General features: G+C 44.5%; 2 protein-coding genes across 2 annotated transcripts; one reads left to right on the plus strand and one right to left on the minus strand.

Moving 5' to 3' along the window:
* Positions 1–1440: 1440 nt before the first annotated feature.
* Positions 1441–108510, plus strand: ANKRD33B (ankyrin repeat domain 33B). Its single transcript, XM_050937498.1, has 4 exons — positions 1441–1866; positions 77171–77300; positions 93862–94002; positions 107660–108510. Exons 1-4 carry the CDS (start codon positions 1441–1443, stop codon positions 108508–108510), a joined length of 1548 nt encoding a protein of 515 aa, XP_050793455.1.
* On the minus strand, positions 71316–74253 carry LOC127043602 (zinc finger and SCAN domain-containing protein 29-like). Its single transcript, XM_050937580.1, has 2 exons — positions 73572–74253; positions 71316–72765 (listed from the first exon to the last, which is right to left on the minus strand). Exons 1-2 carry the CDS (start codon positions 74092–74094, stop codon positions 72530–72532), a joined length of 759 nt encoding a protein of 252 aa, XP_050793537.1. The 5' UTR covers positions 74095–74253; the 3' UTR covers positions 71316–72529.
* Positions 108511–144179: the final 35669 nt, after the last annotated feature.

Genomic DNA, 144179 nt, shown 5'->3' on the forward strand with positions numbered 1-144179 from the left:
TTTTGTCCAATATTAATAAAATCAGAAATGTAAACACATTACTTAATGGAGATGAACAAATGAGCAGCACGGGAGGTGAAGTTGAAGGTGTTCTTGAAATTCAAATGACTCACCTGTCAATTGCAATTTCGTCGTGTGGTGTGTAAAACAACAACATTGACAGCTGCATGTCCCCCGGCTAAATCGCTTTTAAAAATGTGTCCCTGATGTCGACATGCTAAGCTGCAGCTTCAATCTTCTCAAAGAGACGCTGATCGGATTATGGGCCAGGACTTTTCTACATGTCTCTTTCTCTTCCTGTCAGCTGCTCCGTGCCTGCTCGCAGCCTTTCCCTACCCAGCTGAAGGTGCGGTTTGTCTGGGGCTCTCCTTTCACACCTGGCTGGGATGACAGCCGCAGGGGCAGGCGGACAGCAGTGGGTGTGTGCAGCGAGAGTTGTCATGGCTCCTGCATCCCAGAAGCGGAGCTAAGATGAGCTCGGAGTTTCGGATCAGCCGAACGAAACTACAGCTGCTGCCGGGGATTTTTGTACTGCCGGCGGGGGCTTGTACGTAGCCGCGTGCGGCGGGAAAACCCAGCGGGGCTGTTTCGCTGTGGGGAGGGGGGAGCACTGGGTGTGGGGCAGAGACGCGGCTGTCTGGCTGCGAAGGGGGGATTCCCCCCCGGCCCCTCTCGCTGGACATGTGAGAGCAGGAGACGCGCGGTGATTTCAGGGAGGCGGCGCTTCCCGGCCAGGGCGTCCCTGGGGCTCGTCCCAGCCTTGCCGGGAGCAGCTGGAGTTGCCTCCCTTCCCAAACGCCTCCCGCGGCCCCGGGGATTCCTGCGCCCGGGACGGGATAACTCACTTAGCCCCTCGCCGCCGGCGCGAAGCTGGGAGCTCCAGGGACGCGGGGCTTTCTGCCGGGATGGCTTAAAAGTGGAGAGAAAAATCCCCCCGGTGTTTGCATCGACACTGCCCCGCCCGCCCCTACACGTGTTCGGGAGCCGGGCCGCTGCTCGCAGGGGCTCCGGGCTGAATTGTGGGGGGCTCAGGGAGTGAGTGTGCTTGGCTCTGACTGGGAGCGCTGTGTAGAGCGGGGTGGGAGGGGCTTAGTGGACGAATTGGGGGTGGAGCTCAGTGAGTGGGGGTGGGTGTATCCATGGGGGCCTCGGTAGGTGAGGGGTGTGGGGGGCGGTAGCTGGGGGGGCTCTCTGTGGATGAGGTGTGGGGGAGGGGTAGTTGGGGGAATCTCCCTGGGTGAGGCGCTGTGGGGGTCTCTGTGAGGTGGGGGGACGACAGGTAGCTGTGGAAGTTTCAGTTGGTGAGTTGTAGGGGTCTCAGTACACTGGGGTGCCCCCTTCCCTGTGTGGCGACTGGGAACAGCAGCTGTGTCAGTGTCCCCCCTTGGGAGAGGTAATCCCCCCCCCCAGCACCTCTCCCAACTCCCAGGAGCGGGGATCATGGTGCTGCTGTCTGGGGATGGGACAGGTGCCGGGGAGTCACGTGGCCCTGGGGGGAGTCTGAAGGGAAAGCAGCAGGAGGTCTGGCCCAACTCAAAGGGGGAGAAGGATGCACAGGGCCTGGAAGGGGAGCAGCAGGAACAGGTGGTGGCAGCAGCGGAGGAGGAGGAGGAGGACTATGAGGAGTACGAGGATTTCTCGGAGCTGCCCGACACCTGCAGCATCGCCTCGGATGATTCCTTCTACCCACCTTGTGCTGAGGAGGATGAGGAGGAGAGCTGGTCCCTGAGGGAGTCGGATGTCAGCAGCCCTGAGCAGCTGAGCCTCTTCCGAGCCTGCTGTACCAACAACGCCGTGGTGCTGAGAGCACTGATGCGCCAGGGGCCTGAGGAGGAGGAAGTGCGGGAGACAGACCGCAACAACCGGGTGAGCCAAGCGTGGCCGGGCTGCAGCCCACATCTCCCCTGTGCCCTGCCACCTCTCATTCAGCCCCCAGCCCCGCACACAGCCAAAGCCTTGCCCCACCACTGCACCTGGATACCACCCATTCACACAGGTCCCTTCCCTGCCCTGTCTCACCCCCCTCGCTTCACTCACAATCGCACCAGAATTTCTCCACCATCACATGCATCAGACCCTACTGCGCCATCCTGCTCAGCTTCCACCTCATACACACACTAATGCAACACTTCCAACACACACCCAGACCCTCTCTTCAACTATCCCCCAGTCTCCTGCCCAACACACTCTGAATGCATGCTGACCCTATGCAGATTTTATACCATGCCCATCTCTGTAGCATCTGAGCTATTGTTTTCCAAGGCGCTCTGCAGACTCAGGCAGACATCACTGCATTGTTCACACTCAAGTCACGTTCTCAAGCTTTTCTTTGCACTCACAAGGGCTAGAGCCTTTAAAAAAAATAATAGCTGATATTGTGATGTAATCATGACTCCAGGATTTGGGGGCTTTCCAGCGTAGACATATACTGCCTGTACCTTAATCTGACCCTGTACATCCTCTTTGGCCTCCATTCTATCAGCACTAATGCAACACTTCCAACACACACCCAGACTCTCTCTCTCCTCAAATATGCCTTCCAAACCCCAATGTGTACAACCAACACCCCTAAAATTCCCTTTATTATGCTTCCTAAACATACACACCACACTGGTCTCTTCTGTCCTCTCCTGTTTTCCAACAACTCCCCAGACACCCAGTAATTTTGAAATACTTTTGAGTTTGGCTCCTGTATTCTTTATACACTCTTGGCTCCACTCACACACTTTGTATATATCTCTAACGCTATCCTTTGCCTCCCACACTCCTGACTCCGCCATTCAAACACACCTGGCTATCCCACACACCCGAATTCATCCTCTGTCTCCCCATACATACCTATGCTTCTATCACACATCCTAACCCCCATGCCTGCACCCACACCTGACTCTCCTATATGCTCTGTCCTCACATTCTGAAACTTACTCAGCTTTTGTAACACCCAAACATGCACCCATGCCCCGTGTGAACCTATACTTGTTTGCTCACTTAGAGAACATACACTTGAATATGCTGGAAGTAAAAAATGAAGGCATTATGGTATCACTTGCTTTGTAGGGGTTTTAGGGAGAAGCATGCATCCACATTCCTAGATGGGGTAGGGACACAGACCAAGTAGTACCCTTATGCACAAGAATGGAGTCAAAAAAGCATAGACCTTAAAACACACACTAACTAAAATAACTTTCCATCTTCCTTGGACAAATAGGGCTCCATTTAAAAGAGAGGAGGGATGGTGGTCAAGTTTCCTTACTAAAATAAATGTTTTACCCATGCAAGTTTGAAACACCAGGTAGTTTCCCAAGCTCATCTTCTCAGTTTTGTTTTTAGTTGGTTTCTTGTTCAAACAGATTTGTAGAAGGAATGACTTTATTACTAATCATTTTTATTTGCCAGAAGTAAACCAGCTGCTCTCCTGCCCCATCTCTGCACCAAGATACTTTACATTTCTTATTATTGATCAAGGTTAATAATTTTCTCTTTCTCTGTCTTCTCTCTCTCTTTACAATACTATTTATTTATACTAAAATATAAGCATTTTCTCAGCTTTGAAAATCTCAAACAAGGTTTAATGAGTTTCTATGCTAAAAACTGAGCATCTAGGAGTATTTTTTTTCTGATTTCATATACATCTATATGTATTCTGGTTTCAACAGTTTTGATTGGTCAGGCACTCAATTTGATTAATTGGTGGGACAGATTTCTTTCACTAAAGCGAATGATATGTAATAGGCTCAGATAAGCTGCACAATGAAGATTCACAGCAGTAACTCCAGAATTAAGATTGACAGTTCCAATTAAAAGCTCAGTTTGATGCTCTCTACCTCATTTTTCCACACAGACAGAAAATCTCCCCAAAGTTTTTTCAGCTTGAAATTGTCCATGCTTAGGAGATCAGATAGGATAATTCTGAAAGAAAGCCAGAGTATAATAAGGCAACTCATTTTCAAGTTCTGATCAAATTAGTGGCTTTTCACTGTTTGACCTACTTTGACCTCAAGACCTCAAAATAATTTTTACTTATTTATCCCAATTGAAAACTCGTGCAGTTTTAGTCTTTAGGAATTCACAAGTCTTTAGTCACATAGTTTCCCCCCACCCCATGACCATTATAAACTCTCATGGAAGCCTATAGATCTGGGGTTGTCAAACTTCATTGCACTGTGACCCCCTTATGACAACGAAAATTACTACATGACCCCAGGACAGGGAACTGAAGCATGAGCCCACCTGATCCGGGTGGGGGGCCAAAGCCAAAACCCCAGGGCTTCGTCCCTGGCCATGCGGCCTGTAACCTGAGCTCCGCCACCCTGGGCTGAAGCCAAAGTCTGAGCCCAGGCAGTGGGGCTTGGGTCCTGGGCCCCAGCCAGTCTAATGCCAGCCCAGGTGACCCCATTAAAATAGAGTTTTGACCCACTTTGGGGTCCTCACCCACAGTTTGAGAGTCGTTGCTATAGATATTATAAACTCTTTGGTATTGTAAACTCCATGAACTCTGTTTTGGAAGTGAGAGGCTCTTGCACATGAGAAGAAGTTTAGTGGAGTGATAGTTCTGAGCATCAGAAGGGAAAGAGAGGGTCTGACTCAGGGGCCATGATGAGGCTATAAGTGAGCTCTGAAGCACATATTGCAGGAAACATTGCTACAGAGCTTATAATATCCTTTCTATGGAGTTTATACAGACAGTCCAGCAACACGTGGCATTTACAAATAGGTTACTCATGGGCAAAACTTGTTTTTAAACTTAACTCCCCAGTAAAGTGAAGGGTCTGGCCAAGCTTATAAACTCCACTTGTGCTCATAGTTTCTAAGCATCTGTGACTAACAACTAGTTTCAAGGAGACCGTGCTATTTCACAAGAATAGTAGTTGATTCCAGAACCATGCTTAATTGTGTTTCATTGAACAGCATAAATGTCTTTATAGGTATAGTTATACTGTCAGGAGATAAGAGTCTAAAGTGTGTTTTTATTTTAATAATTAAAAAAAATACTTTCCTTAAATACACCATGAAAAATCATAAACAAAACACCTTATGAAGAGTCTGTTATGATTGTTACAACATATCAATTGCTTTGATTAAATTCCTCATTGGAATATTGTAGTTATAAAAGAAAAATAGACCAAAATTTTTAAAGATGAGTTCTTAAATACCCACTTGAGAGCATAAATGTGAGTATCAATTTTTCAAAATCTTAGCCTTAAAACAAAAGCAATTCTGAGTTAAGTTTACATTTATGAAGAAACAAAAGTCTGAAAATTCTAAGTTAATGTCCACAAATAAACTTAATTCTTTCCCTTCTCTTCCCATGTCCTTGAATTCTATGTTCCAGAGACAGTCTTATATCCCTCCACCACTCTTTTCATATATTTCCTTTATGAAGCACATACTTTCCTGTGAGGGGAGACAAGAAGGGATTAAAGGCCCAGTTAGTCATATTCACTTCACCTGGGCAGTAATTAGGCAGTTACTTGGCAGACAGAGAACTGGGTGGGGTGGGCAGGAGGAGGAGATAAGGAAGTATCAGACACCTAGACCTTATAAATAGGCTGAGAGAGTTCATCAGGGAAAGAAGCTACAGGGAGTAGACAGGAAGGCTGTTTCCTAAGAAGGGTTGACGTGCCAGAGATCCTTAGGATATTTCTACACTGCATCTGGATGCAAGCCTTCTAGCCTGGCTACACAGACTTGCGTTAGTAAGACTCACACTAAAAATAGTAGATGTTGCTTTGAGGTTGTGGCTTGGGCTGAGCTCAGGCTTGGGCTCTCAAGTTTGTCCTTCCTCTGCCCCTCTCCATCCCGTGATACCATTAACATAAGAACATAAAAATGGCCATAGCTGGGTCAGGCCAAAGGTCCACCCAGCCCAGTATCTGTCTACCAACAGTGACCAATGCCAGGTGTCCCAGAGGGAGTGAACCTAACAGGTAATTATCAAGTGATCTCTAGGCTAGGGACACCATTCCTTACCCATCCTGGCTAATAGCCATAATGGACTTAACCTCCATGAATTTATCTAGTTCTCTTTTAAATGCTGTTATAGTCCTAGCCTTCACAACCTCCTCAGGCAAGGTGTTCCACAGGTTGACTGTGCGCTGTGTGAAGAAGAACTTCCTTTTATTTATTTTAAACCTGCTGCCCATTAACTTCATTTGGTGGCTCTTAGTTCTTATGATAACAAGTAAATAACTTTTCCTTATTCACTTTCTCCACACCACTCAGGATTTTATATACCTCTATCATAGCCCCCCCTTAGTCTCCTCCTTTCGAAGCTGAAAAATTCTAGCCTCTTTAATCTCTCCTCATATGGGACCCATTCCAAACCCCTAATCATTTTAGTTGCCCTTCTCTGAACCTTTTCTAGTGCCAGTATATCTTTTTTGAAGAGATGAGACCACATCTTTATGCAGTATTTAAGATGTGGGCGTACCATGGATTTACATAAGGGCAATAAGATCTTTTCCATCTTATTCTATCCCTTTTTGATTGATTCCTAACATCCTGTTTGCTTTTTTGACTGCCGCTGCACACTGCGTGGATGTCTTCAGAGAACGATCCACAATGACTCCAAGATCTCTTTCCTGATTAGTTGTAGCTAAATTAGCCCTCATCATATTGTACGTATAGTTGGGGTTATTTTTTCCAATGTGCATTACTTTACATTTATCCACATTAAATTTCATTTGCCATTTTGTTGCCCAGTCACTTAGTTTTGTGAGATCTTTTTGAAGTTCTTCACAGTATGCTTTGGTCTTAACTATTTTGAGCAGCTTAGTATTGTCTGCAAACTTTGCCTCCTCACTGTTTACCCCTTTCTCCAGATCATTATGAATAAGTTGAATAGGATTGGTCCTAGGACTGACCCTTGGGGAACACCATTAGTTACCCTCTCCATTCTGAAAATTTACCATTTATTCCTATCCTTTGTTCCCTGTCTTTTAACCAGTTCTCAATCCATGAAAGGATATTCCCTCTTATCCCATGACAACTTAATTTATGTAAGAGCCTTTGGTGAGGGACCTTGTCAAAGGCTTTCTGGAAGTCTAAGTACATTACGTTTGAAACCCTGTGCTCCAGCCCAAAGGGATTTGGACTAGCCAATTCTTGCAGCTGGTCTGCAAGGGACACCGGATCTGAAAACTCACACACTGATACAAATAGATGCACTGGTGGTGAGTGTGCATCCTTACACTTCTTCATAGCCTACCTAATAATCTATGAACTGTATGCTGTCTGGCTGGGAGCCACCTACCAAAGGTGCAGCCTTTTCTCAGCTTCCTGCTGTGAGCCAGACTCAGCAGCATCCAGTCTGATAGCTATCAGATGCAGCCCAAATATGGTTACTGTCCCTTGCTGTAGTTGAGACAACAGTTTTGCAGTCATTGCCTGCATAAGTTCCCCAAACATTCATCCACCTCACCATTCCGTGATCCTCTTTATGCAGAGTACAAAAACAGCACTATATAGTACTTATATTTTCCTCCCTTCTGCTGAGCCTGAGACATAACCATTTAGAAATCCACTGTGACCCTATATAATGTACCAATGCTAGCTGAAGATCCCAGAGGATTTAGCCTCACTCACCAAAACTTCTAACCTCAGGTATTCCGTATAGTCTATGGCAAAACTCCTAATTGACTTCAGTGGGACAAGGATTTCATCCAGAATGCCTTATATAGGTGGCAATTTACATCATGTGGCTAATATACACTATAGAGGAGAACGGGGGCTGTTGATCCTTAACTCTAAATTTCCAGACTTCCAAATATTTATTTTTTCATAAATTTAACTTAGAACTTCTGGACTTTCAAAAATTTAAAATAACACCAAAAGTTTAATATCCTAAGCAAGTTTTTAGCAGATATCTCTGATAGCCCTTTACAACCTTGTCTGTGTATCTCTTGTTCAGTTAGAAAAATTAATTTTAAAAAGTCTATGTAATTGAGTTGTTAAACATTTGATTTGGTCAGGGCAGAGCAAGTTTTTTTAAAAAAAGGTAGCCTTGTTTCTAATACATATGGCAATTATCCTCCTAAAATAAATATTTGTAACTATGGCAGAAAATATATTAATTATCTGCTTGATATTTCCATAACTTCCTTTTAGAGTTGAACCTCTCCTCAAAACCTGGTGACGCAAACGTGCTATTATTCCTTCCTCCTCTTCAGTTCTTCACTTTCTCTACTCCATAGATCTCCCTTGCAGTTCTGTCGAGTGCAGAAACCATCACATGCAACACATGCAATTAAGACATTATTTATTATTTTCATAGGTTTAACACTGCATTTTGAGGATATCATGTTTGTGATCATATTTTTACCCCATTATGTTAGAATGTGTGAAGTAAAAATATTTTCCATGTCCCTGCCCGTGAGCTCTTGTTTTCGCCCCCTCAGAGTACTCGTATGTATCAACAGAATATTTTGCTTTTCTCCATACAAGAAACCATGCATAAGTACAGTTAGAATGAGTCACAGAAACTCTCCATAGAATGCACCATTGTCCAGCCTTATTCTGTGCTGACTTTGCTTTTTCAGGGGTGAATGGCTTAAGGTTCTGTGAAACAGATAATATTTTTCTGGCCTTTGACTGTCTGTTTCTCTAGAGGCAGAATTTTGAAGGCATTTGTTGTTTACCATTAGCTAAGCTCCTATTATGTTACCTTCTCATTAGTTGCTTGCTGCTAAGTATCTGCCAATAAAGATATACACCGGGGAAGGGCACAGGCACACCAAAAACCCATAGGTATCTATTAGTCAGCAAACAGAAAGAGGTTAGGATCAGAATTGTGTGAATAACTGATTTTTTTTTGGTTTGCTGGCCAAAAAAATTGGGGAAAAAATCTCAAATAAAAAGTTTTTGATGAAACAAAAATGCTGAAAAAAATTTGATAAATTGTTTCATTTCGGAGGATTTTTAAAACTTTTTTAAAAACAAAGATTGAGATAATTTGGTGAATTCATGCACAAATTTGAAAAACGTTTTGGTTGACCTGAATCTCTAGTTTTTTGGTCAAACAAAAGTGTTATCCAAAAAAATTCACCTAGCTTTAGTTAGGATCACATCAGCCTGGGAACCCAGGATCTCCGAAAAGCATGTTATAGAAATTTGGGTTGGTGCCAATCATTGACATAGGTAGGGTGGAGTTGCGGGGGAAGGACTTTCTAGGGGATAAATTCTGTTGGAGAGATCCACAGTCACATAAATATTGAGTAGAAATGCTTTTGTGCCTGCAATGTGGATCTGGGTGTGGCTATGCAAAGAGTTTTCAGACCTTCATTGCCCAAGTAGTCTCCCCATTGGACCAATAGGTAGTTTCATACCTGAGGCTACAGTCAAACTTGTCATTGCACAGTACTGTATGCCTTGCTCGGCCTGCTAACATAGTGACGGCTTTTTAGCCAGGCTTCAGAGTGTTCTGTAATTCTGTGCAGCTACAGAATTTGTCTTTGCCAAAGATTTCTGTTCCAGAATTTGTGCTTTTAAAAAAAAAATGTTTCTAGTGTTGTAAAGATTGAAAATATGAATAAAATGTAAACCAATGCAGTCTTCGTGAACCTTCAGACTGCCTGGAAAAACAACTCGGGTGTGAACTGCCAAAAATCATTGTTGCATACCCCAGTAGTTTGAATCAACCCCAGTAATGAATCAGACCCACAAAACCCAAGAGATTGGCTCAAGAAGATTTTTAAAAAGATTGAATCATATTTAATATTGCAACTCTTGCAAATTTTCAGTAATGTGATTTTGGCCTTTGCTGCAGGCAGCTCTTACTGGAGAAGCCATCTGAGCTCAGGCACTGCACAAATGTACAGTAAGAGTTTTCCCAAAGAGCCTACAATCTAGTGCAAAGCATGGTGGTGAGTTTGTGATATGGAAGCTGAAACTGATAGAGAGGATACAAAATAGGGTTGCCAGTTTTGGTTGGACATATTCCTGGAGTTTTAATCACATGACATTATCTTTAATTAAAGATTAATCTTTAATTCCTCGAGACTCCTGGCAACCCTAATACCAAACCTCCATCAGACATGAATAACTTTTAGTCTCCGCTGACCTGGGCAGGATTCAATTTGGTGACAGGTGCGCTATTACCAACACCCTGAGGCATCCAGGAACACATAACTAATGCAGGGCCGGCTCTAGCCATTTCACCGCCCCAAGCACGGCAGCATGCCGCAGGGGGCGCTCTGCCGCTCGCCGGTCCTGCAGCTCCAGTGGACCTCCCGCAGACATGCCTGTGGGAGGTCCACCGGAGCCGTCTGCCGCCCTCCCGGCAACCGGCAGAGCGCCCTCTGCAGCATGCCCCCCCAAACACGCACTTGGCATGCTGGGGCCTGGAGCCGGCCCTGACTAATGCTACATTTTTGAGAATCGGATTTGCTATCTGGCAAGATAAGTTTATAAAAAGAAGTTCTGACCTTTTGCCAGTTTACACAGGCAGGGCCTTCTGCTCTCGGGACATGGGCAACATCTCTCCCACACTGCTCTCAGTCTGGGTCTACGGTACAGCGTTAAGTCAACATAAGGCATCTTACATCGACCTAATCATGTCAGTGTACACACAACAGCTTTGCTCTCGCTGATGTAAGTGCCTGTGATGTTCCCCTCTGGTGTTAACGGACCAGTGATCTGCTAGGTCACTCCAATCCTTGACTCTGGGGAGCCAGCATTACCCTGCTCTGCTGTGAGAACCCCCTCTCCTGGGCTGTTCATGCACAGCCTCTGGCATGTAAGATGCTCCTTGGATTGTGCAACTGAATGACACTAGCCAATACCTCTAGTCCCAAACACAACACTAGGAACCTCTGTCTTGCAGTGTCCAGTTATGCCTGGTGGATGCTGCAAGCTTATATGAGTCCATCAATTTAACAAAGAAATTGGTATATACCAGGCTTGTTATCCCAAGGAGAGTCTCTGACACGCTTCAGATCAAACACACTGCTTCAGGTAGAATAAACAAACAGATTTATTAAATATAACAATAGATTTTAAGTGATTATAAGTCAAACCAAAACAAGTCAGATTTGGTCAAATGAAATAGAAGCAAAACGCATTCTAAGCTGATCATAACGCTTTCAGTGCCCTTACAAAATTAGATGCTTCTCATCACAGGCTGGCTGGTTGCCCTTCAGCCAGGCTCTCCCCTTTGATCAGCGCTTCAGTCACTTGGTGTGGTGTCTGTAGATGAAGGGGGAAGAGAGAGGAAGAGCATGGCAAACGGCTCTTTCTTCTATCATGTTCCTTCTTCCCTCTTGGCTTTGCCTCCACCCTCTCAGAGTCAGGTGAGCATTACCTCATCGCAGTCCCTAACTGACCAAAGGAAGGGATTTAAACTAGGTTCACTGGGGTAAGAAGACCAAGGCCCTGAGGTAAGTGGGGAAGTGGGATACCGGGAGGAAGCATGAGCAGGAGAGCACAAGAGGGGAGGACTACCTCATAGTGAGAAAGCAGGAGATCAGCGAGTTATCTTAAGTTCCTATACACAAATGCAAGAAGCCTGGGAAACAAGCAGGGAGAACTGTAAGTCCTGGCACAGTCAGGGAACTGTGATGTGATTGGAATAACAGAGACTTGGTGGAATAACTCACATGACTGGAGTACTGTCGTGGATGGATATAAACTGTTCAGGAAGGGTAGGCAGGGCAGAAAAGGTGGGGGAGTTACATTGTATGTAAGAGAGCAGTATGACTGCTCAGAGCTCCAGTATGAAATTGCAGAAAAACGTGAGAGTCTCTGGATTAAGCTTAGAAGTATGAGCAACAAGGGTGATGTTGTGGTGGGAGTCTGCTATAGACCACCAGACCAAAAGGATGAGGTGGACAAGGCTTTCTTCCGGCAACTAACAGATGTTACTAGATCACAGGCCCTGGTTCTCATGGGATACTTCAATCACCCTGACTCCCCCAGGGAACTGAAGGGAAGGATCCCCTGGGAGAATAACATGAGGGGGAAAGGAGTCCAGGATTGCTGGCTGTATTTCAAAGAATACTTATTGAGGTTGCAGGAACAAACCATCCCGATGTGTAGAAAGAAGAGTAAATATGTCAGGCAACCAGCTTGGTTAACAGTGAAATCCTTGCTGATCTTAAACACAAAAAAGAAGCTTACAAGAAGTGGAAGATTGGACAAATGACCAGGGAGGAGTATAAAAATATTGCTTAGACATGCAGGAGTGAAATCAGAAAGGCCAAATCACACTTGGAATTGCAGCTAGCACGAGATGTTAAGAGTGACAAGAAGGGTTTCTTCAGTTATGTTAGCAACAAGAAGAAGATCAAGGAAAGTGTGGTCCCCTTACTGAATGAAGGAGGCAACCTAGTGACCGAGGATGTGGAAAAAGCTAATGTACTCAATGCTTTTTTTTGCCTCTGTCTTCATGAACAAGGTCAGCTCCCAGACTACTGCACTGGGCAGCACAGTATGGGGAGGAGGTGACCAGCCCTCTGTGGAGAAAGAATTGGTTCAGGACTATTTAGAAAAGCTGGGTGAGCACAAGTCCATGGGGCAGGATGCGCTGCATCCGAGAGTGCTAAAGGAGTTGGCATGTGTGATTGCGGAGCCATTGGCCATTATCTTTAAAAACTCATGGCGATGGGGGGAGGTCCCGGATGACTGGGAAAAGGCTAATGTAGTGCCCATCTTTAAAAAGGGGAAGAAGGAGGATCTGGGGAACTGCAGCCTCACCTCAGTCCCTGGAAAAATCATGGCGCAGGTCCTCAAGGAATCAATTCTGAAGCACTTAGGAGAAGAAAGTGATCAGGAACAGTCAGCATGGATTCACCAAGAGCAATTCATGCCCAACTAACCTAATTGCCTTCTATGATGAGATAACTGGCTCTGTGGATGAGGGGAAATCAGTGGACATGTTATTCCTTGACTTTAGCAAAGCTTTTGATATGGGCTCCCACAGTATTCTTGCCAGCAGGTTAAAGAAGTATGGGCTGGATGAATGGATTGTAAGGTGGATAGAAAGCTGGCTAGATCGTTGTGCTCAATGGGTAGTGATCAACAGCTCCATGTCTAGTTGGCAGCCGGTATCAAGTGGAGTGCCCCCAGGGTCAGTCCTGGGGCTGGTTTTGTTCAATATCTTTATTAATGAACTGAAGGATGGCATGGACTGCACCCTCAGCAAGTTTGCAGATGGCATTAAACTGGGAGGAGTTGTAGATACACTGGAAGGTAGGGATAGGATACAGAGGGACCTAGAAAAATTAGAGGATTGGGCCAAAAGAAATCCGATGAGGTTCAACAAGGACAAATGCAGAATCCTGCACTTAGGACGGAAGAATCCCATGCACTGCTACAGACTAGGGATTGAATGGCTAGGAAGCAGTTCTGCAGAAAAGGACCTAGGGGTTACAGTGGACGAGAAGCTGGATATGAGTTGACAGTGTGCCCTTGTTGCTAAGAAGGCTTAAGGCATTTTGGGCTATATAAATTGGGGCATTGCCAGCAGATTGAGGGACGTAATCATTCCCCTCTATTCGACATCGGTGAGGCCACATCTGGAGTACTGTGTCCAGTTTTGTGCCCCACAGTACAAGAAGGATGTGGAAAAATTGGAAAGAGTCCAGAGGAAGGCAACAAAAATGATTAGGGGACTGGAGCACATGACTTATGAGGAGAGGCTGAGGGAACTGGGATTGTTTAATCTGCAGAAGGGAAGAATGAGGGGGGATTTGATAGCTGCTTTCAACTACCTGAAAGGGGGTTCCAAAGAGGATGGATCTAGACTGTTCCCAGTGGTACCAGATGACAGAACAAGGAGTATGGTCTCAAGTTGCAGTGGGGGAGGTTTAGGTTGGATATTAGGAAAAGCTTTTACACTAGGAGGGTGGTGAAGCACTGGGCTGGGTTATCTAGGGAGGTGGTGGAATTTCCTTCCTTAGTGGTTTTTAAGGTCAGGCTTGACAAAGCCCTGGCTGGGATGATTTAGTTGGGAATTGGTCCTGCTTTGAGCAGGAGGTTGGACTAGATGGCCTCCTGAGGTGCCTTCCAAACCTGATATTCTGTTGTTCTAAGGGGGTGTCTCGTTCGAGAATCCAACAGTGTCCTTTGTTCCTGTGAGGCTGAGCTGGGTTTGTCCCATACATTCCCTTATGCGGTGTGAACTTCCTCTCTGCTCTAAGGGAGTTTTTGCCTTGGCTTGTTTTAAGCCATGAGGACACATTCTCAGCCTCATAACTATACACATGAAATTACTACCTATAACATTACTATAACAATGATTACTATAACATTTCTTTAACAACAATGCTCAGTGCATCATGAGCCTTCTGAAGACACCTGACATGGCAAACTTTGCATTAGATATCACACAATTAAATTATAAGGATGAACTTGGGGGTGCTCAGTGTTCCACTGAGATACAGAACGTTGCAGAGCCCTACTATACTGACATAATAACCCCACCTCCACGAGACGTTTGCGTTGGTGTAGTTAGGGTGACACAGTATCCGTGTAGATGCTGCGTCACTTATATCTATTGGCTGTCGTTTTTGCTGGGCTACTGTCCAGTCTCTCCTCCAAGCCAGAATGCCACTCAGCTCCCTGCTCCTCGATGGGGATGGGGCAGCCGCACTGGGTTTCTCGGCTCCACCCTCCCTGCTCGGAATGGGGCAACCAACCAGATATTGGGAGCTGATCACCCTGCTGGGAGCCCATGTGCCCTCCCAGGGACTCTGCTGCCACTGGGAGCTCCACGCTTGGAGTCTGGTCGGCTGCCATGCTCCTGACAGAAAGTTGAGAGATGGGGGGTGGGAGGGCACATTCCCAGCGGGGAGGGGAGAGATGAGAAGCCCGGTGTGGCTGCTCTGTTCCTGGCAGGGAGGGGGAAGCTGAGGGCGGGGGGTTGGTAGCTGGGCTCCCGCCAGGGAGCTGTGCACGGTGCTGAGAGCCCTGGGTCTCAGCCACCCACGCTGCAGCTCTGAAGCCAGTGGAAGTACTCCTGGTGAGGACTTGCACCACCAACAGAAAAAGTATCAGAGGGATAGTCGTGTTAGTCTGGATCTGTAAAAAGCAACAAAGAGTCCTGTGGCACCTTATACACTAACAAATGTATTGGAGCATAAGCTTTCGTGGGTGAATACCCACTTTGTCAGACTCATGTAATGGAAATTTCCAGAGGCAGGTATAAATAAGCAGGCAAGAATCAGTCTAGGGCAGTGTGGACATCAACCACTGCAATAATTACTGTGGTGGCTGTAAGTCTACGTAACATAGGTTGACTTAAGTTTACAGTGTTAGACATGCCCTCAGTAGCAAACATGTTCTAAGTCTACTGCACCTTATCTTAAAGAAACAGCTCCCATTAACCAAATACCAATAATAAATAAATAACAGTAAAGCTAATTTTTGAACAATTTCCACATTCACCTCTAAATACATTTTTCAATATAAATTCATTCTGAAACTATAGTAAAGAACCGAATGATCAGACACATAGATGAACACGATTTGTTGGGAAGAATCAGCATGGTTTATGTAAAGGGAAATCATACCTCACCAATCTACTAGAATTCTTTGAGGAGGTCAACAAGCATGTGGACAAAGGTGATTGAGTGGATATAGTGTACTTAGATTTTCAGAAAGCCTTTGACAAAGTCCCTCACCAAAGGCTCTTAAGCAAAGTAAGCTGTCATGGGATAAGAGGAAAGGTCCTCTCATGGATCAGTAACTGGTTAAAAGATAGGAAACAAAGGGTAGGAATAAATGGTCAGTTTTCAGAATGGAAAGAGGTAAATAGTGGTGGCCCCCGTGGGTCTATACTGGGACCAGTCCTGGTCAACATATCATAAGTGATCTGAAAAAGAGGTTAAACAGTGAGGTGCCAAATTTGCAGATGATTTAAAACTACTTAAGATAGTTAAGTCCAAAGCAGACTGTGAAGAGTTGCAGGGGTGTTGCAAGGCTACTTTAGGGGGTAATGGTATTGCCATTCTCACTTTTGCAGTGCCTTCGGAGCTGAGCAGCTGCAGAGTGGCAGCTGTTGGCCAGGTGCCCAGGTCCGAAGGCAGCTCTCAGCCAGAAGCAGCACAGAAGTAAGGGTAGCAATACCATACCATAACACCCTTACTTCTGCACTGCTGCCTTTAGAGCTAGGTGGCCAGAGAGTGACGGCTGCTGACTGAGGCCCAGTTCTGCAGGCAGCAGTGCAAAAGTAAGGGTGGCAATACCATACTTTGCCATCTTACTTCTGCACTGCAGCTGGCAGTGGCTCTGTCTTCAGAGCTGGGCTCCCAACCAGCAGCCGCTGCTCTTATATACATCTGTTTTTTTGCACTCCCACCATGGGTCAATAATAAGATTTGAACCCATAATCTCCACATTTACAACACAGACCTCTTTCGAGTTTGTTAAAAGGTGGGGACACTGAGGGGAAAGCTTGCTATTATCTTCTGTGTGTACCAGCCCATGCATGGTGACGCAACATACACGTAGTGGATTACACTAATATTGTCTAACAGCCCTTGAATGCTGAGTATCAGGATTTTTGGTTTCTGTTCCTGGCTCTGGGAGCAGATTGTGGTCTAGGAGGTACTGATGGCATAGCCAAATGTAGTGCCACCCCTGTTTGGGTTTCCTGTGGGGACAAAAGCTGTGTATTGTAGAAGTAAAAACATGAGCTTATAGTGCCTTTAGCATGAGGGAACCTTTTCTCTGCTTGCTAAGAGTCAGTTCTCTACTCTCCTTGTCACGGGCAACACAAGCACGCCCCTTGCAGCCCATGTGGGCTCCATAGTCCTTCATGCAGCCTAGCAATGCATGAGGGACAGCAGTTCTCTGAGCATCCTCTGAACCCTGAGTTCTCCGAGTATCCCCCTGTAGCGCCCAGCCATACCCACTGGAGAATCACAGAATTACCGGGCCTGCTGTTTCCAAATGAACAATACATCACAGTTTACTAAGCACACCTTTGAGTGCAGCTTTGCTTAATGCATAGTGCTTAGATTTGTTTATAGACAAAACAAGCAGAAGTTTATTCAACAAAGACTAGAGATTCAGATGATAGAAAATAGGATTTATGGAAACAAAGGGAACATCTAAAACAAAATCATAACATGTATTCTAGGGCCTAAACTCAACTACCATATGCTCTTTTGTCTAATAAGACCCCAAAGTCTTCAGAGCATTTTTCAGCCAGGATGGGCTGAGACCCTTCTTTCATGAGATCAAGTCCTCTGGCAACTTGAACCCCCCAGCTATCCTTCATCAAGGGGAGACACCTGTTCCCCAGATACAAGTTCATTGTCTTTACTCCTAAACAGGATAACCTCTGTTGTTATTGTTTTTTTTTTTCTGCAAACCCCTCAATCTATTGATTAGCATTTCACTCAAATTGTGAATGGGCATCCATTGTGAACCATACAATACTCAATTTGCACATGATCGGCCAGAGAGAGAGAAGCATATACCTGTCAGGAGTATCACAGAAGATTAGGGTTGGAAGAGACCTCAGGAGGTCATCTAGACCAACCCCAGCTCCTTCCCAGGTTGCAGACGTTGTAATGCATGAGGTGGCAAGGATTAAACCAAAATTAACTTCTGTCTATTCTTCCCGTTCCCTTCACAGACAAGCAGGAGGAGGGCTATCTCAGTAGCTTGAGCATTGGCCTGCTAAGCATAGGGTTGTGAGTTCAATCCTTGAGGGGGCCATTTAAGAATCTGGGTCAGAAATCAGTCTGAGACAGTACTTAATCCTGCAGTGAAGGCAGGAGACTGGACTCAATGACTTTTCAAAGTCCCTTCCAGTTCTGTGCAATGGATATATCTTCATTTTAAGGAACTAAATCATCCCCACCAGGGCTTTATCAAGCTGCATCTTAAAAACCTCTAAAGATGGAGATTCCAGTGCTTCACCATCTCCTAGTTAAATAGTTTTTCCTAACATCCAACCTAAACCTCCCCCACTGCATCTTGAGATCATTGCTTCTTGCTCAGTCATCTGCCACCACTGAGAACAGTCTAGCTCCATCCTCTTTGGAACCAGCCTTCAGGTAGTTGAAGGCCCCTTAATCATTTTTGTTGCCTTCTGCTGGACTCTTTCCAATTTGTCCACATCCTTTCTGTAGTGGGGGACCCAAAACTGGACGCAGTACTTCGGATGTGGCCTCACCAGTGCCGAATAGAGGGGAATAATCACTTCACTCGGTCTGCTGGTAATGCTCCTACTAATGCAGCCCAATATGCCATTAGCCTTCTTGGCAACAAGAGCACACTGTTGACTCATATCCAGCTTCTCCACTGTAAGCCCCGGGTCCTTTTCTGCAGAACTGCTGTTTAGCCAGTTGGTCCCCAGCCTGTAGCAGTGCATGGGATTCTTCCATCCTAAGTGCAGCACTCTGCACTTGTCCTTGTTGAACCTCATCAGATTTCTATTGGCCCAATCCTCCAATTTGTCTGAGTCCCTGAACCCTCAGTCTCTGAACCCTATCCCTACCCTCCAGCATATTTACCTCTTCCCTCATCATCGCGAACTTGCTGAGGGTACAATCCATCTCATCATCCAGATCATTAATGAAGATATTGAACAAACCCAGCCCCGGGACCAACCCCTTCAGGACTCCGTTTGATACGTGGCTCACCTTTTGGTGATGTGTCCTAACTCACAGAACTAGAGAACGTAATGGTTAGTATACATACCTAGCTCCTCGCATATTTTCCTTACATACATCTCTCAATGATTATGATGACCAGTGTGACATAGGCTTTCTGTAAGACCTTATATGATATTCAGTGGTGAACTAATATGGAGATCCCAGACCCAGGGGACCCCTGTAACCCTCATGCATCCCTGTGCCGTGGGCACAAAGTGGTCCCTGGGTCACAGTAATTGAAATCAATGGAATCTCTATTCGAAGACTTTGTCTACATGAGAAAGCTGCACCAGGGCAGTATGTAGCTTTTAATGAAACCAAGCAGATGGCACTCAGCCAGCTTCATTAAAATGTTGTGGAGGCTGCTGCATGTAACAAGGGTTCCATGGGATTCTTCCACTCTTACATAACTTTTTATGCAAGATCCACATGTCTTTTGCTTTGCATGCAATAACTTCTTGCAATGGAGAGCCAGTAGAACAATAGCTATAATAACTTTATTGTGTTCCCTCATCTCTTCTCTAAAGTAAGCAATTGCTCCCCTTTCAATCTCTTCATAAGGAAATCTTCTAGTGCCTCCAATCATTTTCATTATCCATCTGAACTCTTCTGTTACATATTTTTTGCAAAAGGCTGGCCAGAGCTGCACAAAGTATTCCAGGTGAAAGTGTGATTTATATAATGCCATTATATTTTCTGTATTATTTTCTATTCCATTTTTTATACATCTTCACCGTTTGTTTGCTAGTTTGACCTCTGTTGCACGTAGATTATCACTGAGCTGTCCAGATCCATAGATTCAAAGGCCAGAAGGGACCAGTGTGATTGTCTAGTCTGACCCCAGGTATAACACAGACCACAGAATTTCACACAGGCCACAAAGATGCTTAGGTCTTTTTCTTGAGTGGTTACAGTTGATTTAGAACCAAACCCTGTTTATGAGTAGTTCAGACTATTCCTTCCAATGTACCCCATTACCTTATATTTTTCAACACTGAATTTCATCTGCTACTGAGCCAGCCAGTCACCTAACTTGGAGGTGAGGCAGTCCTTGGAGTGCAGCAGGAATTAGGAACAATGAGTTAGAATTCCTGCAAAGGCCACATTCTGGCATGGGCTTATTTCTAGACCATGAGCTTGTTTCTAGACCATGTAGTAGGGGGCATGGATCCTAAATAAGCTGTGCTGTGGAGATCTGACTTATTCTGGAATATAAAAAGGATGAGGTGGGGAAGACCAAGGTAAAGAAAAGAAAGGTGTATGGGGACATACACGAGTACAAAAGAGGGAGGGGGGGTGTTAATGTACGAGACAGGGAAGATAGATTATTGTGAAGTCAAGGAAGGGAGAACTGAAAGCAGGAAGAAGTTGGGAAGGCAAAGTGGAACACAGTGAAGAGAGAAAGGAAGAAAATAAGAAAATGTTCAGAAGATAAATGTGTGAGAGACAAAGAAATAGAATAGAATAAAGTAGGGCTGTCGATTAATCACAGTTAACTCACGTGATTAACTCAAAAAATTAATTGCTATTAAACAAATTAATCTTGATTAATCGCAGTTTTAAATCACACTGTTAATCAGTAGAATATCAATTGAAATTTATTAAATATTTTGGAATGTTTTTCTACATTTTCAAATATATTGATTTCAATTACAACACAGAATACAAAGTATACACTGCTAACTTTGTATTATTATTTTTATTACAAATATTTGCACTATAAAATTATAAACAAAAGAAATAGTATTGTTTCAGTTCACCTCATACAAGTACTGTAGTGCAATCTCTTTATCATGAAAATGCAACTTACAAATGTAGATTTTTTTTGTTACAGAACTGCACTCAAAAACAAATCAATGCAAAACTTTAGAGCCTACAAGTCCTCTCAGTCCTACTTTTTGTTCAGCCAGTCGGTAAGACAAACAAGTTTATTTACATTTACAAGAGATAATGCTGCCCACTTCTTATTTACGTCTCCAGAAAATGAGAACAGGCATTTGCATGGGACTTTTGTAGCCAACATTGCAATGTATTTACATGCCAGATATGCTAACCATTTGTATGCCCTTTCATGCTTTGGCCACCATTCCAGAGGACATGCTTCTATGCTGATGATGCTCGTTAAAAAAATAACGCGCTAATTAAATTTGTCCTGGAATGGTGGATGAAGCATGAAAGGACATATGAATTTTTAGCACATCTAGCATGTAATTATCTTGCGATGCTGTCTGCAACAGTGCCATGCGAATGCTTGTTCTCACTTTTAGGTGACATTGTGAACAAGAAGCAGGCAGCATTATCTCCTGCAAATGTAAACAAACTTGTTTGCCTGAGTGACTGGCTGAACAAGAAATAGGACTGAGTGGGCTTGTAGGCTCTAAAGTTTTACATTTTGTTTTATTTTTGAATGCAGTTATTTTTTGTACATAATTGTACATTTTTAAGTTCAACTTTCATGGTAAAGAGATTGCACTGCAGTACTTGTATGAGGTGAACTGTAAAATACTATTTATTTTCTTTTTCTTTTTTCTTTTCTTTTCTTTTTACAGTGCAAATACTTATAATAAAAATACATATAAAATGAGCATTGTACACTTTGTATGCTGTGTTGTAATTGAAATCAATATTTGAAAATGTAGAAAACATCCAAACATATTTAAATAAATGTTATTCTATTATTGCTTAATCATGCAATTAATCACACAATTAATTTTTTTAATTGCTTGAGAGCCCTAAAATAAAGGAAACCAAGCAAGTAGAGGACAAAAAAAAATTAAGAATATGGAATTTGAGCATTCTCCAAATGGGTATTTTATATCAAGTCAACTACTTGGTCTTACGGGACTTTTTGTCAAGCCTAAGAATGAGCAGGGATACAGTCAAGCACAGATTGACACCTCATCTGATAAAATATGGTTAAATTTAAAATCACATGAAATTATAACAAGGTTGGTGGTCAGAGAGGTTTGTTATCAATGATTCCAAGGACAAGACTAAAAAGAAAGCTATTTGTAATAGAATGTACTTTTAATGTAGTCATGAAATATAACCTTAATATGCTTTATTGCATTTTCCAGGAGGCTGTTTGAGGTTAGCTTTGCAATGCTGTTTTCAAGCTGTAATTCTACTAATGAATTAAGGCAGCACCTGTGCGCCTTACCCACTCCTTCAACCCTTTACGAAATATAAGTTTATATTCTTGGCACAGGACTTTGGTGGAATTACTGCCTCAAGAAACTGCGCATGTGTCCTCTCTCACTTAAAGCCTCTTCCTCTTGGTATTTCATTGAGATAGAAAACTGTAGTTAAAAAAAATCCAGATTTAGAAAAGTTTTTTGTGGTGCATTGAAAACTGTGTTAACATTACACGCCATAAGTAAATTTTAAGAGGTTTCCTGGTCCTGCTTGCAGGCTAGGGGGCTCTGAAGGGAAGTAAGCAATTTGTGTCTTTGACTTCAGCACTCCATCTGCAAAGAGCCAGCCTGGAGCAAGGAGGGTTGAATTGTGCTTCTCTGCCTCAGGTAGCAGCCTGCTTTCTCTCTAATTGGTTGGGGTGTGAAAATTTTCTGGATTCTAAGAGATAAAGTTGTTTTATGTTGCAATCTTACAGTATCTGTTTTTTTTTTCTGTGTGTATATGCCATGAACATGACACTTTAAATTTTATTTACTGTTTGATGGTTTAAAAGGCACAGTTCAAAGTCATTTCTTTAGAGACTTGATTTATGTCTATTAGCACTGTATAATTGCTAGGAAAATTTAAGGCTGAAGTTCCTTCTAACATTGGAGTCAGATGGCAGAGCAGGATTAGAGAAAAATGGTGGGATTAGAGCATTTGAGAAGTGATAGAGTGACTTGAGAAAAAAAACATGAAGAGCATACATTTCCTTAGTAAATTCAGATTCCATTCCTGCTAGAGTGGAGATAGAAAAGGAAGATGACTTTTCCAGGCTCATGCCCTAGCATTAGAGTTCCAAAATACCATGCAGCAGACCTACACTTTTCACTCCAGGCTGGCCTCACAGGAGGGGAGAATTTGAGAGGCACCCTGGGATGGGAAAGAGAAGAGAATTATTCATGCCATTCAGTGGTGTTCCTGTGAGCTAGCTACATGAGGAAATAAGAGTTTTCAAATCCATCTGTCATCCCCTGTAACATTACTCTGAATTTAAACATTGTGGGACCTGGAAGATCACAGTGCAAAGTGACCTTAAAGCTGCTCCCTAAAGGGGCAGTTGAGGATACCCCCAGCAAGGGGGATCCTGAGATAGCGTAAAGTTGGCATAGCTCAGTACCTGGATGTTTCCGTGTTGCCTGGGAGTGGGAAGGAAATGTGACAGGCACTGAAGAAGGTGGAAATGGAGTGTGATGTGCTTCACTCATCCCCGGCTGGCAGAAGTCTCTAAGGCGTTATGCTAGTTGGCATAAATTTGACCCCTGGCCAGGCCCAAGATCAGCAGGGACATGAAGGTGTGAGAGGCACATTTGCCTCTCCCCTGTCACCCTCTCACAGATGGGAATTGAACCCTGTCAATTGCAATAGATAGATGAAGACAAACTTGTCCCACACTTCATTTCAAAAAGCATTGTTGCAGCAAATTAAAATAACCTTTTGGGGATATGTGAGGCGAGTAGTCTACTCTGCTAAACTTCTGTCTCCCCACTTCCTTACTCATGCAGTATGGCCTCCTGGAGTCCCATCTTTCCCCTACAATCCACTCCTGTTTGCCCTTTGCTGCCCAGGTTGCCTGGCTCCCTCCATGGTCGCTATTGCTGAGCAGAGGTGACAAGGAAGTGGCTGGCGACTTTGGAAAACAAAAGTAGCTGATGGAACTGAAATTTCATTGCCTAATCTTAGAGTGTATCAAATTAGTTACTCTGAATAAGGGGAATAATGCTTTATGTATTTAATTTAAAATTTCAAAAGTAGCCTGTTTCCAAGATGTTATCCGAATGAGTGTGTGTGAAGTTTGGAATTTATAGGGAGTGGGGTTGCTAGATATAACCAAAGAAATGTGAGAAGAATTTAGTACAACTTAAAATTAAGGGAACATGTAAAAAGAGTTCCTCTGCAAAAGTTAGCATTTTACTAAAAATTACATAGAAAATGTGTTTGTCTTATTAAGAGTTTTTGTGTTAAATTTGGAGAATAAATCTAATTACTCAAATATGTAACAGATTTTAGTCCTGCTTTATCTGCAAATTTTAATACAACTTTAACTATCGTCTTTACCAATGCCTCCCTTACATGCATATTACATACTAAAAACACCTGTGTGAAAAGAATGTAATAAGGTTGTAAAGTCAAGCATTAAAAAGTAACAAAATGCCAGAATTAAGGTTGGCCATGCAACCTTAATTCTCACCCCTTGTGGCATACATATTTTGACACAGTCTTTAATTACACATTATTTTTTTTAACATAGAACCCTGCCTCAGTCAGTGCCCAGGATATATGCTCATTGACTGAGACAATTATATATTTCTTTTCATCCCCATTATTCAATAAGATGTCCCATGCCTTATTTACTTCCCACTATTTACTGATTATTAATTTTCTCAGAGACTTTCCTCTGGCACTCATCATCATAGTAAATGAGTGTCACAACATTAATGCATTTATTTTCTCCACATCCATATAAATAGGAGAGTGTAATTATCCCCATTCAACCTCATGGGAAAATGAGAAAGAAAGGTGACATGATTTGCCCACCACCACACAGTGTACCAGTGACAAAGGCAGGAGTAGAATGCAATGCCCCCCTGACTTTCAAGGCTGTGCTCTGTCTCCCAGACCACACTGTCTTACTGCATAAGGTTCTGTGCATCCACAGCTCTCACTGACTTCAGATGCAGTTGTGCATAGTCAACAAATCTTAAAACCAGGCCTCTGGTTTTCAAATTTGGCACCTACAAAATGAGGAACACACAATTAATGGCCACCTTTGAAAATTTTAGTTTAAATGACTTGCCCAATGACACATAAGAAGTATGTGGCTGTGCCAGGAATAGAACCCTGTTGTCTTTTTTGGCAGGAGGGGAAATGGGGACAATCAGTTGTTTTAATCATAAGACCATCTTCGCTCTTCGTGAAGTCCCATCTCTGATTTGCTACTCACCTTTCAAACCCTATAGAGAATGAGGCAGGGTCCTAGCGACAGTAGTGTCAATCACTACGCACCCCAATTCATTCCCTGAGCACCATCCATCTTTTGCACTAATTGAGGCAGAGATCCTATGGCAAAAATAACACATGATCGTGTAATTAAAGATTGTACCATAATGCAGACACACGGGGCACTCGAATTACAGTTGCACAGTCAGATATCAGGACAGGAGAAATGTTTCATTGAACAGATCAAACTTCCCCAAAGTTTTAATATTCTGATGAAAATAGACTTATTAACAAGGAGAAAATCTGCAAAGAGAAACATACACAAAAACAAAGTTGACCTGAAGGATGAGTATGCTTCCTTGGGATTCCATTGTGAGGGCCACATTAACTCATCTCATTTTCCCTTCCCTACTTCTGAGATGAGCTCTCCTCCCTCCTTTATTACAATTGAGACTCTCCACCCACCCACCTATAAAGTGATCTCTTTATACCCAGCCTGTCTTTCATCACATGTCAAGCAACTGCAGACCATCACTTCCTACCAGTTGGTGAAGAGCTGTCCATATCTTTCCAGTGCAGGCTCCGTCCATGAGCATGTAGTTGCTGCGAACTCCATGACACGATCTCTTTATACCCAGCCTGCTATCCCCAACCCTGCTATCTCCCACCCTGTGGTTCTCAGGCTGAGAGTGCAGTCAGGAAGCAGCAGTAGTGGTAGGTAGGCGAAAGAGCATGTTCTTTGCAGCAGAGTGGCACTACCTTTGTGATTCATTCTATTCAAGTATCTTGATCTGGCCTTCTAGGGCCAGATACCCTCCCTTTTCCTATGGATTTCCCTAGCTCTGGATGATCACAAGGACCATGTTGCCCATTTGTAGGTGTGATTATTTCCAGTGCGTGGAGTGGGATCCATCACCACAAAAAAAAAACCTGACTTCTGATCCCAGACACCTTCAGCTAAACCACGTATTTGTAGTCTGGTCTCTGTAGCTTCTCCTATGAACTCACCAAAGGTTGTATATCCATGCAATGACCTTGTAGCCATGGCAATTGTATGTTCATATACCAAGTGATTGATAGATCTGTGTATTGCTTATCAGTTGGCATTCTCAAAAAAGTTCCAAAAGGTTTGAACAGAGCTTCTCATTCTCTTCAAAATGGGGAATATCTGTGGAGGTCGCACAATCTGTCAAACAAGTGCAGCTCTGTGTGAGCCAACTTACACTATAAAGGTGTGAAGCACAAGATTTGAACTTAATGTGCTTCTTTGGGTTAATGCTGGTAGCTTTATCTTGACTTGAAGGAGTCATATAGCATGGTGATTTAAATGCATTAAGATATCTTTTCTATTTTTAAATTCTTATTTCTAACAAGTTTGGATAAATTATGACAATTTTTGGCAAAGTGTCTCTACTTTACTCACATGGTATTATGTTACTTTCTTTGTCATAGTTCGATTACTAAACCAGGGACATCATTTATTGGTCTCAGTAATATTTTGTCTTCTGAATTCATTGCTAGGTTTGACTCCAAAAGGGCCCGCTATCAAGGAACGCAAAGCAAGAAAAATTTCTAAATGAGTGTAACTTATTTTTATATGTTGTGAAATAAGGTGATTATTTTAGTTCCCTGTTAATTTTGTATTGCTACCTCAAAATTTTGAGGACTGTTGGTATTTCTCAGTTTGTTTTTGTGTTCTTTTCACAAATAATATTTTTGTTCTTCCATGCGTTTAAGCTGAAAAATAATATATAGCTATTTTTAAAATGACACACATTTCAAGAAATATGCTATGGTTTTGTCCCCAAAGCGATATTTTCTGGACTGAGATGGCAAATTGCATTAATATTTTTTCAATTTCCAAACGGTGTTAATGCAAATATCTTTATTGTATTTTTTCATAAATTACATGCAGAATGTATTGTTTGTTAATTAGTTTCTCCCACACATTCTTCTTACATTGTGTCTATGCTGTTGCACTGTGCAGTTATATCTGACTTTTGTGACTTAATCTTACTTGCATAAATAAAGGACATTTATTAAAAGTACTAGGGGAATTTTACACCAGAATATAAAAACCTAGAGTATGGGAAGATGATGACCCTTTGAAGTCAACAGCAAAACTCTCATTGACTTCAGTAGGGCCAGAAATTCACCCTCAGTGCTTGTTTGCAGTACTTCATTCTGAACACTTCTTTTCCTGGTAAATTATTTAACACCTATGCCATGTACATCCACATTTCTACATCTGTGAGGTTTTTTCATTTATTTCTTCCCAACCCACCCTTCCCCAAGAAGCTCCTGGGCTCATTACCAGATTTTGCAGCATATCCTATATGTCGCAATAAGAAATAATTAAATACAACATGAACAGGACAGTTGTTATACGGTCTGTAGCTGCACATCTGGCAGTGAATTAGCAATTCAAATTTCAACCATTATGGAAAAAACAATGTGGAAATGGTTCCCATTTCTCACTTCTATTACTTTTTACTGTGTCTGTTAAATTTTATAGGGAACAATGTGAAACAGCTTTATGAAACTTATTCCATTTTCAGTACCGAGCAATGCATTATTTTCTTTGTGTCAAGGATTTATATAAATTGTGTGTAGGGTGGCAAAGTGGCTCTTGTGATGCACAACACAGTTTATGTGTAATATTTTGAGCCCAACCTGTAGTACCTATGGGCTTGATTTTGCAATATGCTGAGCACCCTGTTGTCTATGTGTCATGCCAGCTCCTATCTAATCCTATCCAAGGCCCCTACCTTGTACAGAGCTCCATATGGGCAGACCCCTGAAGTCAATGGAAGTTCAAAGTGCTCAACTCCTTTAAATATCAGGCCATATTCAAGCAAAGCTGTTATCGGTCTCAGTGGGAGTTTTGCCCGCACTAGGAATGGGTGTTTAGATTGAAAGCCATTGTAAATAGTTATATGAAGTAGGAATGTGATGAATAATAATACTTAAGTCTTTTCATTAGTAGATCTCAGAGTGCTTTACAGGGGAAGCTGGTATCATTATCCTCATTTTACAGATGGGGAATAGCTGAATACATTAAATTTGATCACACAAACAGCCTTTCAGGAGGCATTTGATAGTGCTTGCAGAACGACCCTAAAAACTAATATAATCAATTATAATTAATTACAATTATATATTTTCATATGAAAACAAAATATAGTATACTCTTTAGCACTATGAAAAAATGTAACATATACTGAAATCATAATGGAAAACAAATTTGTACATATGTATACAATTAATCCTTATAACTTAGACATGTACGTAGAATTACATCATTTACATTGTTTTAACAAAGATTTAAAATTGATACTAAGTGTGAGCAGAAACTAGACACAATATGAGAAATTTTGTGTGGAGTTATCCAGTAAGTGCAGAGAGTTGGGAACTATCCCAAGTAAGACTAACTATTTTACTGGTGTCTTTCATGTAAATAATTTCCATTATTTGTGTATATATCATTTACCTAGGAACTGTCATACTGGATTACACTGTGGTCCACCTCGTCCAGTACTCTGTCTCCAACAGGGACCAGTACTAGATTTTTCAAAGGAAAGCAACTCTGCGTTAAGCAGTTAGGGAATAACCTGCTCACAAGATTATCCCTCTTTACCCCTATGTTTAAGAGATTACCTTATGTCCTGAAACATGAGTATTTGTATCCATTCCAAATCCCATGTTTCTTTAACCTTGCTTCCTGACAATCACCAACAAAATTTCAGCCATGATTGATCAGTCACTCACATTTTCACTAGGTGTTTCGCTCTGTATTTGGAAAGCAGTTGGCACATTTTGGGTGTTACTGCAAAATAAACAACAATACAGCATTAGTTCTCTATTAGCACCACAAATCTTAGTTTTGGAGCATCTGACCCACTGTGGGAGCAACAAAGATTTCACATGAAGTTCTACCAGATTTGGAGAGAGGGTGTTTGAGCAATAGATGGATACTTGTGTGTCCCTCACTACTTCTGCTGGACTTTGCTAGAAGTCTGGATAGTTGGGATTATCTCTACGTGAACTGATAGTAACAACCCTAAAATGTATTATAATTAGTAACTGATATTTTGTAAGGTGTAGTCCATACAATACTGAGGGGGGCGGGAATCAAAAGGCTTCTGACTAGCACCTCTTAGTACAGATAGAACCATCAGAATTAAATCCTTTTTTATTAGGTGAAAACAGCACAAGAGATAAAGTCCATAGCTGATGGCAACAGGATTTTACACACAAGAATATGAACTAATATGAATTCAGGAAGCAAATTACTGGACTTCTCTCCTGGAAGGGGCTAATTCTGCAGTCCTCCTGCACAAAGAACTCCTATTAGACTTGATTCTGATCTTATGCAGGTGTAAGTCAGAAATAAATCACAAGTAACTCTGCTGATTCCAGTAGGACTGATCCTCAACTGGCATAAATCAGTGTAGTTTCATAGAAGTTAACAAAGCTAATTACACCAATTTACACCAGCTGAGAAGCTTATCCAAAGGACTTACAACAATGTAAAATTGGTATGTGAACAGAATTAGGACCACTGATTTTCAGTGAGAGTTTTGCACATGGAATGGCTGTAGGAGTGTTTACATGCTGTAAAGAGACTAAATAAATAATTTGTGCAAATTAAAATTGAGAAGAGGCAGCCCCTGTGAAACAAGGGGCAGAAATTAACATTTCTGTTGGATATAACTCTCAAATGGCATGGCAATTTACTGAGGACTGTTGTTTCTTTACCAACACACTGATATTTTGCCACTTGATAGGTGATACAGCATGCTTTCAGCGAGCATTCTCTGAAACACAGCAGTCTTATGACAATTTAGTGCTTGCATTTATAGTGTAGCCAAAACTTTTATTGGATGTCCAGCTGTACACCATCCCAGTGCAAACTCCTTCGCTTATCTTGAATTAAAACTTAAAACAAGTGAACCTCTTAGATGTTGGTGCCATGATTCAAACACTCTCCTCCTCTTTGTCCCAGTAAATGAGGACCGAAAATTTCCATATGCAGTTGATTTGCTTTGGCAATTTGCTTTCAAGATGCATGTCAAAAGAGAGCTCCCTTAAAATATTATGCAGTGAAAAGGATTAGAGCTATAAGGTTTCATTTTGCAATATATAGAAAGTAAAATGTTCAAGAGGACACAGAATATGGAGGAGTGTCTTGTCCAGGAACTGTATTCCTGCAAACTAGCTAAGAGATTTCATTAATGAAAGGCAGAAAATTTAGTTGCGACAGAAAGTATAAATACATATATTCACTATAACTGAAAAGCTCCGTATCTGTGAGACCTCCAGATGCCCTGGCATCTGAAGGATGAGAGAGGAGGAAAGACAGACTACATGCTACCCCTATTTAGGCCCTCAAACCACCATACAAATACACCTCCTTTCTCTGGGAAGCTTAATTAAAATCTCTGTCAGGCTTGACAGTCAATACATTTAAAAGTGCAGTATTTCATCTATTTTAGCATTAGTGTAGGTGGTTTCCTTCCCTTCTGGGTCATGTATAGCCTAATACAATTTAAAAAGAAGCTTCTTTGTATTGTTTCTGGAGTCTGAAGATGTTTTTTACTACTTGTTTGTGGATCGCAAATTTATGCCCCAACTTTACAAACACTTATGCACACAAGTACCTTTACACACACAAATAGTCTCACTGTGTAAAGTTATTTATGACTGTAAGTGTTGGTGGAATAGGGGCCTTAATTGAAATGTAGTAGAATCGGGCCCTTGGTAAGAAATAATCTTGGTAATATCTCACTTGAATTAAAATAGCTTGTGTGCAGCACAAACTGAATCCTGATACCTTGGTGCAGTTAAACAATAACTCTTTTCCACCCAGTTTCACAAGAAACATGTTAGTTCCCATAGAAACCAATAAAACTAATTACAATTAGTTTTACAATGGAAAACAATAACTGGAAGATCATTTCATGTGACACCTGAATGCTATTAAATGCTTTGCCCCACCCCTTATTAAGGGCTGATCATACAGTTGCTTGAAAGAACAAAGCAAAATGCAATTTAAAAAAAAAATCAAACGTAATGCAAAAAGTCAGTGTTTGTTTTTCTCAGTATAACAGTTCCCAACAAACTTCATGACAAATGAGTTATGTGACATGATGTGAAAAAAGTTAACCCTGAGAAAAGATGTTTTAGTAGCAATAAACAATATCAAGCAGCCACAAATGTGTAAAGAGAAGTGATGAAGTGATCTGTCTACCTTTCTCCTATAATTCATCACTCCAAGTATCTTCCTCAGAGCTGCAACATTGTGAAGTGTCCTTCATTTAACATTAGTGTTTTATATTTTTCTGTGACATTTTTTAGTTTGATCTAGTTTATGCTTAATCAGAGCATTAAACAAAAAATAATTATATTTTTTTACATAGCACCTTTAGAAAACTGACTCAATATGCACTAGTCGTTTAATTTTAAAGAGTTTTCCTTTATATATAATAACACTAACATAGCTGCACATTTAACTGAAAATGCTTATATATTTCTATTCAATGGATAATGTGCAAAAGAGGTAATAGCAGTATATTCTTCTGCATCTGTCTCATAATCTATAACATACCAATTATTATTATAATAGTAAATTACTCAAATTTATAATAGCAGTGGCAATTAATAGGTATATCCACTCTAAAATGTAGTATTGTAACTATCCAATTCTTTGTGGTGTGTAAATCCAAACTGAACTTCTTCCAAGTGTTTTGCTTGTTGGTAATTTCAATAACAAAAAACAAACTTTATATGGACTTTTTTCCTCAAGGTTGGCTGTTCCTAGGACTTTTCTTGCAGAAATCCCTCTGTCCTCGCCCCTAGATCCTTCTGCTGCAGAGACTCTACAACTTCTGTTATAGCTTAGTCTGATTACTAAGGGCTTGTCTTCACTACGGGAGTAAATCAGCCTAAATTATGCTACTTCAGCTACATGAATAATGTAAATGGAGTCAACGTAGCTTAGCTCGACTTACTGTGGTGTCTACACTGTGCTGCATCGACAGGAGATGCTCTCCGGTTGATTTACCTTAGAGTATGGCTACACTTGCAGATGTAAAGCACTGTGAGTTAAACCTGCCTTTGTAGAGCACAGTAGGGAAAGTGCTCCAATCTGTCCACACTGACAGCTTCAAGCGCACTGGCGTGGCCATATTTGCAGCACTTGCAGCGGCATTGGGAGCGATACATTATGGGCAGCTATCCCAGCATACAAGTGACTGCGATGTGCTTTTCAAATGGGGGTGGGGTGGGATGGAGTGTGACAGAGAGTGTGTTCTGTGCATGTGGGGGGAGAAAGAATAGGTTTTTGGGATCCTGAGAGTGTGTCAGCATGGTGTCTTCTAAGTTCAGACCACCCTCTCCCCCTCCGCCACTCTCTCACTCACTCAAAGTAAACAGTAAATGTTTGCTTTTCTCGGAGCTGATAAGCAGCTGGCTTCTCTGAAATGAAGCTTTGAAAGGGCGTTTCCACATTGCTGCAGCCGATTTCACAACAATGACAAGAGTGGCCACTTTCTTAAGGGGATTGTGGGACATTTCCAGAGGCTGATCACAGTGCACTAATGCAACACCTTGTTTGCACTGGTGCCGCGGTGCTCCAGTGGGGGCCAGCAAATGTTATTCCGCTTGCCGAGGTGGAGTACCAGCAGCGCTGTAGCTGCGGAGTCAGAGCGCTCTTCGTACCTTGCCAGTGAGCTGGGGCTCCCGGGGCTGCTTTATTGCGTTGTAACTCGCAAGCGTAGCCAAGGCCTTACTCTTCTCAGGGAGCTGGAATACCAGAGTCCATCGGAGAGTGCTCTGCCATCAATTTAGTGGGTCTTAACTAGATCCACTAAATCGACACCCATTGCATCGATTGCAGCAGCATCTGTCTCCCTGGTAATGAAGACAAACCCTAACAAAATCAACTGGCCATCATGAGTCAGCAGAAATTACTGTATATCTTTAAATACAGTTCTAGCATGAAAACTTAGGGAGATTCAAAGTCTTGCATTCCTACACAAGGTCCAAGAACCTGACACCTTGTTAGAGACACCCATACAAGAATAATAGTGCAATAGTTTTACACATAGAAAATGAACACCACAGACCAAATTTTCATCTGTGCCCATGTAATAAATACAACAAAGATGAAGAAGTTTAAATATTTTGGGTTTTATTCTTCTCTTATTTACACCAGTGCTAGTGAGAAATAACTCCACTAAAGACTATTTACACAAGTGGTAAAGTGGTGTGAAAGGGACACTAAGTTTACATGTTCTAAAATATTTGTTTATCACATCGCCTATAGCACAGGATTATTAAACTGTGCCCTTAATTTCCTAGTGTACTGATTACCGCACTATAACCACTTCTAAAACCACTTTCAAATGATTAAACACTATGTAATTACTTATTACCCTGCATGGCTTTTGCATACATTTTACTAAAGTACCTCTCTCTATATATTGATGGCTGTGGGCTTCATGCTGGATTCCTTACTCAATGTATCCATGATCTGGCCCTATTTATATTACAATTCTTAGGGTATGTCTACACTACAGGATTATTCCGATTTTACAGAAACCAGTTTTTTAAAACAGATTGTATAAAGTCGAGTGCACGCGGCCACACTAAGCACATTAATTCAGCGGTGTGCGTCCATGTACCGAGACTAGTGTTGATTTCTGGAGCGTTGCACTGTGGATAGCTATCCCATAACTATCCCATAATTCCTGCAGTCTCCCCCGCCCATTAGAATTCTGGGTTGAGATCCCAGTGCCTGATGGGGAAAAAAACATTGTCGCGGGTGTTTCTTGGTACAGCCTCACACCTCCCTCTGTGAAAGCAGCAGCAGACAACCGTTTCGTGCCTTTTTTCCTGGGTGAACTATGCAGACGCCATACCACGGCAAGCATGGAGCCTGCTCAGCTCAAGACAGCAATCATGGACGTTGTAAACACCTTGCGCGTTCTCATGCAGTCTATGCTGAACCAGGACCTGCAAAACCAGGCGAGGAGGAGGCGGCTACGGCAGAGCGGCAACGAGAGTGATGAGGACATGGACACAGAATTCTCTCAAACCACGGGCCCTGGCACGTTGGAGATCATGCTGGTAATGAGGCAGGTTCTAGCCATTGAACGCCGATTTTGGGCCCGGGAAACAAGCACAGACTGGTGGGACCGCATAGTGTTGCAGGTTTGGGACGATTCCCAGTTTCTGCGAAACTTTCGCATGCGTAAGGGCACTTTCATGGAACTTTGTGACTTGCTTTCCCCTGCCCTGAAACACCAGAATACCAAGATGAGAGCAGCCCTCACAGTTCACAAGCGAGTGGCAATAGCTCTCTGGAAGCTTGCAACGCCAGACAGCTACTGGTCAGTCGGGAATCAATTTGGAGTGGGCAAATCTACTATGGGGGCTGCTGTGATGCAAGTAGCCAAAGCAATCACTAAGCTGCTGCTACAAAAGGTAGTGACTCTGGGAAATGTGCAAGTCTAAGGGATGGCTTTGCTGCAATGGGATTCCCTAACTGTGGGGGGGCGATAGTTGGAACCCGTATCCCTATCTTGGAAGCGGAGCACCAGGGCACCCAGTACATAAACCGCAAGGGGTATTTTCAATGGTGCTGCAAGCACTGGTGGATCACAAGGAATGTTTCACCAACATCAACGTGGGATGGCTGGGAAGGATTCATGACGCTCATGTCTTCAGGAACATTATTCTGTTTATATGGCTGCAGCAAGGGAATTACTTCCCAGACCAGAAAATAACAGTTGGGGATGTTGAAATGCCTATAGTTATCCTGGGGGACCCAGCATACCCCTTGATGCCATGGCTTATGAAGCCATACACAGGCAGCCTGGACAGTAGTCAGGAGCTGTTCAACAACAGGTTGAGCAAATGCAGAATGGTGGTAGAATGTGCATTTAGCCATTTAAAGGGACACTGGCACACGTTACTGACTCGCTCAGACCTCAGCCAAACCAATATCTCCGTTGTTATTGCTGCTTGCTGTGTGCTCCCCAATCTCTTTGAGAGTAAGGGGGAGACCTTTATGGCGGGGTGGGAGGCTGAGGCAAATCACCTGGCCGCTGATTACGCGCAGCCACACACCAGGGCGATTAGAAGAGCACACAAGGAAGCAGTGCGCATCAGAGAAGCTTTGAAAACCAGTTTCATCACTGGCCAGGGTACGGTGTGACTGTTGTGTTTGTTTCTCCTCGATGAAAATCCGCTCTCTTGATTGATTCATTCCCTGTAAGCAACCCACCCCTCCCCTTCGATCACAGCCTGCTTTCTAAGGAAATAAAGTCACTATCATTTAAAAAGCATGTATTTTTTATTAATTGATTATAAAAAGAGAGAGAGAACTGACGAGGTAGCCCAGGTGGGGTTTGGGAGGAGGATAGGAGGGAAGGAAAAGGCCACTTTAAAAATTTCAAAATAATGACAGCCTTTTCGATGGGCTGTCCACTGAGGTGGAGTGGGCGGGTGCACGGAGCCTTCCCCCACGTGTTCTTACACGTCTGGTGGGTGAGGAAGCTAAGGAACGTGGTGAGGGGGGAGGGTGGTTATACAGGGACTGCAGTGGCACTCTTTGATCCTGCTGCCATTCCTGAAGCTTCACCAGACGCCAGAGCATGTCAGTTTGATCACGCAGCAGCCCCAGCATTGCATCATGCTTCCTCTGATCTTCCTGCTGCCACCTCTCATCTCGAGCGTCTCTCCTGTCCTCTCGTTCATCTCTCCTGTCATCACGGTCACTGGCATCTTTCCTATACTTTGATACCACGTCCTTCCACTCATTCAGATGAGCTCTTTCATTGCGGGTCACTTCCATGATTTCCGAGAACATTTCGTCTTGCATCTTTTTTTTCCGCTGCCTTATCTGAGCTAGCCTTCGGGACGGAGTAGGGAGGCTTGAAAAATTTGCAGCTGCAGGAGAAAGGGAAAAAAGAGAGAGAAATATTTAAAAAGATACATTTTACAGAACAATGGTTACACTCATTCATGGTGAACAACACTATTCACATTACATTGCACAGTATAAGGTCGCATTTTGCATCTTTTTAATATTGAGGGCCTGTGGCTTTGGTGTTAGAGATCACAGACGCAGGTCTGGGCAACAGAATTCGGCTTGCACGTGGGCCATGGTAAGCCATTGTCTTTCGGTTTCTGCAGCCTTTATATATCCAGTGCCCTCCTTTCCCAAATACCAAGCAAAGCCCGTTTAGTGCTGCATCTTTCCTGCTAACATGCAGCAGCAGAAACTCGCCCCCATCCAATTCTTTGGGATGATCACTTTACCCCTCCCCCCACCATGTGGCTGGTATAATGGAAGATCCCTGCTAGCCACCCTCCTGCCCCCACCACCACCGCGTGGCTGATATCAGGGACGATCCCTGCTAACCAAACGCAAAAACCCTCAGCGCCAATCACCCTCCCACTCTCCCCCGCCTGCTTGGCTAACCACAGGGAAGGATTTTTTTAAGGCACAAGCAAACAGTCCAGTAGGAATGGCCACCTCTGTCCTCTTGATTAAATTCCCGTATTTCAACCAGGTTACCATGAACGATATCACTCTCCTGAGGATAACACAGAGAGATGAAGAACGGATGTTGCTTGAATGCCAGCAAACACCGGGACCATATGCTGCTAGGCTTTGTCATGCAATGATACCCAATTACTTGCTACATGCATGGCGTGGTCAAGTGTCCTACCATGGAGGACGAAATAAGGCTGCGCTGCCCAGAAACCTTCTGCAAAGGATTTTGGAGTACCTCCAGGTACTCCATGGAGATGTCCCTGGAGGATTTCCACTCCATCCACAGACATGTTAACAGACTTTTCCAGTAACTGTACTGGCCGCGAATGCATCCCAAGTCCTCAGGGCAAATTAATCATTAAAAAATGCTTGCTTTTAAACTATATTTTATATTTACAAAGGTACACTCACCAGAGGTCCCTTCCATGGCTTCATTGTCCGGGATAGTGGCTTGGGAGGGCTGGGAGGGTAATTCTGTCAGGCTGAGAAAAAGGTCTTGGCTGTTAGGGAGAACGGTGTGCTGTGTACTCTGCAAGCTCATCCTCCTCTTCCTCCTCCTCATCTTCCCCGTCCGCAGAATCCTCAGGCATGGCTGAGATTATCCCTGCCTCGGAATCCACAGTCGGGTGGGGTAGTGGTGGCAGACCTCCCTAAAATTGCATGCAGCTCAACGTAGAAGTGGCATGTTTGTGACCCTGCCCAGGACCTTCCGTTTGCTTCTTTGGTTTTCTGGTAGGCTTGTCTGTGCTCCTTAACTTTCATACGGCACTGTTCTGTGTCCCTGGTGTGGCCTGTCTCCATCATGGCCTTGGAGATTTTTTCAAATGTTTTTTCATTTTGTCTTTTGGAACAGAGTTCTGTTAGCACACAATCATCTTCCCATATAGAGATCAGATCCAGTAGCTCCCATACGGTCCATGCTGGAGCTCTTTTTCGATTCTCAGGAGACTGCATAGTTAGCTGTACTGATTAGCTCTGCGTGGTCACCTGTGCTGATCAGCTCTCCACGCTGGGCAAATAGGAAATGAAATTCAAAAGTTTGCAGGGCTTTCCCTATCTACCTGGCCAGTGTATCCGAGTTCAGATTGCTGTCCAGAGCGGTCACAATGGTGCACTGTGGGATAGCGCTCGGAGGCCAGCACCGTCGAATTGTGGCCGCACTAACCCTAATCCGACATGGCAATACCGATTTCAGCGCTACTCCCCTCGTTGGGGAGGATTACAGATATTGGTATTAAGAGCCCTTTATATCGATATTAAGGGCTTCGTTGTGTGGATGAGTGCAGGGTTAATTCGGTTTAATGCTGCTAAATTTGGTATAAATGCGTAGTGTAGACCAGGCCTTATATGGGAGAACTCTCTGTGCAAACAAGTCCATACTGCTGTGAATAATATACACTGTATATCTCTCTCTCTCTCTGGCTATGGTGATATCATTCATATATTAGTGTAAAAAGACTGACAATTTAGTACAAGTATTTATATTTCTAAAACGTATGATTGTTTTTAACTACACAATGCAGTGCTAGCAGTGTGAAATGCCAAATAGTTGTAGCTGTGACCTGTTTGTTAACTTTTCCCTTTCAAATGTTCCCACTTCCACTAAATACATTTCACTATGGAAGAAGCTTTACAATAGCTGTTAGATACCCAAGTTCAAACTATTTATTTTTCACTTCCTCAAAAAAAAATTATTTTTAATACAGTAACTGTATCACTTCCTGATTTCTCAGTCAAGTGTCAGTATGTAACTTATTAATATAAACCAGAGGTGGGCAAACTACAGCCCGTGGGATTGCCACCCCTGTGGTGCCGAAGGCCCCGTGCCGCTCCCGGAAGTGGCCAGCACCACGTCCCTGCGGTCCTTGGGGGAAGTGGTGGGTAGAGGGCTCCGTGTGCTGCCTTCGCCTCCAGGCACTGCCCCCCACAGCTCCCATTGGCCAGGAACTGGGAACTGCAACCAGCGGGAGCTTCAGGGGAGGTACCTGCAGCGGAGGGCAGCGCACAGAGCCTTCTGCCTCCCCTCCCCCTGGGGCCACAGGGATGTGGTGCTTGCCACTTCCGGGAGCGGTGGGGGGCCAGGGCAGGCAGGAAGCCTATCTTAGCCTCACTGCGCACTGCTGTGACCCCGGCACCGCTCCAGGTAAGCGGCACAGGGCCAGAGCCTGAACCCCTCCTGCACCCCACCCCCCTGCCCTGAGCCCCTTTGTATACTCTGCACTCCTCCTGCACCCCAACTCCCTACCCTGAGCCCCCTGCTGCACCTCTCCTGCACCCCAACCCTCTTGCCCTGAGCCCTCTGCTGCACTCCACACCCCCTCCTGCACCCTAACCCCCTGCCCTGAGCCCCTTCCTGCACTCCGCACCCCCTCCCACACCCCACACTCCCTCCCGCACCCCAACCCGTTGCCCCAACCCTACATTCATGGCTCTGCATGCAATTTCCCCATCCAGATGTGGCCCTCAGGCCAAAAATTTGCCGAGCCCGATATAGATGTTAGAAACAAGGCCTATTTCTGCTATGGAAACTACAAAATTTGTCAGCTGTCAATATCAAGGTAGGAGGGCAGCTGTGGGGGAGCTTATTCAATAAACAAATGGAAAACAACAGTAGAAAATATGGAACTACTAGTATGTGTGGCAGCCATTACCCTTAAAATTGGCTTGTATATTCTGCCCTCTTCCCCCACCCTTTATCTGTTTTCTTTTTTCAGATTATAAAGTCTTCAGGGCAGTGGAATTTTTATGTGTTTGGAAAAAACCTAGCACAATATGCATGCAACGGCAAGCAATTTTCATCTGTTTAAGGGGACACTTCTGCTTTCCATTCTTATTAGTCATATTTTAAAAATGATTGGTATGGAGCAATGTTAAATTAGCATAATTGCATTATTAATAATAACAGTTATATTGGGGGAACACCCAAAATGGGCTTTCTGAACATATAGGAAGACACAGCCTCTATTTCAAAGAGCTTAAATTCTAATTCTAGACATGATGCAGCAAGTGACGGTTACAACAGATGGGAAAAAGAAGGAAGTCAAATGGACAAGGTTTATAAAAATAAGGTTACACAGTTACTTAGCTGCTATTCACATGTTGTCTTATAAAATATATCCTCCCAGTATGTGATGGCACCCAGGGTGCTATATGCCCAGAACAGATTGACCCTTCTTGGAGGGCTTCAGAAGGAAGACGTGTATAAAGGGATGGACCACAGCACAGGAAAATGGATGATGTTTTCTGGAATCCTGACTGGGGATAGATCTTCGATCATCACCTCAAATAGGCTCTGCACCAACAACTCTGGTGTTGGTGTTCTGAAGTAGTAGGTTTTCTCCTCCTCCCCCACCAAGCCGGTTCTTGGTCCCAGCATGCTATCTTTTATCCTTTTTAGCAGGAACAGCCATTGGGGCTGGTGGTGATGCCAAGTTGCAAAGAGTGGCCTTGAGCTGGGGAAGTAGGGATAGACCTTTCCCAGATGGAAACGTACAGGGGTCCTTGAAGGAGAAATGTGACTTGTAAAAGAGATGGGGCATGGGGAGGTTTTAGATTATTAGGGAAAAATGCACATCCTTCAACAGATACTCAATTTAAAATCTAGTCCTCAGAAATTTCCTATGGATTCATTATTTAGTTCCCTTTTTTTGAGGACTGTGTGTTCATAAATCATGTGAATGGATAATAACCTTCATATGTGTAGTTTCTTTTATAAGTAACAGAATATTTTTCATCTGGTATTTAATTCCAGTGTAAGGTAATATTTCTAATCTAAATTACAATGGTCCCATATCTGACAGAACACAGCAGAATGGAAAATAATTATTTAAAATGTGTAAGAAAAAAGTTAAAGCATTTGGTGATATGCAACGTGCTATAAAGTCAAAGGAATGCATATGTTGTCTTTTTGGCAGTGGCATGTCATTGTGGAATGGTGTAGCATTCATTTCTTTTCACTTCACTCCTCTACACACTACAGTACGTCTCAAAATGCAACCCTTACCGCTTTTTAAATGGTGAGAAAAAACAATGACTCTATAGAAGTCCTGCACAGAAATACGATATGTTCAGCTGGTTGGTGATTAGGCCCAGGCCACAGAGTTCGGATCCAGACTCATTTCTGAATTTTCCCAAAGGTTAGGGGTGTTCAGACTTGATGTATTGGTTGGGAACGTTGCTATACATGTTATGTCACATTTTGGGTATACGCTATCCAGGATGATCCAATAGTGGCATGTTAATTTTGATTAGCCCAGGGGGCCTTGGCCTTTCTGTAGAAATACTATTGTGCTTCAGATGGTACCAACAGTTAGGAAGATGATTACTGTAATTTAAATTAATTGTGTAACCTGAAAATCCATCCTGTGTTATGAAACCAGAACAAAGCACTGTTCAAAAATCAAAGTGAAACAAAATACTGGATCTAGTTTATGGTTGCCAGTCATCCGGTTTTCAATCAGAACACCTGGTCGAAAAGGGACCCTGGCAGCTCCGGTCAGCACAGATGACCGGGCTGTTAAAAGTTCGGCCGGTGGCACAGCAGGGCTTCCTACCTGCCCTGGCTCCGTGCACCTCCCGGAAGTGGCTGGCATGTGCAGCTCCTAGGTGCAGGGGAATTGGGGAAGCTCCGTGTGCTGTCTCCTCCCCCAGTGCTGGCTCCACAGCTCCCATGGCCAGGAACCATGGCCAATGGGAGCTGTGGGGATGGTGCCTGCAGGTGTGGGCAGTGTACATTGCTCAGAGCCACCTGGACGTGCCTCCACCTAGGGGCCGGATGTGCCGTCTGCTTCTGGAAGCAGCACAGAGCTAGGGCAGGTGGGCACGCAGGGAGCCTGCCTTAGCCCTGCTGCAGCCGACCGGAGGTAAGTGCCGCCCGGCCAGAGCCTGCACTCCAGCCCTTCCTGCACCCTCACCCACTGCCCAAGGTCAGAACCCCCTCCTGCACCTAATTCTCTCCCAGACCCCACACCTCAACCCCTGGCCTGCACCCCAAATCCCCTCCTGTACCCCAACCCCCTGTCCCAGCCCTGAGCCCCCTGCCAGAGCCCACACCCCATACCAGCTCCTGCACCCCAACCCCCTACCCCATCCCTGAGCCCTCTCCTGCACCCAAACTCCCTCCTGGAGCATACACCCCCTCCCACATCCATACTCCCTCCTGGAGCCCACATCCTGAACCTCCTCCTGCATCCCAACCCCGAATCCCCTCCCACACTTCACACCCTTTGGTCCCAGCCCGCAGTCTCCTCCTCTACCCCAAACCTCTCATCCCTGGCCCTAACCAGTAGCCCACGCCCCCAGCCAGAGCCCTCACTCCCTCCCACACCCCAGACCCCTGCTCCAGCCTGGAGCCCCCTCCTGCACTCTGAACTCCTCATTTCTGGCCTCACCCCAGAGCACGCTCCCTCAGCCCAGTGAAAATGAGTGAGAGTGGGTGAAAGCGAGCGACTGAGGGAGGGGGCTGGAGTGGGTGGGGCCTCATGGAAGGAGTGGGGCAGGCAGCGTGGCAAAGGTGTTCCCAACCAAAATAGAAGTCAAACTACACCTATGCCTGAGTCCCCACCCACCTCTCAAAACCCCCAGTACCTGCCTCACCCGCTGGGCCCGGGAGTTTTTATAGTATGTTGTGGGGGGCCTCAGAAAGAAAAAGACTGAGAACCCCTGACTTAGATGATCTTAAAACTGCAGTCAGAGGATGTGTGGGGGAAAGCGATCTTCTTAAAATAATGGGGCTTTTACCCATTGTGACAGGTTGCCCCCCACTTCCAGGATGCCTCCTCATGTACTGGGGTAACACTGAGCCTGCCTGTTCCACCAGCCTGGGCTCTCTTACAGTGTCCTCCTGAGACAGGCACTCAAGCCTTCTCCAGCACACACACAGGTAGGGACACACCCAGCTGCAGAAAGACACAGACACTGAGGTCAGCTCTGCATGGGAAGTCTCAGCTAGGGAATTGCCCAGCACTCAAGTGCACAAACCCTCTGGAGTGTAACCCAAAACTGTATTGTCTTGCACTGCATGGAGAACTGCACAGTGAAAGCCCATGAAATTCACTCCCTCCCTCAATGTGGAGGAAGATATGCACAGCTTCCCTCCCCGCCCCCCGAATTATGAATTCCACAAACTGGTTTCAGAGAAAACAAAAACCAGTTTATGACTACAAAAGATATTTTAAGTGATTATAAGGGTTAGCAAACAGGTCATAGCAGATCACCCAGCAAATGAAACAAACACACAGCTAAGCTTAGTACTAAAGAAACTGGTTATAAATAAAAACAATGAGGACTCCTTGTGGCACGTTAGAGACTAACAATTTTATTTGGGCATAAGCTTTCATGGGCTAAAACCGCTTCATCGGATGCATGGAGTGGAAAATATAGTAGGCAGGTATAAAAATACAGCATGTGAAAAGATGGGAGTTGCATTACCAAGTGGGGGGGTCAGTGCTAACAAGGCAATTCAGTCAGGGTGGAAATGGCCCATTCCCAACAGTAGACAAGAAGGGCTGGTTTTGTTCAATGTCTTTATTAATGATCTGGATGATGGGATGGGTTGCACCCTCAGCAAGTTCGCAGATGACACTAAGCTGCGGGGAGAGGTAGATGCGCCGGAGGGCAGGGATAGGGTCCAGAGTGACTAGACAAATTGGAGGATTGGGCCAAAAGAAATCTGATGAGGTTCAACAAGGGCAAGTGCAGAGTCCTGCAGTTAGGAAGGAAGAATCCCATGCACTGCTACAGGCTGGGGACCGACTGGCTAAGCAGCAGTTCTGCAGAAAAAGACCTGGAGATTACAGTGGAAGTGAAGCTGGATATGAGTCAGCAGTGTGCCCTTGTTGCCAAGAAGGCCAATGGCATATTGGGCTGTATTAGTAGGGGCATTGCCAGCAGATCGAGGGAAGTGATTATTCCCTTCTATTTGGCACTGGTGAGGTCACACTTGGAATATTGTGTCCAGTTTTGGTCCCCCCACTACAGACAGGATGTGGACAAATTGGAGAGAGCCCAGCGGAGGGCAAGGAAAATGATTAGGGGACTGGAGCACATGACTTACGAGGTGAGACTGAGGGAACTGGGTTATTTAGTTTGCAGAAGAGAAGAGTGAAGCGGGATTTGATAGCAGCCTTCGACTACCTGAAGGGAGTTTCAAAGGAGATGGAGCTCAGCTGTTCTCAGTGGTTGCAGATGACAGAACAAGAAGCAGTGGTCTCAAATTGCAGTGGAGGAGGTCTATGTTGGATATTAGGAAACACTATTTCACTAGGAGGGTGGTAAAGCACTGGAATGGGTAACCTAGGGAGGTGGGGGAATCTCCATCTTTAGAGGTTTTTAAGTCCCAGCTTGACAAAGCCCTGGCTGGGATGATTAACTGGTGTTGGTCCTGCTTGGTCCTCCGGAGGTCTCTTCCAATCCTAGTATTCTATGATTCTATCAACAGAGAGAAAATTACTTTTTGTAGTGCTAACGAGGCCAATTCAGTTAGTGTGGATATGGCCCATTCCCAACAGTTGACAAGAAGGTGTGAGTATCAACAGAGGGAAAATTATTTTTTGTAGTGATCCAGCCATTCCCAGTCTTTATTCAGGCCTAATTTGATGGTGTCAAGTTTGCAAATTAATTCCAGTTCTGCGGTTTCTCATTTAAGATTGTTTTTGAAGTTTTTTTTGTTGCTGAATAATGGCCACTTTTAAGTCTGTTATTGAGTGTCCAGGGAGACTGAAGTGTTCTCCTACTGGTTTTTGAATGTTACAATTCTTGATGTCTGATTTCTGTCCATTTATTCTTTTGTGTAGAGACTGTCCAGTTTGGCCAGTGTACCTGGCAGAGGATCATTGCTGGCACATCATGGCATATATCACATTAGTAGATGAGCAGATTAACAAGCCCCTGATGGTGTGGATGATGTGATTAGGTCCTATGATGGTGTCCCTTGAATAGATATGTGGATAGAATTGGCAATGGGTTTTGTTGCAGGGATTGGTTCCTGGGTTAGTGTTTCTGTTGTGTGGTGTGTAGTTGATGCTGAGTATTTGCTTCAAGGGGGCTGTCTGTAAGCGATACAGACTAACACAGCTACCCCTCTAAAACTGGTTACAGGTAGTAATTTCTCATCCTAAATGTTGTTTTAGGCAGATTGCAGGGTATTTTGAAGGCAAGCTTCTCATGCTTGCAGTTTAAAACTCGGTATTTCTTTCACAGGCCAGACACCTTCCCAGCCTGGCCTCATTTCTTCTCTCCCCCTGCCTTTGTCTTTGTTTCCAGCAGTCATCCTGAGCAGGGATTCAGTGAAGAACGACCACTGATTAAGTCACTCCCCAGCCTTACCTAGATTTTACATATAGCTGAGAACCTTTTGTGTGGTTCCTCTCCTCCCCCAGTGGAAAAATACTGGTATTCTATCATGGAGTCCAGTACCAGGTGATGTGATCACATGACTCTGCAGTGTCAAAGCAGCCATGACTCAGAGGTTGTTTGTGGCATCCCAGGAAAGTTTCTCAGGAAGGTGAGAGATTAGCATCTTCAAAGACCTATTGTTCTTCCTAATGGCCCATCCAGACTGATTGCATTCTGTCTGGTGGGCGTCCCCCAGGTGTAAACCCACTTGTAACTGATACAGAGTCAATATTTCTAACTTCAGATACAGAAATGATGCATGCATACAAATAGGATAATCATATTCAGCAAATCATAACCTTTCAAATGATATCTCACATGACTCATCTTGCATAAAATACATCATAGATATGCTATAATCATATAACAATATTTCTATGAAGACTCTGGGGCGTAGTGTCAGAACCAGTATCCCTTTAACTAAAGCTAAATGTGTTGTTTATATTATTTATGAATTCAGATCTCTCTGCCTAGCCTCCTGGATTTAGATTTCTTTCTCCATAGTTCCAAGTGAGAATAATGGGTTGACTCACAAATAAATACTGGGAAGTAGGGATCAGCTAGGAGTTTGGCTACGATGTATCCAAAATACGTTTGTCATCACTGCCAACGCCATCAAGATTTAGCCATAATATTTGACAGTATTGACACTGATTAGTCTGTGTAATACAAAGTATAGTGTTAGGATTAACAGGATTATATTATTTCTCAAGAATCATTGCCACTTAATAGTTTTATCTCAACCCAACAACGTAACTAAACTGAAAAATGAAATTTGACTATGTAAAAAGTGCATAGGTTAATTTCCCCCCATGCTTGCCTGATATATCAGGTTTAAGACTTCGTGCTGATAGAGCAGTGCAGAGAGGCTTTATTGGGAGCTGAGTATCTGGCCCTCAGTTTCTGACTTTACCATCAGGACCTTAACTCAGCAGAAGTCAGAGGGAGTACAACCAGCCTGATAGAGAAGAAACATGCAGTAGAACCTCAGAGTTACAAACACCAGTTACGAAGTGACCAGTCAACCACACATCTCATTTGGAACTGGAAGTACACAATCAGACAGTAGCAGAGATCAAAAAAAGAAGCAAATACAGTTCAGTAATGTGATAAACATAAACTACTAAAAAAAAGAGAAAACAGCATTTTTCCTCTGCATAGTAAAATTTCAAAACTGTATTAGGTCAATGTTCAGTTGTAAACTTAGAACAACCATAATGTTTAATTCAGAGTTGAGTTACAAACAACCTACATTCCTGAGGTGTCTGTAAATCTGAGGTTATACTGTCGCAGGTCAACCTAGGAAAAAGGCAGAGGACAGGGCAGGAGATGGACAGAGACATTCCACATTCACCGTAGAAGCAGGATGGTCCCTCATCATAAAAATCCTGAGCATGTTTGTAGGATTTCTTTTTAAAGCCTGACATTGATTTCTTTTTTTTATCTCATAGAGCACAAGGAAACACTAATGCCACAGTGATACTGTGATCCCCAAAATAATAAAACAACAATCTAATAATAAATAACAAAATATTAAAACCACCACACACATACAGAGGCAGGAAAATAGACTCTTATCCCAGCTGTGCTCTTAAGGACCCTTTCAGACAAATTGTGTCCAGACTAGAGAGCTGAACAAAACGGCCTCCATCTGTCTCAAAGAGCTATAACTGGATTTTTTACCTGAGAGCCTTTACCTCCTTTGACCCTGAATCAGCTGAGACTGGTTAACTCCTTACAAGTCACTTGGTCTCAGTTAGTTAAAACCTTTCAATTTCCTCTTTAACATAAACATTTTGTTAAGATAAGCACTTTTAATAGTGAGATAACTCTTGTAAGAGGTAGAAATAACCATGCCATCATAGGAATTATGAGTTTACATCTAATTCCCTCACTATGAAAAAGATCAGTTTTGTAAAGCAGAAGTATCTGCTAGCCTACTCTCATCATTCTTTTATGTCATTAGTGATGCTGCTATAACTAATTAAAATAATTTACATGTTAACAACTGTAACATTGACTTTATTAGCAGAAAACATGCCCTTCTGTTAGCTTACTTATTTTCCAGGTAACAACTGGTTTATTTGTTGTACAATGTAAGCTTTTGCAAGCACAAAAAAGTGGCCTCTCATAGGGTATTTTTAGTAATGATTACTATAGATTTAGATTACAGTAGATTATAAAGGGATTTTTAGCAGAATTGATACATAGACTAAATTCTACCTTTATTTACACCTGTGAAGCCACACTGACATATGTAGCATTTTATGGGGTACCTGAGGACAGAATGTATCCCATTCATTAAATGGCAGATGAGAGTTATACATTATTTTTTGTAAGGTTTGAGGACCAGCCTGCTTTTACATAGTGCAGAACTCTTACTTACTTCAAGCTGAGTTCTTAGTGTTCTTATTGTTCTGCAGTGGAGGTGACATTTTTGTGACCCTCTTATTCAGGAACTGGAGTGGATAGTGTCATCAAGCTTTGCTGTTGGAGACAAGATTTTGCTTTTGGCTTTTATGTTCCCATGCAGAGTCACGAAGATTTACACTTCCCTGCTTCAGTCCACACTGAAAGACTCTCTTTTGCTCTTGTCTGACCACTTTCATATGAAAAATCAGCATCTTCCCCCAGGCTCCTGTATTTTTGTCCAAACAACAATTTCCTCTTTCAAACTCATGATTTTTTGGTCCGTTTCCCAATATAATAGCTACACAAATACATTACTACTCTTCTCTCTCTAAAAGGTCAGTCTAAATTCTCTCTTTACGAATGGTATTAAAGTTCATATGCCTTACAGATTTCTGTGGCACACAAACAATCTTTCTCATGGGATTGAAGACCTGGATAATTACTTTATCTCATTCTCTGCTGACCTAATTAGCAAAACCAATTATAAATATGATTTCAGCTACTGGCAAATGTTGCTCCTAATGGTATATGTAGTCTGTAAGAGTTTATCCATTCCACACAAATCAGGTAAGAACAGATATCAGTGCGCAGTACTAAATTCTGCTCAATTACTCTGGTGTAAATCTGGATTTTCCCAGATGATTTATAGGCTACCTGCACAGTGGGAGCTGACTATGATTCCCAGTTTGTGTCGACATACCCACGCTAGCTCTGCTTCAGCTAGCATGCTACAAAGAGCAGTATAGTCAGGGCAGTGGCTCAGGCTAGCCGCCCAGGTACAAATCCACCAGGACCCTCTGGGTTTGTATTTAAGCAGTGAGGCTGAGCCGCCACCCCAGCTACAGAGATATGATTAGCACAGGTATCTCTGCAAACTGGGACTCACACCTCCCACTCAAAGTTCAGAGATAGATTAAGAGTTACTCCAGACTTAGACAGTTTCAATTGAGAGCAGAATTTGACCTATATTGCATAATTTGAGGAGATTTTTTTTGAAATCTATAAAATAAATGGCACTTTCTTTTGTTTTATGGTATTTTTAAAATAAAATATCACATTAAATATCACATTAAATATTTTATTTATGAATTACCATTATTTATAGCATTTAATACAATAATGATGAGTATTTTTATTTTTCTTAAGTGAAAATTTCTAATGATTATGTAAGTGCTATTTGATTTATATACTTTTAAATCTAATGAAGGTAGTTACCATAATTCTCTCTAAATATGTTTGTGCATATAAACATTGTTAGTTAAATTATTAAATTTAATTAAATTACGTATTTGTTTAATCTTGCTTTTAACCAGCCTTGCAAAAGTGTCATGGAAGCTTACAAAGCTAGGCTCATGGGGCCCCAATCCACCAAGGGACTTAGGCATTGTAATGCTCAGTGTCCCAGTGTTTAATTTTTAGGCCCTTAGAAAATCACAGGAACCACACTGTAATTCACAAAGCCTGAATTAGGCAGCCTGTACAATGAATGGGTAGAGAGTGATGCCTTAGAATGCAATCCTTGAAGCCAGCATGCTAGGAAGCTTCTTGGCTAAGGTAGCCAAGAGGAGATGCTGCCAACAGAGGTGCATCTTAAATCCCTCTCCTTTCATGGAGACAGATGCCTAAGTCCAGGCTGCAGGGAGGTACGTATCTCTGCTTGTGACTTATGAACCAGGGGATGCTAGGTGTTGGGCTGCCTAAGTCATGTGCAGGGCCCAATCTGGTATATGGGCTCAGCCTCAGAGGCCACCTGACTCTACACAAAACAGATGGGGAAGGATGAAAACCTGCCTCATTGCCTTCAGCTCAGTGGTTAGTGTACTTATTTAGGACAATGTTTCCCAAACTTGGGACGCTGCTTGTGTAGGGAAAGCCCCTGGTGGCCAGGCCAGTTTGTTTACTTGCCGCATCTGCAGGTACGGCCGATCGCAGCTCCCACTGGCTGCGGATCGCTGCTCCGGGCCAATGGGAGTTACTGGAAGTGGCAGCTAGTATGTCCCTCGGCCCGTGCTGCTTCCAGCAGCTCCTATTGGCCTGGAGCAGCGAACTGCAGCCAGTAGGAGCCGCGATCAGGTGGACCTGCAGATGCAGCAGGTAAACAAACTGGCCCGGACTGCCAGGGGCTTTCCCTACACAAGCAGCACCCCAAGTTTGGGAAACACCAGGGCTGCCCAAAGGGGGGTGCAACTGGGGCAATTTGCCCCAGGCCCTGCAGGGGCCCCCACAAGAATATAGTATTCTGTAGTATTGCAACTTTTTTTTATGGAAGGGGCCCCCAAAATTGCTTTGCCCAAGGCCCCCTGAATCCTCTGGGCAGGCCTGGGAAACACTGATCTAGGATATAGGAAACCCCTGGTTCAAGTCCTCCCTCTGCTTGCTGAGGAGAAGGGATTTGAACAGGGATCTGCCACTTCTGAGGTGAGTGTGCTTACCACTGAGGTATGGGGTAGTCGGGAGAGGTGCTCTCAAGCTCTCCTGTTCAAGTTGTTTTACTTTAATAAAATAATCAAATAGTTAACTATTAGTTTGGCCAGAGACAGCATTAGAATGGCTTTCTAGTCAGAGCACTCACCTGAGCAGTGATAGATCCCTGTTCATATTCCTTCTCCTCAGCAAGTGGAGTTGCGGGCGTTTGAATTAGGATCTCCTACATCATGGGAGTGTAGCCTAACCACTAAGCTACAAGTTATGAGAGAGTTCGCACATGATGGTTTTGCATGGTATTAGGCTGCCTCTGAGCATGCTTACCAGATCAGGCCCCACACACAACTTAGGCATTCAGATGACTAACTTTTCCCCTATTTGTGAATCTATCTGGGAGTCAGGCAGGAGACAGGCATCTGAGGCTGGTCTACACTACACGTTTAAACCGAATTTAGCAGCGTTAAACCGATTTAACCCTGCACCCGTCCACACAACGAGGCCCTTTATATCGATATAGAGGGCTCTTTAAACCGGTTTCTGTACTTCTCCCTGACGAGCGGAGTAGTGCTAATATCGGTATTGCCATGTCAGATTAGGGTTAGTGTGGCCGAAAATCGATGGTATTGGCCTCCGGGCAGTATCCAACAGTGCACCATTGCTTTCCAGAGTGGTCACAATCTGAACTCGGATGCACTGGCCAGGTAGACAGGAAAAGCTCCGTGAACTTTTGAATTTCATTTCCTATTTGCCCAGCATGGAGCTCTGACCAGCACGGATGGCGATGCAGTCCCAAATCCAAAAAGAGGTCCAGCATGGACTGTACAAGAGATACTGGATCTGATCACTGTATGGGGAGACAAATCTGTTCTATCAGAGCTCCGTTACGGAAGACGAAATGCCAAAGCATTTGAAAAAATCTCCAGGCTATGATAGACAGAAGCCACAGCAGGGACTCAGCACAGTGCTGTGTGACAAGCATAACGGAAAGCCAAAGAATCAAAAGGACGCCCATGGAGGGAGGGAGGGGGGACTGAGGACTCCAGCTATCCCACAGTCCCTGCAGTCTCCGAAAAGCATTTGCATTCTTGGCTGAGCTCCCAATGCCTGAAGGGTCAAAAACATTGTCCGGGGTGGTTCAGGGTGTATCTCATCAATTTAGCCCCCCTCCCCCCTCATGAAAGAAAAGGGAAAAAAATCATTTCTTGTCATTTTTCAATGTCACCGTATGTCTACTGCATGCTGCTGGTAAACGCGGTGCTGCAGCGCTGAACAGCAGCATCCCCTCCCCTTCCTTTCCTGATGGCAGATGATACAAAATGGTGGAAAACTGTCATCAGCCCGTGAGTGCTCCTGGCTGGCCTCGGTAAAAATGGAAATGACTCCCTGTCATTCCTGGCAGATGCAAAATGCTGGGTAACCGTCCTCATCATAGCAGCTGGAGCCTGAGCTCCATCAGCCCCTGCCCCCTTTTGTGTCTAAAGAAAAGATTCTGTACTCCCTGGACTATCATAGCAGCGGGTGGCTGCCTCCTCCTCATTTTATCTCGCTAAAAAGTCAATGTTTCTTATTCCTTCATTCTTTATTACTTCATCACACAAATGGGGGGACACTGCCATGGTAGCCCAGGAGGGTTGGGGGAGGAGAGAAGCAACGAGTGGGTTTGTTGCAGGGGCACCTCCTAGAATGGCATGCAGCTCATCATTTCTGTGGGATCTCTGGGGCTCTGACCCAGAGCGCCTGTGCTCTCTGGCTCTCTAGTAGACTTGCCCCATATTCTAGGCAGGACTGACTCTATTTTTAGACAAAACATAAAGAAGGGAATGACCCAGGGAGTCATTCCCATTTTTGTCCATGCGCCCCTGGCTGATCTCAGCGAGGCCAGCCAGGAGCACCCATGACAGCAGCAGACGGTACAAAATGATTGATAACCATCATCACCACTTTCCATCATCACCACTTTCCGATTGCAAATGGTACAAAATGATTGATAACTGTCATCTCATTGCCAGTTTACAATGGCAGACGGTGCAATAGGGATGGTAACCATCTCTGCTACCTTGCAAAGGCAAATGAATGCTGCTGTGTAGCACTGCAGTACCGCGTCTGTCCGCAGCATCCCGTACACATACGGTGACAGTGACAAAAGGCAAAACAGGCTCCACGGTTGCCATGCCATGGTGTCTGCCAGAGCAATCCAGGGAAAAAGGGCGTGAAATGATTGTCTGCCATTGCTTTCACGGAGGAAAGATTGAGTGATTACATTTACCCGGAATCACCCGCGACATTGTTTTTGCACCATCATGCACTGAGATCTCAACCCAGAATTCCAATGGGCGGGGGAGACTGCGGGAACTATGAGATAGCTACGGGATAGCTACCCACAGTGCAACGCTCCAGAAATCGACGCTAACCTCGGTATGTGGATGCACACCACCAAATTAATGTGCTTAGTGTGGCCGTGTGCACTCAACTTTATACAATCTGTTTTACAAAACCGGTTTGTGTAAAATTGGAATAATCCCATTGTGTAGACATACCCTGAGTCTGCAGTGTGCTTGCTCTGAGGCAGAAACAGGCACCTCAGGAACTTTTACTGCAAAAACTTAGGCTTCAAGTGAATTTAGGGTCTTCAGGTTTAAGCGACAACCAAGTGGGAGTTTTGTGGATTGCAGTGGAGCCTAAAAATGGGATTTAGGTGCCTAAAGTATTTTTATGGAACACACCCAAAATGTATTTGTCAATTCTTTACTAAGATGCTCATAGCAATCTAATGACATTTTTTTCTCCTGTCAAACACATTACTTGTTCCAGGCAAGTGGGGGAAAGGTTAGATTAAGTTGTTTTCATTCTTACCTTCCTGGAGTAAATGTGTTCTCTGAAGATAATTTAATTAAGCTAAAATCATTTTATGGTATTTGTGATTTTCTCTGCTGTTCACCTTGTGTTCATTATTGATCCTGTGATATTTCCAGCAATCTCTTTATTTTCCATAATGACCTGATGCACAAATAACATTGCCTATTTATAAAAGCAATGAGGAGACCAGTGGCAATTTAAAGACTAACAGATTTATTTGGGCATAAGCTTTCATGGGTAAACCCCCCACTTCTTCAGATGCATGGAGTGAAAATTACAGATACAGGCATAAATATATATTGGCACATGAAGAGAAGGGAGTTACCTTACAAGTGGAGAACCAATGTTGAAGGCCAATATAGTCAAGGTGGATGTTGTCCACTCCCAATAATGGATGAGGAGGTGTCAATACCAAGAGAAGAAAAATTGCTTTTTTAATGAGCCAGCCACTCCCAATCCCTATTCAAACTCCAAACTGATGGTGTTAAGTTTGTAAATAAATTGTAGCTCAGCAGTTTCTCCTGGAAGTCTGGTTTTGCAGTTTTTTTGTTGAAGAATGGCTACTTTTAAATCTGTTTTTGAGTGTCCAGGGAGACTGAAGTGTTCTCCTACTGGCTTTTGTATGATGCCATTCCTGATGTCTGATTTGTGTCCATTTATCCTTTTACGTCGAGACTGTCTGGTTTGGCCAATGTACATGGCAGAGGGACATTGCTGGCACATGACAGCATATATCACATTAGTCGATGTGCAAGTGGTGTAGCCTCTGAAGGTGTGGCTGGGTCCTCTGTTGGTGTCGCTAGTGTAGATATGGGGACAGAGAAGGCAACAGGGTTTGTTACAGGGATTGGTTCCTGGGTTAGTGTTTCTGTGGTGTCGTGTGTAGTTGCTGGTGAGTATTTGCTTCAGGTTGGAGGGCTGTCTGTAAGTGAGGACTGGCCTGCCTCCCAAGGCCTGTGACAGTGGGGGATCATTTTCCAGGATAGGTTGTAGATCGTTGATTATGCGCTAGACAGGTTTAAGCTGGCGGTTGTATGTTATGGCCAGTTGTGTTCTGTTATTTTCCTTTTTGGGCCGGTCCTATAGTAGGTGACTTCTGGGTATCCATGTCACTCTGTCAATCAGTTTCCTCACTTCCCCAGGTGGCTATTGTAGTTTTAAGAATGCTTGATAAAGATCTTGTAGGTGTTTGTCTATGTCTGAGAGATTGGAGCAAATGCAGTGGTATCTTAGGGCTTGGCTGTAGACAATGGATCATGTGATGTGTCCTGGATGGAAGCTGGAGGCATGTAGGTAAGTATAGCGGTCAGTAGGTTTCCCATATAGAGTGATGTTTATGTGACCATCGCTTATTAGCACTGTAGTGTCAAGGAAGTGTATCTCTTGTGTGGACTGGTCCAGGCTGAGATTGATGGTGGGGTGGAAATTGTTGAAATCCAAGTGGAATTCTTCAAGGGCCTTATGGTGGACCTGTCACTGCAGCGCCCCCTTGTGGCAGGGGTAGGATGGGGTGTCCATGCCTCACCATTGTCCTGTCCTTGTGGCTGCCCCTCTGCAGGTGGCCTGTTACAGCCTCTTGGTCTTCTTCTCTACTGTTTCCCTGTCTGGAGCAGTAGTGTGGCCTAGTGGACAGAGTCCATATAAACCCCCATTTCGAGCGGGTTAGCGTGGCCTAGCAGCCAGAGTCCACATAAACCCGCTTCCGAGCAGGGTAGCGCAGCCTAGCAGTCAGAGTCCATATAAACCCCCACGGTTTGGGGGTTAGGGCAGTAGGGGGGCCTCAGGCCTGCCCTCTCCACCGAGCCCCAACTCAGGGTCCTGGTAGCAGCAAGCTTTCCTTTCCACTCACTTAGCAGGGATCCACCCGCAACACACCAAGCGTCAATACAGCTTTAACGCTGTTTATCTCTATAGTTCCCCTGGGTCACTTCCTACCAGGAACGGCAGTACCTCTGTGGTGAGGGGTCCTCCGGTCGGTTTCTCCCCTGGTCCGTCCTCTGTCAGGGTCTCAGGCAGTGCCTTGGCTTGGCTTGTCTTGGCTTGGCTGACTCACAGATCCTGGCTCGCAGGCCCTCCCTCTGCAGAAGCTAGCAGCATGCATCCTTCCTCTCCGGTAGTCAGCCCAGACTGAGCTGATCTGCAGCCTTTTATATCTGATCTCCAGTTGGAGCATGCCCAGCAGAGCTTCTGGGGCGTGGCTTTCTCTGCTAGAAAGGAGGGCTTAACTTCTGCTGTACCAGTGTGGGGCTGCTCTGCCCCATCACAGGCCTCCTTCCTATGGGTCCATATGATGAAGATGTCATCAATGTTGTGTAAGTAGAATAGGGGCATTAGGGGACGATAGCTAGGGAAGCATTGTTCTAAGTCAGCCATAAAAATGTTGGCATACTGTGGGGCAATGCAGGTACCCATAGCAGTGCCGCTGACTTGAAGGTATAAGTTGTCCCCAATTCTTAAATGGTTGTGGGTGAGGACAAACTCACAAAGCTCAGCCACCAAGTGTGCCATGGCCTCATCAGGGACTCTGTTCCTGACAGCTTGTAGTCCATCTTCATGTGGAATATTGTTATAAAGAGCTTCTACATCCACGGTGGCCAGGATGGTGTTTTCAGGAAGATCACCAATGCATTGTAGTTTCCTCAGGAAGTCAGTAGTGTCTCAAAGATAGCTAAGAGTGCTAATAGTGTGGGGTCTGAGGAGAGAATCCAAATAGCCAGATAAACCTACTGTAAGAGTACCAATGCCTGAGATGATGGGGTGTCCAGGATTTCCAGGTTTATGGATCTTGGGTAGCAGATAGAATACCCCTTGTTGGAGTTCTAGGGGTGTGTCTGTGTAGATTTGTTCCTGCACTGTAGCAGGGAGTTTCTTCAGCAGATAATGTAGTTTCTTTTGGTACTCCTCAGTGGGATTGGAGGATAGGAGAGTTGTCTGGCAGCCCCCTGTTCATAATCCAACGTGTTCATGATGACTACAGCACTTGCTTTGTCAGCCCTTTTGATTATAATGTCCCAATACTTGGCTCAAACCCTGAGCCCTCCCCAAATCCAGAGCCCCTTCCTGCACCCCACACCCTTCATCCCCAGCCCCACCTCAGAGCCTGCACCCGCAGCCCACAGCCCTGACCACCTCCTGCACCCCAGCCCCCTGCCCCAGCCCAGAGCCCCCTCCTACACCCTGAACACCTCACTCCTGGCCTCACCCTGCAGCCCTCAACCCACACCCCAACCCTATGCCCCAGCCCTGAGCCCCTTCCACACCCCAACCACCTCATCCCCAGCTCCGTTGGATTGTGAGCAACAGTTTTCTTCAACTGAGTCGCTAGAAAAAAAGTTTGAAAACCACTGCTCTAAAGATAGTGTTATTTATTGTGCTTTGTCAGTCCAAAAAATGAAGACTGTGCTAGTCATAAAGGCCCACGTTTTTGCTCCCAGTAGAATTTAATAATGTGGGTCCAATCCTGAGAGGTTCTGATTATCTTCAGTTTCCGTAGACGTCAAAGGAAAATGTAAGTCCTCAAGGCCTTGCAGGATCAGCCCATTAGGAAAACAAGCAAGTCTGAGCCCTGCTTTCAAACAACTCTCACAAGTGCAATTGGTTCAGGGTGCACAGATTCTATGTGCATGTGATATGAAGAGTAAGGAACTTGTATTGCCTTGTCTCAGAGTCTCTTGACATGGTGTCTGATAGGATGGAATAGGACCTGTTCCAAATCTTGAAGATGTATAACATAGGCCCTGGTTTCCTTAGTCAGAGAAGCTTTTGATATTCTAATCCAAAGGCTTCATCAGTGCCCTTTCATATCTAGATTTCTTTTTCTTTTCTTCTGTCCTGGGGAACAAAGCAGTTTTCCTCTGTCTCTTCTTTCACTGGTCTTGGAATGACTGGCAGCAGCTATGGTAAAAGCACAAGAAAGAACAGGTCTTGCTTGACCTTGAATATCAGGTGGTTTTGTGTGCGTATCATTTGTGTGTAAGTGTAAGTATGATTGCTTCTTCTAGCACAACTGTTTAGTGCCAGCAACTGAATTTTACTATGATTTCAAATGAATGGGGGTAATGGTGCAGAGAGAGGGGACGAGGTGCACTGGAGTTGGCAAGAGAGACCCTGAGCTGAGGAGGGAAGAGTTGATGGCAGAAGGAGAAAGCAAGTGAGAAATCATGAGAAAGGATTAATAGTTCATGGATTCAAAGGCAAGAAGGGACTATTGTGATCATCCAGTCTGACCTCCTTTAGAACACAAGCCATAGAACTTCCCCAAAATAATTCCTAGAGTGTAGCTTTTTGAACAACATCCAATCTTGATTTAAAAATGGACAGTGATGCAGAATCCCCCATAAATTAGTAAATTCATCTAATGATTAGTTATCCTCCCTGTTACATTTGATGCCTTATTTCCAGTCTGAGTTTGTCTACCTTCAACTTGCAGCCATTGGATTGTGTTACAACTTTTGTCTGCTAAACTGAAGATTCCATTACTAAATATTAAATATTTGTTCCCCATGTAGATACTTATAGACTGTAATCAAGTCATCCCTTAACCTTCTCCTTGTTAAGCTAAATAGATTGAGCTCTTTGAGCCTATCACTGTAAGGCCTGTTTTCTAATCCTTTCATCATTCTTGTGGCTCTTCTCTGAACTCTCTCCAGTTTACCAACATTCTTCCTGAATTGTTGGCACCAGAATAGGACACAGCATTTCAGCAGCAGTCACTCAGTTTACCAAATGATACAGATCACTCTGAATCAGTGACCTGTCCTCTTCATTATTTATCCCTCTTCCAGTTTATGTGTCATCTGCAGCCTTTATCAGTGATGATTTTATGTTTTCTTCCAGGTCATTGATAAAAGATGCTAAATAGCATAGGGCCGAGAATGATCCCTGTGAGACCCCACTGTAAATACAGCCATTGAAAACACACCCAGTGAATGACAATTCCCTGTTTACAATTACATTTTGAGGCCTGGTCTACACTACGCGTTTAAACCGATTTTAGCAGCTTTAAACCGATTTAACGCCAAAGCATTTGAAAAAAAAATCTCCAGGCTACACAGTGCTGCGTGACAAGCGTAACAGGAAGCCAGAGACTCAAATGGATGCTCATGGAGGGAGGGAGGGGGTACTGAGGACTCCAGCTATCCCACAGTCCCCTGAAGTCTCCGAAAAGTATTTGCATTCTTGGCTGAGTTCCCAATGCCTGTAGGTTCAAACACATTGTCCAGCGTGGTTCAGGGTATAGCTCGTCAATTTACTCCCTCCCCACACCACGTGAAAGAAAAGGGAAAGAAATCGTTTCTTGACTTTTTTCAATGTCACCCTATGTCTACTGAATGCTGGTGGTAGGTGCGATGCTGCAGCAGTGAAGAGCAGTATCCGCTCTTCTCCCCTCCCCGGTGGCAGATGGTACAATATGACTGCTATCTGTCGTCACCATCAGCCCGTGTTTGATAACTGCTGAATACCCCTGGCTGGCCTCAGGGATGCCTGGGTAAAAATAGGAATGATTCCTGGTCATTCCCAGTAGATGGGACAGAAAGGCTGGTAATTGTCCTCATCATAGCAACTGGAGGCTGAGCTCCATCAGCCCCCTCCCTTTCCTGTGTAAAGAAAACATTCTGTACTACCTGGACTATCATAGCAGCGGCATGCCATGCTCCTCTCCTCCGCACCGCTTAATGTCCTGCCTGGACTGTCATAGCACTGGGAGGCTGCCTCCCCCTCATTTTATCTCACTAACAAGTCAATGTTTCTTATTCCTGCATTCTTTATAACTTCATGACACAAATGGGGGGGACACTGCCACGGTAGCCCAGGAAGGTTGGGGGAGGAGGGAAGCAACGAGTGGGGTTGTTGCAGGGGCACCCCCCGTGAATGGCATGTAGCTCATCATTTCTGTGGGATCTGACACGGAGCAGCTGTGCTTTCTGATACACTGGTTCTCTAGTACACTTGCCCCATATTCTAGGCAGGACTGACTCTATTTTTAGAAACCATAAAGGAGGGATTGACTCGGGGAGTCATTCCCAGTTTTGCTTTTGCGACCCCGGCCGATCTCAGCCTGGGGCACCCATGATAGCAGCAGATAGCACAGAAGAACAGATAACCTTCATCTCATTGCTAAATTACACTGGCAGCAGACGGTACAGAACGACTAGTAACCATCTCTGCTATCATGCAAAAGCAAATGAATGCTGCTGTGTAGCGCTGGAGTATCGCCTCTGTCTGTGGCATCCAGTACACATATGGTGACTGTAAAAAAAAAAGCTGAATGGGCTCCATGGTTGCTGTGCTATGACGTCTGCCAGGGAAATCCAGGGAAAAAAAGCGCGAAATGATTGTCTGCCGTTGCTTTCCCGGAGGAAGGAATGACTGACGACATTTACCCAGAACCACCCGCGACAATGATTTTTGCCCCATCAGCCACTGGGCTCTCAACCCAGAATTCTAAGGGGCGGGGGAGACTGCGGGAACTATGGGATAGCTACGGAATAGCTACCCACAGTGCAACGCTCCAGAAATCGACGCTAGCCTCGGACCATGGACGCACACCGCCAAATTAATGTGTTTAATGTGGCCACGTGCACTCGACTTTATACAATCTGTTTTATAAAACCAGTTTATGTAAAATTGGAATTATCACGTAGTGTAGACGTACCCTGAGACTTATCAGTTAGTCAGTTTTGAATCCATTTAGTATGTGACATAAGAACGGCCATACTGGGTCAGAACAAAGGTCCATCTAGCCCAGTATCCTGTCTTCCGACAGTGGCCAGTGCCAGGTGCTCCAGAGGGACTGAACAAAACAGGTAATCATCAAGTGATCCATCCTCTATCACTCATTTCCAGCTTCTGGCATGTTATATGTGACACGTTAATTTCATATCATTCTAGTATTTTTTCATCAAAATGTCATGTGATACCAAGTCAAATGCCTTACAGAAGTGTAAGTAAATAATGTCAATGCTGTGATGTCCTGTTTGGGGTTTCCAAAATGGTAGGCCCCCATGTTACCCCTCTTGGCCTCAGCAAGTGAGAATTTTGCTGCTGCTAAGCTATGTTAACTCTTGACACACCAACTTGTCTGCCGTGACAGCAAATATTTCAGGACTGTGTCATTGCAAATCTTGTCTTGCAGGTAACAATCAGTGAACCCCAATAGCCGAATTCCCCAGTACCCGGCAGTTTACAGTCCTTCTCACTGGATACACAGAAGTTATTAAGTTTGCCATGTCCAAGGGACAGAGCACACATCAGACTATTTGGCTAGTTGAAGATTCACCCTCCAGCTTAATACAAAGCACGGAGATGGTTTTGTAATAAAACAGGAAAGAGTTCATTAACAAAGAACTCAGATTTAAATGATACTAAGAATAGAAGACAGGTGTGTTTACAAACAAAACAAAATGCTTTCTAGTGACAAACTTAATTTCAGCAAGTTACAATCTTTGTCTAAGCAAGTTTTTCACTGAGATTAAGTCTCTAGCAGCTTTTGCTTTCCCCGCCAAGAGGATCCTGGTTTCATAGCCTCAGAGGGTTCTATACACTATCAGCCCCTAGTGATGGATAACTAAAAAGTCTCTTTGTCCCCCTTACATTACCCAAAGTGTATTGTGTCTGTTTTGAGAGTCCGAAAGATTTCCTCGGGTGCAGATTTTGTCCTCTGGTGTGATAGTTAAGCAGCCCTCTCTTCTGCTTGTTAGCTTGATGTTTATGTTTACCTTATATGTAAATGTGCTTGCATTGTCCTCTGCTGGTGTTCACACTGGTCAGACAACTTAAATACACATTGCTTTGCCCAGGGTAGGTTGGATTTATGCAGTGCCTCCCAGATACATTTTAAGAACATATTTTCAGCACATATACATATTTCTCTTTATACACAACCTGTACATACATCATGCAATGGTTTTTGGGACTAGTGTGCTACCAGTTTACATTTGATACCTCACATGACACTTTTTAGATACAGATTTTGACAAGAGTGTGTTGGGGCAATGAGTATGTCAGGCCTGTTGTGAGTTATAGAATAGTGAGCCCTCTGCCAGTAGGCATGAATGGGCTTCCAGGATCACAAACAATATTACTTTTATCAATCAAACTTGTAATCTCAGTTATTTATATTCATTTCCTTAAAACTTTAAGATTTAGTGAACAGTGTCAGGGAACAGCTGTACCTGGCATAAGGATATTAAAAACTCATTTTAATCAATTATATTTTTAACATAACGATCACCTTATAATTGCAATTAGGCACTTCACACTGGAGGATGGCATAACTCAGGGATCAGTAATGAAATATAGAACCTTTCATGGCTAGGGCACCATTTCAATTCCTGCTAGTAACAAATCTGCTCCCATGTAATGGTTGTTTAATGGCATATGTGAAATGAATTGAATATATATGTCTACTTCCTACTGTACACGTTTTCACATCGCAACAATATGCACAATCACCAAAAATAAAATTGGAAGGATACAAAGAGCTAGTGCCACAGATGGGCTCAGTTCTCCTCCTCCTCAAGGCCCTCTAGTAGCATTATGTCCTGTGTTATATCATAAAAGTATGTGTTCATGTGTGCATGACCATGCTTGTGTGTGTGCAGCACACAGATTACTCCCTACCATTCTGCCCCATTGCTGTCCTTCCTGTATGTTACGTTGATGCCAGTTTCTATCCTGGTGTCCAAGATCCCCTTGCTTCCCTCATGCTCTCTGTCTACCTTCAAGTTTTGTATCCCCTTGTGTGACCCCCATGCTCTCTTTCCCTAATGTCCTTCCTGTGTCCTCTCAATGCCTGTCCTCTCCCCCCCACGCCCAGTGTCCTCTGTCCTTCTGTATCCCCCACCACATTCTTTATCCTATCCTCCCTTCAGGTCAAGTGTTGGGGAACGTCGGTCCCCTCCCCTTCCTTTCCATTGGGTTGGAGTGGGTGTCCTCTGCCTCTTCCCATGTGCTCCAGAGCTGTGGGGAGGGGACCTTTCCTCTCTCTCGTTGTCAGTGGATCCAGTTGAAGGAAAGCTGGACACTTCCCTCTGGCTCCCTGTGCTGGCTGAGTCTGTTGTGTGGCATCTCCACTTCTCAGCTATTAGGCAGGACTGCTGGGAAATGCAAAGGCTATTGTTGCTGCTGCCCCCTTCCCCTCTCCTCTGCCTCAGGCTCAAAGCTGGTAATGGGAGGAGACACTGTTGTCGCCCCTTGCCTGAAAGTTGAGGAAGGCTGTGCCTACAACTGCCCGTCTGACAGGCCTCAGCTGAGAAGCCAAGAACTGAATGGACAGAGATGGACGCAAACTATGCTCTTGCCCCAATGGTTGGTATCTGGAGCTCAGGGAGGGGAACGGGTGAGGCAAAAGTGCTTCAGCTGATGTATGGATAAATATAAATAGAGGAGTTCAGACTTTGTGGTTGTCTGACAGGAACTTTTCACCAGCACCACAATTAAACTGCCTTTAACAAAATTATTGATGAAGTGTATGCTACTGCAAACTACTCTGCAGTCCATTGGATCTTACAGCTTCATCAGTAACCGAAGACATCATTTGCTTGTAGCCATTTTGTGTCAGTTATATTTGTTAATTGGGATTCTGGAAACCATTTTAAATTGATTATGACTATTGTTAGCTGAATTTAGTGCCTTTAAAATTAAAACAGCTTTTCTGAGCTGCTGTATACTCTCCCTGCTAATGCTGCTGCCTCCTATAAAATGAGATTAGTGATTCACTGGGTATCCTGGATAACCTGCTCTGTCTACGTTATTGCGGACTATTGTAATCTTTTGGAAGGTGTCTAGAGACAGAGCCAGGAACAGAGGAGAAAACACAAAAAATAAGTCAGCCTGCAGGGACCGCAAAGGGCACTACAGTATCAAAGAACCAGGTAACCACTGAGCTCCAAAAGTATCAAATGGTTGTGGTTCTAATGTTTATTGTCATACAACAGCTAGACGCTCATGTGGCACTGTCACTACAATGTTGGAGCAAAATCTATCTCATTCCATGGCACATCAAAATTGACATGTACATTAAAATCAAAATGTGGAAGGGTTGGAACTATTAAGCAAATACATTTTGCCTGTATTAAACAAATATTTTACCTAAAATGTTGGCATTCAGTTAAGAAAAAGTATATATTGAGAACAAGGACTGTGAGAGTAGTTATCAATAGTAGCATCACCTCACCTTCTGTGCTCACTGCCCATCTGTTTCTAGCTCTGGTAGCAGCTACTAGATGGGAAATATCTGAACTAGCTCCTTTTACCTTGTTTCTGACTCCATATATGGTAGGCTATCTCCCATTCTGACACTGCTCCTGCAATTCTTGCTCTGCACATAGGAGGAGTATTACAAAATTTCAAAAATCATGAGTCCATGCCCCCAAAAATCATGAGATTGGTCTCCCAAACGTGATTTTAAAAAGAAAAATTACATCATGCTTTTTGGTCTGTATTCTGTTTTTTGAATTCATGCAGTGCATATGTATATGACATTATAGTGTTGCTAAGTCTCAGAAAATTAGAGTGAGTAATGCAATTTTGGCCCCTACTAGAGGCAGTCTTGCTAGAGACAGACCTTTCAACAGTCCCAGGTTTCGCAAGACTGTCCAACTTTGATCCCTGAAAACTCTTTGTCCTGGCTGGAGAAGAACATTTCCCACAGTCAGGGTCTCTTGGGAGGTGGGGGCAAAAGGGATAGTTTGCCCTGGGCATTTGAGAGGGACCGCAAGGCGAGTGGTGTTGTGACCTGACACACAGAATTGGAGCACCACGCAGGTTTGGCCTGGCCACCCCTCTCTCAGCGTCTATGGAGGAGTGGCCAGGCCAAGTCTGAGTGGTGTTGTGACCTCATGCACTAGGTTGCAATGCCAGTCAACTTTTGCCCACCATCCCCTCTATCTCCATCTACAAAGGGATGGATGGACCGCACCTGAGGGACACTGCGTCCCACTTTAGCCGCTTGAAATGTTAGGAGGTGTGTAGGGGACATGACTGAGCTCAGGGGCCCATTGTGGTAGTCACTGTAGAAACACATAATAAGAGACAATCTCTGCCATGAACGACTTACAAAATAGTGCATCCATGGTAGGGAGTTTGTGACATGGGAGTTGGAGCTCAGACTCACCAAACTCATCTTGCATAGGGAATACTGATGAAATGAGAACAATTTTTAATCCCAGCTGAGCTGAGCTAGATTCAGACTAGTGGTGTATTGGTGAAAGGTTCTATACCTCATTAACAATGCCTGGTAGTATCCAGTCCCCTCAAGCACTAAAATTACACCTTTGAGTATCAGGTTTGCTTCTGGAAAGATAAGTTTATTAAATTAAGTTCTGACCTTTTCACAGCTTATATAGGCAGGGCCATCCACTTTCTGGACACACCATTACATGCTGCTTTCCATTAACCAAACGCCAATAATTTAAAAAAAAACAGTAAAGCAAATATTAGCACAGAATCCATATTCACCTCTAAATTCAGTGTTTTGCAACATAAAATCATTCTACTAGTTACACCAAGGTTCTTATATTAACTTTTATACATATATCTCTTTTTCTCTTGCCATGAGTCAACATCAAGGTTGGATCCCACCACTTTTAAAACCAGATCACAGACCACTTCTGCTATAGAAAATGAGAGAAAAGGCATACTGGTCTTCTCTGCATGGACCAGCCCAAACAGAAAGACACAACACGGCTATTACCAGTGGGTTACACAAGTATTTGTGAGATAGCAGTGGAATGCCAGTTGTCAAAATTCTTGGTTTTTATTCCTGGCTCTGGGAATAGATTGTGATCTAAACAGCATAGCTAAACATAACAGTGTACTTGTTTGAGTCCTCTACAGCAGTGGTTTTCAAACTTTTTTTCTGGTGACCTAGTTGAAGAAAATTGTTGATGTCTGCCACCCAACAGAGCTGGGGATGATGGGTTTGAGGTTTGGGAGGGGTTCCGGTCTAGGGCAGAGGGTTGGGGTGTGGGGGTGAGAGCTGCGGGATGGGGCTGTGAATGAGGGGTTCAGGTTGTGGGACGGGTGCTCCAGGCTGGGGCAGTGGATCAGGGTGCAGGAGGTGGTCAGGGCTCTGGGCTGCAGGTGCAGGCTCTGGGGTGGAGCCGGCGATGAGGGGTTTTGGGTACAGGAAGGGGCTCCGGATTTGGGGAGGGATCAGGGCTGGGGCAGGGAATTGGGGTCTGGGGTTGGGGCATGGGCTTACCTCAGGCAGCTTCTGGTCAGCAGCACAGCAGGAGTGCAAAGGCAGGCTTCCTGCCTGTCCTGGCACTGCAGACCGCGCTGCGCCCCGGAAGTGACCAGCAGCAGGTGCGGCTCCTAGGTGAAGGTGCACAAGCAGCTCTGCACAGCTCTTGCTCGCAGGCACAGGTGGGGCAGGGGAAGCTCGGGAAGCCCTGTGGCCCCCCTGCCTAGGAGCCGGACCTGCTGCTGGCTGCTTCTGGGGTGCAGCACGGTGTCAGAACAGATAGGAACTAGCCTGACTTATCCAGGCAGCACTGCCGATGGGACTTTTAACGGCCTGGTCAGCAGTGCTGACCAGAGCCACCGCAACCCAGTGTCTTACATTCTGCAACCCAGTACTGGGTCATGACCCGCAGTTTGAAAACCACTGGTCTCCAGGGACTGAACCCAGCACCTCCAGATACAATAGTATAAGCATCTATCACTAGAGCTAAAGAACCAGGAAATAAGCAATAGGAGACTCAAACTTGTACATAACCTGTAGCTGCTAGAGGGTGACTGAGTCACACTGTGCTAACATAGGTTACATCAAGTTATTTCTGAAAGACAATGCGCTGTATTTAATTATAAACCAGGTTTCTATACCCAGCTCTACCTGAAGTGATCTTGTGTAAGTTCTATGTTATATTATCTGAAAAAAGGTACCTGCTGAGGTGAGCAGTGTTGCCCAATCTGTGTGCTCCTGCCTGCTCTGGTCTGCAATGGCAACTCTCTTGTGGGGGGGAGCAGGGCTGGATGTGGGACAGAGAGCGGAAGACTCTAAAACACCTTCCCCCAACATATGGTCCCAGCACTGGGCCTCATGTTACCAGCTTTGCCCGTTGCTTTGGGGTATGCTCATTTATTAGGGTTACTCTTCTGGGGAAGGGGGTGGGGGTTTTGCACTTCTATCAATGTACGGGTTGTGCCACTTGTGTCCCCAAACAGAGCTCTACTTCTCCCTGCTGCAAGTTCCCTCCCAGTGGAGCTATCCTGCAGGACATAGGTTCCCCAGCACTGGATTATTCCAGCTCCAGAATCAGAAAAACACACACACACATTAACAGAGTGCATCTGAGAGGACTGGGTTAATCAGCACTCCTAAGCTGACCCCTTATATCAGTAGTTCTCAAACTTTTGTACTGGTGACCCCTTTCACATAGCAAATCTCTGAGTGTGACCCCCCCCCTTTTAATTAAAAACACTTTTTAATATATTTAACACCATTATAAATGCTGAATGCAAAGTGGGGTTTGGGATGGAGGCTTACAACTCGCAACCCCCCATGTAATAACCTCGCAACCCCCTGAGGGGTCCCAACTCCCAGTTTGAGAACCCCTGCCTTATATGTCCCTGGACTCAATAGGGTGGTTCGAGCAGCATTTCCAAGCCTTCACCGTCGTATGCCATGGGCCCTGCACCAGAATAAAGTATGCCTGAGCAGGCTGGGTCGAGCAGCACTTTCAGGCTGCCACCCTCATATGTCCCAGGTTCATCATGTCTCTATCCCCACTTTCACGTTACAATTGTTCTGGTAGTAACCTACTTGATGAGTAGACCCCACAGGATTTTTGGGCGCTGCAGGGATCTTTTAGCTTAGGTACAGGAGTGTTGCTACAGAGCAGAGCAAATAAGAAAACCAAAAAACACTCCCCCCACCCTCTCGGGAGAGAGTAGGGAAGAGAAGACAGAGAGAGAAGCAACCATCTTAATCGTGAAAGTTATTTATTGCCAGTTAATAACCATAGGAGAGCCAAACAAACAAAACACTTATAATATTAAATCTTACTTAAATTTGATTATAAAAGTCAAGTTTAATATATATATATATATATAAAGAGAGAGAGAGAGAGAGAGCTGCGTTCCCACCACTCCATGAAGCTTGAATCAATAGGGGGTCCCCGGTGGTGGTGGTAGCTGAGGGTCCAGAGTGCTGGAGACAGGCAGAGCCCCCAGCACGATCAGTCAAGAGAAGATGATGTCCCAGTGGAACTGATGCAGATTTTGGATCCAGGCATCAGAACACTTACTTGAGAATGGGTAGGGGGTTTTGTAGAGAAACAACAATGGTTCAAGAGAGAACACTAGATTTGTTTATGTGTAATCTGATGGCTCAGGGGAGTATACCAAAGTTGTTTTGTTCAGGCTAGACAATGGGAGCTGGTCATTCCTGGCTCACAATGCAATTAGGGAGCTTCACTATTTTGAATACCAATAAAGGATTTATTACTAGAATTGGTCTGGTAACTGCTGAGCTGGGTGTGTGCAGGTGGGTTCATTAACATCTGGAGCAGAGATCCCCCATCATGCAGTGCTTCCTTGCTTTTTTGGTCCCAAAGTTCTATGCGGTTCTTGCCTTGGAATCTCTGTTCTCCATTCTGTATGCTAATGGGGATGCCTCCTTGTCCCATGTTCGATGCAAATGAGGCTAGGGGAGTTTCCTTAATCCTGTCACCCTTATCCCAGGGGGTTACGTGTGTCTCCCACTGCTTTTTCATTGCTTTTGGTAAGTCTTTCTTCTGATCAGTTTTGGTTCAGTCAGAGGCTGGGAGGGGGTAAGATCTTTCATGAGTCAGATAGGCTGGGTACTGGGCCCTGGTTCCCCGAGAATGCAGAGCTGCTAGATAACACTAAGAAGCCCTGGACACCATGGATATTTGCACCCTCCCCTACCAACCCTGTCACAATACCACTCAAATTTGACCTGTCCACAATTTACTTTAATCACAGTTTTAAGAGACTTTGACTGTAACTTCTGAGCCAACCCTGACCCCCACAACTTTCTTACAACTTTACCCATAATATATTGCATTTAAGATATAAGACACACACAGATGTGGAACATGTATCATCAGTTCACTCAACTGAATCGTGCTACCGCCTAGTGCTATAGAGTGTAACATAGATGCTTTATGGTCTAGTATTTAACTATTGTTTATGCATAGAAATCTCTGTTAACATCAGAGAGAGCTACTTACGTGGATCTAGTCTGTCTGTAGTTATCAAAAATATGCCCGCAAAAAGAAATAGACCACTTCTTGTGGCAGCAAAGTACTAATGGGTGTTTGTGTAGTAAGTTCATTGTATTGCAGTATTAGTGACACCTGAAAATGGTGCCTATTTTACACATGATGTGAAGATTTTACAATAAAAAATTTTTCTAAACAGCATTCACAGCTGTTTTGTCACTGCTGTCCATTTTCTACTATTCCAGGCTTATATAATTCTATGGAATGGTGTCAAGTTAGGGTTCACAATCTCATAGTATTTATTGATTCTCTTCCTCAAAAAGTAAAAAGAGAAGAGGACAGCAATATCACTAGTCTTACCAGGATTCTCTTTTCAGCAGGAGGAAAACAGTGCTGTGTGATTAAATAACCTGACTGGTTGCACAGAATAATGTGATGTTGAGGGAAGGGAAATGGTGACAGAATTATAACATCTCAGTAAATGTCTACATCGAATTTTGTTCTTAAAGCTTCATAACATGTAATGCATATTAAAAATGAAATTCAACACTTTTATGTTGCCATTGTGCTTATGTTAAATGAAAAATTGTCTGAATTTTCAGACAGATTTGAAAACTTTTCCTCTCTTTGGGCAGGAAGGATAGTGAGGTACAATTCCTATAGAAGTGGTTCTCAAATATTTTGTTCTGCGGATCAGTTCTTAAAACAAAGATATTAGTGGGCCAGCTCTCCTGCCACCCACTCATTCCAGATCCCACACCAAATAGAGAGCTATATGAAAATAATATTAGGATGGTGGTAAGAAGACTAGATGAAAATAAACTCACTTTAATGAGACAGTTGTTGCTATTTGATTACATTGCTCAATATTGTTGTGTATGTGTGTTATTTAGTTCCTTTCCCTGGGTGTAGGTCTTCAATAAAAGTGGCTTTCCATTCTCTGCAGCTCTTGTTGGAGTAATTTCTCCCTGTCACTTTACAGTATAGTTTGGTCCTCCTGTGTGTGTGCCCTACCTCTCCACTTAGATTGTAAGTTTTTTGGAAGCAGAACGATGTCTTTCTGCATGTTTGTACAGTGACTCCTAGCACAAAGGGACACTGATCTGATTGGGTCCAGGGCACCGCATTAGAACTCAATCGTGACAACAGCTTTGGCGTCAGTCACATGCTTCACTGCAGAAACCCTTGAAAAAGAAAGACATGAAGCAACGATTCAGGGTTTGGAGAAATTCTTTTCTAGATTAATTGGTCAGTAAATTCTCTGGAAACCATAAAAGAGGCACGTGAAATATTAACCTTTATAAATAAATTGGCAAGATTTCGCCAAACCTGTATCTGAACTCTAATAAGTGATGCTTTGGCTCACAAAGAAACCTTGCCTAGAAGCCTTTCAAAACAAGAAGAAAGTCTCAAATGCTGTAATGCAGCAATCTTCCCCCAAATGAAGGGGTCAGTGTTTTCTCTCTTTTTTTTCCGTAGAAAGCAAGAAGCAAGCTCAGGAGATGAGCAATGGCTTTTCTGAAGTACACTAACAAGTTTCTGAATTCATTACAGTATTGATACTCCAAATAGTGATTGAAGCAGTCAATGGTTTACCCACTGAAAAGCAGAACTACATTGTATTGTTGTCAGGGCATGCTGAAAATACCATTGTATTAAAAATTATTTTCTTCTCAAATAAAACAGTCTATCTTTTCTTGAAGAACCCTATATTCCTATAACTTTCTTACACTTATTTTGCTGATACCATTAATATTTTACTTTTTCCATATGATCAGACTATGTTTTTCATCTGCAGACTTTTAAAGCTGAGGCGATTTAAGTCCTGAGCATTTGACAGGAAGTGAAATTATTAAAGAAATAGAGTAATGTTAAGAGTGTGACCAAAAGCAGTTGCATTATGTCTCAGGACCAATCATTTAGGCAAAGGGAATGCACATACCTGCAAGGAGTCAGAATGATTAAATTGCAGTAAGATTTCAATTAGCCGAGGCAGTCCCACCTGGAAAATGAATGTCTTCTGATAGTGTTACTTGAAATTGTATGCAAACAAGGATGCTTTCGCTTAACAAGATCCCCTATCCAGTTTCAAAGGAATCTTTTGAAGTATTGCATGTTAACTGGAAGGAAATTGAAATGCTCTTTATCAAGGAGTGCTGAGCTTTGTTAAATATTGGGTGTGAGGTGAATTGTGTAAAACAGAAATCAGAATAACAGTCTTATTCAAAGGTGCAGTTGAGAAATATTGTGGTCTGTATGGTGATTGTAGTGACAAAATAGCTTGGCAGAGGACGCTCAGTGTGTCAGTACTACATCAGTTGCGCAGACTAGAGGGCTGAGGTAAGAGTAATTTAGAAAGGTGATGGGATTGGCTAGGATGGGATTATTAACAGTAGTGGTACTGTGGTAGGAGTAGGTTGAGTAAACTAAGCCCAGAAGTGATCGACTGTCTTCTGTATTTGCTAATGGCTTTATTGTCAGTTTAGGCATGTCCCTGAGCAAGGAGTGGTGTGTAAAGCGCATCACCTCAGGAGTAGCCTGGAGAGCCATTGTGACTCAGAGACACACCTGTGAATCACAGCTTCTTCTCCGTTGGTGCATTCAGTGGACTAGATCTTAAACTGATGTAAATTGGCACAGCTTTATTAATTTCAGTGGAGCTATGCCAATTTACACCAGCTAGACATCTGGTCCATTATTTTCCTTAACAAAAAAGAGTAGAGATGGTTTCTGCCGAGGTCTTTCCTTTACAAGCTTATCAATCCCATGGCTGCAAGAAATGTGTAACTTTGGTGTTTCATATCGATTCAATAAACATCTTTCCCACACCATGTTGTGCCCTTGCTGCTGTTTTAATTTTCCCAAGAAAAGAAAAAAAACCTAAGGGTCGGATTCTGATGGGCTTACTCCTCCCCATTACTCTGCTTTAAATGTGACACAGGGTATGGCTACACTTACATTTGTGCAGCGCTGGGAGTTCGTACAGCTGTGTAGGGACAGCGCTGCAGTGAGGCCACACCGACAGCTACCAGCGCTACCACATTTGCAGCATTTGCAGCGCTGTTGGGAGTGGTGCATTGTGGGCAGCTATCCCACAGAGCACCTCGTCCCATTTTGGCGCTGTGGGTTGTGGGAAGGGGACGGAAGGGTGCGGGTCATTCCGCTTCCTGTCCCAACGCCCCATGGTGCTTCGCTACACATTCCAAGCAGTTTGGCGCCATTGTGAGTCTGCAGCACGATTTCTGTTACAAATGGAGCCCGAGCTGCTGAGGACCTTGCTGATGAATGTTGCCAGCACATCACCTTTGGCAGTTGAGCTATTCCTTCAGCTCCAAAGTGACAGTGAGGAGTCAGACGATGATATTGATTCGCCTGACACACAAGACACTAAATTGCTTGTGGCAGTAATGGACATGCTCAGCACCGTGGAACGCTGCCTTTGGGCTCAGGAAACAAGCACTGAGTGGTGGGATCACATCGTCCTGCAAGTCTGGGATGACGAGCAGTGGCTGCAGAACTTTCGGATGAGAAAAGCCACTTTCATGGGACTGTGTGAGGAGCTCGCCCCCACCCTGCGGCGCAAGGACACGAGATTGAGAGCTGCCCTGCCAGTGGAGAAGTGGGTGGCTATTGCAATCTGGAAGCTGGCAACTCCAGACGGCTACCGATCAGTCGCGAACCAGTTTGGAGTGGAAAAGTCGACCGTTGGAATAGTGTTAATGCAAGTTTGCACGGCCATTAATTGCACCCTGCTAAGAAAAACCGTGACTCTGGGGAACGTGCAGGACATTGTAGATGGCTTTGCACAAATGGGTTTCCCTAAGTGTGGAGGGGCGATAGATGGGACGCATATTCCTATTCTGGCACCACCCCACCTGGCATCTGAGTAGATTAATCGCAAGGGGTATTTCTCTGTGGTTCTCCAAGCGCTTGTGGATCACCGTGGGCATTTCACTGACATTTACTCAGGATGGCCTGGAAAGGTGCATGATGCACGCATCTTTTGGAACAGTGCCCTGTTCAGGAAGCTGCAGGCCGGGACTTTTTTCCCAGACCGTAAGATCACAGTAGGGGACGTCGAAATGCCCATTGTGATCCTTGGAGACCCCGCTTACCCCTTAATGCCATGGCTCATGAAACCATATACAGGGAAGCTTGACAGGAGCAAGGACCGGTTCAACTACAGGCTGAGCCGGTGCAGAATGACTGTGGAGTGTGCTTTCGGCCATTTAAAAGGACGCTGGAGATGTCTTTATGGGAAGCTAGATTTGGGGGAAAGCAGCATCCCCGCTGTTATATCCGCGTGCTGTACCCTCCATAATATTTGTGAAGGGAAGGGTGAAACATTCAGTGAGGAATGGACCTCCGAGATTTGACGCCTAGAGGCTGAGTTTGCACAGCCAGAGAGCAGGGCTACTAGAGAGGCCCAGCACAGGGCTTCAAGGATTAGGGATGCCTTAAGGGAGCAATTTGAGGCTGAAAGGCAGCAGTAATGTTTGGTGCCTTGCACGGGTGTGAAGTGCAGTGGTTACAATGATTTGCTGTGCCTGTTTTTCCCTTGGGGTACAGTATTTCTCACTTTCTGCAATAATAAAAAATGTTTTAAAAGCCAAGAAATCATTTATTCAAAATACAGTACATAAAAGGGCAGGGGGGTATGGTGGTGGACTGTACATTCAGAGGTTTGAATATGTCCTGCCTGGATTGCTCTGCAATGCCTGCTTCACTTCAGGATTAATATGCTGCATGGTGATGGGGGTTGAGTGCATAGGGTAAGGGTTGTAGTTCTCAGGGCTGGTAAGTGAACGTACAGGTGTTGGGGACAGCTGGTGGTGGTAAGAACCAGTCTGCTGGAGAAAGGTGTTTTGAGCAAACACTGGGGAACAAGGGAGAGAGCTTTTGCGGGGGGGGGGGGGGGGGGGGTTAGCACGGTACTGATCTGCCTGCATGGCTACGAGAGACTGCATACAGTCCGTTTAGCGCGCCAGGAGGCTTATTAGCTGCTTTGTGCTTTTCTTGGTAGCCAATTCCTTTCTCCTGCTTTGTGTTTCCCTCCACTCATGCATTTTCTTTCTCCAGTCCTGCAGCCTCTTACTCTCTCTGGCATACTGATTCATAACTGCTTTCACCAAATCTTTGCGTTTCCTTGGTTTACGCCTCAAGTTCTGTAGTCTTTGAGAAGGCTGTGATAGGGCCGGAGGATTCAAGGACACTTAAAAAAACAGAAATAGAAACATTTAATACAGAGGCTACATTGTTTATTATCACAGTGAAGGAGTTTGTAGGCTATTTGTAGCATCATTTACAAATAGCAAACATAGCACAGAGAGGCCACAGCAGCGAAGACATGGTGAGTAATGGGGTGAGTGTTTCTGCCGCGACTCACCTGGGAAGGGGAGCTGCTGGAATCAGGGCTCACTGAGGTTTCTGTGCATTGGGGAAAGCAGAGAGCAGCTGTGGGGAAAGTGCACTGAACACCACCCCCACAATTGCCACAGCAGTTACTCCTCTGGGAAGGGGAGTTGCTTGTGTCAGGGCTCACTGGGGTTTCTGTACATTGGGGAAAGCAGAGAGCAGCTGGGAGGGACCTGCACTGAACACTATCCCTACGTTTTCAACAGGATTTTCTGCTGCCAGATATATCACTGCTGCGTGTTACCTGGGAAGAGAGGGAGGGTCTTCTACAGCAATGTGGATTCCACCCTGGTCCCTATGCAGCTAGCCTGTGTGCAGCAATGGTCCCCCCACCCCTCGCAGCACAGTGGCGCGGACGCATTAGCCTGACTGGGACAAGGACCACGGTGGCTCTCCCTATAAACTTGCACAAGCGCATTGCCCACGCTCTGGCTGAAACTTTTGAAGAGATTACCAAGGCCGATTACAGAGACGTGATAGACCAAATCAATGGGCTATTCCACATCTAGGCATGCATGCATGCCGCCATAAACCCCACTCCCCCTCCTCCTCGTCCTCCTCCTCTCCCAAAACATTTCCATCCTTAAAATAAAATCTGCTTACCAGGAACCCGCTCCTCTGCTTCTTCTTCACCAACAAGTTCCAGCTGCTGCGACTGGCTAGCTTCCTCCTGGCTTGAGAAGAGCTCCTGGCTGCATGCCTCCTGGGACTCTGGGGTGTCTCCCTCCACCCCAGTAGCCTCACTCTCGGCTTCCTCTACACCCTCCCCCACTTCTCCCTGCTCTGAACTCTCCATCGTGGTCCTCGGATTGGCAGTGGGGTCACACCCAAGTATGGCATCCAGCTCCTTGTAAAAACGGCAGGTCATGGGGGCAGCTCCTGAGCGGCGGTTTCCCTCACGGGCTTTGCAATAGGCACTCCGCAGCTCCTTTACTTTAACCCTGCACTGCAACACATCCCGTTCATGGTCCCTTCGCTGCAAGGACTTTGATATCTGCCCATAGGTATCATAATTTCTATGGCTGGAGCGCAGCTGTGACTGCACAGCTTCCTCACCCCAAACACTGATGAGGTCCTGCAGCTCAGAAGTGTTCCACGCTGGGGCTCGTTTGGGGCGTGGAGGCATGGTCACTGATTGATTGATTGATTGATTGCACTCCACACCTGGCTGAGCAAACAGGAAGGGGATTTTTAAAATTCCCGGGGCATTTAAAGGGCGGGTCACCTGAGCCCAGGGCAGTGGAGTGCTAAACGATGAGCAGAGTGGCTGAAAAGGTATGCTGGGATACCTCCTAATACTCTGGAGGCCAATAAAAGCGCTTTTGGTGGCCACACTTGATGACCAGCGCTGCATTACCAGCGCTGGAATCACTACACTCCAAGCAGACCAGGTGTACAGCCAGCGCTGCAGCCAGGGAGTTGCAGTGCTGGCTGTGCTTTGCAAGTGTGGACACAGAGTGAGTTGCAGCGCTGTAAACCCATCACCAGCGCTGCAACTCTCCAGTGTAGCCAATCCCTAAGGGGTTGTAGCCACAATAGTGGCTAGAAGGGGATTCTCTCTTGGCCTTGTGCACATGGTGGACAGGCTGGAGTATGTGAAGGTCCCTGCTACTATTAACAGCAGACACCACTTCTCTGATTAAATAAGGACCAAGCAGGAGTCAAATGGGGTCATTTGGACCTTTTGAACTGAAAAAATTTCAGGGAGGTTTGTGTTTGCACTTTATTAGGTTTAAAGTTCTTTCACCAATGGGCTTCTTACTTCCCCCTGTAAGTTGGTGGTCAAGTTGAATTCTGCATGTCCGCGTGTTCTGGCTAGGCAGAGAGAGCAGAGTAGAAAGGATTAATTTTGTCTCCTTATTCTTTGCCTCTGTCTTCTGAGAAGTTAATTGATGTGTTTAGATCACAGTCAGCATTTAAGAACAATGTGTAGGCAGTGGGGAAAACCCATAGACTCTCACTAAACACTGAAGTTATTTTACTTGTTGCTGCCTTATTTTGTATATTTATCAGAGCACTGTGGATGCTTATGTACTGGGTTACACAAGTAATCCTGAAAACATGAGATAATGGTTTTAATTCTAATGGTCAAATGAGATGTTGAGGATTAAGTACTCTGGTTCCATTTAATCAATGGCTAGAGTATTTTGATATTCATATACTGTTTTTTCTTTGTCCTGGAGATTTTACTGAGCTTTTAGTTGTTATTAAGAACATTAAAGAGTGATTTTTTTCCTAGAAAAATTGATTTATTTTATTCACAGCATTAGGACGTGGGATTGCCAGTGATAGCTGAAATATTTAAAATTGACCATAGATATTATGAACTTAAAATAAAACTACCCATAGGACAGATATTTGCTTTTCAAATGACTAAATGTAAAATCACCCAGTGGTCCGGGAACTTCTTGTGTTCATCTTGATATATAATATAATCTGATAGTTTATCATAATTAGTATAAAAATTTTTCTAGACCTGTATATCATTAAGCCGCATTTGTTAAATAATTTTTGCCTAGTAGTACAATATTATGCCTGGCTTATTTGATGTGCAATAAATATAAGAAAAGTTTTTGTGTTCCACCATAAAATATATGTATAAGGCACAGAAATCAGTATGCCATGGGTGCCTTAAATCTGAATTTCCCAAATTTACGTCAGAACATTAGTGTTCTAGTAGCATACTAGTCTGTGTCAAAGTTAGACTCAGGACTCACAGTTTGTCAGACCACTCTGTTTTATTAGCACAGCGCTCTGCTAATAACACCCAGATAATGTGAGCACCATGCAAGACACAAACTATCTTATTTATCCAGATAAAAGAGCGGGAATTAGACAAAGGGATAAAGAAAGCAAAACAGTAAAATTCACCTGGGGCACAGCATGCATATTCTACTTCCTTACTAACTCTTATCAATCTAAGGCTAATACTTTACCAATTGCCCTTAAACGGTGCAATTGTTCTATGTTAATATCTGTATTCCTGACACCTGGATTGCAGCATTCCAACAATTTTGCTTAAAGGTACAGACAGCATTTCTTTAATCTTTTCTATTTTCACAATATAATTCATTCTACTTTCACATCTGTATTTTAATATCAGCCTTTTTTGTGCTTCCAAAACTGAGTTGTATGGTGGCTTTTGAATACTCTTATACTTCATAATCCCACATTGATTTACAATATAATGACTTGTACACTGTTAGAGATACATTTTTTTGGTCTATTCAAAATCTATTGTGAGAAGTAGAATTTCTGAACTAAAATATTTTGTAAAAACTCATTTCTGAATCTGGAACACCATGGTCACTAGCTGAACTACAACACATTACTAGTGGCACTGATTGATAAATGGTAGTCAGTGGGGCTCAATGGGCTATAATTTTCCATAATATTTAAAATTGTTAGAGCTCATTTAATATTTTTCAATATATATTATTTAGCGTTTTTTTTTAAAGGAAGTAATTTACAAATGTAAATGTAAATTTACTCCCCTTCCCTTCTGGTTTTTGGGGACACAGTCATGGCCTACCCTACCTCCTGCCCCTTTGCGGTGTCATCAGGGCCGGTGCTTCCATTTAGGCAACCTAGGGCGCCAGGATTTGGGAGGGCGGCAGACTGCTCCGGTGGACCTCCCGCAGGTGTGCCTGCGGACAGTCCACTGGTCCCGTGGCTCTGATAGAGCATCCGCAGGCACGCCTGCGGCAGGTCCACTGGAGCCGCGGGACCAGGGAGCCAGCCCTGCGCCTAGGGCACCAAAAATCCTCGCACCGTTCCTGGGTGTCATGCACCCAAGGGGAGAGCAGTCTCTTTCGTGTAGGAAGCACAGGGACTCCTGTGGAGCCCATTGCTGTGCCTCTCATCTTCACTGCAACCCCTGTGCAACCATGAAGCAGCAGGGAACAATCTGGCCCTAAGAAAATTAGCCCAAATGAAAGCCCCAGATCCAAACACACACATCCAGTTTTGTGGGAGCTCAGATCCAGGTCCAGTGTAACCCCTCACCAAAACTACCCTAACTTTGTGGAAATTCAGTTTCAAACTTTGCAACTTAGGCTGACTACTAGTTAACGCTCAAATGTCATGTTATTTCTCACATGTAAAAAAAAAAAAAAAAAAAGCCAGATGATATACTGTACTTCCTCAATGTATTATTGGTCAGTCTGATTACCTTTAACTACCTCCTTATTTTTTATTTATAGACTGGCCTTATTGTTGCCTGTTACCAAGGTTTTGTGGATATTGTAATAGCCTTAGCACAATGCCCTCATGTTGATGTAAACTGGCAGGACAATGAAGGGAACACGGCTCTAATTACAGCTGCGCAGGCAGGTAAGGCTCTTTCTCTGTTTCACCTTTATGTATCAGATTTACGGCGGTGTGTTTGTCAGGACCATTGCTTTGGGGACAAAACCTGTGACTCTTAGGGGATTTTTCCGCAATGGCTTGTGGAATTTATAAACCCAGCTAGTTTACACCGAAGCAAAGCTCTCATGAATCTTTTACAAGTTCAGTATATATAAATAGCAAATTCAAACTATATCTTTCGTAGTGGAGTATGGGAGAGTAACCCGGGCTTATGAATGGGTCTCAGCCATTAATTATTAGCAGATGGTTTTAATTATTTTAACTTCAAAATAAATGAAATTTTGTTCAAAAATGTGATCCTGTGATTTTTTTGTTTTGTTTTTTTCCTTTTGAATTTTCTGTTTTTCTTCCATGATAAACAACTAGTCATAACGATGTTAATACAGTATATTATGTAGCTGCAGTATGTTCATAACTGTAGCTTTCTTTCACATACCTTGCACATATCTTGATGGCCTGTGGTCATTGCTAAATATTGGAAAGAAAATTAAGGAGCTTTATGACAACTCAGAAGTATTTTAACTGCAAATATGTTATTTAGTCATTCCCTATTAAGGACAAGGAATCTGGTCAGATATTGTGGGCCTGATTCAGCATTCACTAATATTGGTTTTGTACCAGGGTAACTACATTGACTTCAGTGGAGATACTCCTAATTTACACTGGAGTGAGAGAAAAATCAAAGAATCACTCTGCATGTTTTATCCCACCCAGAGACAAATGTGTGTTTATTTCTAGCATGAATATACTCATAATCAACTAACTGTTGATTATTGTTAAAAACTAAAATACTGTGCCTTAATTTTAAAGACTGCTGTAGTCATGTACTGTAAGTGGATACAAAATGCTGAAGTGACTCAGAAAAGAGAGGTGACAAATATGATTAGGATCTGTATCTAAAGGCCAAATACAGACTCTTTTTGTCTGTGGTGTGGAGCCCAAAACAGCTCTGCAGCCCTTCCGGGCTCTGCAGCTATGCTTATCTAAGTAAATTGTCTAGCTTGGTTCTCAGAGGCAATCATGTAACAGCTAAGTGGATGCCCAACCTTCTCCCCTCCCCAGGCATGGAATCCATGATGTACTTACTGTATTTATTTGTTTCAAGTGTTGTAGCCATGCTGGTCCCAGGATGTTAGAGAGACAAGATAGGTGAGGTAGTATCTTTTATTTGACCAGCTGCTATGGGTGAAAGAGACAAACTTTCAAACTTACACAGAGCTCTTCTTCAGGTCTGGAAAAGGCACTCACAGTGTCAGGGCTAAATACAAGGTGGAGCAGATAAGGAGTTAACACACATTGCAAGAGACCATTCAAGGTGAAGTGCACAGTCACAGGACAAAGGAGGCCTAGGCCACGTTTACACTACCACTTATATTGGCAAAACTTATGTCGCTTAGGGGTGTGAAAAAAGATACCCCTGAGTGACATACATTTTCCTGGCATAAGTGGCAGTGTGCACAGCGCTATGTCAGCAGGAGAGCTTCTCCCACCGACATAGCTACCACCACTCACTGAGGTGATTTTATTATGTCAGCATAGAGTAGCTACATGAGCAATCTTACAGTGACACAGCTGCTAGAGTAGACATGGTCATAGTGGATTACAGATTGTTGTAATGGGTCGTACATCCAATGTCTTTATTAAGTCCATGATTTTTGGTGTCTAGCAGAGTTATGAATTTAAGCTTAGTGGATCATAGTGTTGTTCCTGTGATTTTTCTATATGTCTAAAAGTTAGGTACCATGAAGCTCAGGGTCACAAAACCTACATCCTTTTGTCGATCTAAACCTTAGTATCTCTGACTGGCAGTGAGTGTGAGGTTCTGCAACTTTGAAGTTATAGACCCTTGAGATAATTAATTCTGACATATGTTACTCAAGAGGATTTATACCTAGTGTTGAGGAGTTCCAAATCTGAGATGGGAGGAACTGAAGGAATGTAATAATTAGCAACAATTAGGTTGATATACATACATACAGCCAGACCTATCCCATCCACAGGACAGACCGGGGCAACGGCCCCGTGCTTTGGGATGTGGGGTCCAGGGTGGCCTGGGGGGTTAGCAGAGGGCCTAGCACTGGCAGCAGTGAGCAATCCAGCCGCAGCCCATCCTGCTCCGTCCCCCGGCTCCCAGCATCACTCGGGGGAGAGGGCAGAAGCCGGAAAGAGGTGGGGTGGGGGTTTGGGGGAAGGGGTGGAATGCGGATGCGGATGGGGTGGAGCAGGGGTGGGAAGAGGCAGAGTTGGGCAGGGGTGGGAAGGGGGAGGGGCAGGGCCTGAGGGAATGGGTGGAGAGGGGGCGGGGCCTGGGATGGAGGGGGTAGGTTGTCCCAGGTCCCGCACCCACCCCTAGGGATGGCCCTGCATACAGCATACATTTAATGTTACATTTAATGGACAGCATCACACAAGTGGTCCAGCTGTGGTACTCAAATCCCTTTTAAAAGCTCTTGTTTAAAAAAGAAAATTATATAGTTTAATGATACATTTCTGTGCCCTAGTTATCACAAAATTTGTTTGGCAGCAAACTGGACATGCATAAACATTATTTATTTAGCAATAAAAACTAGTATTACCTTTGCTGCTAGTAAATATTTGGCTTTACCTGGGAATTTTTTTTGTATTATTCTGAAAAAGGAAATGATGGATTATTTGCTACTTAAGAAATCACTTGGAGGTAGTAATCATAAAATGTTTAAATTTTTTCAGAATTGCCTTATTTATAGCGCTTTCTGAATAGAATCAGGAGATCTTACATGCTCTGTAACCTATTTTTCTTTTAGCTGCTTCTGATGTATAGTTGGCCCATAAAAGATTTAGAGTTAAGGCTGGCTCTTTACTGACCTTTATACTTAATTATAATGAGCTCGGAATTAATCTACGGTGCTGACATTGTCTCGACAGACATTGACTTGACACTGTCTGTCAGTATTTTATATTGATCCCAAAAGCAATTGAGACTGACAGTAGTCAGTAGAAGTTTATACAAGCTTATAAATATTTGTTTTTACTTATTTTCCCCTTGTAATCCTGTGCCAGAGTGTTGATACCAGTTATTTAATACATTATTACAAAATACTGTTGTGTTAATACAGATTATCATGTGGTTAACATCGCAGTCAGTGGAGTTAACATGGAATATAGTTGCTACTTAATTCTAAGTAGTAGCCTAGAGCAATATACTGTAGACAGCTGAAGTATATATTTTATATGTTTTTTTTTGAATTTTCAAGAATATTGTCAATAACCTTTTCTAATACAATATTTTTAAACTTTAGAATGATCCTCTCTCATGTCTTCTGTTTTTCTTATTTGGTTAGGCCATGTCTACACTACAAAATTAAGTCGACCTAACTTACGTCAGCATAGAACCACTGCAAGTAATTACATTGCTTGTGCATGTCTGCAGTTCACTCCTTCTGTTAGAGGTGCACATCCTCACCAGGAGAACTTGTACCAATTGTACTGTTAGTGTGGGATAGCTCCTGAAAGGTAACATTCGACGTGAGTAATGCAGTGTTTACACTGACACTCGGTCAACCTAACTACATCAACCTTGACTCTATGCTGTTTGTGGAGGTGGAGTTATTAAGTTGGTGTAGCAGGGCAGTTACATCGGCGGGACTGAAATTTAAGTGTAGACAGTTCCATAGTTCCACGTAAGCTGCCTTGTGTTCACCTAACTCTGTAGTGTAGACCAGACTTTAGTTACTTACTTTCTCCCCTCTGCTCCCCATAATTTGCAGTTACTACTTTCTTGCAACTTTTGGTTGATTTCCTCCCCGACCCCAAAGTTGCTCTCATTAGCTTTCTATGCTGATTGGGTAGACTGGCTCACCATTGAAATCAATACATTTGTCAAACTGAACCTAGTTGTCCAGTTATTTGTGTTGAACTGTAATTTGCTACTAAAGACCTAAAGATGCATCTCTTTACTATGATGTGTGTAATTACACACACACCCACACCCATGATAACTGCATTGAAAAATGGAACACCTGTCACTCCCCACAGCTGTGGAGAGCCCATTCCCCAAGACTACTCTTTCCCTTTGATTTCTGGGCTGTTGATGCTGCTAGGTTGGTCCCTCCTCAGCTAGCCTGGCAGTACCAGTGCTACCTGCCAGCTCCTGGTTATTGTGGTGATACATAACTGCCAGGGGCAGCTCCGTGTATGAGCTTTTGTGAATTATTTAAGGAGTTTATTTGTAAACAGTTTGCATGAATTATATTCTTTAAAGAAATCATGTGCATTTGGTGCTGGTGAATGGCATCACCTTGATATACAAAGCTCTCTGTCTATCCCACGTACACTGCCCTGCCAGCATTGCTCTTCCCTTTATCTGGGGCAATGGAACAGTTGAGTTTCCTTGGCTCATGAAGTTCTTGGCTTCTCTGCTGAATCTGCCAATTAGTGCAGAGTGTGCTGGTGACTTTGTGATGTGGGAGCTGAAACTAAGATCCACTGAGATATCCTCCTGTAGAAGCCACCAAACATCCACTAGATAGGAATAAATTTTAATCTGTACTGAGTTTGGCCAAATTTAAACCAGTAACCAGAGGTAAAAGGCTCACTAGCAGTGCCCTGAGGCATCTAGTCACCCAATACATGCTGATTTAATAGGGGGTTTAATAGACACCTTTATTAAATCCAAAAAAGAAAATTTTACTTATTAGTGACTGTTATTCATTGATTCATAGACTCTAGGACTGGAAGGGACCTCGAGAGGTCATCAAGTCCAGTCCCCTGCCCTCATGGCAGGAACAAATACTGTCTAGACCATCCCGGATAGACATTTATCTAACCAACTCTTAAATATCTCCAGAGATGGAGATTCCACAACCTCCCTAGGCAATTTATTCCAGTGTTTAACCACCCTGACAGTTAGGAACTTTTTCCTAATGTCCAACCTAAACCTCCCTTGCTGCAGTTTAAGCCCATTGCTTCTTGTTCTATCCTTAGAGGCTAAGATGAACAAGTTTTCTCCCACCTCCTTATGACACCCTTTTAGAAACCTGATTCTCCGAGTCCCCTCCGTGGAGGGCCACTTGTAGGGTTTGGTGCTCTCTGGTTTGATCTTAAATAACTTTACAAATAGCATGTCCGTTGGGTCACATAAGCAGCCCCTTCTCCCATTACTTCAGTGTTTGAGTCTTCATAGGTGAGTGTATCCCTCCACTGCCTCACTCTTTTCTTCCACACCATGGAGTCCTAAACTGAGATAAGAACTCTGAGAAAGAGGAGAAGGTGACAAGGAAATGTGAATGCATAGAGGCAGCTCTCAAAGAACAACAGTTACCAGTAAGGAACTGACCTTTCTTCTTTGACAGCCTCTGTGCATTCCTCCACATGGGAGATTAGTGAACAGTATCACCAAAGAGGAATGGCAGGCTGAGGAGTTCTATAATTAAATAAATACTGCAGAGCTACGTGCCCAAACCTAGCGTCTAAACAGAAGGCCAAGTTTAATGAATTGTGCTTAGTGATGGTGTGAGCCAAACTCCAAGCGGCTGTTCTGCAAATCTCCATGCTTTAAATATGCCAGGAAGCAGTACCTGTGGCTATGGTCCGAGTTAGTTCATTGTATTTCAAACTATTATCAGTAATTTATTTTTCCTAGCTACTTGGTATTCCCATTTAAAATAATCACTGGAACAAACTCCCAGGCCATTGAAATAGCAATAAAAAAAAAAAAGTGTAATTATTACACCAAGATCGTTGTTGTTTTAATCTGAAATTATTCTTTCATGTGCTGTACAGAGTAGTAAATCCACACTATTTGATTTGTAAGGTTATATAAAACAGTTCAAATATATGGCTGAGATGTGCATCCTCAGAAATGCTCTCACAGGGTCTGAATCCAAACAGTATTTGGGTGTAGATAAGGTGATTCTATGGAATTTCACAGTCTCAGACACATCTTTTGTGTGCAGTTCAGCAAAGGAAACACATAGATGATAAGCAGGCCTGCAGTGTTTAGTGAGGCTGTATGAAGGACTTCTCTATTATATTTTGTAGATTGAGGTTAAAAGAAAACTCTTTGATATGTAGAATGTCATGGTTATTCTGACACTCTGATCTGAGCATCAGGATCTGTCAAGATACTGGCAGCAGAATTGCTTTTAAAACCTCAGATTAGCAAAGGTTTTAGTAGAGAAATGAATTCAGCTCACTGAAGTTCATTTGCTTTTTGAAATGTAAGATGTACATCTTTGCAAAGATAGCATCCAGCTCAAGGGTTTTTCTAGGTGGACAACCTTGAAATAGTATAGGGAGGGAGCTGTACTTTCAGCTTAGTAATATTGAGAAGCAGCTACAAACTACCCAATTTGGCATGCAAATCACAGGTTTGAAAAATGGCCAGCATGCCTCTGTAACTTGCTTGCCCAGCTCTCAGCATCTCTTCCAGCGAAAGCATTTTTTTTCAGAGACAACATGCCTGTTGTCTAGAATTGTAAATTCATCACAGCCTAAAACAGGTTATGTCTGAAAGATGGTAGAGGGTTTTAAATATACATTTATAAATTCTAAGAGGGGAACAAGATTGAGTGGGTGGATGTAGTGGGACACTGAAGAAAGGATGGAGGTAGGGTTGCTGAGCATCCAGTTTTTGACCAACGCCTGGTCAAAAAGGGACCGGTGCTGACCAGGCTGGTAAAAGTCAGTCCATTCGGTGGCGCAGCAGGGGCCCGGGGCTAAGGGAGGCACCCTGCAGCCGCCAGAAATGGCCACCAGATCCCTGCAGCCCATACACGCATGGGCAGCCAGGGAGGCTCTGCATTCTGCCCCCGCCCCTAGGGCCATCTCCACAGCTCCTATTAGTGACTAATGAGAGCTGCAGGGGTGGCGCCTGCATGCGCGAGGGCAGTACCCAGAGCCTCCCTGGCCGTCCATGCACCTAGGGGCTGCAGGGACCTGGCAGCCGTTTCCCGGGAGCCATGGAAAGCACCCCCTGGACCCTGCACCCCAACCCCCTGCCTCAGCCCCTTCCTGCACCCCAAACCCCTCATCCCCAGCCCCATCCCGGAGCCCACACCCCAAGCCAGAGCCCTCACCCCCTCCTGCACTCTGAAACCCTTGGCCCCAGCCCAAAGCTCATACCCCCAGCCCAGAGCCCATATCCTCCCACCCCAAGCTTCTGCCCCAGCTCAGAGCCTCCTTCCCGCACCTCAACCCCCTTCCCCAGACCAGTGAAAGTGAGTGAGGTGGAGGAGAGTGAGCAATGGAAGGAGAGTGGGATGGAGTCTGCAGGGATGGGTCTTGGAGATGGGCTTCATAGAAGCGGCAGGACAGAGGTGTTTGGTTTTGTACGATTAGAAAGTTGGCAACCCTAGATGGGAGATTGAGGGAGATGAAGGTAATAAAAGAATGACAAAAAGAGTGGGGAAGAAATGTGAAAATGGTAATGAAGGAGCGATTGTTGTGAAAGGAGAAAAGAAAGTGGGATGAGAGGATAACAAAACGGGGAAGAGAAGAAAAAATAGAGGAAGAAAAACAATGAAAAAACAGAAGGAAAGAATACTACATAGAGTAAAAGGAAAGAAAAAGTAATGAAGGAATAAAAAATGGAAACAGAAGGGCAAAAAGGGAGGAAGATACAGTATAGTAACTTTATTTCATAAAGGTTAATTCAACAATACAATAAAGTAATAATAATAATAATACTAAAAACTCAGGGTCTGGATGCACAATATTGCTGCTGCTGGATAGCAATTGCTCTAGCCAGACATGAATGATAACGTGCTGTTATTCAGTGAGAATCCTTATTTGCTCACTCTTTCAAAACATCTGCTGAATGCCAGTATGTTATATGGACCAACTACCTATCAATCTCTAACACAGTTATGTAGTAATTGTGGAGTATATAGAATTGCACATTAGAATAATTCCTTTACATTAATGAGGATGTAAAAACCAGTCATACAAAGTATCGAGAATGTTCTGGAAGGTGCTGAGCAGCCTCCATTCTGTGGATCTGTCGGGAGGGACTTGATATCTTACAGGACTGGACTCTATATTCGCAGGCACAAATCAATGTTTCAACTATGATGTTTCAAAACAGATTCTCTCCTTTTTTTCTTCTTGATATTACACACATTTTCAGGACAGTGAGTGAGTTACATCATCATAGGTGCTGGAACTAGGGGTACCAGGGGTGCTGCCACACCCCCTAGCTTGAAGTGGTTTCCATCATATACAGGGCTTACAGTTTGGTTCAATGGATTTCAGCATCCCCACTATACAAATTGTTCCAGCACCTCTGGACATCATGCCGGTTTATATGCAGAAATAACAACAAGGCAGCTATAATCCAGTGGTTAGGGCCCCGAACTAGAAGTCAAGAGGCCTAAATGATGTGTATTCTTGGGGAAAGTCATTCCACCTTCCTGTCTCAGTCCCCACAACTGTAAAATGGAGATAATGATATTTACCTTCCTTGTAAAGCATGGATGGAAAATAATAATTCCTAAATAAAGATAGCCTGGGGAGCCTTTGCATTTAGTGCACTGAATCTGCATGCTGCTGCTGACATTATTATTTATTATTATTTTTGTAGTACAGCAGTGCCTAGAAGCCCAAACCAAAACCATTGTACCAGGCCCTTTCAAACCAAATAGAAAAGACATTCTAGTGGACTGCCCAGGCCAGGCATAAAGTGAGTCACGGAGCATGTCTTTGAGGGCACTGATACACTTCACAGAAAATAAGCTTGGCATATGTATGAGTTAAGCTATGATTGATTACTTATATTGTATAGACACTCCTCTAGTTGCATAAGAACGGCCATACTGGGTCAGACCAAAGGTCCATCTAGCCCAGTGTTCTGTCTTCAGACAGTGGCCAATGCCAGGTGCTTCAGAGGGAATGACCAGAACAGGTAATCATCAAGTGATCCATCCCCTGTTGTCCATTCCCTGCTTCTGGCAAAACCAGGGCTAGGGACACCATCCCTGCCACCCTTTGATAACCATTGATGGACATATCCTCCATGAATTTATCTAGTTTATTTTTGAACCCTCTTATAGTCTTGGCCTTCACAACATCCTCTGGCAATGAGTTCCACAGGTTGACTGTGCGTTGTGTGAAAAAATACTTTCTTTTTTTATTTTAAACCTGCTGCTTGCATTTGGTGAGCCCTAGTTCTTGTGTTATGAGTAGGAGTAAATAACACTTCCTTATTTACTTTCTCAACACCCGTCGTGATTTTATAGATCTCTATCATATCCCCCCCTTATTCGTCTCTTTTCCAAGTTAAAAAGTCCTAGACTTTTTAATTTCTCCTCATATGGAAGCTGTTCTATACCCCTAATAATTTTTGTTCTCTTTTCAAAACCTTTTCCAATTCCAATATTCCTTTTTTGAGATGGGGCGACCACATTTGCATGCAGTATTCAATATGTGGGCATACCATGGTGTGATGTTCCCCTCTGGTGTTATCTGGACCGGTGATCTGCTAGGTCACTCCAATCCGTAACTCTGAGGAGCCAGCCTTACCCTGCTCTGCTGTGAGAACCCCCACAGCTGGACTGTTCACACACAGCCTCTGGCATGTAAGCTGCTCCTTGGATTGTGCAACCAAATGACACTAGCCAGTATCTCTGGTCCCAGATACAACCCTAGGAATCTCCATCTTGGTGTCCAGTTATGCCTGCTGGATGCTGCACACTTATATAAGTTCTTCAATTTAACAAATAAACTGATATGTACCAGGCTTGTTATCCCAAGGGGAGTCTCTGAAATGCTTCAAATCAAACGCACTGCTTCAGATAGAATAAACAAATTTATTAACTATAAAGATAGATTTTAAGTGATTATACATCAAAGCAAAACATAGGTCAGATTTGGTCAAATGAAATAAAAGCAAACAACATTCTAAGCTGATCGTAACACTTTCAATGCCCTTACAAACTTAGATGCTTCTCACCACAAGCTGGCTGGTTACTCTTCAGCCAGGCTCTCCCCTTTGATCAGTGTTCAGTTGCTTGGTGTGGTGTCTGTAGATGTAGGTGGAAGAGAGAGGAAGAGCATGGCAAATGTCTCTCCCTTTTATCATGTCCTTTCTTCCCTCTTGGCTTTGCCCCCCTCCCTTCAGAGTCAGGTGAGAATTAGCTCATCGTAGTTCCAAATAGATCAAAGGCGTGTGTGTGTGGGAGGTGACTCCCTCAATAGTCCAACAAATTCTTTTGTTGCTGCCTATGCCAGCGTCCTTTGTTCCTGTGAGGATGGGCTGGCATTGTCCCATACTTGCCCTAATGAGGTGTGAACTGCCTCTCTGCTCTTGGAGAGTTTTTGCCTGGGCTTATTTTAAGCATGAGGATACATTTTCAGCCTCATAATTACATACATGAAATTATAACCCAGGGGTAGGCAACCTATGGCACGCATGCCAAAGGTGGCAACGAACTGATTTTCAGTGGCACTCACACTGCCCAGGGCCTGGCCACCAGTCTGGGGGGTGCTCTGCATTTTAATTTAATTTGAAATGAAGCTTATTAAACATTTTAAAAACCTTATTTACTTTACATAAAACAAAAGTTTAGTTATATATTATAGACTTATAGAAAGAGACCTTGTAAAAACGTTAAAATGTATTACTGGCACACGAAACCTTAAATTAGAGTGAATAAATGAAGACTCAGCACACCACTTCTGAAAGGTTGCCGACCCCTGTTATAACCTATAGCCTTACTATAACATTACGGTAACAACAATTCTCAGTGCATCATGAGCCTTCCAAAGACACCTGACATGACAAACTTTGCATTGGATACCACACAATCATTTTACAAGGATGAACATGGGGATGCTGGGTGTTCCCCCGAGGTACAGAGCATCACACATGGATTTATATAGAGACAGTATGATATCCTCTATCTTATTATGTATCCCTCTCTTAAAGATTCCCAATGTTCTATTTGCTTTTTTGACTGCCACTGCACATTGAGTGGATGTTTTCAGAGAACTATCCACCATGACTCCAAGATATCTTACCTGAGTGGTAACAGCTAATTTAGACCCCATCATTTTATATGTATAATTGGGATTATGTTTTCTGACGTGCATTACTTTGCATTTATCAACACTGACTTTCATCTGCCATTTTCTTTTTCAGTCACCCAGTTTTGTGAGATCCCTTTGTAATTCTTCGCACTCTGCTTTGGACTTAACTATTTTGAGTAGTTTTGTATAATCTGCAAATTTTGCTTCCTCACTGTTTACTCCTTTTTCCAGATCGTTCACCTATGTGTCTGATAATTCTGCTCTTTACTATAGTTTCAACCAGATTGTCCGGTACCGAAGTTAGGCTTATTGGACTGTAATTGCTGGGATCATCTTTGGAGCCTTTATAAAAATTGGCATCACATTAGCTTTCCACCAGTCATCTGGTACAGAAGCTGATTTAAATGATAGATTACAGATTACAGTTAGAAGTTCTGAAATTTCACATGTGAGTTCCTTCAGAACTCTTGGGTGAATACCATCTGGTCCTGGTGATTTATTACTGCTTAGTTTAACAATTTGTTCCAAAACCTCCTCTAGTGACTCCTTAATCTGGGACAGTTGCTCAGATTTGTCACTTAAAAAGAATAGCTCAGGTTTGGGAATCTCCCTCACATACTTAGCCGTGAAGACCAATGCAAAGAATTAATTTAGTTTCTCTGCAATGGCCTTATCGTCATTGAATGCTTCTTTAACAGCTCGATCGTCCAGTAGCCCCACTGGTTGTTTAGTAGGCTTCCTGTTTCTGATGTACTTAAAAAAATATATATTATCTTTTGTGTCTTTGGCTATATGTTCTTCAAATTCTTTTTTGGCCTTCCTAATGATATTTTTCACTTGCCAGAGTTTATGCTCCTTTATGTTTTCCTCACTAAGATTTAACTTCCACTTTGTAAAGGATCCCTTTTTGCCTCTTACTGCTTCTTTTACTTTGTTGTTTAGCCATGGTGACTCTTTTTTTAGTTTCCTTACTATGTTTTTTAATTTGGGGTATACATTTAAGTTGAGCCTGTATTATGGTGTCTTTAAAAATTTACTGGGTCTTGTGCTGTGCTCCACTTTGCAAGTCACCGGTGAAACAGTGCCATGCTTAGAAAAAGTGAGTTTTGTTGTATTTAATGTGATGTATAAGAAATTAAACAGCACGGGGTTTCCATAAGCAAGTAATAATGTACAAATTGTACAGGTTCTCTCTAAGCTAGTCATGGAGTGAATGAAAAACAGACACTTCAGCTGGACAACAATATCTTCCCAGGTCTTTAAATAAGAGACATGCACAGAGACCACCCGAAACTCTTGATGGTTGGATGGGAGAACAATTTAAAGGTGTGTGTGTGGGGGGGGGAGGGGCACGTGACCACCTCTTTCCATGCATACGTCACCTCTGGGCCCTTTCCCACTCCCCCTGCATCTCCCATGCCTTCTCGCACTTACTCCCCTCATAGAGCTCCTTCCTTGCTTCCTTCTCCTATTGCCTCCCCACTGAGCCAGAGTGGGCTCTGATACCTACCGCCGAGCAGGTTACTGCAGCTGCGAGCAGGGAAGGGACAGGATTCAGAGGGCTTTCCATGCCCACTCTGGCGTTGCTGTGCTGCCAGCCCCATCGCTCTTCCCTGCTCCAGGTGCCTCCTAGCAGGACTCAGCAGGAGTGCTTGGTGCCGGTGCCTTTCCCTGGCATGTCCCCGTCAGCCGCACTCAGCCAGACTCCCACCTTGGCAGAAATCAGGGAAGGGGGACTCGTGACACCACACGCCCCTTCCCCCATGCAGGACAAAGAACTGGATACCATATGCCGAGCACAGTCTTGGTAGGAGGTACACCAAGCATACAGACCAACAAACTCTGATGTTGGAAAATATTTTCCCCCCATTCTGCAGCTTCCTAGTGCCATGCTTCCTTATTCGCAATCCCCTTTCACACCCTCTAAGTGCTGTGATTTTCTCCCACTCCCACTAAACTACTGTATGTATAGCAGCCCAAGGTTACTGCCGCTATGGATCAGACTTTACATCTGTCATTAATCAGCAATAGCATGCAATTCAAATATATCCACGGTAACTTCTTCTTAGAGCTTCATGAAGCTTTTGTAGCAAACCTGAAATCACACAATACACACCTGGTTTCAGGTTAGGTACAAACTCTAGCGTTCACCTAGGTTCACTGAAACACTGGTGAAATTTCAAGAGAACCTGGGCCAAATTCATGGCTTTGTATTTGAACTGAAAATAAGGTGAAATTTGGCATTTATGACTGTTTTATTTTGAGTTTGTGTTTCTTTGAACCTGAAATTTGAAGCAAACCTCAGGGTACATAAACCCCGGTGGATTGAAATTGAAGAGGTTTGCATGAATTCCTATTGAACAGCTGAGTTCCACACAGCACTGCTAAATTTTCTTTGTTACTTTGCTGCTATTTTTTTGTCTTCACTTGAAATTAGATCCAATTCCCTGGGGAGCTTTGACTATGATTTCCTCCATCCCACTCCCCATCTGTGTCAAATAGCCCAATCTGTAGTTATATTTTTGGCAACATAAAGAAGAGCATCTTTAACCATAATTAACACAGAGATTTTTTAAAAAATCATTTATTTGTATATAATGCTGTTGTTTTAAATGTCCTCACTATTCTGATGTTCTCTAGACATCCCTGGTTGAAAAGAAGTGTTTCTGCTACATTGAGGCCTTCAGGCTAGGCAGAGGGATACTTACACATCAGGAGAAACTGAGCATTCTGGGGCCAGTCCTGCAAACCTTCTGGGCACAGAGATTCCATTAGTGTTAATTGTCTTCATTGTCTTATTTGTTACTTGATCCTGCTCCCATTGAAGTCAATAGGAGTTTTGCCATCTACTGCAACATGAGCAGAATTGGGGCATTTGTTCATGTTATGGGCCCAGTTGAAAATGAGTGTAAATCACTGCCACTCTAATTTGGAATTTTTTTTACATCTAGTTTGCACTCATTTTGTACTGAACTAAGTGATGGCACAAGGTGCAGGGCCATTATGCATTTGGCCTTCAATTTCTTTGATTCAGTGTAAACTTTTGTTTTAGGTTGTCTATGAAATTGCTTGAGTTTCAAGGAAGTTTCTGGTTAAACAAATAGCTTAGTGGGATTTGGCAAACCTCAGAGAAGGGTGAGACTGAAAACATTGTTAACACTATGACTATAGATATATCTAAAACCATTTAACTGGCAAAAAAAATCGCTTTTCTTGCCTTCCAGAAGAAGTGTAGGATTGAGTTGGTGCAAACAACTGCTGATGAAAACTGCACCAGATGTGCTGCAACAAATTTATTTTAAAAATTGCTCTGTCTGAAATAAAATCTGCTTCAGTAACATTTCTGGATATACTTGACAGCCATGCATCACAGAATATCCAACTGGACTGCAGAGTGAGATGACAGAACATTTTTTACAGCTCACAGTAGTTAAGTTGTGATTGTTCCAGCTGCTTGACAGACTGCATTATTATACAAACCATCATAAAATAAATGACAAGTGAAGGGAAAACTGTTTTGAATAAGTCATAATGGCACTAGATGTTTGTCATCTTCTGTTAGTCCAATTATAAGGGCTTGATGTTTTAATTGGTCTTCAGGCTGTTAGCTCCGTAACACTTATTATTTTAGCCAGTGATAGTCTTCCAGTGCTCTGCATATCCCTGCTGACACCAGTGACCCTGGCACACAAACCAAAGGAAGTGAAAGGTAGCAATGGCCATTTTTGGAGAGTAAAACTTGACAGCTGAACATTAGTCACATTGATTTTACTGTGAAGCCAGTAAAGAAGCCCCACTGGCCCAGGGCCGGCTCTACAGTTTTCACCGCCCCAAGCAGCGCGACGAATTGCTGCTGCAGATGGCGGGGGCAGTCTGTGTGCCCTTAGGACGGTAGGCACATTTCTGCAGCGGTGGCAAATCGGCGGCAGCTTCAATGTTTAGCTGAAGCCACTCTGGACAGCTAAATGTAGAAGCTGCCACCAAATTGCTGCCGCAGCGGAAACGCGCCTGCTGCCCTAAGGACACATGGACTGCCCCCACTGCCACCGGCGGCAATCGGGCGCGCTGCTTGGAAGCAAAACAACAGGGACTGCCGCCCCTTGCAAATTGCTGCCCCAAGCACCAGCTTGGAATGCTGGTGCCTGGAGCCGGCCCTGCACTGGCCTGTTGCTAATAAGCGGCCCAGTGGCTCTCCACAGCCAGGCAGGAAAGAAATGGTAAAAAGAGCAAAAAAAGAACACAAATAAACCCTTTGTCTAATATCAACTCACCCAAAGTTCTGTTGAGATTTTCAGCTCTGACTGCCCAGTGCAAATGGGGGGAGGGGTAGCTCAGTGGTTTGAGCATTGGCCTGCTAAACCCAGGGTTGTGAGTGCAGTCCTTGAGGGGGCCATTTAGGGATCTGGAGCAAAAATCTGTCTGGAGATTAGTCCTGCTTTGAGCAGGGGGTTAGACTAGATGATCTCCTGAAGTCCCTTCCAACCCTGATGTTCTATGATTAATCAGGCCACCATGATTTTAGAGAAAAGGATCCAGCTGTCTGCATATCTCCATGGCAGTATCTTGTCCAGTTCTTTATGTGTGTACAAGTAATAACTTCACGCTTGCATCAGACCTTCCATTTTCAAAGTTTTAGGGGTCAGTTTGGTTTTCCCACAACCCCTGTGTATGGGGCAGGATGTCTTTGCACTGCCCTAATAGCAGACCCTGATGCATTCTGTGTTTTGGCCAGGGCCAGCTCCAGGCACCAGCTCAGCAAGCAGGTGCTTGGGGGGGCCAAGGGGAAGGGGCAGCACATCAGGCTCTTCAGCAGCAATTCGGCAGTGGGTCCCTTGGTCCCTCTTGGAGGGAAGGACCTGCCGCCAAATTGCCGTCGAAGAAGAAAGCGGCGCGGTGGAGCTCCCGTCGATGGCAATCGTGGCTTCCCCCTCCCCCCTCGCTGCTTGAGGCGGCAAAAACCCTGGAGCCAGCCCTGGTTTTGGCTTTCCCCATTCCAGCCTTATAACTGGCACAGCCTACATCCCCTAGTGCCGCTGTGCTGGCCAGCACATTGGAGATGGTGGAACTACACAGCTCCACCCATTCCCTATCCCTTCCTACCAATATGAATTGGGGGACACATAGTATCCCCACTTACTATGACATGCCACAATATGGTCCTTAGCTATTCCCCACAACAACCCCTGAAGTGGGTAAGTAACAGTGTTATGTACATCAGTTTTTATAGAGGGGAAAGCCATATTCAGAGTCAATGTCAGAGCTGGGATTACAACCCAGGAATTCCAGGCTCCTGTTCCCATGCTCCAGTCAGACCATCAAGACACTTGAAGAATAAACGCTACTGACTGCAGCATGTGAAAAAGGATGTGAGAATGGCATCGTATTAAGTAGCTGTGGCTTGCATATTTGATAGCTGGTAGTGGTCAATTAAAAGTTTCAAGCAGTCTAAACCTCAGAGTGATTCTTAACTCTAATATTTTTCTGTAGCGATAACTCTTATCTCCCTTGTTTTATCCTTCTACAGGGCATATAACCATTACAAACTACTTGTTGAACTATTTTCCTGGTCTTGATATTGAGAAGAGGAATGTATTTGGATTCACAGCACTGATGAAATCTGCAATGCAAGGCCGAACTGAATGTGTCAGAGCCTTAATGTTGGCAGGTATGTGAAATTATTTGCTTCATCAGTACTTCTTGCTCTGAATAAGATAGCAGTAAATCAGTGAAAAGCTGGCCTTTCCAGTATTTACTTTTAAGAGGTGTGGTGGCGCTATTGATACAAATGAAAACAATTTCTGAATGTCTTGTAAATAGAGACGTGAAGCAGTTTTATTTATTATATATTATTATTATTATTGTTACAATAGTACTTCACAATGCTCTTGAATTTCCATCTGAGCATCTCAACGGAAATTACAAGCATTCATTGGTTGCATCGTCCATGAGAAGTAGATAAGTATTATTATCTGCAATTTTTCAGATGGGGAAACTGAGGCATAGGAGGTTAAATAACTTGTTCAAGGTCACACTGTATGTTTGAGACAAACTAAGGAACAAAACACAGATCTCCTATGGCCACGCTTTACCAACAGTCTATCTGTTATTACAATATTAGAATAGTAGAGGAGAGTAATTTTTTCCTTTTAATCTTGGTAAAATATGAGGCCAGATACATTGCTACAAAATTGGGCCTGAAAGATTTGAAAAACCTGGGATGATTTTTGACTTTATAAGAAAACCCAGAAGTTTTGATGTGATATTGAGTTTCATTACAAACATTTCACACAGCTCAAATACTATGAATATGATACAATATTAAAATATGATCTGATAACTATGTGTAACCCTTCTGCCCCTCTGAGTTGGCAGCAACAAGGGCCGGGTTCAGTATCCAGGGGTTCCGTTTCAGTAACACAATGCATAACCGGCTCGAGCCCCCACCCAGTGACCTGGAACACTCACATACCACACCCCCCTGGGCGCCTCTAGGAGGCAATACTTCCCCTCTCGCAAGCACGGAGTCTGAGTGTAGCAAAATCTTTTTAATAAAGGAAGGAATCAATGCGGCATCCCATTGGAGAAACACCACAAACAGGGTTATAACACAAACCATAAACAAAAACCCACCTCCAAGTACGTTTGGCACTGTCCTTTTTCCCGTTAGGGTTTTAAGTCCAATCACCCCAAAGTCCAACAACCGAAAAGTCTCTGGTCAATGCCACCCCAGAGTTCGAGAGTTTATCTGTAGAGGTCCCTCCCCCCAGCCTGGGTAGAAAGGGGCACCTTACGTGGTCCGGGGCCAACTGCCCTGCCTCTCCGTGGGTTCTGCTTCCGCCTTCTCCACAAACTGCTCCGCTTTACCATGCTGCTCCTCCAGCCGTCCTCAGAAACAGCTCCGCTCCACCAACTGCTCTGCTCCATGAGCTGCTCCAGTTCTCTCTGCAAACTGCTCAGCTCCGCTTGCTCTGTGGGCTGCTCCACCCGTCCCACAGCTACTCCGCTCTGCCAGCCGCTCTGCTGCCACCAGCTGTCCCGTGATCCGCTCCAGCCATCCCCACAACTGCTCCACTCCACCAGCTGCTCTGTTCCACAGTATAGCTTCAGGCTCCCCCACTAGTTAGCACAGTACTCAGTGCTCTCAGCTCAGCAATTTCAGCTCTTTAGTGATTTCAACTCTTAGTGGGGGAGCCCCAGTGCTAGTGCACCATTAGCCCAAAGTGAGTTCAGCTCAGTAACCTGTATTTAGATTCTTGAGGGAATAAAAAAAAATCAACTCTGACATTCCACAGTGGAGAGAGGAGGGGGTGGAACTGGTACTTCTGGCTCCACAAGGAGACTGCACCACCAGGCACAGATACCTGTCCCCGGCCTCTCTCAATTCACTGGGTTTTGGAACCCATGTCCCTTGTCTAGCAAGTACCACCCAACTGAGGGTGAGTCATTTGTCACCAAGCAGTCCCACAGCTTGGCAGTCTGGGATAGGGTAGGCGTGCCTATGCAAATACACTCTCTGAAATTCTTTCCACCAGATGTCAGGGTAGAGCTTATCCTGACTCTGCTTACATATGTGTCCAGAATTATAAAGCCACCTAATGTTAAATAATAAGACACGATAAGCTGTGTATGGTAGTTAGATATAACTCCTTCTTAGGGTATGTCTACACGGCAAAGAAGAATCCACAGCTGGCCTGTGCTAGCCAACTCAGGCTCGTGGAACTCGGGCTGTGGGACTGTTCCATTACCAGGTAGACTTCCAAGCTTGGGCTGGAGCCCAGGGTCTGGGATCCTTTATCCCCGCAGTCCTAGAGCCTGGGCTTCAGCCTGAGCCTGGAAGCTTACACAACAATGAAACAGCCCTGTAGCCCGAGCCCTGCAAACCTGAGTCTACAGCTGGCGCACGTAGACTGTGTAGACCAGTGGTGGACAACCTGTGGCCCATGGGTCGCACGCAGCCCGTCAGGGCAATCTGCTGACAGGCCGCGAGGCAGTTTGTTTACATTGACCGTCCGCAGGCACGGCTGCCGCAGCTCCCAGTGGCCACGGTTCGCCATTTCCGGCCAATGGGAGCTGCGGGAGGCGATGGCCAGCAAGTCGCTGCAGCCCGCGCCATTTCCCGCAGCTCCCATTGGCTGGGAACGGTGAACTGCGGCCACTTGGAGCTGCGGGCAGCCGTGCCCATGGACGGTCAATATAAACAAACTGTCTCACAGCCCATCAGCAGATTGACCTGACGAGCCGCGGGTAGCCTGCAGGCCACAGGTTGCCCACCACTTGTGTAGACATTCCCTTACTTGGCATTGTTGCTCTTTGAGCAATCATTATACAGTGGATCATGTAAAAAACTAAATAAAATAAAAACCCTGCATCCCTTATGTCTGAGTACATATAACCTTGTGCCATTAAGCACAATTTATAGAATGTTTGGCATGTTCTTTTGTGAAGGCCAGGGCCCTATAATGTGTATTTCAGAGAAGGAGGAAACACTTTCCTTGATTATCCTGTTAAACTGATATCAAGTCATGAGAAAGGAAAATATATTGTTATAGCCACTTAATTACAAATAGCAAATTGAAATAACTGCATTCTGCATGGATTTTGAAATGTGATTTATTTATTACAAGACTCATTTACTATTATTATTGTGGTATGGCAGAACTACTATAGTTAAGGTTGCACCATGACATCTATTTAAAGGTGGACCTTTTTAAGTCCTCTAAAATCAACATGCTTAGTCAGATTTCTTTGAAATTTAGTGTGCCTCAGGAAAACAAAGGTATGGTTAATGACCCAAATTTGGACTCATTTAAGCCCAGAGTTCCAGAAATATAAGCCGTGAAAAAAATACCCATTTTAAAAAAGAAAGTGTCTAGGTGGATTCCCCCCCGATGTGGTGCAGGTCAAAATTATCTCAGTCTGTTGAGGTTTACCCAGGGTAGCACATGGCACTCACTAAATCTTTGGGGGACACAAATTGAGAACAGTATTTAAGAAAATGTACATTTTTTTACACTGTTCATGCTCCAGTGCAGAAAAATGACTAGATGGTTTCTATTCCCACCATTTTATATGCTTTAAAGTTCAACACCTGTAAGTGCTTTAAAATCCGAACATTTATTCAGATTGCTTTGAAATGTGGTGTGCCTCACAGGGTCACTGAGTAGCATTAGGGATCCAAATTTGGGGTCATCTAACCTAGGGTTCCTGAATTACAGCCACCCACCCCACCCCCAACCCAGTTTCCTTCTGCTGCCTTGTACTGTTACAGTGAGAGGGTCTGACTGGATAAATCACAGACCTTTTGATGGCTGTGAACTCACCCTTCAATTAACATAACTAAGGATATGTTAATCACAAGCCCGCACCTAAGGGCTTGGCTACACTTGTGAGTTAGAGCACATTAAAGCAGCCTCCGGCACCCTAATTCACAACCCATCCACACTGGCAAGGCACTTAGAGAGCTCTGACTCCGTGGCTAGAGCGCTCCTGGTAATCCACCTCGGCGAGAAGCATAACGTTTGGTACGCTTGGGTGAAACGCCCAGGCATCAGTGTGAACGAGGTGTTGCATTACTGTGCACTGACTGGCCTCCGGACGGCCCATAATCCCCTTGAGTCAAGTGGCCACTCTTGTCTTGTTTTGGAATCGCTGCAGGAATGTGGCTATCAAAGCAAACAATTACTGTGGGAGATCTGCTGCTCTTTGAATTTACAAGACAGCATGCTGTCATGCTCTCAGCTCCCAAAAAACCCACTCTCTCTCCCCTCACATACACACAACATGCTCCCTGTCATACTCCACCCTACACCCCCATTTGAAAAGCACATTGCAGCCACTTGCATGCTGGGAGAGCTACCACAATGCACTGCTCCCTGTGGCCACTGCAAGTGCTGCAAATGTGGCCATGCCAGTGCGCTTTCAGCTGTCAGTGTGGACAGATTGCAGCGCTTTCCCTTCTGCGCTCTACAAAGGCTGGTTTAACTCAAAGTGCTCTACATTCGCAAGTGTAGCCATGCCCTAAGACAAAACGAGGTTTGAATTGATGGTTGGAGGTTGCTACAATTTGTGAGTTGGGTGGCAATTTCATTTTTGGGGGAAATGTAATCAAAGGATTTGGGGGAAAGAATTAAACATCGGTATGCCTGCTGGGAGGAGAGATTTGGGGTGGAGGTGTGGGGGGAGGATGGTTTGGGGCTGTAGGGAGAGGAGGGAGGTTATGGGAAGGGGGAATAAATGGGGATGGATGGTAGGTGAGATGAAGTTGGGGACTTAGGTGAGGGAGGCATGGCACCCTACAGCCCTCTTAGTGCACCCCAGCCCCTCCACCCCAATCCCCATGCACCCCCAGCTCTGCCAATTCACCCCAACCCTCTGAGCCTTAATCCCCTGCGGCCAAACCTTCCTGTAGCTTAATCCTCTCCAGCCCTGCCAGTGCACCCCATGACTGCTATGAATAAGTGTTAGAAGAACATTTATTGAGAAATTGGAAGGTTCCTAGCTGACTGAAAAATGTGTGCTGTATAGCATAGAATTACTTTCTCTCAAACATAAAACTGTCAGTATTGTGGAGCAGAAACCCTGTCTCTGATGTCTCTTCCTGGTCCTGCCACAAACCCCACCTCCAACCATTCAGCAATGTGACCAGAAATGCCATTCCACTGTCATATAGTTGGCCTTCACTCCAGGTACTGCGTGTGAGCCAGGCTATGGGAAATGGGGTGGAATTAACAACAATAGAAATGTTTGTATGTCAGAGAGTGAAGATTTCAGGGAGACGAGTTCCCTGCTTGTGGTGGGGGGCCTGTGTACAGCATTGGGGAGAGGCCAAGTTGGAGGGGGGAATGTAGTGAATGGGTCAGGGTCATGACTAGGGATGTGTAGTGAAGCAGGGTTGGTGGGGCCCAGCTGGTGTGTGTGTGTTTACACGGGGCGGCCTGGATCAGTTTGCAAGTCGCAGAACATGATATGTACAACTGTCTAAATGACCACTAACTCCTACCAACACCATATGTTTTCCTGTTTAAAAAAAACCTATGAAATTCAGTGGCAAAGATCTATGTTAACACAGAGTTAAGGTTGCTTGGCAGTATGTCGTCATGCCCATCTCTTTCAGCAGTGCCCCAATACACCCCATTAACACAAATACCTTTACTTTGCCAGCCTCACAGTTGCGGAAATGTACAAACTCTTCACCTCCTTTTACAACCCAGTCACTCTCACCCACCAGGATTCCAGCTAACACTATGAAAGGACATAAAGGTTGCACACGCCACCTTCCCTCTACCCTCTTTGAGCAATGCCTCAATATGCACACACTCCCACTGGCCTTGGCACTATAAGATTCAGATCCTGGCACACAGTCACACACTTAGCCAACTCCCCAGAAAGAACATTAAACATATACTTGTTAAGAACCCTTCACACCTTTGATAGCCCTTTACCCTGAGGGTATATCTACATTGCAGCTGTGTGATTCCCAGCTCCTGTAGACTTCAAGCTAATGCACTAAAAACATCAGTGTAGCTGGGGTTTCACGGGCAGTGGCTTGGGCTAGCCGCATGGTCCCCCTGGGTCCATGCTGGGCAGATAGCCCAAGTCACTGCCCGTGCTGCCCTGGCTACACTGATATGTTTAGCATGCTAGCTTGAGCAGAAGTACCATGGGTACAAACTGGGAATCACAGTCCCACCTCAAATGTAGATATACCATATGTCATGCTGTCTGGAATAGCTCAACACTGAGAGTACAACTTCAGGGAAGATCCCCCCCAAATGGATCACTATAACAGTCTTACCATGGAGTCACAGACAGTGCCCTTGGCCTCTCCAGTCTATCTTACCACCCAGGCAAATTGGCCTTAGTAATAAATGATCACTTTCGCCAAAAATTCACACCATATTCAGGTTGCTTCCAGTCCCAAGAGACCAGTCACTTACCCCAGATCTTACACCAAAGACAAGACTTGTAGCCAATCCTGTAATGAACTATCTAAAGGTTTACTAAATAGGAAAAAGAAATGAGAGTTATTTACAGATTAAAGCAAGCAAACCTATACACGCAAATGAGTTATTACCTATACCCTAAGAGTTACAGGGTTTTAGTGATCTGTCAATTCAAAGTGTCTTTCGGAGCATACCTAGGAGGTTAACCCTGGGAATCTCTGGCTTCAGTTTGGTGTCTCTAGCCCTCTCAGAGTTCAGACAGGAAAGAAATGGAAAATTTTCCTGTGACTTGTTAAGTAAGGTAAAGTCTAGCAGGGATATGTATCATACTGATAATGCTGAAAAGGTGCAGTATGCAGGAATAAGCTTATCTTGTGAATATAGTAGGGATACAAGAGTACAAGGGAAGGCTAATGATTTGGGTACCTTAGCTCTGCATTTCCATACTTTCCAACTATTTAAGAATAGTTTTACAAGTAGCTTATGTTAAAGGACCATTGAAGTTTTCAAACATTTGACAGCCAGGAAGCTTTAAGATCTTCTTCTGACTGCCCCCACCCCCCACTTAAATTACTGAGATGTATTTACATCATTAATTCCAGTGTTGTGGGGTTTTTTAGACTGGCAATTTCAGCTATGCTTAGATGTAGTGCATTGTAAATCCTGAAGCTTGCTAGTCATTCTGAATAGTAAGCAAGTAAGTAATCAGAAAACAATTGTAAGAAATTTTGTGATGGTGTTCTTCAAAGCCATGGATTCCATGATTTTCCATTGTTTGCTTTATTATCATGACTTTCTCTTTCCTCTTTACCCTATAGGACTAAAGTGGTATCATTGCTTCAAAGGATGTTGTTGGTATGGTGACATGTCCCCTATGTGCACGTGTATATGTGAACTTCACTTAAAAATTACTTGCTTACAAAATCAGACATAAAAATACAAGTGTATAGGCACTCTCTTACTGAAAAATTGCTGACTTTCTCATTTTTATCATCTCATTATAAAATAATGTAATTGGAATATAAATATTGTACTTACATTTCAGTATATAGAGCAGCATAAACAAGTCATTGTCAATATGGAATTTTAGTTTGTACTGACTTCGCTAGTGCTTTTTATGTGGCCTGTTGTAAAACTAGGCAAATATTTAGATGAGTTAATGTAACACCTGGAAGACCTCTGTGTACCCCTGGTTAAAAACCACTGCTGTAGATTATAGCTCAGTATGCTAATGTAAATAGGTGCCTGCCCTGTAGTGCCCACTGCTGGCCAAGTGTGGCTTTGCTGAGGCCTGCCTCAGTTTCCTCTTCACTCAGACCCCTCAAAAAGTCCTCACAGTCCAGCTATTCATTCCCCTCCCTGGAGCCAATTTATTAAGTCCTGCACAAAGTTTTTCAAAACAGAACTTAAACCTACAAAGTCTTCATCCCAGGTTCAGTTGGTCACAGCTCCTCCTCCCTGAGGGTCTGGCTTCCCTTCAGACTTCAAACACTCTTCTGCTCCAGTTCCAAGATGGGCACAGCCTTCCTCTCTGAGTCTGTTTTCCTCCCCTCCTAACACCTGTTGCTTGGAGTATGGCCTTCTCCACAGGCTTTCCTGCTGGTGTCTTCCTGCGGGACTCAGGGCCTTGCAGCAGCCTTATGCCATGGTGTGCCTACAGGCATCTGCCAACCTGTACCTGCAGCCATCTACCTCTTTTTAAGGCCCAGGTGCCTTCCCTTAAGCCCAACTGGGCAGCAGGTAATCATTCCATGTGCCCTGGACCCTGCTTCCTCTTAAAGGGATCAGTCACCCTGTTACAGCGAACCTTATGAGGATGATCAAAGCACTATGGAGTAATTTCTGCTGTAAATCATAACCAGAAAGTATTTACTGTGCATGTGTATTAGTGATATTATTAGTGTATTATTACCAGGGTGGGAGTAGGATAGCTTAGTGGTTTGAGCATTAGCCTGATAAACACAGGGTTGTGAGCTCAATACTTGAGGGGGCCATTTGGGGATTGGTCCTGCTTTGAGCAGGGGGTTGGACTAGATGATCTCTTGAGGTCTCTTCCAGCCCCAATATTCTATGACACTGGCAATGTAAGAGCTCAGTACTGGAGACTAACCAAGCTTCCAGCCTGCTTTAGTACTGGGTGTAGAAGTCACATGGGGGAAACTGTAGGGAAAAATGTGATGAGTGATTGGAGCCTGATTTTCAGAGTGGCTGTTCTTTGTGAAAGTCAAAGTGTTCAGGCTGGGAACCAAAATACTGAGGCAGCCACAGTCACTAGTCATTTTGGAAAATCTTGGCCATAATGTTTAATCTTTAAAAAATATGAATGTACTTTTTGGAATGTAAAATGAATATTAAAGCAGGTTAATTACTGTTCTGCAGTTACTTCCATTGGGCTGCCGCACTGCCAAGGTCACAACTGATATCACTTCTTAGCAAGATCACCACCACCAGCAGAAGACATGCAGAAATGCCAATTGTGATTAAAAATGGAGGGCCAGATAGTGCTACTCCAGTGAAACCACTGGAGCAGCTGTGGATTTACGCTGGTATAATAGAGCAGAATCTGGACCTTAAATAAAACATTTCATAGTGTATGTCCACAGGGCCAAACGCTGAAAGTGAAAGTGTTGCCTGGCTGAGAGCTTCAGAGTTGACCTAACTAGAGTTCTACTTACTCTAGCACTCTCATATTACTAAGCTGAGCAAAATGGGTGCAGTTTTCCTTGAGGATTCCATTTAATTAAAGTTGGTGGGGCCGGTATTTTTTAAAAGAGATGAATATTTAACCAGAATTTTAGATCCTACTTCTTATTAACAGACTTGCATACATTGAGAAGAAACCCAAAGTTGTTTGTCTATTCTGTCACTAATCAGATAGGATAAAGGAGCAATGCAGGAAATGTGAGATTTACAACTGGATTTTAATGAAAAAAAATTCATAGTACCCTGGGCAATTTTATTCAGAGGTCTGAAATTCTGATTAATTGGAACTCTGATGCTTTGGCAGCCCAGCACAAACACAGCAGCATTGATGTCAGTTTTGCGGATAACAATCTCTTGAGACATGAAACCTCATTAACTGAGTATAATATTCATATCCCAAAGTGACACATCTACTCAGATTAGTTCCTTGAAAAACAGGATTCAGGGCATGATTTAATGTGAGGAAAATGAGGACTAAGGGCAATGCACACATTTTCTTAAAGAAGACTCGTTAGACCAGCCTTAAATCTGAATGACAAATAGTTCAATAAGACTGCCATAACCTTTGAAAAAGGGCTTGAATATTGATGTCTGGTCCAACTGGTAAAGTCCCTAGAAATTTTGTTGAATGAGGAATTTGTTTAGGAATGTTTCTGGATTTGCAAAGTAAGTCAGTAGCATCTTAAGAAGAACTTGTGTCACACAAGATTTCATTAGATGAGACATAAAATCAGCATTGAGTATGCTGCTAAAAGATTTGGATCTCTGTATTTGGTAAACTTCTTTTGTGAGATATAGCTCCAAGAAGAGCTGGGAATATGTCAATTTGTATTGATAGAACCTGAAATCATAGAAGAGGCAGCACGAATGGTGAGCTCAATGGACCCCTGTAAATGGTCTCTGATCAGTTTGGACAAATGTATCTGAGTAAGAAGAAACAGTGTATTTGACTGTGGTTTAGAGACAGAGCACAGCTCTTCCATGATTCTACATCTGGAATATATCTGGAGGCAAACACTTGGCTTTGTGTTGCCTGTTTGCAAACAAATCCAAATGGAGATGGCCTCAAAAATTGGTTAACCTGTTTAATCATATATCAGAATAGCCACCTCCCCTAGCATTGGGTCTGGCTGCGATCTGCCCTGGAATTGTTGATGTTTCGGTTTTGTGTGTGTGTGGTTTTGGGGGTGGAGGGGAAATGTGGGTGGGAGGTTGGCCATCAGCAAACTTGATCTGAAAACCCAGGGCCAGTTTAAACACATTCAGAATCCACAGCACGTGGTTGAGGGCCCTGTCCTATGTAATAAATCATTCCCACCCTCGGCTTACTATTAAAATGTATGTTGTATGAACACAACAAACAAACAACAAAAGATAGAAAATGTGGCAAAAGACCACCTTGGCTTAACCATGAGATCTTGCATGACCTACAAAATAAAAAGGAGTCACATAAAAAATGGAAACTAGGTCAGATTACAAAGGATGAATATAGGCAAACAACACAGGAACGCAGGGGCAAGATTAGAAAGGCAAAGGCACAAAATGAGCTCAAACTAGCTATGGGAATAAAGGGAAACAAGAAGACTTTTTATCAATACATTAGAAGCAAGAGGAAGACCAAGGACAGGGTAGGCCCACTGCTGAGTGAGGAGGGAGAAACAGTAACAGGAAACTTGGAAATGGCAGAGATGTTTAATGACTTCTTTGTTTCTGTCTTCACTGAGAAGTCTGAAGGAATGTCTAACATAGTGAATGCTTATGGGAAGGGGGTAGGTTTAGAAGATAAAATAAAAAAAGAGCAAGTTAAAAATCACTTAGAAAAGTTAGATGCCTGCAAGTCACCAGGGCCTGATAAAATGCCTCCTAGAATACTCAAGGAGTTAATAGAGGAGGTATTTGAGCCTCTAGCTATTATCTTTGGAAAGTCATGGGAGATGGGAGAGATTCCAGAAGACTGGAAAAGGGCAAATATAGTGTCCATCTATAAAAAGGGAAATAAAAACAACCCAGGAAACTACAGACCAGTTAGTTTAACTTCTGTGCCAGGGAAGATAATGGAGCAAGTAATTAAAGAAATCATCTGCAAACACTTGGAAGGTGGTAAGGTGATAGGGAATAGCCAGCATGGATTTGTAAAGAACAAATCGTGTCAAACGAATCTGATAGCTTTCTTTGATAGGATAACGAGCCTTGTGGATAAGGGAGAAGCGGTGGATGTGGTATACCTAGACTTTAGTAAGGCATTTGATATGGTCTTGCACGATATCCTTATTGATAACCCAGGCAAATACAATTTAGATGGGGCTACTATAAGGTGGGTGCATAACTGGCTGGATAACTGTACTCAGAGAGTAGTTATTAATGGCTCCCAATCCTGCTGGAAAGGTATAACAAGTGGGGTTCCGCAGGGGTATGTTTTGGGACCGGCTCTGTTCAATATCTTCATCAACGACTTAGATGTTGGCATAGAAAGTACGCTTATTAAGTTTGCGGACGATACCAAACTGGGAGAGATTGCAACTGCTTTGGAGGACGGGGTCAAAATTCAAAATGATCTGGACAAATTGGAGAAATGGTCTGAGGTAAACCGGATGAAGTTCAATAAAGACAAATGCAAAGTGCTCCACTTAGGAAGGAACAATCAGTTTCACATGTACAGAATGGGAAGAGACTGTCTAAGAAGGAGTATGGCAGAAAGAGATCTAGGAGTCATAGTGGACCACAAGCTAAATATGAGTCAACAGTGTGATACTGTTGCACAAAAAGCAAACGTGATTCTGGGATGCATTAACAGGTGTGTTGTAAACAAGACACGAGAAGTCATTCTTCCGCTCTACTCTGCGCTGGTTAGGCCTCAACTGGAGTATTGTGTCCAGTTCTGGGCACCGCATTTCAAGAAAGATGTGGAGAAATTGGAGAGGGTCCAGAGAAGAGCAACAAGAATGATTAAAGGTCTTGAGAACATGACCTATGAAGGAAGGCTGAAAGAATTGGGTTTATTTAGTTTGGAAAAGAGAAGACTGAGAGGGGACATGATAACAGTTTTCAGGTATCTAAAAGGGTGTCATCAGGAGGAGGGAGAAAACTTATTCATCTTAGCTTCTAATGATAGAACAAGAAGCAATGGGCTTAAACTGCAGCAAGGGAGATTTAGGTTGGACATTAGGAAAAAGTTCCTAACTGTCAGGATAGTTAAACACTGGAATAAATAGCCTAGGGAGGTTGTGGAATCTCCATCTCTGGAGATATTTAAGAGTAGGTTAGATAAATGTCTATCAGGGATGGTCTAGACAATATTTGGTCCTGCCATGAGGGCAGGGGACTGGACTCGATGACCTCTCGAGGTCCCTTCCAGTCCTAGAGTCTATGAATCTATGAATCTATAAAACTCCCATGCAATTTCCTATATTCCTAGAGAGACCTAGGTAAGTTGGAGAGGAGAAGAAGTGTAGGCACAGGTGGGGCTGAGGAAAGGTTGGTAGTCCAGGGACAGGCTGAGAGGGGGAAAGATGAAGGAAGAGGAGGCTGGTGTAGGGGAAGAGAATAGGGGTTCAGAGACAGACAGGCTGATGGGGAGATGAAGAGCAGACTAAGGCCAAACATCATGGCCTCTATCATAGTCTTGTTGATCTCTTTACAGCTTTTGATATTGTTAACCAGATTCTTCTTGAAATCCTGTCCTCTGTTAGCTTTCAAGATATTGTCCTTACCCTGCTTCCGCTCCTGCTTCTGTGGCTGCTTCTGCAGTGTCTTATTTGGTGAGTCCTCCTCTTCCTGCCCTCACATTCTTTCAGGGGGGTCCCACAGAGTTCCATTTTGGTCCCCTCCCCTTCTTGCTCTGTACCCTGTCTCTGATGATCTTCTCTGCAAACATGGCTTTAACTATTACCTTTATACAGATTCCTCAGAGATCTACTTCTGTTTGCAACCTGTCTCCCTCCAACCTAACCACATCTTGGCCTATCTTCCTGACATCTCCTTGTGGGGTCTGGCCATCAGCTGAAACTTAACATGGCTAAAACTGAGCTTCTGCTCTATCACCCACATTCTCCCTTCTCCCTTCTTTATCTATCATAGTGGACAGCACCATCTTCCTCCCTGGCACTCAGGGTATGTCTACACCAGAAATGCTCCAGTGGCACAGCTGCACCTGCACTGCTGTAGTGTAGACATTTACTACAGAGACAGAAGGGGTTCTTCCATTGCTATATGTCTCTTTACTCAGTAGTGACTGGTCCAGATATAGGAGAACAGTCTGCTATTGCCACCAGTTACTCTGTTAGCTCAAGTGGGCAGAGGTCTGTGCTGTGGATCTAAATGTTTCAGTCCTATTTGTGACCAATGTGTGTGTGGGGGGGTCAGTATGATTCCACATGGGTTGTGTGGTGGTTTTTGTTTTATTTTTCTGGTTTTTATTTTCAGTGTGCTGTTTAAAAATAGGAATTTATATACAAGAAAACTACATTAAAAACAATAAAGTTGCAAAGTTAAGCACTCAAAAGTCAGGAAATTCCAGAACTGTGTGTGTGCATTATGATACAGTCTTCAATTACATAATCACATATTATTTTTCTTGACAGGATCCCTGCTTCATTCAGTTTTGACTGTGGTAGTGGGAGTTGAAGTGTGCACTATATAACCGATAAACGCAAATGTTTTTCCTTTCTCTCCTTTAAGGGGCAGATGTTCACGCGACTGACCCAAGCCGTGGAATGACTCCACGGGAATGGGCTTGTTACACAGGAAGATCAGAAGCAGCCTTCCTCATGCAGAGGCTGATGGACAGGCCATGCCCTGAGCAGTTTTGTGATCAGTATAAGTCAGAATGGCCAAAAATGAAGGAACTTCTTGCCAAGGCCACAGAACCAAAAAGCTGTTTGCAGAGGATCTCGGAGGGTGTAAGGTCAGCAATGTCATTCAGGGCTTCCTGTGGCCCTGAAGAAGATGGCGTCCTTGACCACATGGTTAGGATGACTACAAGTTTAAACAGCCCCTTTATTGCCATATCTTGCAGGACTGTGTGCCCAGGGAGCCCACCCTGCGTGGGGAAACGCACACTGGCTGTGCAGGAAATCCTTAGGAAGCAGAGAGCCCAGGATATCCGATCTCAGGACAAAGACCACGTTAGCAGCTATGAGAAATTATTTCAGAACTCCAGAGTCATGTTAATCCCCAAAAAGAAGGACCGGCGGGCTAGTCTGCAGCCCCTCAGCCTCACAGTAGCTCACATGAACACTGTGGTCACAAGGAAAGGAAGCCTTCTGCCTCTGCACCTACTGAGAAGGAGCAGTGTGAGGCCAGGATTTGTCATCCCCAAAGTCCGTGTCAACAAGGCTCCTCCACCCACCTACCAACCAGAGAAAGTGAGGAGAAAGAGCAGTGCCAAAGATGGCACTTATCTACAGATTCCAAAATGGAGATACAAAGAGCTAAAGGAGGAGCGGAAGAAGGCAGAGGAACAAGAGAAGAGGAAAGCAGCAGAGGCTCAGAAACTGAGGCAGGAGTCTCCGCAGAAAAACAGGACATGACTCAATGGTGGGGATATCAGACATTCCATTGTTAACAGACTGTGCACATCAAAGTAGGGGCAACTAAATTGAATAATGGCCCTATGGCACTGAAATAGCACATGGGCTATCACTGACTGTATCTGGTGGAGTGTGAGGAAATCTTGGGGTTGAAGTGTAAAAAATTGTTTGTTTGCCCACTGGCAGAAAATTAAAGTGGTGATTTTTTCCCAAGATTAACAGCTGAGAAACAGCCTTCATGGCACATATGCATGAAAGGGCCAAGTTTTGTGTTCATTTTCTACTGGATAAAATTAAGGGCTTCAGCTTTTGATACTAGTCACTCTCCCTTCCTCTTTGGTAGGACCATATGAATTGCAATGCTTTGTAATAATAATGAAAACCACAAAGAGTTTCAGGTATGCCACAATCTTGGTACAGTAGGTAATGAATCTGGGGCTATATGTAATGCATATCTTTTTGAATATGATAAAGCACTTCATGATTAACATTTTAATTCTGAAAACCAGAGTTTAAGACATCAAAGGTATCAAACACTACACATGTACTGTCTGAATGAATATGATTCTTAACACTATTGGTTTTACTCTTTGAAGATAAAAAATGGCTGCACATCTAATATATACACTGTCTCAACAATTGAAATAATCAAATCCCCACTTGATGTAAATCAGCCTGGTTCCATAAACGTCAATGAAGCTACACCCATTTACACTAGCTGCGGATTTGGCCCAATTTTTTAATGTTATGGTCAACTTTAAGATTTCCCTCTTCCCTTACAGTTTTTCCTTTACTTGCTATCGGCCTTCTTTTTTGTCTCTGGGAATGTGCTACTCCACTCTCGGATCATTGCATTTACCTACAAAATCATCGGATGGTTGAAGGTCCTTTCACTAAATCTAAGTTTGCCCCTTGGGAATGGTCCAGTGTACAGCCAGAAAGGACCAGATGATCACTCAGATAATGAAATTGTCTTCTCCTACCTTCAAGAAGTACATCATGGATAGTGAGTGCAGGAGTACTCTATGAAAATAATCAAAAAGGTCATATGAGGCAGCCCATTCACCAGCATTGGGAAATCCAGGATAGTCATCCTGGTGAGGGTCTGAGATAGTACATCACGGGTGCCAAATGGGTAGTGCTGCATCTACCATCTCCATCCCAGTCCTTGGAAAACCATTTCTTAATATCAAATTCACAGCAGGAATCACCCAAGTTCTTAAACTGGCAAATGAAGAGCAACGTACCAGGCATATTGTTCCACACCCTTCCTGGATCCCATAAAACTAATAAAGGAAGCTGCATAAGGTAGCTTTACCAGCATCAAAGCCCTGTGACTTTCAGAGCAATTCCCTAAGTCCCACACATAATCCTAGCTGTAAAGTTAGAACGTGAGTGGCATTTATGGCCACAGAAATGCACCGTTCCTGTATGCACATAGGCCTTTTGAAACTCAGAATTTGCTTAATTGGGCAAAGTTTATTTCAGTCCCTATTAAGGTTATTTTGGTTCTAGCAAGAGGAATGTGTAAAGGGCATAGAAACCACTTGTAAGTTTAGGAATTTTCTGTGGATTTTTTTTTTTATAGCAAGTTAGCTGACAAACTTTCGTAATGGCTCTGTGCTCGCTACTTGCAATAGAAAGATAATGTTAATAGTAGTATTCAGAAGAAAACAGCAAGACATACAGTAAATAATGTATCTATGTTTTTATATTTCCTTCCATTTCAAAGCACTGTATTGCTCTGTGTTCATTTCACTGTGTTGCTCTGCATTCAAGACTAGATAGAACTTAAATGAGAATATTACTGAAAATGTTAATGCATAGGTAACTCGCCTTCACTGTACTCTACAGCAGGGGCAGGCAAACTTTTTGGCCTGAGGGCCATGTCGGGTTTTTGAAATTGTATGGAGGGCCGGTTAGGGGAGGCTGTGCGTCCCCAGACAGCCAGGGGTGGCCCGGCCCCTCGCCCCTATCCGAGCCCCATTACTTTTTGCCCCTTGATGGCCCCCCCAGGACCCCTGCCCCATCCAACCCTCCCAGCTCTCTGTCCCCTGACTGTCCCCAGGCCCCCTGCCCCTAACTGCCCCCCACCACCCCATCCAACCCCCCTCTCCTTCCTGAATGCCCCCCAGGACACTGCCCCCATTCAACCCTCCCTGTTCCCTGCCCTCTGACCGCCCCGACCCCTATCCACACCCCAGGCCCCTGACTACAACTCCAAACTCCCCTGCCCTCTATCCAATTCCCACCTCACCACTCCCTGTCCCCTTACCATGCTCCCTGGAGCACCGGTGGCTGGCAGCACGGCTGCACCATGATAGGCAGTTGCACCGCCCGGCTGGAGCCAGCCATGCACAGCATAGAGCACGGGTTCAGGCTGCGGCTCTGCAGCTGCGCTGCCCCAGGAGCTCATCACCCCGCCGCCCAGAGCATTGGGCTGGCGGCGGAGTGAGCGAGCTGAGGCTTCGGGGGAGGGGTACAGCAGGAGAGGGGCTGGGGGTGAGCCTCCTGGGCCAGGAGCTCAGGAGCCGGGCAGGAGGGTCCTGCAGGCTGGATGTGGCCTGCGGGCCGTAGTTTGCCTACCTCTGCTCTACAGTACTCTCAATTACAGCCTTCCCAAATAAGGCTCAGTTCCTAAAGGCACTAAGAATGTGACTCTCTCCAGATCTTGCTTCACATCTTCTCAACAGTAATATATTGAAGTAAGACAGGAAACAAGCTATTGCTGTTGTCAAGTTTTTACATTTAAGCAGCTTTAAGAGCTAGCAGTATTTAATAGGCCTCAGTAACTTCAGAGTCAAACAGGACATTGCAGCACTACTGGTGGGACTCACTCCCCTATTCTCCTGCATCACTCTCTGTCCATTTCTTTTGCATCCACTTGAGAGGACAGTTTCTAGGGAAGCTTTTTGCAGTTGGGGGTCAGTCAGACATTTCTTGTTAACCTAGCCCTAAGCAGGTCGGGGGGGGGGCGGGGTTCTGCATCCCAGTAGGTGCTCTGCCTGAGGGAGGTCCAGTGCAATCCCCTCTGCAGCTCCTGGGGAACCAAGCTGCTGTGTTGCTCCTTAGGAAGGTGCAGCATGCAAGATGCTTTACAGCAACTTCTCTCACTGGCTGGTGCAGAGAGGTAGAGTCATGGGACCCACTGCCTCTACTGTGGTGGAGAGCATGCTTGGGGATGCTCGCAGGGAGCAGTCCCTAAATGCCGTTGTGGCTGACTCCTTCATAACATGCAAAGAGGGGAAAGTTCGCCTGTGTCCTCCTCCCTCATAGCACATAGAATGGCCACAATCTGGCCAGACTCTTAGTGAAACACTAATGGCCATCGACCAAAATCCAGCTCCTAGAAAACTAGGGCTCACATCATAACAGCATCATAACTGCTACTAATTAACCTCCTCTCAGTAGAGCCTGGGCGGACCTGTCAAGCAATGTTTTTCTCTCTATTCAGGCTTTTTATGAGGTCACACCTCACAGTGGTGTCTCATCCTGGCAACTGAACTACATTAGAACTGGTCCTTCCAGTTCAGAGTGGAGGCAGCTTGCATTAATACTGTCTAAGCTATGCTGGCTCGATACAGGATCTCAGCCTGCAAGCCTGGCAGTCATGCACATTTCACTTCAAGCATGGACTTCACTTTTAAAAGGGAAGGAAAAATAAAAAGATAGGATTTTATGTGAGCATAATGTAAGCTTAAAAGGAAGATATTGAAACTTTAATTTGGGGAATTGGGTGACAACCTTTTAACTGTCCAGGGCAAGATTTCTAGGATGGATTTGATTTCTCCCTGCGACACAGTGTAGGACTGATGAACTATTGTACAGTGGATTTTTGCTCACAATAAGCATAGTGAGTTTAAGTATCAAAAGACAGATTCAATATCCCCAAAGCTATCAATACTGCAAAATGAACACATGAATTTGCACTCTCACTCATGATAGAGATACAGCCGACATACTTTCTCTCAGGGATTAATGCACAATAGGTTACAATTAGGGGCTGAAAATGAAGCCCATTTTCTAACCCTTTGTACTTTGCTGTGCATGTATATAGATGTATGCTTAATTAAAAGAATTAAAAACTGCTAAAAATCATGTACTCGTTGTTCAGTGATTAAGGGGGTTTGCTTTTTGTTTCTAGATCACCAATATGAGTTTAAACCAGGTCAGTGGGAGTGGTTAGTACTTACCATTTTGCCTAGATGAAAGGTGTTAAACTGGGTGGTCTCAATCCAACTCCTAATGGATAAGTGTTCCAATGAGAAAAAAGTTAATTGTATTTGTCGCTAATTTGCACTCTTGCTGGCTGTCTCTTCAGAGGTGAGTGGTTGAATGGGCATTGAAAATTCACTCGTGCCCAGAGATGGTCCCACTAACTCATGGTTGAGGCTGATGGGCTGAGTTATTTGGAAAAGCTGGCAATGTTGGCACCTTTGCTGCATATCATGTGACTGTTTTCTGTATGTACAAACTCCAGATGGTTTCCACAAAACATCAGTCACCTCAGGAATACAGTGGTCAAAAATTAATCAGCCTCCAAAAGATATGCTCTTAGTTTTTTCCTGGCAACTGTACCCTGATCCTTGAGATTTCCAAATGGATCCTTCAGCTAGCCTCTATCTTTGCTAGATGAAAAAACAGAATTTAGGTGCCTGTCTCTTTAATCAGTGTAATACTGGTGTTTACTCCAGTGACTGCAGTGGAGTTACTCCCAATTTACACTAGGATGAGCAGAGAATGAGGCCCATGATTCACTGCCTGATTTGCAATCACAGAAGCTGCATTTCAGCAGAAATAGCTAAATTTTCATTGTCTAATGATTAAGGGCTTCATTTTATCTCTCTCTGAGTGGCCTTTTACCCATTGTTTTTAATAATTCAGTCGATTCTTTTGGCAGCTTTCACTGGCAAGACTTCTGTGTGCCCTGATAGAAACTAAAGGTGCCCTTTTCAAAGGGAATCACAAGGAAAGGAAAGCAACTGCCTGGAGTGAATCCTTCCTAGGGTGTAGTGAAATTTATACCTCGCTATGCCAGTCTGGGAGACTTTGGTGCGTTAATGGAAGTTATGCACACTTCTGAACCCAATGGCTAATAATGAATTATAGACTTCCATTTTCATAGCTTTTCCATGCATCAATTAAATTATCATCTTTGAAAAATCACTGGAAGAAGCCCTTCCATCCTAGAGGTCATTCACAGGGAAGTATTGCTCCTGATGTGGGGATTTATTGCAGCAGTGAGCAGTAGAAATACAAATAACTATAACAGAAAGAGAAAGAACTTTGCCAGGCATAACCAAAATGCTCTCTGCTAAGCTCTAAAATAAAGCTTGTGACCACTCATCTTGGATGCAGAGGTGTGGCCTGCACCGATCATAAACACCAACTGGAGGCTGTTCAGATAGATATGGAGCATTGATTACATGCTTCAGTCTCTTTGGGCCACAATGCACTAGTCAGTTTCATGTCATGGCTATGCATGTCCTTAACAGCCCTGAAGTGGTAGTTCTGTCCCATGAAAGGAGCCCCAACTCAAACACTTGCTAAGAGAAGATACTCTGCATACAAAATTGCTGGTATGTGGCATAGGTGTGATAAAGTCTTTTGAGGTTTTATATTTTAATAGGAAACTTCTGAGGGGCACGAGTGCAACTTCGAGTCAGCATTCTGTAGAGGCACTCACAGACGTTAATTCAGTGAAAGAATATTGGACTTAACAATATTTCTTTCACAAAATACCAATCTTACCTGATATAGTGGAGGCAGTATGCTGCTCCACATAAAATCAATACTTGGGCTCTCTTTATGAAAAATCTAATATTAACTATATGAAGGCAAATAAAAATTTACTACTTGTTTTAAACAGAGGATAAATTTGTTCCTGCATTTGGGAACTGTCAAGAGAGTTTGACCCTAGGCTGCTATTTGCAATAGAGCTTTATAAAAACAATTTGTGCTATACTGATCTTTGCATAAGTCAGTATATAAGCACTTCTTTCTACCTCTAGTTATATTTATATAGACAGTCATTTTTCTAGACTTAATTTTTGTCTGAAAAATGGAATTAAATAAAAATCAGTAGATTCATTCTTGCTTCTTTTGCTGTGGCTTCCACTGGACACGGACACGTAATAAGTGTTGCTAGTTTCACATCAAAACAGTTCATTTTCAAGTTGCACGGTAATTTGTTTCACTGCTTAAAAGAGAATTCTCAATATTATTCCTGACACATTTGAGTGCTGACATGGTCCTCAGAAGGCACTTTTCTTAGATCTGAAAAATATTTTTTCAAATTTCTACCATTCTTTGATCCCTACTGAATCCCAATGATTATTTCTGTATGAACTACACCTCTACCGCAATATAATGCGACCCGATATAACATGAATTTGGATATAACACGGTAAAGCAGTGCTTAGGGGGGGCACAGCTGCACACTCGGGTGGATCAAAGCAAGTTCGATACAACGCAGTTTCACCTATAATGCAGTAAGATTTTTTGGCTCCCGAGGACGACGTTATATTGAGGCAGAGGTGTATATCTTGACTATTGTGGTCAGATTTTGATACTTTTGCTCATTATAAATAGTATTTTATTCCACAAATGGATCCATTAAAATCAGTGAGATCTCTCCTGGGGTAAGGTGCTACTCAGTGTGAGTAGGAGTATCAGAATCTGGCCATTAAGTTGTACCTTTGTGAAAGAAAATGTACACAGATTAGATGGTCAAAATAAGCCAAACATTGTTAGGTTTCACATCACTACTATGAGATCATTTTTGAATTATAGATAATAGCACTTCATATACTCTATGCAGGCAAAACTCCAATTGCAGTATATGAAGAACTTTGCTTAAGAGTAAACACTGTAGGATTTGGCCAAAGGATTCTGAAAATAGATCTCTATAAAGTAAAAACAAAACAAACAAACATAAAACCAGGGTAAAATGAACTATTCTAGCTGTCCAACAAAGCACAAAACATGAATAAATAACCTATTGAAAAATGACTGGTTTCTTAAAGTACACTGCTTTTCTTAAAAAAATATTAATCCCATATTTCTTTTCAGTTAAGATTAAATGGGTGGGCCTCTTAACTGATACTACTCTTGGGTAGACTGACAGTATTGCAGGCACTTTTTACAGTAAATTTTGCAATAGAATCTTTAAATTCCAAATGATTGAAAATACGTCATCTGAATTAATAATTGTTTTTCCCTCCATGCATCTGATGAAGTGGGCTCTAGCCCACGAAAGCTTATGCCCAAATAAATTTGTTAGTCTCTAAGGTGCCACAAGGACTCGTTGTTATTACTGGAAAGTGTTGTTCGGGAAAAAAAATGATGGGCTTCTTAACTCATACTTCTCCAACTATTTACTAGGCAGGAATAATAATAATAATAATAAAGACCGCAATTGTTGTCCTGCCACTAAAATAATCTCCTATAAACAGAAGAGACCAGTTCAGTGATTCTCAAACATTTGAATTCTGAGCCTTCTTCAGAAAAAATAAAACCAATCTCAGGCCTTGTCTATACTATTGGGGTAAGTCAACCTTACTGCAATGTCTATACCACGCTTCATCAATGGAAGACGCTCTCCCACTGACTTACCTTACTCTTCTCGTTCCGGTGGATTACAGGAGTTAACCACAGAGCGCTTCGCCGTTGATTTAGCAGGTCTTCACTAGACCTGCTAAATGGACCCCTGCTGCATCAATCGCAGCAGCGTGGATCCCTGGTAAGATTAGACATGGCCTCAGTCTCCTGCACCATGTACTGTTAAAGGCTTATGCAGTTTAACATCTGCTGAACATATGCACTACTATTCATTTGGTTCCACCTGCCACCTTCCCCCTTTTCCAGTGTAGATCTTCATAATGATACTTTGTCTCTTTTCTTACAAACTTTAGTGAGTAATGAAAGAGTTAACAATGTGATATTTAAAGTAAAGTAGCATCCTTGGCATCTTAGTAGTACCCACTGGATTGAATGGGGCAGATCACAACTTAGAGCTATTGATTCTGGCTTTCCTCAAATGACAGCAGATGTCTCTGCATCAGTTATGTTCAGGTCTCTGATTTTCTTCACAACTATAGCAGCTAGAGATGCACTTTTTAAAATAAAAAGCTGAGACTCTGGAGAACAATTCAGAGTTCTGTCTGGGCCACCCTCCCGCCCTCCCCCTCACACTTTCCCGTATCAGGATTGGCATTTTTCTCTAAATGCTGAATTAACATCAGAATTGGGAAATGGAATCAGAAATGAGATGACAGTGTTGATTTTTGATTTTCTTCTAGTTCTGTATAGGCACACAGGAAATGAAGGCAATGGAGAAGATGAATAATGGGGGAAAGGAAGAAAAGGGAGTCATCATTGGAGTGCAGCAAAGTATTGTAGGCAATGGATTAGACAGACGTGCACAGAGGCTGCTATCACCCTGCACATTTACAGCTACAAGTCCTGAAGCAGGATCTTTATGATTCTCAGGATAAATTATGTATTTTGAGGTAACTGTTAAGGTTGGTGGGCACATTACATGCTAACAGTCTCCATCCTGGTTTTCCATCATGTGCTTTCCCTGGGCGTTAGCCTCCAGAGCAGGTTTTTCGGGGTGGATCCAAAGCCAAACAATGTATGCTTTCCATGCATTTTTTATGTAGGACCGACTGCTCCCGAGTTCTAGTAGAAAGCTGTAGCTATGGAGGGTGTCTTGTTGCTCTGACTCATTATGGCAGGAAGAAGAAGTGATAGGAGCTGGGACATCCTCCACAGCTTAACAGTTAGAATCCTTGTGACAAAATACAAGAGTAGAGTTTGAAAATTCTTCAGTCTAAATTTGTAATATCCAATTCTGTCCCACTTCTTCACTACCAGTCACCACATATTTCCCTCTGCTGCCTTCCCTCTGCTCACATCTCCTCTTCCAAGCAGCAGCAGATTTTCCTCCTTTCTGGCACAACAACCCCTAATGTCCTCACTAAAGGCCTAGAAATAAGCCAATTCCTAGACTACATCTATTAGAAAAATGGCCAGTTTTCTGTAAGTAGAACGCTTATTTTTGTTGACTGAAAAACTCTATGTAACCTCTCTTTTGGCTACAGGTTTAGTATGATCTGAAAACCAGGTATGTTGTTTCTGAACTTGTCTCATTGTTCCTGGTGCTTACAAAAAAGTCCATTTTAGTCATCGTTTTTGTACACTCAATTTTCTATATTGCAAGATTAGTTGGATTGTACAACCCTTGTGATGTGGATGTTAAAAAGTTCTAAGCTTCCTTGGAAAGCACCAAAAGGAATTCAGAAATAGAAGGTCTTTATTTAGCATCAGCAAAGAACTACTCTAAGCCTTTTGAGGTTACAGCTACCCTGTCTAGCTCAACACGACATCCCACAGGAGCAAGGAAGTGCAGAAACTAGAACAACATATAGCCTAACCAGCACTGAGAAAAGGTCTTCAAGTAGATGAAATAACCTACTACAGCTTCATGTTAAGTAGGTTACATTCTCCTCTGTTAGTATGTGTGTTACACTGTACAAAATAAACTTACCTTATCCTGGTGAGATCCAACCATTTTGTTGAACTTTGTTATCACAGAAGGGATTCATCCAGTTGTGTACTAACTGTGTGACTTAGCTGAGGGCTTAGCTGAGTCACTAAAGACCTGTGTAGCAAGGTCGCCAGCCTACAGAGGGTGCCAGGAGAAAAAGAAGACTGCAGCACCACACCCAGCTGACAGGAGGCACTCATGAGAGGTGGGTGCACCCCATCACAAGAAGTAAGGAAGTACACTGCCTTTTTGCTGAGTAGAGTTGTTAAGTTCACAAGTAACATAATTTAGTAGGTCCTTTTATATGCCTCCATGTTAGCCCTGTCATTTTTTTGTTGTCAGAGAGCCTACCCTCTCATACTGACCAAAGAGTCCCATATGACCAACAAGCTCAGTAGCTACAGATTGTGTATGTGGGATATACAGATTTTCATTTTTCATTCTGAGACAGACCCCATTCACAATGGGACAGGCTAAGCAATCAGTGTGGCTCTTTATCCATCTGTTCAGTACAGAGGCACGCCTGCCATCTCCTCCAGTTTTTCTACTTCACAGGACTTTACAGTGTTTTTAGTACATACAGAGAACTGTTTTTCTCATAACTGAAAAAGCCAAAAGCACTCTTGAGGCTCCCTCTGAAAGCTTAAAGGTAGTTCTGGTGAAGGCAAAGGGCTCCTTAGAATTGCCTCCTTTCAGTGGGATTCAGAGACAGAGGCAGACTGGCCTCATGGTTAAAGCAACTGAATGCTGTGCTGGAGAATTAGACTCTGTTCCAGTGGTCTCCAACCTTTTTACACACAAGATCACTTTTTGAATTTAAAATCGACCCAGGATCTACCCCACCCCTTCCCCAAGGTCCCATCCCGCTCACACCATTCCCCCTCCCTCCATCGCTTGCACTCCCGCACCCTCACTCACTTTCACTAGGCTGGGACAGAGGGTTGGGATGCAGGAGGGGTTGCATGTTCTGGACTGGGGCCAAGGGGTTTAGAGTGTGTGTGGAGGGGGGCTCCAGGCTGAGCCTGGGGCAGGGGGTTGGGGTGCAAGCTCTGGGAGGGAGTTTGGGTTCAGGAGGGATCTCCACGCTGGGGCAGAGTGTTGTGGGGTGGGCTCTGGGAGAGAGTTTGGTGCAGGAGGGGGCTCCAGGCTGGTGCACGGGATTGGGGTGCAGGAGGGGGTTTGTGGGCTCTGGGAGGGAGTTTGGGTGCAGGCTCTGAGCTGGGGCAGAATGTTGGGGTGTGGGAGGCAGTGAGGGGTGCCGACTCTGGGAAGGAGTTTGGGTGTAGGAGGGGGCTCTGGACCGGGGCAAGGGGTTGAGGTGCAGAGGGGGTGTGAGGTGTAGACTCCGGCTGGGAGGCGCTTACCACAGGTGGCTCCCAGTCAGCAGCACAGCGGAGCTTAGCCAGGCTGCCAGCCTGCCCTAGCCCCATGCCTCTCCCGGAAGCAGCTGGCTGCTGGCACGTCTCTGTGCCCCTGAGACATGGGTGGCAAGTCTGCAGAAATTTTGGTGGTGCCCAGAACCCACCCCCCCCAGCTCTGCCCCCCCAAACTCCACCCTCATCTGCTTAAGGCTCTGGGAGCGTTTTTTTGGGGGGGAGGTCTGGGGTGCAGGTCCTGGGCTGGGGATTAGGGTGCAGGAGGGGTGCAGGGTGCAGGCTTTGAGATGGAGTTTGGGTGCAGGCTCTGGGAGGGAGTTTGGGGGTGGGAAGGGGTGTGTGGGAAAGGGGAGGTGGTGCATGCTCTGGGATGGGGTGCATGCTCTGGGAGGGAGTTTGGGAATAGGAGGGAGTGCAGGGGTGAGGGCTGTGGGGCTGAGGATGAGGGATTCATGATGCAGGATGGGGCTCAGGGCTAGGGCAGAGGGTTGGGGTGTGGGGTGAGGGCTGTGGGGCTGAGGATGAGGGATTCATGATGTGGGGGGCTCAGGACTGGGGCAGAGGATTAGGGTGCAGAGGGATGAGGGCTGGGGCTGAGGGATTCATGATGCAGGATGGGGCTCAGGGCTAGGGCAGGGTAAGGGCAGCCTGCCCTGCCAGCAGGGGTTGGCAGGCACTAGGACCCTGGGGCAGCAGACAGCAGTTCTGCCTGAAGCAGTTCTACTCTGGCAGCAGAAGCAGGCAGGGGAGAGGCGCCGCGCTGCTTTCTGTCAGGCAGGGACACGGCAGGGCTGGGGGGAGACCTGCGGGGGCCGGAGTCTGATCCAGGCAGGGCCGGGGGAGAGACCCAGCTCCAAATATTGCTGGAGCAGGGCCCCCAGCCCTGAATATTCCTGGTGCTCGAGCACCGCAAACATATAGAACCTGCCGCCTATAAACCCTGAGGGGAAGGGGCAGTGGGTCTCCGTGTGCTGCCCGCACCCGCAGGTGCCGATTCCTGGCCAATGGGAGCTGCAGGGACGGTGCTGGGGGTGGGGGTAGCGCGCAGAGCTGCCTCACTCTCTCCTCCACTCAAGGGCCACAGAGACATGCCAGCAGCCAGCTGCTTCCGCAAGCGACGTGGAGCCAGGGCAGGCAGGCAGCCTGAACCCCGCTGCGCTGCAGGACTTCAGCAGCCAGAGATCGCGATCGACTGACAGAGGCTCCAGCATCGACCAGTCGATCGCAATCAAGCGGTTAGTGACAACTGTACTAGTCTTACTTCTGCCACAAAGTTCCTATGTGAAGCTGGGCAAGTCGCTTACACCAGACTTTTCCGGGGTGGTCACTAATTGCGTATTCCTCACTTTTGGATGCCAAGCTTCAGACCCTGAGGTCTGATTTTCAGAAGTGCTGAGCATTCGCAGCTGCAACTAAAGCCAATGGGAGCTGTGCTTGGAATATATTAAGTGCTATGTAATGCTAAGTATTCTGAACACTCTGGTCCTAGACATCTCAAATTGAGTACCCAAAGTTAGTGGTCACTTTACACTAACCTCTGTGCCACACAACTCCATTTGTAAAATGGGGCTAATACGCCCTTACCTCACAGGGTGATGTGAATATCAAATCATATTTAAAGGAGTCATATACTGCAGTGATGAGACCCACAGGAAAACAATCAAGAGAAAATTAATAATTCTGTCTGTGGAGGAGGGTTTGAATAGGGTGCAGTAAATAAGGCCTAGGGCCAGGCATTGAACAATGAGGAAAAACAAAATAGTGAATAGCTGCTTATTAATTATTGTCCAGACTGAACACTGAATGAGGCAGGGGTCCTGCGGAAAAATAGTATGTGAGCACATAATTAATTAAAGGCCGTATTATAGTGCACAAGAGGGGTGAATTAAGGTTATACAGGCAATTTAAAATCTGGCATTTCTTAATTCATGAGTGCTTGACTTGCAGCATATATCAAGTGTTTAAACATAAATATAGCCCCTCTCCGCAACGTATATTTAGTCAACCCAGGGCTCGGGTTCCCGATTCAGCTCGCCCTAAAGCCCCAAATAAAAAGGATATTTTTCCAAGGTTGTCTTTTGCTAACACTTTTTTGCTACTTTGTAGCAAAAAACAATCAAAACAAAACCCACAAACCAAAGAATGTAAATCTATCAACTTTCTGCTAGACTAGTACAGTGGTTTCTAGCAGCCCAATGCAGAATTATGGTTGAGCTGGAAACTGTTGCACACAGGGAAAGACCCCAAAATAAGGAGGCCTAACAGAGAAGCCACTGAGCATGTTAACATATGTAAGGGAATTCATTGCATTGCTCACACTATGTAATAAGTGCTGTTAAGAGACTGATCTCTTTTCTTGGCCCCAATCACTCAGTGTGGTTCAGGGTTACAAAAAAGTAACTTTTTCACTTGGTAGCAAACAGTATGAGTTACTCCACTGACTGTTGTATTCCCTTCAATATAACCCTCTCTTGGGATGGCAGGTTGCCCCCTTCCAACACACGTGGCACTTCCATTGAATGGGGACTCCAGGCCAGCCAGAAACGGGAAACAGCAGGCTGGGAGAAGAAATGTCCCAACCTGCCTGAAGAATAGCAGCATCAGGCTGGTGTTCCTCTGCTCTCATACCTGCCCATCAGTCAGCATTGGGTGAGGGAGGAAGTACCCAGCCTGTCTGAAAAAGGACACCCTCCCCCCACCCCCAGCAGGCTGTTATTTGAGTATCCTCAGCCACCAATAACTGATGGGGGTGGGTTAGTGTCAGATGGAGGTGGAGTCCTAGGGGTCTTGTGGAGCTGTCACTGAGGTCTGGGGAGGACAAATATGGCTTTTTTATATTGATTATTTTTTATCCTCATGGTGCTAGTTCTTTGCTTCCTTTCTATTTTATAGATGTAAGTTGCTAAAGTGTATATGCTATACTTGCTTCTAATTGTTAGTAGAGAAAATCTCTATGTAAAATCTGAATTGTTCTAAGATAAATGTCACACTTAAAATTCTCAGCGAGGCTGAAAAAGCCAAGGCCAGAGGCTGATTTACATCCTAACTCAAACCCAAATATAAAATTGAGAAGAAAACAGTCATTCTATATTTGTAGCCAACACCATCTTCCAGTAGTCTGAATCCCAACAACTCCAGAAAGCAGAAATGTTCTGAGTAGGCTGGACTCTTCCATCAGGGTTTGCAGTTTGAACTGAATGGGTCCTGTGCTCCTAAATCAGATAGCTGCTTTAGAAAATCCCACCCTTAAATGCCTAAATATGGGCTTAGGAAATTAACTTCAGGCTCCTATTTTTGAAGATTTTGGACTGTATGATTTTGATTCATGATTTTTTAAAAAGTCATTTAAACTGGTATTAAAATTACTTTAATTTAAAATTGCCAAACCCTGTTAAAGACCCAGCTTGCATACATCTAGACCAAATCTGCACTCCTATTTAGGGCAACTTGGCTGTCAGTGGAGTGATTGTACTTGCAAAGTTGGGGGGAAATATGTCCCTTTCTCCACAGTACCAAAGTCATACCGTACATAAGTCCATAAGAGTCCCAGTTCCCTCCTATCCTATCACCCCTATAAACACCTGCTGCCCCAAGCCCCCCTGTGCCCCAAACACCCCACATTCTACTCTTCCCTCCTTCCCCTCATTACCCTCTCTTCCCTCAAAGCCAACATTCTCCCTCCCTCTCGTCCCAAACAAATTTTCTCCTCCTGCTCCTCAAATACTTCTCTCTCCACAAAACCCCTCATTACCCTTTCCCTACCCAACCGCCTCATGTCCCCCTCTTATATCTTCCTCTTCTCCACATTGCAACTGCCACACCTGAGTTCTCCCTATTCTAGTTTCCTGGCTTCAATGGTGGGCAACAGCAGCTGCTTCAGAAGAAGGTAAAGGAATGCTGAGGTAAGATGATGTGGCATAATCTGTCCCCCACAGTAGGTTTCATCCTGATCTGTAATGTTTAGAGATTGGCTTAAACCCTGAAGCATGAGGTTTAATTCACAAAAAAAGTGATAATTAATTGTGAAAACTCTGGATAGTCTTGATAGCCATATAAATGTCTACTCCCTTGTTAAATTCATGACTTCCTCTGACAATGACTCCCACAGCTTATCACGTTATGTGACAATAAATGTCTTTTTATTGATTTTGAATTTCCACCTTCTCGTTTCATTTAATGTCCCCATATTCTTGTGTTCTGAGACAGGGAGAACAGACGTTCCCAATCTCCCTTCACTAGCTCATTCATTATTTCATTTACTTTTATCATGACCCTTCTTATCTGCCTCCTTTTCTAAGGCTTGGTCTACACTAGAAAAGTTAAAATGGTATAACTGTCGACTAGATGTATTTTTTTTTAACTGAGAGAAGTATATCAGCATAAACCAGGGGTGGGCAAACTTTTTGGCTCGGGGGCCACATTGGGTTTTGTATGGAGGGCCAGTTAGGGGAGGCTGTGCCTCCCCAAACAGCCAGGCATGGCCTGGCCACCACCTCCATCTGACCCCCCCAGTTTCTCGCCCCCTGACAGCCCCCCTGGGACCCCTGAACCATCCACCCCCCCTGCTCTCTGTCCCCTGACCGCCCCTGGAACCCCCGCCCCCATTTAACCCCGTTTCCCATCCTCTGACCACCCCCACCACTATCCACACCCCTGCCCCCTGACCACCATCCCGAACTACCCTGCCTTTTATCCAACTCCCTGCCCCGCTTCCCTGCCCCCTTACCGTGCTCCCTGGAGCACCTGTGGCCGGTGGCGCTACAGCTGCGCTGTCCGGCTGGAGCTAGGCCACACTGCCGTTGCCACTGTGCAGCACAGAGTACCGGGTCAGGCTGGGCTCTGCAGCTGTGTTGCACCAGGAGCTCACAGCCCCACCACCCAGAGCATTGCACTGGTGGCGCAGTGAGCTGAGGCTGCAGGGAAGAGAGCACAGTGGGGGAAGGGCCGGGGGAGAGCCTCCTGAGCCAGATCAGGGGCCGGGCAGGAGGGTCCCGCAGGCCGGATGTGGCCCGCGGGCCGTAGTTTATCCACCTCTGGCATAAACCCTAGTGTAGATGCAGTTATACCAGTATAAAGGTGTCTCATACCAGTATAGCTTATTTCACTTGCTGAACCAGAAGAAACTTTCTAATGTAGAGAAGTTCTAAGATAAACAGTCACAACCTTTTCCATCTCTGTTCATATGAGTTTTTTCCAGGCTCTTGATCATTGCCCTTCTCTGAATCCTCTCCTATTCTGCAATATCCGTTTTTTTTTTAATATGGAGTGGCCAGTACTGCGCACACTATTCCAAGTGAAGCTGCACCACTGACCTATATAAAGGCATTATAATATTTTCCATATCGTTCCTTGTGCATCCTAACAGCTCATTTGGTTATTTTGACCACAGTGTTACATAGGGCAGAGATCGTCATTGAGCTGCCTACAGTGATGCCTGGGTCCCTTTCTTTAGTCAGTATTCACCCCTCTCTTCCCCACCACCAAATCACCCTCTCCCTCAAGCCTCCCATTCTCCCCTCCCTCTCCTGTTCGCTCCTCCTTCAATCCCTTAAAGCCCCCAGTCATCCTTCCCCAATATGGCTGAAGTCTTCCCTCCCTGCCAACATCCCCTTTCTATTTGCTGCTCCACCTCACTCATCTTCGTCCCTCTTCTCTCTGCCTGTACCAGCTCCCTCTCCCCTCCCTACAGTTCCCATTTCCACTCTGCCTCTCCTTGATCCCCTCCCCTCAACAAGTACCCTCCCTAAGTCTCTAGCTTCCCATCCCCCAAGTACTGTTACCACTTGCCAATATCTCCCCTGTTCAAGTGCCCAACATACCCCAACTCTCCTTCCCCAAGCTTCCCTGCCCTAAGATGTCTGCCCCACATATCTGTCTTCAAAGTCTCACCTCCAGTTACCACCTCTCCAGTCACCAAGGTCCGCCCATACTTTCCCCAACAGGTTCCCTCCTCCCTAAGATGCCCCCATATCTGCTGCTTTCACACCACTATCCTCACATCCCGCTTCCTCATGCCCTTTCCTAGTTCTCTGATCCCCAGTTCTCATGAGTACCTGGCTCCAAAGGTCCCACTCCCCAGTACCTCCAAGGTCCCACCCATCCTGGTTTCTCCTGTCTCTCCTTGTCTCCCTCCTCTCTGCAACTTTTCCTTTCCCCAGTGTCTCCCCAACATCCCCCTCTGTCCCAGTCCACTCTCTCCAAGCTCCCCGTCCCGAATCTCTGTCCTCTCCTACCTAATGTCCCCCTGTCTCTCTCCTCCAAGTTGTTTCATGTACCTGGTTCCTTCTCGTGGTCTCTTGGGCCCATACCCCCAGGTTCCTGTTATGGGAGAGTGGGGGCTGGGACTCTTTCCCTGCAGGCTCACCTCCCGCCAAGCCCAGCCAGGCTGCAATCTGTCCTCTGTTCTCAGGCCTTCTGTACTGAGCCTGTGAGAGAGGAGGCCAGGTGGAACAGGAAGGGAGCTGAGCAGCCGAGAGAGGAGTCCCAGCTGCAGCCTTCTAAAAGAGGTGGGACTAAGAGGACATGCTGGCAGGAGACAATAGCTGATGCTCATGCTAATTGGACTCAGCAGCTCAACAGCTGTTAGGAAGCTGCAAGAAGAAAGTGGGGGAGAGACGGCTGAACCTACTGCTGCATAACATAACAGCCTAACTGCTCTGTAACCTGTTCACCAATACATCTGTTAGATGTAGAATACAAACCCGCTCTGCCGTGTACAATACATGAATATTGTGTTCTATCCAGTATGTGGGCAGTTAGAGTAATACGTGCGTTTGCTCACTTATGTCAAGATATATGTATCCCACAATACTCTGTAAAGCTAAACGCAGTTTTTGGCATTAGTAAATATCAAACTTGTCAAAAGCAAGATACATACATGTTTTTGCCCTGGTACAAGCTTAGGAGGTGTCTTCACACCTACTGATACCTGGAATGTGGTAAACAAGAGAAGGAAAGGTAAAGAACAAGAGGTTTAGAAATTGGCACAAAAACTGGTGGGTTGGCTCTTAGGTTTCAACATCTGAACAGCCATGATGTAAAGAGAGGTAGTTATGGGGGTGTATCTTTGAAGCATACCTACCATGTAAGGTGAACATGCTGCGAGATAAGACTTGCTTCCAGAAAGGAAAGGTATTTATGTCTCCTTTTTGTATTGTACTAGTTTGTCTTTAGGTAAAAAATTGGCTAAGCTTTGTTACTAGGGTCTCTTAAAAAATATCAAACTGCAAGTGAGGTTAATCAATTGGCTATACATTTTATTCACTAACCCTCTGCTGCCTTCCCCTGGGTGATGGGGGAATGGGTGGGTGTCAAAGTTCCTTCCCCACTCTGAACTTTAGGGTACAGATGTGGGGACCTGCATGGACACTTCTAAGCTTAATTACTAGCTTAGATCTGGTATCACTGCCACCATCCAGAATTTTCAGTGTCTGGATCACTCCCTGTCCCCCCAAAACCTTCCCCTCCCTGGGTAGTCTTGAGGGACTTCACCAATTCCCTGGTGAACACAGATCCAAACCCCCTGGATCTTAAAACAAGGAGAAATTAACCATCCCCCCTCCTTTCCCCCCACCAATCCCTGGTGAGTCCAGATCCAATCCCCTTGGATCTAAAAACAAGGAAAAATCAATCAGGTATTAAGAAAAAAGGCTTTTAATTAAAGAAAAGAAAGGTAAAAGAAAACCCTCTGGGAGAGATCAGCATACCAGCTACTCTCACCGACAACAGATTTCAAACATAGAGGATGTTTCCCTGGGCATAATTTTAGTTACACGCACAAAAAAATACTCAAATACCCAATTTGATTCTACCTCTAATTGCATAAGACAGGTTACAAAGAAATAAACATAAACCTATTTATTCCTTTCTAAAACTTACTACTCTGATAAGAGGCTGGTTCCTTGACCTTTTTCATGCTGGCTGAAACTGAAACTCTCAACAAAGGAAAAACTTCCCTCCTTCCTTTTGAAACATCTTGTTCCCCCATTGGTTCCTCTGGTCAGGTGTTAGCTAGGCTAGATGAACTTTTTAACCTTTTACAGGTAAAAGAGGCATTAACCCTTAACTATCTGTTTATGACAGTGGGGCAGACTAGAACTGTTTGAGGGTTGTGGGTCTGGAATGGAGTAATAGGAACTGAGTCAGTAAGGATCTAGATGTTAGGATGGGGGTTGGGCAGATGGGCAGCCCTTCACACTGGCGTCTGTGGGCTCTGATGGGAACCTGGGATTTTGGTTCAAGTCCAGCCATCAACACATTGGTGCTTCCCCAGAGCTGGTGCTGCAGTGAGTCCAGCATCACAACCAGAGAAGATCTTTGATGCCTAAACCCAAGGAGATTAAGTTACTCCAGTGCTGGTGCTTGGCTCCCTGGGGTACCAGAACACTAACACCACGGGGAGCCTCTGAAGCACTAATGATACTGCATTTAGGCTCAGATCTTCTCCAAACCCAACTGAGAAAGGGTCAGGGTTTTAATCTCCTCTCTGACATAGACTCTCACTGTGACCTAGGGAATGTTCTTACCATTTCTGCGCCTCACTTTCCCCAAGTGAATTATAGCTCTTCATTACCTGCCTCATAGATGTGGCGTCAGCAGTATTTAGTTAGTATTTGCACAGCACTCTGAAGATAAAGATGGTAGGCTTAAATATATCAATGTCACTCTGTTGACAAGCATATCTTTGGGGTTTTTTTTATTGCTTTCATAGCTATGACAAGCACAAAGCACTTCTTCTCTGCTTCTTCAGCTGAATTACAGAAAGGCTTGCAAAGACATGTCTTCTGTGATCAATTTCTGGAAAATGTTGACCTATTCAGAACACTGGAGACTGTAACGGACCAAAAGCTTTTGCAAAGTTTATTCATTTGATCTTATGATTTAAAGAGAAAGAGCTTTTGCCGTTGTATTTTCATCAAGCTACTTTTGAAGCAAAAAAACAGAAGAGCCAAAAGCAAATAGTGGCTTTTTAAAAAATTCAGAATCATATTCTACCTAACAATGGTGCTAAAGTCGTCGTATTGTTATCGCCAACTGGAAGTGGAAGTTAAGATTTCCTGCCTCTCATTGCTGTTTTACTAAAGCTGGCAGCTTGCACAAGCTGGAAGTGTTGAGATATTCTGAATTACACCACTAGTGTTAACATGGCACAAATCAATACGTGAGTCGGTTCAGCAATTGCCATTCTAGAAATGCTATAAATAAGGTACTACTTGAATTGTGGGATGATTGTCCAAAAAATTCAGCTGAGTTGCGGACAAGCCATGGAAAATTGAAGAACACTAAGTAATAATGGACTTTATTATTTGTGATAATAAAGCCCATTATTCGTCTTCTGCGATTTTCTGCTGTTGGCTGGTGGCCACCCCTGGCTGAGAGTGGGGTGGCTCCTGCTGTCAAAATTGCGGTGAAAGCCTAATATTGCTGAATCCGCATTTCCACAATATCACAAGTTAAGTATAAAGAAACAAGCTGGACTGGATTTTCAACTGAATATACACACTTAATTGTACTGGGAACTGACGCGTTTGTCCCAGGGAAAAATATAGTGAAAGGTTTATATTGTGAAACTTCTGCAAGAGTGTCCACTGAAGGGGTATCTAGGCTACCTGATGTGCGATCACTTTGATCAACTTACTTTTTTTTTTCAAATGTTCTGACCTCAAGTTCCTCCAACATATTACTATGTGTGAAATAAAACCCTGCTGTTCTATTGAACAGTCCAGGTGAACAACCTAGTCATAGAAATAAATTCATTCAGTGAATTTTGCCCCTCTCCCACCTCCATTTTGGGACTCATTTCACAAACTCTGAGTTTATGAATATGCTCATTGTTTGAAGCTAGTCAATGAATGCTTTAAGTGACCAAATGTCAGCCTATGGCTTGCTCACAAATTATATTCCATGGTGTGTATTAATCATGTGATTTGTCACAGTAATCTTTCCACATTCCCACAATGACCGTGGCAGTGTATGTACATGCTTCTAGCTCCAGTACAGGTAGATAAATCCTTCCTTGGCTTATTTAAATGGCTCTGTGTCAAGGCTCCAACTACAGGTTTTAAATGGTCCTAGTTGCAAAGGATCTGGTCACACATCCTTGGGACATTGCAACTGCAGCATACTTGCACCTGTAGGACTCTGCAGTCATATATATTTATTTTTAAAGAATATCAGGGTTGGAAGGGATCTCAGGAGATCATCTAGTCCAACCCCCTGCTCAAAGCAGAACCAATCCCCAACTGCATTTTTTTTTTTACCCCAGATCCCTAAATGGCCCCCTCAAGGATTAAACTCACAACCTGGGGTTTAGCAGGCCAATGCGCAAACCACTGAGCTATTCCTCCCTCCACATCCCTCTAATAGTTCTGGCCATAAGCACAAATTTTGGCTTTATCCAAACTTCATTTTTCCACCAACCTAAACACAAATTTTTGCTCAAACTATTATTCATGGAAAGTAAATACAAACAGGATAAGAATAGTAAATCCCAATATGCTTTCTAATTTACCAACCTGTTCACAATTGTTTTGCCCTTGTTCACCAGCTGTTGTGTACTGTCAGGTGACCAGAGTTCAGAAAAAGTCCAGGATTAGGGAGGAACAATCAGTTGCACACATACAAAATGGGAAATGACTGCCTAGGTATGTGGAGAGGAATCTAGGGGTCATAGTGGATCACAAGCTAAATATGAGTCAACAGTGTAACACTGGGAAAAAAAGCAACCATCATTCTGGGATGTATTAGCAGGAGCATTGTATGCAAGACACGAGAAGTAATTCTTCCGCTCTACTCCATGCTGATTAGGCCTCAGCGAGAGTACTATGTCCAGTTCTGGGCACCACATATCAGGAAAGATGTGGACAAATTGGAGAAAGTCCAGAAAAGAGCAACAAAATTGATTAATGGTCTAGAAAACATGACCTGTGAGGGAAGATTGAAAAAAATAGAGTTTGTTTAGTCTGAGCAGAGAAGACTGAGAGGGAACATGACAACAGTTTTCAAGTACATAAAAGTTTGTTACAAGGAGAAGGGAGAAAAATTGTTCTTCTTAACCGCTGAGGATAGGACAAGAAGCAATGGGCTTAAACTGCAGCAAGAGTGGTTTAGATTGGACATTAGGAAAAACTTCCTGTCAGGGTGGTTAAGCACTGGAATAAACTGCCCAGGGAGGTTGAGGAATCTCTATCATTGGAGCTTTTTAAGAGCAGGTTAGACAAACACCTGTCAGGAATCGTCTAGCTAACACTTAGGGCATGGCTACACTTGCGAGTTAAAGCGCATTAAAGCAGCCCAGTGCGCTCTAACTCACGACCCGTCCACACTGGCAAGGCACATAGAGCGCTCTGACTCTGCAGCTAGAGCGCTCCTGGTACTCCACCTCGGTGAGTGGAATAACATTTGATGCGCTCCTCCTGGAGCACCATGGCGCCAGTGTGGACACCCTGGTCTGTTAATGTGCTCTGATTGGCCTCCAGAAGTGTCCCACAATGCCTGTTCTAGCCACTTTGCTTATCACTTTGAACTCTACTGCCCTGCCCTCAGGTGACCAACTGTCAGACCTGCCCTTTAAATTCTCTGGGAATTTTGAAAATCCCCTTCCTGTTTTTTCAGCCAGCCGTGGAGTGCTCTCAGCGAATCTTTCCAGGTGACCATGCTGCCAAGCACCAGGTGATCCCCATCATGGAGCAACGGCAAGGTGCTGGATCTCGTCAGTGTTTCAGGGGAGGAAACTGTCCAGTCCCAGCTGCGCTCCAGCCATAGGAATTACAATACCTTTGGGCAGATATCAAGGGACATTATGGAAAGGGCCATGACCAAGATGCACTGCAGTGCAGGGTTAAAGTGAAGGGTTAGGGTTAGGGTTAGGGTTAGGGAAGGAAAGGAATTATTTAAACTCAGTACCAATGTGGACACAAGAACAAATGGATATAAACTGGCTATCAGGAAGTTTAGACTTGAAATTAGATGAAGGTTTCTAACCATCAGAGGAATGAAATTCTGGAACAGCCTTCCAAGGGGAGCACTGGGGGCAAAAGACATATCTGGCTTCAAGACTAAGCTTGAAAAGTTTATGGAGGGGATGGTATGATAGGATAGCCTAATTTTGGCAATTAACTGATCTTTGACTATTAGCGATAAATATGCCCAATGGCCTGTGATGGGACACTAGATAGGGTGGGATCTGAGTTACTACAGAGAATACTTTCCTGAGTGTCTGGCTGGTGAGTCTTGCCCCATGCTCAGGGTTTAGCTGATCACCATATTTGGGGTTGGGAAGGAATTTTCCTCCAGGGAGGATTGGCAGAAGCCCTGGGAGTTTTTCACCTTCCTCTGCAGCATGGGGCACGGGTCACTTGCTGGAGGATTCTCTGCACCTTGAAGACTTTAAACTACAAGTTAAGGATTTCAATAACTCAGACATAGGTCAGGGGTTTGTTACAGGAGTGGGTGGGTGAGATTCTGTGGCCTGCGTTGTGCAGGTCAGACTAGATGACCATAATGGTCCCTTCTGACCTTAAAGTCTATTAGTTTATGAAGGAGCTGCGGAATGTCTACCACAAAGCCTGCAAGGCAAACCGCCGCTCCAGTGGTGCCCCCGCGACCTGCCATTTCTACAAAGAGCTGGACGCAATACTTGGAGGTGACCCCACCTCCACTCCAAGGACCACCATGGACACTTCAGAGCCCAGTTCAACAAGGCAGGAGGAGGAGGAGAAGGAGGAGCAAAGCATGAGCGAGGGTGCTGAGGTGGAGGAATATACCCCGGAATACCTAGATGCATGCAGCCATGAGCTGTTTTCAACCAGGAGGAAGGTAGCCAGTCACGGCGGCCAGTGCTTGGGGAAGGACAAACACCAGAGAAGGTGCCCAGTAGGTGGCTTTTATTTTGGGAAGGAAATTATGCAGTGCAGGGTCTTGGGGTGAGGAGGGTTAGGGCTGTATGCATTCCTAGATGCGGAATAGTGTGTTGATGTATTTTCTCACATCATGGTAATCAGCCTCAGTGATCTCTTCAAAGATCTCAGCCAGAACTTGGGCAATGCACTTGCACAGGTTTCTTGGGAGAGTCACTGTGGTCCTTGTCCCAGTCAAGCTAACATGTTTGCACCACTGTGCCATGAGGGGTGGCGGGACCATTGCTGCACACAGGCAAACTGCATATGGGCCAGGGCAGAAGCCGCATTGCAGTAGAAGACCTTAACTTGCTTCCCAGGTCACCCTCAGCAGCACGATATCTTCCAGGACAAGCTCCTGTGGAAAATGTGGGGACAGTGTTCAGTATAGGGGCCCCCTGCAGCTGTTGGCTCTCCCCAAGGCACAGAAACCCAGAGGACAGTACGGCCATGAAACAATCATTCCCCCTGGACCCTGTGCTTACTCATCATTTTGGGGCTCCCGCGGGTTTTGTGCTCTCACTTTGGGATGGGCAAATTATGCTATGTTGTAGACTGTGCTTGCCCTCCTTAAGTACAGGGGAATCATTGCTCTGTCTGGTGTGAACAATGCTGCCTCTGTTAAGTGTTGCATTTTGCCTTTACAGATGCTGTAGTGGGGTGATCCCCCGCTCCTGCCTGGGAGGGCTGCAGTGGTAAAAGCAGCTCTGGAGAGAGCTGCAGCTCTAAAAGCTGGGCTGATTGGGGAAATGGCCGCAGCTGGGCCACACCCCAATCAGGCCACAGCTGGCCTATATAAAAAGGCTGGGAGCCAGGAGCTCAGCAGTCTCTGTGTTCAGAGAGAGAAGGGTCTGGCTGCAGGGAGCTTAACCAGGTATGTGGAGCGGAGTGGGGCTGGGGAAAGGCCAAGGGAGCTGGGGCACTCTGGCCTAGGAAAGCCCCAGGCTGTAGGCCTGGTAAGGCCTATTAGGTACTGGGTTTCAGGGGCAGCCCACGGGTAGCCAGAGGCAGCAGATCCAAACCCCTTTGCCTGTGATGAGTGGCTTATACTGCAGTCTACCCCAGTGAATGGGGGCTAGATGGAGACTGGGCAGTAGCCAAGACTGAGGCAAAGTGAGGATAGTGGGTGGGGGTTCCCTGGGGAGGAGACACCCTGAGACTGAGGGGTGTTTGGCCAGGAGGCTGCACCCCAGATAACGGGGCACCGGGTTTGGGAGGGACACGGGGGCCAAGCAGCAGCAGGACACCAGCCTGCAGAAGGTGCTCCAATGGCTGGAGAGCTAATTCCTGGAGACGACCAGCAGGAGGAGCCACAGGGTGAGTCCCACATGTTTACAGATGCAACCTTGAGATCTCAGCCATCTGTGTTATCACCGGCCGAGAGGCTGCAAAGACTCAGGAAGAGGCCACATAGAAGCAAAGAAGACATGCTGCATGAAGTAATGCAGCAGTCCCTTAACGAGAATTTAAAAGTACAGGAGTGGAGGGAGAGTGAAAGGAGGATCCGCCAGCAGAATGCAGATCGCTGGCACAAAAGCATGGAGCTCTGGCAGTAAAGCATGGACTGGCTGTTAAGCATCATGGAGCACCAAGTGGACTCAATCCAGGAGCTTGTAGCCATGCAGGCGGAGCACTACTGCACCTGCCCCCTCCTGCAGCCCTTGTCCTAAAACTCTTTCCCTTGTGCCCCTATGTCACCTCCAACCCACTTTCCCCAACATCCGGGTTCTTGTCGCCACCAGCTGCCTCCAATATCTGTAGCTTCACCACCCAGCCCTGAAAACTATGACCCTTACCCTCTGCACTCAACACCCATCACCATGCAGTATAGCCATCCTGAAGTGCAGCACTCATTGCACAGCACTCCAGACAGGAAGACTGAGTATGATAACAGGACATATGCAAATCTGTGATTGTACCGTTCCCCACTCCACCCCCTTGCCCTTTCTGTTTCCAAAGCAGTTGTGTTTCTTTTCAATAAATGGATTTTTTGGCTTTGAAAACATTCTTTATTATTGCATAAAGTAAAAGATACCCTAGAACAGGAAAGCAGCAGGCACTGCAAGTCAGCATAGCAAACACAGATTCCTACTAACATTGGAACCATTGCACTTCACACTCGTGCAGGGCACTAGACATTATTGTTGGTTTTCAGCCTCAAATTCCTCCCTCAAGGCATCCCTAATCCTTACAGCCCCACGCTGGGCCCCTCTAATAGCCCTGCTCTCTGGCTGTTCAAATTCAGCCTCCAAGTGTTGGACCTCCAAGGTCCATACCTGAGTGAAGCTTTCACTCTTCCCTTCACAACTTTTATGGAAGGTACAGCACATGGATATAACTGCAACAATGTTGTCATCGGCCAGGTCCAGCTTCCCACACAGAAAGCGCCAGCAGCCCTTTAAATGGCCAAAAGCACACTCCACAGTCAGAATCATAGCATTTCAGGGTTGGAAGGGAGCTCAGGAGGTCATCTAGTCCAACCCCCTGCTCAAAGCAGGACCAATTCCCAACTAAATCATCTCAGCCAGGGCTTCATTAAGCTTGACCTTAAAAACCTCTAAGGAAGAAGATTCCACCACCTCCCTTGGTAACTCATTCCAGTGCTTCACCACCCTCCTAGTGAAAAAGTTTTTCCTAATATCCAAACTAAACCTCCCCCAGTGCAACTTGAGACTGTTACTCCTTGTTCTGTTATCTGGTACCACTGAGAACAGTCTAGATCCATCCTCTTTGGAACCCCCTTTCAGGTAGTTGAAAGCAGCTATCAAGTTCCCCCTCATTCTTCTCTTCTGCAGACTAAACAATCCCAGTTCCCTCAGTCTCGCCTCATAAGTCATGTATTCCAGCCCCCTAATCGTTTTTTGTTGCCTTCTCCTGGACTCTTTCCAATTTTTCCACATCCTTCTTGTACTGTGGGGCACAAAACTGGACACAGTACTCCAGATGAGGCCTCACTAATGTCGAATAGAGGGGAATGATCACGTCCCTCGATCTGCTGGCAATGTCCCTACTTATACAGCCCAAAATGCCGTTAGCCTTCTTGGTAACAAGGGCACACTGTTGACTCATGTCCACTGTAACCCCTAGGTCCTTTTCTGCAGAATTGCTGCCTAGCCACTCGGTCCCTAGTCTGTAGCAGTGCATGGGATTCTTCTGTCCTGAGTGAAGTACTCTCCGCATGTCCTTGTTGAACCTCATCAGGTTTCTTTTGGCCCAATCCTCTAATTTGCCTAGATTAGCCTGTTGTTGAAATGCTCCTTGCTGCTGTCAAGGCTTCCTGTGTAGGGTTTCATGAGCCACAGAATTAAAGGGTAAGCAGGGCCTCCAAGGATCACAATGGGCATTTTGACTTCACCTACAGTGATCTTTTGGTCTGGGAACAAAGATCAGGCTACTGTTCCGAAAGATGTGCGGATCATGCACCTTTCCAGGCCTGCCTGCTGTATGTCAGTGACATGCCCACAGAGAGCCACAAGCGCCTGGAGAACCACAGAGAAATACCCCTTCCGATTAATGTATTCGGGGGCTAGGTGGGCTGGTGCCAGAATTGAAATATGCATCCCAGCTATAGCTCCTCCGCAGTTAGGGAAACCCATTTGTGCAAAGCCAGCCACAATGTCCTGCATGTTACCCAGAGTCACGGCTCTTCTGAGCAGGGTGCGATTAATGGCCCTGCAAACTTGCATCAACATGATTCCAACAATCGGCTTTCTCATTCCAAATTGGTTAGCGACCAATCGGTAGCTGTCTGAAGTTGCCAGCTTTCAGATTGCAATAGCCACCTGCTTCTCCACTGTCAGGGCAGCTCCCAATGCCACTGCAAGTGCTGGAAATGTGGCCATGCCAATGCGCTTGCAGCTGTTAGTGTGAACAGATTGCAGCGCTTTCCCAACTGTGCTCTCCGAAGGCTGGTTTAACCCAAAGCGCTCTACATCTGCAAGTGTAGCCATACCCTAAGTCCTTCCATGAGCGCAGGGGACTGGACTAGATGGCCTCTCAAGGTTCCTTCCAATCCTGCACTTCTATGATTCTATTAGGTGAGGTGCCTAAACAGCATGCCTAGGTGTGTTCAAATATCTCAGTAAAGCCTTGTCTACACAAGAAAGTTGTATTGGCTAAATTAAAGTTGTAATTTTAAACCAATGTAGTTAAACAGGTGCAAAAACCTATGTGGACACTCTTATTTTGGTTTAAACAAGGCTTATTTTGATTTCATTTACATCAGTTAGGAATCAGTTTAAGTTAAACCAAAGTAAGATATTCAAACTGATATAAAAGCCTCTACCCACGGGTCTGCATTGGTTTTTATTAAATCAGTTTTAAAACAGTCTTCAAGACTATGTTTATTAAGGTTTTAGTTTTAGCTCTATGACAATCCCATTTTTCCTATATTGTTTTCAGGTTTCATTTCCCAACAGTATAGTCACTTGTTTGGATTTTTTTTAATTGTAAGGCATGTTATTTACAGATCTATATAATAATAGGAGATATACCAATCTCCTAGAACTGGAAGGGCCTTGAAAGGTCATTGAGTCCAGCCCCCTGCCTTCACTAGCAGGACCAAGTACTGATTTTTGCCCCAGATCCCTAAGTAGCCCCCTCAAGGATTGAACTTGCACCCTTGGATTTAACAGGCTAATGCTCAAACCACAGAGCTATCCCTCCTTCCCCCTATCTCATAGAACTGGAAGGGACATCATCATGTCCAGCCTCCTGCCTTCACTAGCAGGACCAAGCACTGATTTTGCCCTAGATCCCTAAGTGGCCTCCTCAAGGATTGAGCTCACAACGCTGGGTTTAGCAGGCCAGTGCTCAAACCACTGAGCTATCCCTATAGTGAGTAGCTCCTGCTCCTCCCTCCCCCCTTCCCCAAGTCAGCTGGTACCATAGGGCCCAGTTTTGGCCCCCTTACTCACCTTGAGTACTAGCATGCTCTGAGTATGCCCACACAGTCTAATTTTGATTGTCTTGCCTTGGTACTGCTGAGGGCTCCAACTTCTTTAACAATCTGCTAATATGTTACAATTTTGTATTAGCATTTGGGCTTTGGGAAGTTCAAACTTCTGCTCGCAATGATGAGTTAATTCAGAACAACACAAGCTATCTTCTAGAGACTGCTCTCTTTCTGTCTTGTGAAGACACCGCCATAATCTTTACTTTAGGGCTATCTTTTGAAAATCACAGCCCCAGCTCAGGAACAAAGTGAGGCTGACAACAGTATTGTCAGAGGCAGATGATGAAATATTAATCTATGCTTTGTGACATCCAAGCTGGATTAGAGTAATTCCCTCTTTGCAGGTCTCTCTCAGGCCTCTCTTTACAAAATGCAGTGTGTATAGAATTCAGCTGGCAGGATTTTAACACGTACTGGAGACAATCAGCAAGCTTCCCAGGCACTAAGCTTGCAGCCCGGTCAGAAAGACCTATATTAGTTCTGTATGTACATGTACCCTTTTTGTTGTCACATGCAGTATATGGCCATAATGATAGCTGCTAAAAATGACTACAAAAAGAATTGATGAATGCCTCATACTGCCCTTCCCTGCACAAGAAACAAAAAAAGTCCCCTTCTTCTGATAAGCTATTCCTATCCCTAAACAGAACAACACTGCGCACCTATCCCCAGCGCCTGTGCACCACCATGTCTCCTAAACCCCTCCAATACCTCCTCATCCTCCTATAGTACAACTGAACCCTGATATCGATTTCTCACACTTGCTGTCTGGTCACCCTACCCAGAGGCCTGCCTGACCTTGAGGGCTCCCCTTCCACTTTCCTGTGTGGCAGAGTCCTCATAACCCCAACAAGGCTGGGCCCAGGATTCCTGGGGGGCTCGATCCCCAACATTGTCATGGTCACTCAGGCAGATGCTAGAGGTCTCCACTTCAGGGTGCTCTCTCCGCTCTGGACGCTTCCATGACCCACTGATCATTACATATAGTTCAAGCAAATACAACTGATTAAACAGCAACCAATTTTAAAAATAAGGAAAAATGGGAGAGTTTAAAGGAAAACACGTCACCCCACTCTGTGGCACAGGGACATCACAGCCAGCATCTCTGGAATGTAAGGGAAGTTCAATCTGTTCCTCCCAAGTCCCAGGCCTCCCGCCCAGGCCCCGGCTGTGCCGCAGGGATGCTGCAGGATGGACACTTGCTCTGGGGGTGGCCACATGCCTTCAGGCTCTAGGTGGCAGGACCCTTCTTCCCAGCATCTGCCCCCTCATTGGGGTTATGATCCCCCTCCAAGTCTTGCATGCAAGGCCTCTTGGCTGGCAGAGGCTGATTAGAGGTTTATGGGGCCATGGGCCAGAGCAAGTGGGGTCCCCTCAGGAGATTTCCCCACTCCCTGGTAGGAGTGCTGGGTGGGCAGAGATCAGGGCATGGGGGTGCTCATTTGTCCAGACCCCCGCCCCCACAATTGGCACGGCCTCTATTGGCCCAGTGGCTAATTCACCACTGTTGGCTGGTGGTGTCTCCTGCAGGGGCACTCAGCCCAGGGTCCACCTCACTCTCTCCAACTGCTCACCATGCCCAGCTCCGGACTGCTCCACCCTCAGCTCCAGCTCCACCACTTTGCCTCAGCACTGCTGCTGCTGCTCTGCCTCCAGTGCAGCCCCCTGGGCTGCTCCTCTGGCCAGTGCAGCCCTAATCCCCAGCTCAGCTCAGCTCAGGCTCCTGCTCACTCTTTGGCTCAGCCCCACTTTGGCCCAGGTAGCTCCATCTCACATGGAGGCTGGGACCCCAGCCTCCTGACTCCCTCACTGGCCTCCCTGTACTGTCAATCAGGCTGACCTGGAGCATTGGCCTCTCCCCATTGTTCCTGGGGACTGTCCGTCTCAGGGTCCTGGTTTCCCATCAACCCTTCCCCTTTCTTTTGGTACTGCGAGATCAACCAAAAAAACCCACTAAGTTTTAGTAAGGGGACAACACAGACATGAGAGGCAAAGTGGCAGAAGGTCTGTAACATACCAGCAGAGTGAACAATGGGCTGGTTTGCATATGCCCATTAGTTCTACTTGTGGGTTTTTGTGAGTGGTGTTTAGGGAGATATTAGCTAAGTGGAAAGACAAAAGAAAGGAGCGGGGAGATGGAAGGGAGAAGAGGGAAGAGAAGCAGGAGGGGCAGCTGGAGTGAGGTTGAAGTGAAGAGACAGAGGGAGAAGTGGGAACAAACAGTCAATCAGCATAGGGGAGAGAATGTCAAGAGTGAACACTGGGAAAAGAGAAATTGGTGACATCATCAGTAAACAAGTGGTTCAAAGGTGCCTGCAGCTGAAACTCCTTTGTTTGCTGCCACTGCCTTGCCTCAGTGGATGAGCCTATGTGGCTAAGTGCATAAAGTCTGGTTTTCCTTGAGGGGAGATCTACCCTGCACACTTCTAGGTCTGAGAGATGCTGGAGCAGGATATCCCAGCTGGACTTCTCTACCCCTCCAAGATGCTGCTCCTGCCAACTTCAGTCACTGGAGATTTTTTTTTTCCAGCCCACGTGGCTGAAAGGAGTGGTGGGTTCACAGGGTTTCTGGTACCCTTTGTACCTCCCTTTCCCCACCTGTGTAGAATGGGATAGTTATACCATACAGCACAGATTTGCTAACTTAAGGCTTAAGAGATGTTTCTCAAGTGCATTGAAATCAAAATGTTTTTAGTGCTACATGTTTGTAATTTAGGAATCTTTTAGCAAAGTTAACTAGTTGTAAACATATTCAGTGTCTGGGATTTTATTGCCTTTTCCACAAGGTGCATAGCCTGTGACACACAACCCATATGTGAAGGAGGGATAACATTATTCACTTACCCACCTAAGAGGAAAGTGCAATGTTTGCACAATTCTTTTGCTCTGCAAAGTGTGGGTTAGCTCAGGCTGTTTGTACACAAACCATAGTAAAGGGCAGTGCTCTTAGGAGAGAGAGAGTATCTCAGAGCTCAAGGGATGTGATGCTGGGTGGCTCTCCTCTCCTATACTTTATGGCTGTATAAAGGACAGCAACTGTCTGTCTGGTTCCCCATCTATAAAATGGAAATATTTTCCTATCTCAAAGGGGTACTATAAAGATTAGTTAAGATCTGTAAAACCGTTGGAGATGAAAACTGTTTATTAATACTCATTTACTTCATTTGAGGGTGGTTGTAATAACATACTGTAGCGTCTGGACTGGTTAATTTTGTTTTATTGCCTACAGTCCAGGTCGTGTGAGATGTCATCCTTAAAAACGCAGATGCCTTCAATCAGCATTTCTTTTGCACAATGTACACCAAATACTTTTGCATAAGTACAGGGCTAAAAATTCTAAGCCCGTGTTTTGCATAATACCTGGTACCTTCCTGAGAAGGCAAAATTATGGAACATTCCATTATGCTTCTCAGGAGACTGGATGAATAGTCTTGGAGGGTGAAGACCTGAAGACAGAATGGCAACTCACTAACTGGAAGGGGAGGGCGGGGGAAGAGGCAGCCAGCCACCAACAGCAGCAAGGAGATTGGGGTAGCAAAGCAGGATTCTAACTTTAGGATAATCTCCAGGAGAGTTTTTTGCAAATCATATTAATTACATGACTATAAGCTATGAATCTTCTTACATTATTAAGGATCTGATTTAGCCCAAAATATCATCTGTGGCTGTTGGCTCATGAAAGAGCTGTAATACTCTAAACTCTCTACTTTCACGCATAGCAGCCTCATATTGCCACCACATTCACCAGCCCCCAACCCTACCCCTTCAAGGGACAGAGTCCCACATACCAATGCTAGTCAGGCTCTTAGATAATCAGGTTATGGTACGGTGCACTGAATATGTATTGACCCACGTCTTAAAACGAGCAGAGCTTTCACTGCATCTCAGGCAAGATTTGTGTAAGATTTGTATAGCCATTGCTCAGTTCCTTTCGGTTTGTTCATTATTACTGAGTGCATCAACGTGGATATGGCAGATTTTTGGTGGCATTGTGAAAACCGTTTAAGAAGAATTGAGAATCCCCATGGGTGCATGTGCCCAGCTAGAGTAGCAACCTGTAACCAAGGCGTGCCATGGACTCCACCACAAGGCGAACCTCAATTCTCCAGCAACACCCTTGAATTCCAGGGCACGCGGGTGGAAGTGCTACAGCAATGTCACATCTTTTTTTTTTTAATTTAGGTTTTTATTGAATTAAATATAAAAATAAATGACACAATCAACACAGTCGCCCCAGGCTATTTTAATATGAATTTTAATTTGCTGGTCATTGTTCCCAGTTTCTATTTTCATGGTGCTGCTGGTTGTCATCTTAGGTTTCAAAGTTAACCACCCACTGAAAAGCATGCAACAGTACCCGTCTCTCAGAGAGATGATTTTAGGCTTTCTGCAGAGACATATATCAATGTATTGGTTACACTCTTGTCAAGATAGCTGAGATTCTGTAGCACAATTCTGCAGCAAACGGTGAATTTTGCAGCTAAATCCAGAACCATGGAACACTGGATGCTTCCTGTAACTTTATTAGGATTTCTAAAAAGAACCGTGCATTTTTGTTTAAATTAATTGTACTTGTTCTTTCCCATGACAAAATATTTACTGGAGCAGATACTGAATACTGAGATTCTGGTAATGCACACACCTTGTAAAAGCTTTTTTGCAGTGTGGTGAACTGGTGACTCTGTCTGTACAATCTATGGCTCTGCACGAGATCCTGAAGTCACAGCATGCATGTCTACCACCCTGCAAACTCCATTTTGAAGGTGCAGGCTTTTGCCTTCCCTCTCGTCTGTTTACCTCCGGGTTGAGCTGAAATTTGAAAGGCTGGTGGCAAAGAAATAACAAAGGAGAGTCAATGATGTTACATGCTCTCCCACTGAAACCCAATAACCATAAATAACAAGCTGACTTCTGATCAGGAGAACTGGTTTGTTAGATAAGAGGTTGCATGGGCAAGGAAATCACCTGATAGGGGCCTGTGATCACATGGGGAAGCTGAACATGGAGTCTCCTGACAGAGGAGACTGGAAGGTTATAAAAGGAGAGGAGCTGATGTGTTTGGGGTTATTGACTATTTGTCTCCAACTCGAGGTGAGGGAGAGGTCACCCACCATATAGGAGAAGCCTGAATGCAAGTGTTGGAGGAACTAACTAGGGGCAGAGCTCTTCTCGACCTGCCGCTCACAAACAGGGAAGAATTAGTAGGGGAAGCAAAAGTGGATGGGAACCTGGGAGGCAGTGACCATGAGATGGTCGAGTTCAGGATCCTGACACAAGGAAGAAAGGAGAGCAGCAGAATATGGACCCTGGACTTCAGAAAAGCAGAATTTGACTCCCGCAGGGAACTGAAGGGCAGGATCCCCTGGGAGAATAACATGAGGGGGAAAGGAGTCCAGGATTGCTGGCTGTATTTTAAAGAATCCTTATTGAGATTGCAGGAACAAACCATCTCAATATGTAGAAAGAATAGTAAATATGGCAGGCGAACAGCTTGGCTTAACAGTGAAATCCTTGCTGATCTTAAACACAAAAAAGAAGCTTACAAGAAGTGGAAGATTGGAAAAATGACTAGGGAGGAGTATAAAAATATTGCTCAGGAATACAGGAGTGAAATCAGAAAGGCCAAATCACACTTGGAGTTGCGGCTAGAGTAACAAGAAGGGTTTCTACAGGTATGTTAGCAACAAGAAGGTGGTCAAGGAAAGTGTGGGCCCCTTACTGAATGGGGGAGGTAACCTAGTGACAGAGGATGTGGAAAAAGCTAATGTACTCAGTGCTTTTTTTGCCTCTGTCTTCACGAACAAGGTCAGCTCCCAGATTACTGCACTGGGCAGCACAGCATGGGGAGGAGGTGACCAGCCCTATGTGGAGAAAGAAGTGGTTCAGAAGTATTTAGAAAAGCTGGACAAGCACAAGTCCATGGGGCCAGATGCACTGCATCCGAGGGTGCTAAAGGAGTTGGCGGATGTCATTGCAGAGCCATTGACCATTATCTTTGAAAACTCATGGCCATCGGGTGAGGTCTGGAATGACTAGTAAAAGGCTAATGTAGTGCCCATCTTTAAAAAAGGGAAGAAGGAGGATCTGGGGAACTACAGGGGAACTACAGCCTAACCTCAGTCCCTGGAAAAATCATGGAGCAGGTCCTCAAGGAATCAATTTTGAAGCATTTTGAGGAGGAAAGTGATCAGGAACAGTCAACATGGATTCACCAAGGGCAAGTCATGCCTGACTAACCTAATTGCCTTTCTACGATGAGATAACTGGCTCTGTGTATGAGGGGAAAGCAGTGGACGTGTTATTCCTTGACCTTAGCAAAGCTTTTGATATGGTCTCCCACAGTATTCTTGCCAGCAAGTTAAAGAGGTATGGGCTGGATGAATGGACTATAAGGTGGATAGAAAGCTAGCTAGATCGTTGGACTCAACAGGTAGTGATCAATGGTTCCATGTCTAGTTGGCAGCTGGTATCAAGCGGAGTGCCCCAAGAGTTGGTCCTGGGGCTGGTTTTGTTCAATATCATTATTAATGATCTGGAGGATGGTGTCGATTGCACCCTCAGCAAGTTTGCAGATGACACTAAACTGGGAGGAGTGGTAGATACGCTGGAGGGTAGGGATAGGATAGAGAGGGATCTAGACGAATTAGAGGACTGGGCCAAAAGAAATCTGATGAGGTTCAACAAGGACAAGTGCAGAGTCCCATGCACTGCTACAGACTAGGGACTGAGTGGCTAGGCAGCAGTTCTGCAGAAAAGAACCTGGGGATTACAGTGGATGAGAAGCTGGATATGAGTCAACAGTGTGCCCAAGAAGGCTAACGGCATTTTGGGCTGTATAAGTAGGGGCACTGCCAGCAGATCGAGGGATGTGATCATTCCCATCTATTCAGCAT

This window comes from Gopherus flavomarginatus, chromosome 2 (genome assembly GCF_025201925.1).
Source record: "Gopherus flavomarginatus isolate rGopFla2 chromosome 2, rGopFla2.mat.asm, whole genome shotgun sequence".
Classification (NCBI taxonomy): Eukaryota; Metazoa; Chordata; order Testudines; family Testudinidae; genus Gopherus; species Gopherus flavomarginatus.

Coding starts and splice junctions, on each gene's coding strand:
- ANKRD33B (XM_050937498.1), top strand. CDS start 1,441: ATGGTGCTGCTGTCTGGGGATGGGACAGGTGCCGGGGAGTCACGTGGC. Junction 1,867..77,170: donor AGACAGACCGCAACAACCGG/GTGAGCCAAGCG, acceptor TTTTATTTATAG/ACTGGCCTTATTGTTGCCTG. Junction 94,003..107,659: donor CAGAGCCTTAATGTTGGCAG/GTATGTGAAATT, acceptor CTCTCCTTTAAG/GGGCAGATGTTCACGCGACT.
- LOC127043602 (XM_050937580.1), bottom strand. CDS start 74,094: ATGCCTCCACGCCCCAAACGAGCCCCAGCGTGGAACACTTCTGAGCTG. Junction 72,766..73,571: donor AGCAGAGGAGCGGGTTCCTG/GTAAGCAGATTT, acceptor TGTTTTTTTAAG/TGTCCTTGAATCCTCCGGCC.